The sequence below is a fragment of the Ixodes scapularis genome, unplaced genomic scaffold (genome assembly GCF_016920785.2).
Source record: "Ixodes scapularis isolate PalLabHiFi unplaced genomic scaffold, ASM1692078v2 PGA_scaffold0__279_contigs__length_252992795, whole genome shotgun sequence".
NCBI classification, from domain to species: Eukaryota; Metazoa; Arthropoda; class Arachnida; order Ixodida; family Ixodidae; genus Ixodes; species Ixodes scapularis.
Genome location: NW_024609835.1, coordinates 105,102,666 through 105,232,455, shown reverse-complemented (window position 1 = coordinate 105,232,455; position 129,790 = coordinate 105,102,666). Strand labels below are relative to the sequence as shown.

Genomic DNA, 129,790 nt, shown 5'->3' with positions numbered 1-129,790 from the left:
TACATTAAATTTTAAACACAAAATTGACAAACCGAACCCGAAACCTTACATTTAAATATCTTCACACTAGTGAGGGGGGCTGAGCAGACTAGTTCAGTGGAAAAGAAGAGTGGAAGAGGCAGAAAGAAAAAATGTGGGAGGTAAGAACGCAGAAAAATCATCTCTAACAATGTACAATTCGGAAAGCGAGCAAAGCACGCGCTCCATCGCACGAACACTGAGAATGGCGCCGGCCACACGCTCTTTTTTGGAAAGGTCTACAGGGGGTATTAACTGGACGACATATTTGAGGACGATGTTTAAAGCGCATGCTCAGAACGAGCTCACATTAAAGGGACACTGACGGGGTATTTATGCTCGCCAAGGTTCTTATTATTGTGTGACATATGAGAGCAAAACTACCCAGAAAACAATTCGCGGCCCGAAATTCGTTTTCTTTTTGCCCGAAAATCTCCGATCGAGAACTGGCCGGTTTGAGTCGCGCTCACTCTCTTCTCCGTGGTCCCGTTTAGACACAACCACCAAATATAATCAAGGTCATGTGCCATCGAAGGCACACGCACAATATTAAATATAAAAAAGACATATGATACCCATTTTCTGTGGCTACTTAAAAGCTGCAAATACGTTGATTAGGGAAACAAAGTATCCCAACCACGTGGCTTCCGCCAACTCTCTGCTCCTTTATATTTCTGCATCCTCCCCAGTTCAGTTTCGGTTTCGGTTTCGAACAGTTGCGTTTTCTTATTAATATATATATATGTCATGTGTCGCTGTAGCAAACTACCAATTGGGTAGTCTTTTGACACCATAATGAATCGCATGGCAAGAAATAAAAAAATTAATTTGGGGGGGGGGGGGGGGGGGGGGGGGGGGAGGGGGGGGGGCGGGGTCAGTGTCCCTTTAATATCTTCCCGGGACCGGCAGTCTTGTTGGTGCGGAATGCAGGCTGCAAAAGAACTACGGAAGCTCGTCGCAAGCACGTTCTCAGCAGCCGCGTACACAGCTAGGGCCACCAGTGAATACTTTCTATACTTGTTTATGACGTCTTTTTAATCCGAAAGCATCACCTTGGGGGGGGGGGGGGGGGGGGGGGGGGGGGTCCCACGGAGTGAAGCCGGCAAACGACATCTAAATTCCCATTGGCTGCGACGCGTCATGTGGCCACCATAGCAACAGCGTCATCGTTGCTAGGGAGCCAGCCGAACTGCTGGCGGCGCAACAGAAAGAGCACCGTGGCAAAGAGTAAAAACATGTCAAAAAGTTATTATGGAGCCTCTTTCAAACAAGGTAAATTAATGTCTTTGAAAAGAAAATTTCTTACATCTTAGTCTGGGTGGGGAACGGAAGCCGGGCCTCCGGGGTGCGAGACGAGCACGCTTCCACGACGGCACGGCGGCTCCACGGTCCCCACGGTTCTGTGCCTAATGCTGTGCGTCATGCTTTCGCTTTCCCACACGTTAACAACCTTAACTGCCGATATATATATATATATATATATATATATATATATATATAGTATATATATATATATATATATATATATATATATACTATATATATTATATATATATATATATATATATTATATATATATATATATATATATATAGTATATATATATATATAGTATATATTTGTATGTTTATATTTGGTCTTTTGTTGACCTGAGTGTTCCTATCCTTCAAGACGTTGTCTTCTTCCACACCTTAATGTTTGCCCTAATTTTGAATTGCTTTCTTTCTTTTGGTATGGTTGGGAATCATTTATTGGCATTGAGGTTGTCGTTTCCGATATGTCATTTATAGCAGTGGCAATTTCTTGTAAATTGGAGACTTCATACGCTCGCAAAAATACAAAAAAAAAACATTTCTTTTTTTTTTTTTTAAAGGGGGGGGGGGGGATATTGGTGCTGCATAGCAAGGGGCAGGGCGATGACCTCAGCGTGATTTACACAAACTAAGATTATATGAATGAAACACCGTATAATTTGTGAGTTATGTGTGTATCTGTCTGCCGTTCTGGCTCGCCAATAAAATAGCATATATGGATATCTCTACGTAAAACTTCTTCATCGATATACTTATTTTTTTCTTTTTTAAACGCACAATGGACCCTATAATACTTCGTTTCAGCTTAGGTCCGAGCGCGGCCGATGTTATGAGCCGAAGGGCCAATCAAACAGCGGGAAAAAGCGCAGCGTCCATGGCGTGCTCTCTGTGCCTGATAGGAGTAGCCGGCGGAGGAGCACGCACAGAGGCACGGCGAATATCGGCTGGTCCTATCAACTGCAGATAGCACGCCATGACGTTGTGCCTGTTTCGCTGTTTGATTGGGCCCCTTCGGCTCATGTACATCGGCCGCGCTCGGAACTGAATCTGAAATGAAGTATAGACAAGTTAAAAATGAAATGAGTTAATAAAATTATCATGACTCCCCCCACCCCCCCCCCCCCCCCCCCCCCTTTCCCATATCGGTCCTCTATGCCACGTGTACAAAGGAGAGAGAACAAAACACGAAGAGAACAAGAGACGGCCACAAAGAATGGACCATGAAAAGTTATGAATGCCTGTGGTCTACTAAACTTTCTCGTCGCACCTTGGATGAAGCAGTGGCGCGTACACCCGTCCCATCAGCATGCACATCACGCGCGCCGCGGCGAGGATTCCTGCCAGACACTACAAAGCTTGAACGACGAGCGCCGCGAGACCGCCTACAATACGCGGAGCCCACAGCTCTCACTATCGTCGGTCCGCGCAGCCGTCCCCCTCGCCCCGCGCGGTTTTGGTTCGCTAGGTCACGTGGGTCCCCGCCATAAACAATTCAATGTCAAGAAGTAGACAAGAGCACTGGGGGGCTACCCAAGGCCCGTCCGAGCAAGAGGTCTGGCACCGGATGTCGCGGCGGCCGCGCGCAATGCGCATGCGTGATGCGGTCACCGACGGAACGGAGCGTTTGTCTTGTCGGTCCGGATGAGCTGCCGTCCCGGTCCGGACAGCCCCCTGACCACCCGCACCGGAGAGAAATGCCGACGAAGCGTGACCACGTGCTCCCGGGTTACTCAGCTGGCCGACGAGGAATGGCAGTCTTCTGCGCTTACGGGGTTATAGTACAAGCCACGCGAAGGACGCTGCCTGCAAGAAGAAATGTTTCGGCTGCTCTCTCCTAAAGTTGTTTGCAATCAAGGTGACGCTCGGGGTTCCTTATGTCGTCTAGAGTTGAGACACGTAGGTAAGTGCCTCTTCGGTAGCTTTATTTTCTGATTATATGTTTTGTTGTTTTTTTTCCCTGTGTGATACGTTTCCCGCTTTTCGCTTGAAGAAGGGAAAGGATATGTTGTCTAAACATATATATATGAGTTCCGAAATCAGCAAATTTTGAAGTTGCTTTGGGATTGACAGTTTTCGGAAATATTGGAATAGAAAACTAATAAACCGAATAATTATAACTTTAAATACGTCATGATTACCTACAAAGTTGCAAGGAAACGTTTCTGTTCATTTTTTTAAAACTTATTATTAGTGTTACTGTTTTAATTAAGCTGAATATATAGCGCATTTTCTTACTTGAACTGAAAGCAAACAAACGAGAAAAATGAACGGAGACCCGAAAGCCGGAGTTGAGTGGCACCCGTGTTTTCACGTCTGGCTGCAACATCGAGGACTTTTAGCAAACCGTTACCGTGTTCCGCGTACCGCACTACCGTAGCCTTTGAAGCATGCTTTTATGCGCGCGCCTCACGGTAACGGTTTGCTAAAAGTCCCAAATGACACCATCGACGTCCCAGGGTCAGCAGCACCAGGTATCGTCACTCCCACAGTTGGGAGAGTGACGTGTGCGCCCGCACCAGAGGACGTGCCCCTCAGCTCTGTGTAGGGGAGTTCCAGAGGCAGACGCCGCGAACGCTATCGACGACTCCACACCGCGGACAGCAACACGATCCGGCCATGAACGAAAGACGGCAGCAGACATTCCGCCAGCTGCCCCCGCCGTTGCCGCTGCCAGGGCGCGGGAAAAAAACCGGATGGAGGGGACCCCCTCTCACCACGAGGCAGTCCCACCAGCGCCGAGCCTGCCCCACAGACCGTCTGACAGCGCTCCGCCAACACCGGGAACAACCACGAGCACGACGACGACGATACGGCGCGGTCGACGCAGCGGCAACAGGTAAGCGCCGATCTCCTGGCTGTCAAGACAGCTAGGCCTAACGGAGGTCCTCTAGCTCGCCGTAGCGGGCACGTCGTCTGCGCTCGCGTCGTCCGCTACGGGTCTTCTGCTCCTGCGCGTTCTGGTCGCGTCGTTCCAATCGTAGCCCACTTCTCTCTTTTTTTTTTTTCTTTCTTAGTTTTTGTGTGCGTGTTTTGCGCGATTATTTATTATAATGGAGCACGCTTTCGGTGCTGCTCAGCGTGGATCAAGTTGTCACCATATTCTCTCACGTCGTCGTGAGTGTGCGGCTTGAAGGGGATAAAACTTGAACGCGGTGTCACTTTTCCTGGTTTGCTCCACATTGTTGGAACATTTTATTAAGCACTGATATGGGTGTATATTCCGGCAATAATATTCGCTCCATGCCTGTGCAAGATCAGCGTTTAGCCGCTCTTCGAATGCCCCGTAAGGCATAGAGCTCAGGGTACCGTTCTCACTATGCGGGATCGTAAGTGGAACAGGTAGAACCGCTTTTTTTTCGGGAGGTGGGCTGGCCAGTTTTTCTCGCAAAACGTGTTTTTCGATTTTGAGGTCCCGCGTGCGGCGTGCGTGAGCCGTGAGTGAATCCTCCACGCAACAATGGCAGTCTGCTTGTCACGACCAGGACGTTACACGGTCCGCTAGCTTCACGGGCGATGGCTTTATTTCTTTCGCTTTAATTTCTTTCTGATTTTTTTTTTTTTTTTGTGGTGCGGAACGTCATTTCACTTTCTTTGCTGGGCTTTGACTTCGATATCGAATGTCTACGGGTTGTTTATATCCTTCTACCATAGAAATCTCATAAATACAGTTTATCTGCCCAAATGTAAAATTTAATTGTAATGAAAATTAAACAAACCTGTTGTCGACTCATGCTCCTTAACTCACGGGGAAATTTCTTTGATTGCAGAGCCCAATTTCTGGGATCCAATTGAGTCCACTTCCTTGCTGTAATACTCAAGTTGCTCAGAAGCCAATTGGTTTATAAACTGGCAATCCTGTGCCTAAAGTTTTTTTTTTTTTTTTTTTTTTTTTTTATGGCAAGAAGTGCTTTGACTGTTTAGTCAACAAGTTAGACAAAACTAGGATATCGATACTTTGACTCATAAAGTGGTTCATTTTTGACAAAGTTGAAGAAATTATCGGAGCATGAAAGGAGCTTTCCGCAGATCAAGTACTTAACATTATCTCCTCAATTATCGACAGGAGAGCAAGAATAGAAGGCTTCTTCGTAGATTTAACGCTATACCTTTCCTTATACATACAAAGTTTTAACAGTCAGGCAGACAACGTTATGATTAAGGAAACGAGTGAGCCGCGTATATATATGTGTTATCTTTTGAAAAAAAGAAACTGTCTATTATGCGTGTACGGGCGTGAAAAGCCTGGTAATAGAAACTTTTATTAAACTGTATTCTAGAGCTACGCTTACGGGAGCTCGTGCCGTCAATTTGAAGCATGGTTTGAACATGCGCCCGCTGATCCCGCTCTACGCAGCGTACGGTCTACTAAAGCTCTCCAATAAAAATGTCGATGCTTTATCTGCGTCTCAATGATTTTCAGGCTTTTAATCTCGCGTGATGATTACCGCATAATTAATTCGACAAAAGGGGTTAAATGTTTGCAGCACTTAAAAGCGTTTTCCTTTGCACCGTGTCTGGGTTCTCCACGCAGCTGACTTTCTTGACTCGAAACCGGAGCAATCAAACGTTGGCCCATGTTTTCCTTTCGCTTTTCGATCACGCTCCAGTAGCGCGTGCATAAAATGATTAATTTCGTATTTGGAACTTCAGAAGCACGAGCGAGCTCCGAGCGGACTGAGAAGATGCATATCGGCGCGCACGCACAGCAGCAAAACCCCTTCGTTTTTTTTTTGTTTTTTTTTTTGTTTTTTTCTCGTTAATTATTTGTTTTTTTTTTGGCGGGCGTTCACCTCTAGACGTTTCCACTGTTTACAAAAATCACAGTCCAGCCAGTGCTTGCGCTTGATGGCGGCCCGCCAGAAAGTGCGCGTGCAGAACGCACAAACACAGCAATGAACGTGCCCTCAAACGCCGAAAAGGTGTATACTGTATATATAATTCTCTCGATCGAATATTTCGGTATTAGCGCCGAGATGTTTCGGTGGCGCCCTCTTATGGTTTCCATGCGTGACGTGACGACTGGGATTTGCCTCGCCGTGACGTCACCAATTGTTATCCTGGCTACTTACCATCAAATGTGACGACGAGTTCGGTGGTTTGTTTAAAAAGCCCAGCGGAAGCTAGGAGCCATCGCAATCCGAAACTAGCACCGTCGAGGTTGACAATGTGACAACGCTCATATGCCCATGGTTTGGCCAATCATGGAAAGCTGACCGCAGCGACACTTTTGGTCGCGCACATCGCTAATACTCCGTTCAGTCTTAAGCCGCGAGTGCAGCAAAGTTACAAGGGCGAGATGGCCCGCGGACCTCGCTTTGAGACGTGCTTTTCTAGCGCAAGCGCACGTTTTGCGAAAGAACGCTTCAAAGCCGAGGTATCGTGCTCTCACGCTTGTAGTTCCGGCTGCAGTCTCAGCTTGAGGATGAACGGAGGATAGCTCTTTCAATGCGCGTGCTTCTTCACGCAGTGACAGATTCGACTCGGCGCTGCAATACTCCCCATTGTTTCAAGACGTGCACGAACCAAAAGAGAAATAAAGAGGTAAACGGAACAAGTGACCCGCTTCTCCGTTCGTCGTTTGCACGCGCGTCCAGTCCTCGCGTCGTTGCGTAAGACTTTCTTGCCCGCGTTTGGAGCACTGCGTGGGACACGTCCTTCCGCGCACGCGAGCTTTGGTATACTTGCCCAGGATTGCCGTCGGCGATCCTCGCCCTCGGGTGTCGGACTACGACCGATCTCGGATGACTGACTCTCCCGATTGTCGCGCGGAAGTTATGCGCTATTATAGTATTACTCTCCATGCAGGCAGCATGGCGTCGACTCGATCAACACTGTGGAGTAGGCACGCGGGAATTTAGAGCGTGTTGTGCGGCGTCGCCGTCGCCGTTACTGGAGGAGGGGAGGGTAATGTGTATTAGGGAGCCTTCATGTGCATCCCCTTTTCCTCCTTACGTAAATACTTAATTTATATATATATATACGGAACAGCACCTGAGCACAAAAGACGGCACTCGAGAGAAATATGTTCACAGTAATATATTGCACTTAAAGGAGTTGGTCGAGGAGGTTGCCAAAAAAGTGAGCTTGAAACGTTTCGGGAATTTAGTTGAGTAGATACCCGCTAAACGGTAAGCATTTTTCGAATTAACTTCTTCTTTTTTCCGGCCGTTTTTTATTTTATTGAAAGAAAAGGAGAACGATCTTACTTTGACTGACGAAGAGCCTACCAGGCCCGAAACGTTTCAAGCTCACTTTGTTGGCAACCTCCTCGACCAACTCCTTTAAGGTCGATATATTTCTGTGAATATATATATATATATATATATATATATATATATATATATATATATATATATATATATATATATATATATATATATATATATATATATATATATATATACGAATATGTGCAGATGAATGAACCGCACTTAATCCAATGAATCAAAGAATTGAAGTGAAGATTGAGGGGAAAAAGTGATTATTGAATTTATTGCATTCACGTTAGGGAAAGGGAAAGTGAGCTGGCGAAAGAGTAGGCTAGGAGTGGGGATCGACCCCGCAACCTTCGCCTACCAAAAGTTACGGTTTTCTTTTTTTTTTTTTTTTTTTTGTGTCCATTTTAAAAGTCTTTTTTTTTTTTTTGGGGGGGGGGGGGTTATATTAAGCCGTCCTGAAGCCTTTGGGGATATAGAAATCTCTTAATATTCCGGATGTGACTAATATAGTCTTTCCAAGGTAATATGACTTTCTTTATTAAATTTGAATACTTTCCCTGCAGCTGATGGTTCATGTCTTTTCAAAACTTCAGTTACTGAATTGGTAAAGCCACTAGAAGCCTCTTTTAGCGCGACAAAGCTGAGAGGCTTATTTATTGCAAAGATTACATAAAATTATAAGATCGTTTAATTGGCCTCTTCTCTTTTATTTTGCCTCCTTAATTCATAGAACGTTATCTAACCTGAAGAGGGAGCTTCTGGTAAACCCCTGAATGGCGTGAAGACATTTCACTAGGAGACCCAGTTTCTTCAGGAAGAAGCTAGGTCTCCTAGTAAAATGTCGGCACGCCGTTCTAAGGTTTACCAGAAGCTCCCTCTTCACGTTCTTCTGCCAGCTTCGCTCCCCTTGGTGTTCTGTTGTCTAAGGTTAAAAATGAAAAAAAAGACAGCCCTAAGACACGAATAATAACGAAAAGGGAGACGACCAACGGTGCTGTTGTCTTTTTCTACCTTCTCGTTAAACGCTCATGTGAAGGCTTTTGTCTGTCCTGTTGCCTTTCCTCTCCGCTTTCCTTTAAATTCCCCTTTCTTACTCTTTTGCGTTTCCTCATCTCAATAGTCTTATTCCAAAACTCGAAGCGCCTAATCGTGGCGTAATGCCACGTTATGCATTGTGGGAATCGGTTGGCAGCAAAATCCATACGCACTCCGCTTCTGGCCCACAGGTTCCCAACATGTAGCGCGCGGTGACACATCTAGGGAAGTAGTCTATTCTCTCTCGCTTTCTTCCCAACAACACCTCCCACGTAACATAGCCGCAGTGCCGAATTATATGACGTCACCTATCGGAGGCTAGGGCAGGGCTCAGACCCAAACTCTCGGGCTCAATCAGTGAGAACGCGAGCCCCAGCCGAAGGCTGACGCACGGCACTCGGTCCCGATCTACGCCCCACGCTGGCCTCCGACAGATGGCGTAGAAAACCAACACTGTACGGCCTTGTACTGTGAAGGTGTTGACCGAGCCCACCACCTCTTCTGTCGGATAGCGCGCTATCATGACGTCCCGCGCACGGACCACGCATATCGCTCCGCCGAATGTCGTCCGTGTGTCACTTAAAGCGGCCTGCGACATTAATCGACGTGACGCGTTCGAGTCTGAGGTTCCTCCTCCCTGTACGTGTTTCCTCTCGAAGACGGATCGAGGCATGCAAATCGCGCCGGTTCTTTAGTTCCACTTTGTTTCGGGTAGGTACGGCCGACACTCCGTTCGCCCCCGAAGCTGACAGTGCGGTCGGAGTAACGCGTTTGCCGAAAACCGATCGACCGCCTCCCTTTTGTCGCGTGAGTAACGACCTCGCTCTCTGCGCGTGGTTATACGGAAAGGAAGGGGGGGGGGGGGGGGGGGGGGGGGGGTGCGTGATCACGTGGTGAAAGGTACGTATATGAATGGTCCAACGCGAGCACGTAGCCTCCCCCGCACTGTCAAGTTGGTCGGCGAACGGAGTGTCGTTTCGAAAGTTACTGCCGTCGGCTTAATCCGATGCGAGCGTCCGATTTGAGCTCTTGTTCCTTCGCGAAGCACCTCCCGTTTTATCTAAACTTTTTTTTTTTCTTGAGTTATTGGGTCTGGCTTTTGGTTCAATCAATCACACAATGTTGCTTTCGGTCCTGCATCTCGTTTATTTGCGTGCCTAACCGCGCTTAAAAAAAATGGCGTTGTTTTAGTTGTATTTTTAGGGCTAGTGCTCTGTTCGTGGAAAAATGTAGCCGCTCTTTTATTTCGCTATCATTTTTTTTATCTCTGCCCGAACGAAATCCGCCTGATTCTGGTGGAGAGCTTGCCGTCAGCGACAACGGAAGTGTAAATCTAGACCACACTGCTCGCACATAATACAAAAACTGCAGGCACGATGACAATCGCAGACGCGCCTCAGGTGTGTTCGAACCATCCTTGCTTCGTATCCATCTGTATGCTTCTTCTGAAATGTGCGCAGACTGCCCTTTTAGGATGTATTAGCGGCGTTGCCGCGTCTTTAGGGGTTAACATCTACGCGGGTACAAGCGGTATAGTGACGTAACCAGTCATGTTGCCTCCTACGTACGAACATTGCGTAATACGCGATGAATGTGTGCTTTAGCGCGAGCTTCTCTCTCGTTGGTTTCAGCATGAGCAAGGTCACGTCACGACGACGTCGCCAACAAAATGACGGATCATCGTCGTGTGTAGATACGAGCTTTATTATATATTTAAAAAAAAAAAAAAGTTGGTAAGTACCGATATTGATCGATGACCTTTACTACAAACCGGTGTTGCCATTCGAGCCACGCACAATTAAGTACCTTGTAAATCGCCAACTGACTGTTACAAACGCGTGTTATACCATTTCAATCGCGTACAAGTACACCGTTATTAATCTCCGACTCTCAAAAGGATGTCGCCATTCAAACCACGCGCGAGGGCCGGTATGAATCGCTAACTGTTACAGACAGGTGTTGCCAGTCGAACCACGTGCTCGATAATTACGCGATCATTATTACATGATTCGTCGGACCCGGAGGGTGGCGTGGTGCCGCGATAATCTCCGATCAAGGCGTCTATACGCTACCCGGGGACCACCGAGGCGGTGTCACTTAATCGTTTCTAATGACCGCGGTTTTCTCTAACCTGTTTGCATCGCGAATTCCCGCTGCCAGTTAGTTCGGATCGCGGATAACTCGGATCAGTGGTTCACATCGTGCATTGGTTCAAATGCAGTCGGGTCCGTTGATTATGAAGCGAGGTAATAGACCGTAGGGCTGTTTACGAGCGAGTCTGGGTTTGCTAGCCACACACCAGGTGTGGGCACTCCAAGTCCGCAGAAACCAGTTTCGTGTCGAGTGAAGCTTGGGCGTAGATGCGCCGTGGCGACGACAGCGCCACCAAACTGGCTTGTCGTCAAAGCCGCGTGGTCGCGTCCATACTACGCAGCGCATCAATATTTATGTATACATCCCAGCGTGAAACCTTAAGATACGAGCAAGCGCATTAAACGCCACTTCGAAAATCGGGCATACGCGCACCAGACGCATGCATGTATGCTAAAGTTGCGCCGGAGACACCATTTTAATTTTTACGAAAAGCATAATAAGAATAGGGAGAATAATAAGAAGAATAAGCAGACTAAGAATAATAGTAATAAAAAGAATGTTAATTTTGTGTGGCAAATGTCTGTTGTGGGTGTTCAGGATGAGAACAGCAGGCGGGGATGTCTGTCAGTTGTCCCGCCTTTGTTACGAGCTTCCTTCCTTGGATAACACCTCGGCGTCTCGAAATGTGAGCATTGAGCGCGCGCGTAACCCAAGCACATACATTTCTTTTCTTTTTTTTACTCCCTTTTTTTTGCGTTTTGAAGTTCGTAAAACTGGTGGGATTCGGAGAATATCCGAAGGGGAGAGCGTAAAAAAAAAAAGTCTGCCGAAACCACCGGCTCTTACGAAACTTGTTCCGCTCCTGGTCCCCTTAAAGGCCGACGTACACTTCGCTTGGAATGAAGAGCGTGCTGGTTGGGGTAAGATATAAATGAGGGAAAAACATAAAAGATGAAGACGGACAAGACGCACTTTCCACTTTCGTTCCTCTCCTCTTTTTCTGTATCCTCTCCACTTTTTACCTTGCCCCAACTTGGCTCCCTTCGCAGCCTAGGGGAGGAAAGCGCTGAGAGGATTTTCTTTCCTACAGAAAACCGAGATTGTACGTCTGCCTTTAAAAGCCAACCTACAGAATTGTCTTCTGCCGGGCAGGAAACCGGATCCCAGTTTTCTTCTTTCCATTCCGTCTCGAAACCTTCTCTCCTCCTCTCTCCACAGGAGCGGGTCTCTGATCTACTCTACGCAGAAAGGAGGAGGGCTTCCCTCTTTCTCGACTGGAAAGGAGAAATTGAGGAAGAGTTCTTCCTTTCTGGCTGCTCGTCGGCCTTTTTAAGGAAAAGAGGTCCTCCGTGCTGAGTGTGAACTAAAGAAGAAAAAATAGAGAGAGACGCCTTGCGGTGAACCTACAGAAAGAAAGCCTAGAGAGAAAGTCAGGAAAGAGACGGGGTCTTGCTGCCTTTATCCTCCATAAAATATGCTCGATAAATACAGTATGACCAAGACTGCTAGAAATCGTTTGGAAAAGATGTTGAACCGAAATGGTGGTCAATGTCTCGTTTTTTTTCTTATATGGGCCATAATATTTGAGTTGTTCGTGATTTAGGGGAACTCCCCAAGGCGGAGAAGATACACGCACGAATAAATTGACTTGCAGCTGAGGTGGCGCGCAACTCGCGCCCGGACCAAGCGGACTATTTCAGCGGCCACCAGTCGCCTCGTGAGTGCGAGTTCCGCTCCATCTTGGGTGGAAGTCCATTTATTATTGCGTAAAATTATACATATATTATTATGTATTAACAAATGTGGCACAAGCAGTTTATAGCGCCTGCATACGAGAGATGAGCCGGAAACTTCATGTCAATCGATCAATTATGTGTTTTATTGTGCCCCAAAACAGCGGGTGGGCCTTAGGAGGGGTACATGAGGCAAAAAGAAAACTAGCGAGGAAACATAAGTAGCACATATTTTCCTAACTTTCCGAAAGGAGTGAAGAAGTCCAGGTTAGAGTTACTAAGCGTGTCTTACATGAGCTGCATACGTGTCAATGGAGAGCCAAATTCTAAGTCGAAATATATTTTAAAAAATTAACATAAATTTTTTTTTTTTTTTCTTAAGTTTGAGTTGTTTGGTACGTCGACTTGATTGTGAAGTTTTCCAAGTCACAAAAGCCCGATCTGAGCGTTGTCAACCAAGGTCCACTGCTGCGATGAAAATCACCGCCAAGCAAACCAAAGGAAATCAGCAGCAAATTAGCTGTAAATGACAGTGGATCAGTTCACCCTTTTGGTTCGCGTTGTAGATGTGAAATCTGGTCTGTGTTTTACCACGCTCTCGTTATAAACAAGGTGAAAAAAAATTTTTTTTAATAAAGCTAAGTTGTGAGTTTCACTTAGCGTTATTTCATTTATATCTAAATTGAATCACTTATTATTTAATGTATGTAGGTTTTAGTTTGTCACTTTGCTAAGCGTGACAGATTCATTATCAGTTATGCGATATTGCATCTGTGCGTTGAAACAATTTTTTAAGTGCACGTGCACTTTAAAAAATAAAAAGTAAAACAGTTTCTTCCAAATTTAATTATGCCGTGCAGCTTAATTTTATTTAAACAATTTTTGTCTAAACGGCTTGTGCTTTAAAAGAAGGACAACCTTCCTTGTGTCTGAAGTGTTAGTAAGATACCTTATTTTTTGTTCTAAATATTTGCGCGTAAAATATACTTATCTGTCGACCCATATGAAAATTTTTATTTTGCTAAGTATGAGGATAAGAGACCACATGAAATCTTCGTAAGCGCCTCGGGGAAAGTGTTGGCCCGTATTTTTAGACAGTGCCTCTAGACTGAATCGCATTCATTTTCTTTAGACATTTTATGCACTATAATAAATACTACGAGTGCATCTTGAAAGGAACCAAGTTACTCTGCGAAAGTAACTGTAACTGTACGTGTTACTTTTATTTTAAGTAACCAACTTTCACTTAATCACATTGTTGGGAGACTAACTGTAACAGTAACTAATAACTTTAAGAAGTAACTCACCCGAGACCGATTTTATCCTCTTTTCTTGTTTTGCATTTCGGCCGCCAGGTCACACCCGTCTTCGCTGCCCACTTGGATAGGCAGTAGCTTCCTGTTTCCCGTTCCTCTCCATCGCGTCTTTTCCTCTGTAGCGTCGCCTCTTGTGGATGTGCGAATTTGCACATCCACTCTTGTAGATGTGCGAACGCGTCAACTTGCTGTTGTTGCCATATTGGGCACTCATTATAGACGCGGTAAGACAAGAGAATAAGTGGCATTCACACTTAGAACAAAGCCATGTTTTTGCCCATACGGGAAATTCCGCCATTCAAGTTGACGTCGGTCGCGTAGAAAAGGTAGAAATGTTCGTCCACCGTTCGCTCATAAACCAAGTGTTTGATTGACAGGACGTTCCGATTCTCGCAACCTGAGGCTAGCGGCTAGCCCTACGGAGATCTGGTACCATGTGACCCCTGCCTCTGCTTGTGTTGCAGGAGAAGAGCGCGATGGCACATTCATGACGTGTCAATGACCGATCGTCTCAGGATGACTCAGTCTGTAGACGCCTATCGCAGCCAGTATATGTCGCTTCCTCCGCAAGGAAGCTGCTGGTACAGTCTAATTCTGTGTTTACACTGGTTTGACGCGTTGGTACCTCAAGCATTACATATCTAAGGCGTCCTTGGCATTTTCAGGTTTCTGTCTCTTTATTATGGGTCGCATAGCATGTGCAAAAGCTTTGATTCTCCTCGGCAATATCTCTTTGGTGTCTGATTCTCTTTCTACCCGGCTTGTACCCACGTCGTTTATCTTGTCTGGCTGGATACACGAAACAGTGTCGGGCTGATCGGCCGAAGAAGCTGTCCCCCCTGACTAAAACAGCAGGAAACGACATTTAAATACCGTATTTTTAGGGCTAGAATCCGCACCCGGTGTATTTGCACCCGGTGCATACGTCCGCACTCGGTGCATAACCCGCACCTGACGCCGAGTCTTTACGTAAAAATTTACGTACAGCACGTCTTGACAAATGCCTGCTTAAGCTCTCAAAGATGCTCGTACTATATATAACTCTTTAAAATGCCCCGTTATTTATAACATCCCTCACTTATTGTCATAATTAACGTAATATTGTTTCGAGTGCGTTCATAACGTCTTTTAACCAAGATGTTTCCTTGTCATCTGGTCTCTATCGGCGGCTCGATGTGCGGCTCCAAAGCCCTGAATGAAACCATAGGCCATTGAACTATTGTCCAATCCTCCTTGAGTCCGTTGCCTGCCGGAGAACCTCAAAAAATTTCAACTTTAATCGAAAGACAAATTCTTAAAAAAAAAATGTGGAAAGGGTAAGGCGGAAGAGAATGTTGCTTAGCCTTCCTTGATTGACAGGCAGCACATCCGGCGACGTCCTCGGGGTTCCCATCGACGGAGTAGGGGACATTATAATCTGAGCGGGTGGCCCCTTGTGCTCACGCATGCTCGCTCTCGGGAGGAGAAGCGTCCCTCCATTGGCCCATCTTCCGGTCCCGATACAGGACGAAGGTAGAAAGAAGAGGAAAGGTGCGGAGGAAGGAAGCCGGGAGCGTGTGGAAGCTCATTAGATGGTGACCACCTGCGCGACACCAGAGTGGGCCGTCCTCCCAGGTGAGCAGATGTCGGAGCAGGAGGGGGGCACTCCCGCTGCCGCGGGACCGGGGAAGGGCGCCTTTTGTTCGACGGCCATCTGCTACCTGGGTACCACCTCGCCCGGCTCCCCTCTCCTCCCTGCGTTTCCTCGGTGTTCGTTCCCTCACCGCCGCCGCCCCTGGGTCGGTTTCCTTCCTGAAAATCGGCGGCAGCAGTTTTTGTGTCCGTCCTTTCCGATGCCGGGAGCCATCTGGCGATGATGGGAACTCGCCTGGACCGGCCGACAGACGCGGCGGCAGCACACCTTGGCGCTCAGTTGTCGTCCCGACTCCGGAGCGGGATGCTGGTCGGAGGACCTACTCCTACGCGGGGGACCACTCGGGCGTCCGGCTACCTGGACTTGACCTCCCTGCCCCCTCTTGTGCGACGGACTCTGAGGATCGGCGGCCGCCTTCGTTCCCGCGGACTCGTCGGGAGCATCGACTCGGACCCGCAGCTCGATGTAAGCTTCGTCTCTTAATCCGACTGACGGTCGGTCAGTTTGTCAGTCAGTCAGTCAAGCTCAGTTGGAATCAAAACTACGATTCGGAACAGTTTCTAATTTATTTTCTTTTTTTCTCTTTTTTTTTAGATTTTCAGCAAGCTGTTGCGCAAAATTGGGAAGTTTATATTTTGTACATTTATCCAAATATACAGACCTAGTATGAAACTTGTCTGGTTCGGTCTACCGAACAGGATAGCAATAGATTCTTGGTTGATCGGACCGTGCTTGTTTAAGAAAAGTTTTTAGGGTATCTGCGATCATCTCCTATCTCCATCGTGACTTACGAGTCACTCTAGTATGATGACGTCGTAAAGATCGGAAAAAGAAAAGTGCACACCACAGACCAGCGTTTTCTGTATCCCTTGAGAGATTAAGCAACCGCCGGGATTCCTCAGGTATTACTGCACAATCATTCCCACCTGTAATATAATATTTAATTCAATCGTGCCTGGCGCTTTAGAACTGTAAAAGCAGAGCAACAGGAAGCGCGGCGGAGGTTAAAACCTGGTTCACGGGTACGTAACGCCAAGTGACTGAACGATTTGTAAAGTGGTACGCAGCGTTAAGGCACAATTCGCTCCATGGAGCGAATTATGCGACGAATAACGAACGAACTTCGCCCGGCGGCACGCTCTTTTTTGCGCGCGACATAGCAGCCTCTGTGCTGATCCCACGCGCAAAGCAAAAGCCGCCGGTCAAAGTTCGTCGATTTTCTCCAGCAAATTCGCCCCATGGAGTGTAGTCTTTAGGGAAACCACAGGCCAGTCGAGAGTTCCAATTTATTGTATGGATGTTTATACGGAAGAGTTAATCTGCCTCAACGTCTGATGACTCCGCTGTATCACGATGAGCCGTATGGCCAGTGCACTATATACGACTGCGAACCTTGGGTCTTCAACCTCCATTTCACAGTAGTGATTGCACGAGCGTAAGCCGGCACGATGCTCATTCGGATCGAGACGGCTCACTCGCGGGAAAGAATCACTTTAGGGCCACGTGCTCGCGCTGTTGCTTCCCGCAGCATAGCACAGAGCTTTCCGGTACACTTGACGAAATGGCGAGCGGGAAATTTTAAATATATTTTTTTCAAGTAAAAGGTCCGCTGGTATGACAGTCATTTCTCCCCTCCTCCATCATTTTAGGAGTTGGGAATTTAAGGGTTTTATCTTTCTTTCTCGAAGCAATCTGTAAGATTGTGTGGTGTGGTTTGGATTACCAAGAAAAACATAATGGTTGTTTCACATTTAAAATCAATTTGAGTGATGTCTCAGACTCAAAATCCGCGCCTCTATATTTACGACAACTTTTTTTGCCATTTCCGGGGAGAGGAGGAGAGCCCGCGGACAGCTTTATTCAGCGCTCAAAATGGGAGAAGGAACGAGTGCCTGTACCTTCCACTCCATTGCCAAGAAAAGTTGTCACGGAGTATAGATAGTTTACATGCAGGGTGTTTGGTTTTAATTCGAACATATAAAATGACAAAAATTCCCTAAAAGACACACTAATGTGGTTTGTGCAAGTGAGCTATACGGCCAGGGAGACAATATATAGGTAGGCTGCTAATCTTCTCGAATAAGTAAAATAATTAACTAAAAATTTTAATTAACTTTTTTTTTAATTTCTGAAAATAAACGTGCTGTTTTAATTATTAGCTTGCCGAGCATCATCAAAAACCACCAAGTCATATTTTAGAGCGACTTGAAGCGCGTGGGAAACACGGGGGTGCACCGAAGTTACCACCCCCGAGTGGTAACCTCGGTGCAACCTCGCGTCTCCCACGTGCTTCAAGTCGTTCTCAAATTGACTGACTTAGTTGTTTTCGATGAAGCTCGGCAAGTTTATAATTGAAACGATATGTTTACTTTTTCACTAATTAAAAGTTAATTCTAGTTTTGTTTAATTAATCGATGATCGCTAAGATAAGCGGCCTACATAACTCATCTGCACAAACCGCATTGGTGTATCTTTTACGCAATTTTTGTAAGAAATATGTTCGAATTAAAATGAAACACCCTGTAAATGTGCGCGACATTATTTTTTGTCTGCAAATAGTTTCCAACGTGGTACTCGAAGATTATACATTGTCTAAATTTGGGGGGGTGGGGAATATGTGTCGAACCCTTCACATATTTTGTTCGCAGCCCGAGCTTTGAGTAAAATCGTTTTGAGCTAAAAACAAGTCCCATGTAAATATATGTCCTGCTACCCTGCAGACTCTCTTCATGTCACCTAGACATTATGGATTCTGTGACATATATACGCACCTTCCTAAATATGAAACCTTCTATGCTGAAAATACCGGACGTATAAGAGCCTACTTTTGCAGAATGCTTGGTTTTTATGGGCTTTGGCGCATGGAAGCCACGCGCTCGTGCCCATGACTTTCTTAGTTTACCACTACTTAAGAAATATATTGTAGTAGGATTTGGATTAGAACAACAGCAAAAAAACGGGCCTGTGTTTCTGCGGCACTTTGCGTTACATTACGTTACATTATAGCATAGCTTCTCTCTTATGAAGGTTCGCTTTTCTATTCCTAGCCCCAAGCGACGCTCCCTCTCCCCTGCCGCCTCTTTAGCACGTCGAGCATGGTCATATTCAGCACGCCGTCGCTCCTGTTCAGTCGTCCTCTCCAGTTAGCTTTCTCTTCCAGCGAGAACTGTGAAGACTGCGAAACATCCCGTGAGCGCCTCGTCCCGCGCGTCAGCGCGATAAAGAGAGGGAACCGGCCCGTGTAGCTCACTCCCCCGCACATGCGCATGTGCTTTGACTTGATGACCGGAATTTTCGAGGAGGGTAACAAAGAAAAGCTACCGCATTTCGAGCAACAAGGCAACGAGTGCGTGCTGGGGGCTGAACTTCTATAGGGAGTATTCACTGGCGGCCATATCTGTGTGCGTGGTTGCTGAGCGCGTGCTGACGGCGAGCTTCCGCAGTTCTTTTGCAGCGTGCATAACGCACCATCAAGATTGCCGGTCTTAGCAACCTATTATGTGAGCTCGTTCTGAGCATGCGCTTTAATCATCGCCCTCATATATGGCGTCCAGTGAATTCTTATCCTGTCACCACAAGCAAGAATACAACCTCGCTTTTAAACGTTGCTCTTCCAAGGAAACCCTCGACGTTCTAGAATCTATTTTTTTGTCTCTTTTGTAGGTCCGTTGATTTATTGTTTACTGTGCACACGGTAGGTTTGACCCGATGCAGTTGAGTGCGTAGTCAACAGAGGAAATCGCCCCGCCTCAGCGCTGCACGCTTGGTTGTTCCGTATCTTAAGGGGAGAGGGGGACAGAAGCAGGCGAAGAGCAACAAGACCTGAGTTGCTCAAGATACAAAGGCAGATTTGTAGCCAGTATCGTGCTGTGTGGCAGTTCAATGCGCACCGAAATGAACGCACTGCAACGCACGTTGGGTTCGCTCCGTGCTCATTTTTCTTTTCTTTGGAAAATGAAAACAGCGCCAGCTATGGATCGTAGACCGATCCATCTACATACTTGCTCAACGTCGATCCCCAGTCATTGATCGGTGTTATGGATCGGTTCGCTATATACTCTATAACTTCTAGAGGTTGGCGGCGCGATGGCCGACCTCGCCTGTCGCGCGCTGTCAGGGGTCTGTGGTCAGGTTCAATGGAAATACTCCGTGGGCTTTCCTTGAACTTCGTTCGTGATACCCCGACTGGTTCGATGCAGGTTTTCTCTTGGTTGCACGTGAACGTCTGTAACTGAATTATCTGGTATCGCCCATCCCATTCGAATGCCGGGAGGAGTCGAGGGGGAACTAGCCTCCTCTCCAGCATTTGCTCGGCTAAAGTGGAAAAAGTGGAGGGCTCTGTGGGGGAAGGGCTTGTCCTGCACTCTTCACTGGTCACGGACTCTAGGCTATTTATTCTACCTGCATGAAATCGCCTACTGAACTACCTGTCTCGTCGCACCATTGGCTTTATATTTCCTTTTTTTTTTAAGTGAATGGACGGATATTGATATATGTTGCTTGGCGTCTATATTTCTACAAGTAGAGATAAGCTTATTGTACAAGTATGTATATCTATACTAGAAGCCAACATTTTGGTGTTATACGTTGCCAAGGCTAGATTAGTTTTCATGGCGCTGCACCCCGCAATGCGGCGCGAGCTTGGCCTTTCATGTCATTCGCGTGCGCTCGCGCACTTGCAGCACTGCGGAAGCTAACTTTGACAGCGCAGCACAAAAAGGTTGACGCTGAGAATAAATAATTTAACTCGATTTCCTGCATTTCTATAGTTATTCGATGGTTCATCATTACATTAAAAAGATTTTCAGTAAATACTCGCGATTCTGAATTCCGGAATTTCCTTCCCATTTGATAAAAGAAAAGCGACATTGGGAACGTAAGCAATACAAAACAACATGTTTTGTCCTGTCTGCGTTTCTGTTTCCTGTGATTTTCAGTCACGTGGGTTCCGTATCTGGTACGCGGGAGGAGAAAATAATAAAACATTTCTACCTGAAATATTCGAAAAAATATACAGGAGGCAAAACAAGGTGTGACAATTACAAATTTTTCGTAAACACCTTCCAGCATCGCGGAGAGATCAAACCAATGTTTTACAGCATACTACTAGTGACGGCATTCAAGATGGCTGCGCCCTTGTCGAAAAGGTGTATAGGGAGTATTCAGCGGCCATAGCTGTGTGCGCGACTGCTGAGCGCGTGCCGATGGCGAGCTTCCACTGTCCTTACGCCATGTGCATTCTGCACCCTCAAAATTGCCGATCTTAGCAGCCTATTAATGTGAGCTCGTTCTGAGCATGCGCTCTAAACATCGTCCTCAAATACGGCGTCCAGTGAATAGCCCCTATATGTCGCTTTCCTTTTATCACTGTAACTTGTCATCGCGCTCCAATTCATCGATTCCCTCGCATCACACTCGTTTATAATCGCGTTATTCGTGTAATGATCTCTAGCATCACGTATCGAAATACTGATCACTTGTCTTACAGTTCCCAATAAATTCGAATGCTGCGAAACAAACCGAGTCGAAATAAAATGTTATAAACCTGATATTTCACAGCCTTCAAATGAAAGGCGATTGCAGAAACAGAGTTACATTTGTAAGCAGTGATAGAGTGCAGGCGAGCTGGTAATTAATCGACATCTTGTAAGCCCTGAAATGGGGAACGATAAATAAAACGGACGAACACAACGAAATTTCAGGGTTTACAAGATGCAGAGTTACAATAACTCTTCTTCGGCACGCTAGTCATCTAGTGGCCGCAGGTATACCGTAGTAAATTGTGCGGTTATCATTCGTTGCCTACGGACCATGGAGTGCTTCTTTCGTATCCAAACAGCAGTTGACAGGATGAAAGCGGCAGGGCATCTCTTTCGGATGCCTCCGTCACCCGATCGTTGCCTTCCGTCGTGCTTTGGATGCGCGTGCACGCTTGAAAGCTGTCGAAGCTAGGCTCACGAGACGGTCAAGCCTTTCGTAGGTAGGAAGCCCGTGCTGGAGGCGGGACAACTAAAGGATCTCCACGCCGCTCTCGCCCTGCCAGTGTCCAGATCTTTGGTAGCTGGTTGCACGAGCACAGGGTCACCGTCCTTCAAGGCCTCAGAAGCCCACGTACCTCTCGTTCATGGGCTTCTGTATATTCAAGTCTAACGTCAAGCCGCCACGGTTGTTTTTGTCGAGTCTGGTTACAAGTAGAAGGTTCGGGAATCTGACGTTATAATTCCATCCCTTACCTGGTGCGGTTTCCCAACCTCTTCTTGCGCTTTTTTTTTTTTTTTCGTTTACACTCGGGTTTACGGACCATAGCGTGTTTATAGCGCGACTCATCGTGCAGCGATCTCCTTAAAAAAGAATAAAAAAAAATCTTTTCTATTTCGGCAGCTGCAAGAGCGGCCATCCGTTCCGATACCATTCTTCCTTCCGCCGAAGAAGCACGGTCCGTGGGAGAAAAAGACCTCGGCGACCCCGCGCAGGAGGCTACACCGCCGAACGGGGCAGCTCGCGAGAAAGCACCACCGGGGTCCCCTTGTTCCACAATGGGGGCCGTCTTTCAAGAAACGCGGAGCGAGTTTTTCTCGAGTCGTCGTCGATGCCCTTCTTTCCAGCGGGCATGGATGGGCGGAGGGGGGGCCCCGACACCAGCCTCGGCCTGGTCCTTCCTTTCGCCGCCTTTCGCGTCCAGGTGCTGTTGCCGTGGGCGGCGTCGGGCCGAAACAGCCCCGAAAAGAGGAAGGAAGCGGCCCTTGGGATTCCCAGAAAACCTTCGCCCTGCTGCGCGAAAACGCCGCCTCCTTTCGCCCTCCATGGTGGCGGCGGCCACAGCAGCCAACAAACAGCAGCCTCGGAGCTAGGGAGCCTAGATGTAAGAGAGGGGGCAACCGGAACCGTGGAGACCGTTTGTAACGTAAGGGCGGACGCATCCTGCGCAGAATAATCGCTAGTGCGCATGCGCTGCGTCGTCCCGTGGCGAAGAGGAAAGCGGGCGGAGGCGTTTGCAGACGATGAAGGGCCTTTCCCTCGTAGCTCGTATCGCAAACGTGGCCCATAAACCACGTGACCCCGGATCGAGGGGTTGGCAACACTCTGAGATCGAGACACGGTACTCGAAGCTGACGGCACTCTTCCTCGCTCGCGAAACGGACATTTAAATCAAAACTGGGTCTTGTGGAATGCGCGGCGGGAGGAGGCTCTTCCTGCAGACTCGTTTTCCCGCCTGGCAGCCGTGGGGAGGGGGGCAGACTCCTCGGCTCCTGGAATGTAGACGGCCGCACCGGCTCTCCTGCGCGGGCCGCGGCAACGGCATTCTCGGAGCCCGCGTCGTCAAGGACGTCCGTATACCTGCACGCTGGAGTCTCCGCTTCACCGTAATATCTGTGTGCTATGATCGTTGCTCCGGTCACGAGCTCGTACCGGGGAGGACGCTGCGTGAACTATGCCTCTCGGAATAGTTGTAGGACACTAATACCAACTCCTTCACACACTGGACGTATGTACCAGTAAACTTATCACTTTTTTCGTTTTTATTTTCTTGAATGGTATATGTATCCTATTGATTACCACACTTAGATAGTTGACATACACTGTTTCCCTGTTTGGTTTCATGCTAGTAACCTAACCTAGTAACCTAGCATTTATTTACACGTTTTACCATATATCATAATCAATCTAAGCTTAAAGAAATTACACAAAATCTTTTTTTTTCGTTTGTTTGTTTCACGCTAGTAACAATTACCTCAGACAGGAGTCTGTCTGTCTCTCTCTCTCTCTCTGTTTTTCTCTCGTGTGTGAAATAACGACCTTCTTGTTTGCATAATGGTCAGAATCCAGTTAAAGAAAGAACCTTCCTAATTTCGTACACACCCAACATAGTAACCTAGCATCTATCTAAACGTTTTACTATATATCATAATCAATCTAAGCTTCAAGAAATGACACCAAATTTTTATTTTTGGTTTGTTTGTTTCATGCTACTAACAATTACCTCAGACGGGTGACTGTCGCACTCTTTCTCTCTCTCGTGAGTGAAATAACGACCTTCTTATTCGCATAATAATAATAATCCAATTAAAGAAAGAACCTTCTTGTTATTTTCGTACACGGGGCGATTCAGCATGAACACGATATCGTCGCTTTTTTGCCTTACGCTCATACCGTTTAATGTCGAGCAACAGATTTAGTGTCCCAGTCGGTGCCCCATTTTATTACATTCTACGACACAATTACTTTTATAACGGCCCGGTTTTGAGGGGAAAAAAAAGGTAGGGAGCGAAGCTGGCGATCGCGTATTCGTATGTGCTGTGCTCTTCTCTGTGTGGATACATAAGCTGCCATAAAAAGTTGTTTCCGCGGACTAGGGAAGCGGTATACATGAATGTTGGTACCAGCGTCAGTAGCACGGTGGCAGCATCAGCGATGCTGATACAGTCGATATAATATAGAAGCTAAGTCTAGACATTAACACAAATCTTTCCGTCTCTTAATCGGCCGAACTGAATGAGTGCCTCGCAAAACAGGCGAAGGAATTTGTGAATAAAGGGTCAAGGGAAATGATACGGCACAGATTCTTTTGACGTCGCGTGGAGAAACTCGAGGACGTATGCCACACACGAAACAATTGTAGTAATAGGAGGGGGAAGTACGATCATGAATAAATGTTTAAAAAAAAGTGTGGGGGAGATAAGAAAAACTAAGTTATTAGAGTGGATACAGTACAGTGTGTGTCGGCTGTAAAGGAATTCTTTTCGATTTGTGTTCGTTGGGATGAATCTTGGAACTGTGATTATCATAAATCGGCAAAGGGGCTGAGTCCCAGATGGGTTTTGGCTCGCAAAACACGAAACAACACATTTAATTTCTAGAATTAATTGGACCCCGCTCCAACACCAAAGAGTTTATTTACTTGGAACACAATTTTCATGAACTACCATAACTCTCAGAGGTCTCTCCACGTTGATCTTATAAGGTTTTTCCCTCGTTTGACGCAATGAGATCACGGTGGCCATAACATCACGCGTACCTATATCCTTGTCATGAAGGCTTCCCGTCTTGACAAAGATTCTTTGCCCGATGGTAAAAATAATGTAGCACTCACAAAAAAAAATCGCAATAAGCTTTTGTGGTTTTGTTTCCTTCCGTGGCACACAACGACACCTGCGACGGGACAAGCAGACTTCTCGTATTTCTGCAGTTCTCGGTAAGCGCCATCGGCGCTGTTCTCGTTGCAGTTGCACAGTGTCGTCTTCTCATCTCCTTTGAAGCACCTGGAAAGCCGAGCCTCCGGCTCCCTTTGGGGCACTCCAGATCTGGTGGGAAACCTGTCTGGGGGCCTCGCGCTTTTCCTTTCACCTTTCGTTGCCCCCTGGTGACCTTTCCCCCATTGTGTTTTCTCCGTCCTACCTCTCTTTTTTCCCCCCTTCCAAACCACTCCCCAAGTCCCCGCCGAAAGAAAAGGGGGTGCCCAGGGTTGTCCGACTGTCGGTTAAGTCGCAGGCAGGCCCCGAGGACGTTCGGTGGGGGCAACAATGGTGCGTTGCTCCCACCTGGGTGCAGCAGCGGCCCTCTCACCTTGTTGGAGACCATTCTAAAGAGAGACGGCGATTCGCGAATCCGTTGGCGGAGCCCCATTGCGACGACAGTCCCCGCAGCGGCTCAGCTCTCACAGAGAGACCGCACTGTGCTGAGCGGATGACCTTGAGAATGTGAAAGACAACCCGAGCTCTCGGAGCCTTTTGTAGTGCGCTGCTGCTCCTGCTGTCAGGCTGCGCAAAAAAAGGAAATGCGGGCCCAGGAACCATTCAGCCGATCGCTGTTGGTATGGCGCAGAGAAAACGGTCGCTGCTTTGGCTTTATTTTTTTTTTTTTTTTCGTCGTTTACTGTGCTTTGGGAAGACGCCGGTTTTCGAGAACGGATCCAGACTCTGCTCCTCGTGGTTCCTGTCCGGATCATTCGTCGGGAAGCATGGCAAGGTGGGGGCTTCCTGCCGCCTTACATTTGTGTGCGCCGCGTTTATTTCTTTCTTTATTGCGCGTTTTTATGTTTTAAATCTCAATCTTCGTTCGGAGGAAAAAAAGAGTGATTCGGCGGTGCGAGCCGTGTACGGAAACAGACGTTACGGTCGATTGACATTTCCGTTCTCTTTTCTATGACTGTCGAATCGAATCCGTAATATGTTTGACAAAACGAAACTTAATCTTAAATCAGGCTTTCCCCCCCCCCCCCCCCCCCTTATTTCAGTATATGTGTTGCGCGTTATACCCGTGTCCCACTATACTCCGTTTCACCTTATGTTGTACCGCAGCGAAGGCTAGAAGCGCGAGCTCATAGCGTTAATGCACGAGAGCTTGTGCCGCCCAGATGTGCCCTAGGGCAAGAAGCTCGCGCTTGTAGCCTTTCTTGCTGTACATCATAAGGTGAAACAGAGTATAGAGCGACATACATAAACAAAAGACAAAGACAAGCCTCAAACCAGAGTTTTTCGCGATTTGAGACGCTTTGTAGAGTAACGGAGGCTATGCTCAAACACGAGCATTATGCACGCGAGGGTATCTTTGGCGGGCTTGCAATCGCTCGTGCTTACTTTGCGAGCACCGAACGACTAAATGCCTGCCGAAGGTACCATCACGAGCATGCTGCATGGGTTTGAGGCTTGTCGCTGTCTTCTGTCTCTGTCTGTCGCTCTAGTGGGACGCGGGCATTATAGGAAGCGCGCACAATGAACTTCCACGCATATCCAACATGTCAGTCAGTTTGCCTGGTTGTTACGATGTCTGCTGAGATTCCACGTCAGAAAAACTACACGCGACTAAACGCCTAATTCCTCAAAATGTAAAAATAAAAAAGCTACAAAAATCATAGCGTTCCGTTAGCCTACAGCCTTTCGAAAAAGATTTAGCAAATAAAACGCGGAAACGTATTGCTCGATCTTAGTCGAAGCTGTGTTCATGGTAACAAAATTGTTCGTAAAAAAGCCTAGGTAAATTAAAAATAGAAAAGAAAAAAGTTATGTTTAACATAATTCAAGACAAAACCCCGAAACTCGGGAAAAGACGAAGCACAACACAGCACAGTCTCGGGGTTAAACCTTCACCAGCTCGTTTGCGCCCTAACTTTCTGCTGTTATGTTTCCTTGACCCCTATCTGGTAGAAGCGCAGTCGATCGCGGGATGCTTTTATGCTTGGTTTCCCTTCTCTGTCATATCCTACGTGACATTCCATTCAACGCTATCCACGAAACGTGAACCGGATATTGCTCCATATTAGCGCCTTGAAGTGAAGCGTCTTGTTCACGTCTCCTTTCTTGTATCTTGTCCTTGTGTATTTTCGGCGCCCTGAAAGTTATTGCTCCATAGTTTGTCGCTCACACTGAGACGTTGAAAATACCTTTAAAAACGCTATCCGCTGAATTAAGCAGGAAAGATTTTCCTCTAAACTTAGCAGAAACGGGTCAACGCCCAAGCTAACGACTCACCGGTTAACGTTTTGGGAAAACTTGCTTATTCTTAGGGGGGAAAGGGGGAAAAGACATGAGAAGTGTGGCATGCCGCCACACCTCTCATGTCCCCTCCCCCTTTCCCCCTAAGAAAAACAAACAAAAAAAAACTTCTTTTTGTTTTTCCTTGGCTGTAATTTCCCAATGAGTCTGCGGGTGAGCAGGAAAATGTTCTTGCTTTTCTAATACCTCTACCTCGCAGTGACTTGAAAGCAGATATGTACACGTTACTGAAAAGAAGTAACTGAATACCGTTACTGGTTCCTTCTCTTGAAAAGTATCTAAGTCGTTACTTCGTTGCCTACAAATATTTGTAATGTGTTACGCACGAGCCTGCTTAAAAGAAACCTCGTAAAAAATTTTTTTTTTATTATTGAACACAGGGTAACACCGGACAACGCACTAGAGGTGAGCATAGTTGTAAACCCGAGACTGGGGATACGGACAAGGGACAATCACAGAACGACACGGACGAAGTCTCAAACGCAGCTACAAACTTCCTTTCACTGAACAAACTGCACCCTCACCATCGCTTCAGCACTAGAGGTATTTTACTCCTGTGAAACCTGCCTATTCTGCCTTCAGGCACCTTGGATCACGCACAGCAAGGGTTCGTCCCTGGACGTGAGCAGAGAAACGAGGGATTGGTTTTACGTCCAGCTCTCATACTGGAGCAGGCACGTAGCCGGGGGTGGGGAGGCATGGATCCCGGCCCCCCCCCCCCCCCCCCCCCCCCGCCCCCTGAAATCTTTTTTTTTTTTTTTTTTGCTGGGGCCTCCTCTCTTCCCTCCCTTTCATACAGCATTTTGTCATGGGCGCCCCCCCCCCCCCCCCCCTCCCTTCCGGGAAACAAAATCCTGGCTAAGTGCCTGTTGGAGCGCCACTATTCCCGATTTACTTCATGCGCTACTGGAGATATTTAATTACTTATAATATCACTTATGTGATACGAGCATTAAAAAAGTGCTTGGGGGGGGGGGGGGGGGGGGGGGGGGGGGGGGGCAAATTTGGATGTTATGAAATAATGCTCGGAAACTTGGAAGGGCGAAACAGAGACGAACACAAAAAATTGGACAAGGACAAGCGCTTGTCTGTGTCGCGCTTTGATTTTTTTTTATATATATATATTTTTTTTAATTTTCTGTTTTTATCTGCGCTTACAAGTTTTCTGAGCACGGCATACCCAAATTAGCCAAACAGTGAGTCTTGTCATGCAAAAAACAAAGGTTGACTCCTTTTTTTTTTTTTTTTTTCAGCTGCCAAGATTGACATTGCGTGAACTTCACCGAAGTGCAAAGTTACTCGATTAGCCTTGGCCAGGTCTGGATGAGTGCCAATGTTGCGTAAATGCTAAATATTGCACTCGTCCCGGCCTTTCTCTGGCTTTCTAAGCAACCACTGGAAGCACTGCACCGAAGACTCCGTTACCTTCTGCAAGAAAGTTCGGCCAACCGTGGTGCAACCATCGCGCTAGAAGACATGCAACCACGCTGTCATCGGAAGATGAGCATTGACTGGCAACGAAGACAGTGTATTCCTTGCTGATTTTTTCTGTCGTATTGTGACTATACTGAGTCCTACAAGCGTAAATGTGACAGCATAATCATACATCTTCGCTGCAGCTTCACACGAAGCTAAACAAAACTAGCATTCTTCGTGGCTAGAGTTACCTGTTTTCTTCGTTCAGCTTTGACACAATTCGTCATAATAAAACGGAATTTACTCCGCTAAAACGAAATCATTGTTTGTCGTCGTCTATTATTTGTGCGCACTACAACACACAAAAAAAAAATAATAAAAACAATTCCGGTTTAGAAAGTACCGCAGTATGAACGTGCGAAATGTCAGTTAGGTTTCGAGTCTTTCGAATCGCACGCCCTCGAAAAGCGCCCTTACCGTGACCAGTTCCTACGTTCCTGTAAACTTTGTGGTACTTACGGGATACCGGGAATAAATTATTCGAAATTTTTAGCAAGCCGTTACCACGCTACCGGGGCCTTCCAATCATAATTTTAAGCCCGGTAACGGTTTGCTAAAAGTCCCTATAAATTCACGCAGAGTGATCGGTCGAATCTTCGGTGTTTACTTTCTTTCCTCGCTGTCTTTTCTAAGTAATATTTGGCATATATTTCCAGCAAATACATAAAGGTATCTTAATTTCTCTTGTAAACGAAGGCGTCAGCAACACTGCGAGAGACCCATTGTGTTTTTGCTACAGCAAATCTGCTTACCGATCCTTGCATTAATCAATCATGTGTCGCTTGTAAACGTAGCATGATTGAACCAGAAGCTGGAAGAAATATGCGGCGAACAAAACAACCACCTTTTCCCGGATGTATGTTCGCTTGCAACAGCTTTTAGAATAATAACTGATGCCTCGTGAGCTTCGAGCGTGCACGTGCAGCCAACGCACGATAGAAAGCAATGCGAGCGCGTGTTGGAGGATTTGCACCCAAAAGGGGCGACCAGCGCGAGATTTTAATGCATGCACGATCGACGTTCACGTGCTCCAAGATCCGATGGCCAATCTTCAGCGTTATACGTTTTTTACAGTTTGTCATTCTCCAGGCTTTCTACCGCATAAATGCGGTTATTAGTAGGGCTGGGCAGTCGATCAATTAACCTACCGATCATTCAATTAATGGTTTCGTCTCGATTAATTTTTAACCGGTTAATCTGGTAAATTTTGACCAACAAAAAAAAACAAAAATAAAAACCAAGTAAAATGTCAACGAGTGACCGAGGAGGCAGTTCTGAGACAGATCAAGAATTTTCCATAAATTCAGCTGATTTCAAGACGGTATTCGGGGAGAAATCGGGTTTAATCCGATTTTCATAAGAACTATTCAGGGTGCAAAAATCGGGTAATGTCGGGTTTCACTCGAAAACGAAGCACCCTAAGAATATTGTGAACAATCAAAGGAGTTAGCTATGACCGGAGAATATCGACGAACCTCTTTGCCTCTGCGGTTGAAGTAATAATCTGTGATTATGGCCGTCATTTGGTTGTTCTCAACTACACATTGAATAAAAATCCAAAATTTCATATACGCATATTATGCATATTATCCCGTATTCAGCCATGGCAGAAAAAATATACATTTTAGTATATTAGGCGTGGGAGTGAACGAAACCGATTAATCGATGAAAGGGTAGCGATTAATCCGGTTAAATGTTTAGTCGACGCCCAGCCCTAGTTATTAGCTCTTCTTGTGCTCTGCGGGGAAGCAGACTGTAAGGCCTATTATTTTCAAAGTATATACGGGGAGCGGTGTACACGAGGGGTGATGGTGGCTGCTGCTCGGAATGTTCCCGGCGAGGGGTCGAGGTCGCACCGTCGCGGGAAATCGAAGCCAGCGTCGCGCGTAAACGGACTCGCGTGTACCCGGACCTTAATTTTTCCTTCTTGGGCGACGCCGTCTGTCGAGTGTGTGGACGGACGAACCTGTTTGATCCGGTGCCGAAGAAGAAAAGACGTCCAACAAAGTAGGTTAGGTTGTCACAGTTCAGAAGGTGCCCTACCGCAGACTTCCTCCCGGCGATGCGAGCGTCCAGAAACATCTTTGAGTTGTACAGCGAAGAGGTCAACCAAGAGCGAAACGCGGAACTATCGAACTCCCTGCTATATCTCAACTTTAGTATTTTTTTCTTTATGACGGTGAGTTGCTGTTGATGGCGACTGCTAGAGCTGTCATGCCAAGTAGGAACACGGCTTTGATGTTCAAGCTTTGCCACAAAACGCCAAAAAACATAAAATATTCTTGCGTGTATACATTCCTGCAGAGCACACGGAGATCCAGTTATTGTGATATACAAAGGAAGCTCGTCGATAAGGCCAAAATATTGCTTGACCTTAAAGTCTGCTATATGTGGCACTCTTTATTATGTTCCACATTCCCCGGCATGCTCCGTAATACATAACAGACCTTTTTTATGTTTACATTTTTTTCCGGTATCGAAATTCGCCGACTTCTCTCTGACATCGCAATTATCCCAATAATTATCACTCCAGACACTCTGAAAAAAAAAATTCTTAAACTATTTTTTTATGGAGAGTATAGGCTAATAACGTTTTCTGTTTTTTTTTTTTTTTCGTTCTTACTTATGTGGGTTCCGTATCATATAAGCGGGACGAAAATTAATAACACATCGCAACCTGGAATATGAGAGAAAATATAGGTGAGGCAAAAAGAGTATGTGTGACAATAACGCATTTTTTGTGAACACCTTTCACCGCCGTGAAGAGAATAAAACGTTGTTTTACAGCATTCCAGAAGTGACGACATTCAAGATGGCTGCGCCCGTGTGGAAAATGTGTATAGGCTTCCGGATTCATCTTTCACTGTGCGAGGTCATTGATAATAAGATGGGTGAGAAAGTAGCGAGAGCTGCCCACAGAAACACGACCGTTGTTGTAATTAAGGTCTAATCTGACGATACCCCGCCGAGCGAGAAGGGCAGAAACCTGCGGGGGAGCCCGGAATTATTTTATGACCGCCGGGACGTCAAAAATCGAACACAAATTGAAGCATGCGAAAAAATTATTCTGCACTACAAAAAAAAAAAAAAAAACTAAAAAAACGCGGGTGTTTACGTTGTTGAAATTGCAAATATACTCTAAAGGCCCGTTCACACAGTACCGTTTTCTTACGTTGCGTGATGTTACCGGAGCTACGTGTGCCTACGTCGACAGTCCTCGGGGCATCCCTGCTTTGTGTTCAACCAATGCAAGGAGTAGCTGTGAACGCGATGTACAAAACACGGATGTCCCCGTGACTCGTAATGGAAGAAAATGCGAACGAAGGATCCTGTGTTAAAGGCACATGTGCACGACACATAGATGTGCAAAAGACAAAACAAACAAACATATGTGCAAAATATATTAAAAGTCAGCTTGTTTCACGCTATTTCCGAGAAACGAGCGTACTTACTGCACGCGAAGTGCAAATAAGGTCTCGTTAAAGGCATATTCGCGATTTCCGTACCACAAATACCCTTATGTATTTTGTTTCATATTAAACTGGTAGGGAACTACTTTGTCAAGGTTCAGTTTTTATGTCCTTTATTTTTTTATTTTATTTGTTTGCATATTGGTTTGCTTTTTAAAGAAACAATTTTCGCCATTTTCGTGTCTTACATCCCCTCGTAAAACCCTGCTTCTTTCTTTCTCTCTTTTTTTTTTTTTATTGTGATGCGATTTTTACGTGTTCTGTTTTTTGTGCAAGTTTTGTCTCGTCGAAAACACCGTCAGTCCGAAATTCCGGGAATCAGACACCAAAATCTGCAGACAACCTTTTTGTGGTGCTTGGTGTGCACTTTACTCCTCCGAGAGTGGTTCATCTATCCACCTTGGTTCTATCTCCCTTTTTAACAAAGCGCAGCACGGCTTCCGTCGAAACAACTCCTGCGAAACCCAACTTTTCTGCTTAACCGGCGACCTGTTTGCAAACTTTGATTCTGGCTTCCCCACTGACGCTGTATTTCTCGACTTCGCTAAAGCATTTGACAAAGTTTCACATAACAGACTGCTTCTAAAGCTATCGTCATTAAACCTCGATAATAATGATCTGTCCTGGATTGAATCTTTTCTCTTTCAGCGTCATCAGTTTGTTTATTTTAATGATTGTTCATCTACTTTAGCCCCCTAACATCTGGCGTGCCTCGGGGAACGGTACTTAATCCGTTACTTTTCCTCATCTACATCAACGATCTTCCTCTTCAGGTATCTTCACCCATGTGCCTATTTGCCGACGTCTGTGTCCTTTACAGAAAAATAACATCCCCTCATGACTCTTTAACCCTACAAAATGACCTCGACCTAGTTCAGAGCTGGTGTACTAACTGGCAAATGACGCTTAAGCGTCAGCAAATGTAAATGCATGTGCTTCTCTCGTTCCTCTTTTCGAAACCTCTCCTGTTCATTTTCTCAATGGCATCCCTCCTCAACCCACGGATGTCTATAAATACCTCGGTGTTCTTCTAACTTCAAACCTCTTCTGGGAAAACCATATTAATTCAGTTGTGAGTTCCGCTAACAAAAGCTTGGGTTTCCTTCGTCGCAATTTCAGATCCGTTCCTTCTCAACTAAAACGGCTCCTCTATCTTGCCCTAGTCCGGTCTAAATTAGAGTACGCATCTTCAATCTGGCACCCTCATCATGCTACATTAACAGACTACATTGAATCTGTTGAAAACCGTGCTGCGCGTTTTATTCAGGCCGATTAATCCAGTTTTTCCAGTTTCTCCCTCCCTCAGTAAATCAAATCTCTCTTTCTCCCATTGCTTTTCACCCGTCGAAAAATATTCCGTCTCTGCCTTCCGCATAAAGTTTCTTATTCACCACTTCTAAATCAGTCTCTTCTTTCCCCACCGGCTTATCTTTCCTCCAAACTCGATCATTGCAATAAAATAGCCCGGCCAAAGTGTTTCTCCACAGCACATCAGCACGCCCCTCTTCCTGACGGAATTGTGGATCGGAATGACCTTCCCGAAGACATCGTCACCATCCAGGATCCCATCAGATTCCGAGAAGCAGTATCAAACATTGTACTTTAACACCCAGTGTCACCCACTACCCTTTCTAACGCCTTATGGCCCTGAAGGTATTGTAAATAAATAAATAAATACAAAAGTGACTTCATTCCATACCAACGTCAATTCACGGAAGTTCCTCCTTGAACGCCTGGAAGTCTTTTCTTGGCGCGACCGCTCGGTGGCGCTTGCTACCCTGTGAGCCTAGAGTTCCTGTATATAGCTACCTGGGGAGCATATCGAGGAACTCTATGTGAGCCTGCCCCGTTGACAGAAGCGGAGGATCCGATGGAACGTTGGATGTACATCAGAGAATTTTAGAAATGGCATTCCGATGACTCCGATAACGATACCCGATACTCCGTAGCCGCTTTTGCGCGTGCATCGTATCGTTATCGGTGGTTTCGGAGGTATCGGAACGATATACTAAAACCCTCTATGCGGAGCGCAAGTTTGTCTGCTTCTTGCACAAGGTTTGTGATGATGTCAGAACGCCTAGCTCTTTTTGTCTGATCGAAAGAAAAAAATAGTGGGTCGACCTCAAGGCATCTAGCATTGAGGTCTACCCACTATCCTCTCAATCAAAGCCAATCAGAGGCCGGCGTCGTTCTGACGTCGACGCAACTCCTGCGCAAGAAGCGGACGACTTACTCTCCGCATTGTTTACGATGGAGAGAGATTCGATTGTGATTTTTATGGTAACCATAATGTTTGCGCAAACTTTTGCGCTAAGAGAGCGTCGTTTAAAACCAGTCCCTCTCTGTTGCCCATGGAGGCGTCGCCGCTGTTGACGCTAGGAACGCTATCCGCCTTAGAGAGTTTAGATTACGGAGAGTTTCCAACTGTTCGATTGAGGTCACGTGACAAGTGGGCCGCATTTCCGATATGAGCTGCGAGGAGGTGGCAGAAGCGTCGATCGTCTGCAAATGTCTCCACCTTTCCGCCTGCTTTCCTCTACGCCAAGCGACAACGCAGCGCGTGCGCACTTACGACCAATCTCCGCAGCAGGCGTCCGCCATTAAATTGCGAACGTTCCCCTTGGTTTGAGATAGACCCTCTCTTCAACCCAGGTTCTCTATTCGTCCGTGCCTTCTCGCGTGTAAGCAACATAAAAGAACCGTTTTCGAACCCCGCTCTTCCGGGTAGCTTGTCAACTGATACATCTAAGAACGTTGGTTTATACGGCGTTGGCCGTTCGCTATTCAAAAGCCATTCTGTAGATCAGCCTCAGTTCGATACTTTATTACGGCAACAATTATTTCGTGAACATATTCCTGCGAGACACAGGGCTGGCATCGTCGCTGTGAGGTTAACATAAGCAATAAGCACCATTCCAACCATGTCATCATCATTTTCATTGTCTCCTATCGTCCCTTTTTTTGTCTTTTTCCTTTTAGTGCAGACGCCGAGGTCGTGCGGGCTAGCCTCTCTGCTCCTCATGTATCCACCTCATCAGGCAGAAAGGTCCCACAAAAGCCTGATTTGTATACTAAAGAACCTACCTTAATTTGACATGGCATGATCTCGTGCGGGGCTTAATTCACTCAGTCCTATCTTGCCACACCAAATTAAAAAAATATATAGTTTTGTTTAGTTTTTACTTTTTTGTTTTTATATTGCCTTCCTGGAAGCTAAAAACTCGTTTAACTTCTGGTACCACCTTCAAACCTGCAAATGTGACAAAGCCCGCTAGCACCATTAATTCAAAAAAGATTTCAATTCATTGATTTTTTTGCTAATCATCGAACCGATCTTTCCGGTTGTCATCGCCTCAGGTGACTACAGGACCAGACAAGTGGTCATTGAAGATGGTATTTATGTAAACATTCGTACCGATTGAAAACACTCACCCGTGCTTACGTCAAACTATATCTATGTGTATGAAGGCACTCTAACTATATCATAAGAGCAGCGCCACTCCGCGGAAGTATTGCGGCAAGCTGCGTGCTCGCGAGCCCTGTCCTAACCAGACTTGTACCCGTTACTAAAAAAGGATAAGGAATTACATTGACAAGTACCTGTGGTGAATTGTAACCAACTACGGTTACAATTACATTTCCATAAAGGTAAGTGACCTTTCAAAAAGTAATCCGTTGCTTTCGTGGCGTTACTTTCAACCTTCCTCTCGAAACAAAACACAAGTGTTAAGAGTATTTAACAAAATTAAAAAGTTGCGAACAGCAAGACCCGAGTGAGGAAGGTCAACGCCTGCGTTCGTTTTGCTTTCCATCTAAACGGTTTCACGCTGATAAAAGGAAATTCAAATGTACCTCAATCCTACAGATAAGATCGAGAGGGACAGAATGTGAGCCGTGTTGTGAGCTGCGCTGGGTGTTTTTCTTTTTTTAAATGATTATTAGCTTTCCTGCGCCCTTGAGCTATCACTTTTTCTGCGTGATTATGATACATTTAAAATGTTTAATCTATTCTAGTGCGCACTGGGGGGACGGCGCCTTCGGCTCTATGTGCGAAGAAGCAAAGTAAGTTCGAACTTCTACTGACTGACTTAAGACGTCATCTTCTACGTCAGGTGGCGTAATCTTGCACGTCAACGGGGACTATGGGTCAAATGATCACGTGGCAAGTTTCACGTGGCTTCGACTATTGGTCACGATAGCGCGTATAATGACATCTCGTGACTACGTGAAATGATGGCAAGTGATCCCACTTCGTCACGTGAATACAGCTTACGTGATCTCGTAACATATTGTGATCACATGATCACGCTGCGTCATCACGTAATCGATAGTAGGGAGTTTTCGTAGATCGTTTTCGCCGTCGCGCAAAGCCCTCCGCAACCCGCTACGATAGGGGGAACTCCACAGTCAAGGCTATCGGCGCGCAGGCGCAGTAGCAACTTCTTCATTGCGGAACGCTTAGCGGAGGGGACAGCTTGGTCTACGAAAACTCCCTAATGTTACGTGATAACGTAACCCGTAGTGGTTATATAATCACGTGGCTCCGGCCTCCGTGCACTGGGGCCACAAAAGCTTTGCTTCAACGCGAGTACGTAATAACTCTCCAACGATGCTAATCGAAGGCGCTTTGCTAGCGCACTGGTAGGGCTATGATGTTAATGCAATTAAACCAAATGTTCAGCGAGCTGGATAAAAATGACGATAATAATACCTGTAGGAGGGGGGGACAAGGGGGACAAAGGAAAAAAACAAATCTCCAACCACAGCTAGGAAACTGCTGCGCGACTGAAAAAAATCTGCCTGGTTTTGGTATCGAACCAGGAACATCTCCCTTTCGAGTGGAGCGCTCTATACCAACTGAGCTAACCAGGAGTTGACAAACAAGTTTTAACAACTGCCACCAATCTAACACCAACAAGGATGAACGGCCTGCATTTTAGGGTTACGATAATAATGTAATTAATCCAAAGCTGCAGCGAGCTGGACAAGTATAATGATAATAATCCCTGGAGAAGGGGCACAAGGGGGAAGGACGAATACAAATTTCCAGACACAGTTAAATGACTGGTGCGGCGCGACTGAAAAAAAATATCTGCCTAGTCCTGGTATCGAATTAGGAACTTCTCTATTTTTAGTGTAAATTCAAAAATCCAGCTCGCTGCACCTTTGCATTAATTGCAATAACATCATAACTTTAAAAATGCAGGACGTTCACCCTTGGTGGTGTTAGACTAGTGACAGCAGTTGAAACCAGTTTGCTCTGCTGACGTCTATACTCCGTTTGCACTACTGACGCCTATGCTCCATTTGCTGTACTGACGTCTATACTCCTTTGGAAGACGACGACGACGACACTGCTTCTGGTAATTCTATTTGTGTCCCCTGAGATATAACCAAATATTTGCTAAATAGCGGGCCTGCACTTCGTATCCACCGATTACGTAACAGCAGAGAAGTATCGGACCTCTCTTCGCGAAGGGCCCCCTTCAGGGAGGTCAAGCTTCCTGCAAAAATGAACCCTGAATCAACAGACCAACTGATGCTCGCTGTCCTGCAAGACATAGCAGAATCGGGGACGTCTTTCAAAGACGGCTATCAAATTCCGCCCAAGGAACCGACAACAGATGCAATGACTTGCACTTCCTCTACAATCGTGTCTGCCTGCGATGACGACCAAATGCTGCCCGACGACGATGAATTCGAGACTGCTCAGGGAAAGAAGAGACGCAAGACGGACCCAAGGTGTCATGCTTCATCTCTCAAGGATGAAGGCAACCTACAAGTTGGATGCACCGTATTGTTCATCCCGACTGAGAACCACAAGGTCGAGTCGCTCAGCAAACTCAAGCTTACAGACTACCTGAACAACGTTGTTCCAGGCATGGTGAGTGTTGTCCGGATTAACAAAGCTCGGAACATTGTCGCAGTTGATGTGAAGCGACCTCTCTTTAAAGCGGAGCTTCTCAAGCTGTCCAAGCTATGCGCAGTACCGGTCAGAGCCTTTCTGCCGAGAGATCGCTCAAACTGTTTTGGCATTCTGCGAGACATTGACCCTGACTGCACAGAAGACGACATTAAAACACATCTGCAGTCCTCCGTTGGCGTGGCAGAGGTGAAGCGACTCGGGAAGACGTCACCCGTAGTGCGAGTCGCCTTCACAGGGAAAGTAGCTCCTCAACACGTCAAAGTGGGGCTTGTAAGAACTGAAATGATCCCCTACCGAGCACGCCCCTTGCAGTGCTATAGATGTTACAAGTTCGGCCATATTGCAGCTGCGTGCACAGCAGAGTTTCAATTGTGCTATCGATGTGGACTGCGTCACGAAGGCACGTGTGAAGCCAATCCCAACTGCGTTAACTGTCAAGGACAGCACGCCTCTAACTCAGCCGAGTGCCCAGTCAAGGTACGAGAGACTGAAGTTACAAGGTATCGGCTAGAACACAACACCACTTTTCGCGAGGCAAAATATGCCGTGCACGCTAAACGTCAGGCAAACAAGGAAACGGCTGAAGGTGGCAAACCAGCGTCCAGAATCACCACCAGTAGTGTGCCGTCACTAAATGCCCAGGAGTACCCTCCTCTTAAGAACCTGGAGAACAAAAGCGACGATCCAGGAGCTGTAGCGACTACTACAACAGGCGCACTCAGAGAAGCACGAAAACCAACTTTTTGGGAAAAACAAAACATCAAAGACATCACTTCACACGCGCCTTCCGATTCGCGTACCTCGGCACCAAACCAGGCTGGGGAAACAGGTACTACATCGTTTTTCAAAACCATAATACCACTGGTATTCACCGCACTTCGTCAAATATTGAAAACGATTCCGCCGGCATCAACGTTCCATCACGCGATTGAGGCGATCCTTCCGTTAGAGTCCTTTATTGTAAGGGTGCTCTGAAGTTTTACCACTCTCGCCTCACCCGAAGAAACGAACACTGGTCATGTTATGCTTCAATCGCTAGAAAAACAGACCTCAGGGAACCCCCGACTACAGGAAAATGCACAAAAATTTCGTAAACTTTTTTTTTTAATTTTATTTACAAATTTTGTTACCGTACTCTTGATTCACAAGCTAACACTCTGGCTTTCGACGAGACATTTTTGCTTCAAGGCAACTACCGATTTTCACCATACATGTACTACCACAGCCTATTTATTAATTTATCTTTAAAACCGCAAAGATTTATTTTACAAGGTATGGAAGGCACGGCGCCTGAAAGTATAGCGCTTACAATTTTGGTTCTGATTCACTTTATGCTCTGTCCAAGCCCTCCCTCCTAGCCTACATATGTTATCAGTAGAGCAAATTCGGACACAAGCAACCATTTTCCAATGGAATGCAAGGGGTCTCCGCAGCCGACTATCTGACTTTCGACAATTTTGCCATAAGTACCGATTTCCTATCATGGCCTTGTCGGAGTCAAACATTGCTAGTGATTTTCGTCTATCCGGTTACGAGGTTTTTCACTCGACGCGAGGTACAGCTCCAAGTCGAGTACTAGTCGCGGTTCGGAAAGACCTTACCTATATTTCTCACGCCCTTCCACCTGACGCTAACAACGAGTACGTAGCGTTGACTGTCAAAAACGATCACCGTATATTCACCATAATCGCGGCGTATATTCCGCCAAATACTCAGTTTAACACCCAACGTATTAACTCTATTATTGACAACACTCCTTCTCCGCACATCCTAACGGGCGACTTTAACGCCCATCACCCCTTATGGGGAAGTGTGAAGACAACTATACGGGGAACCTCACTTGCGACACTTACCCATCAGCATGGCCTCTTTTCGCTGAACGATGGAAGTCCTACTTTTTTCCGTGGAACTACGATGAGTAGCTGCTTGGATCTGACATTTGCTAGCGCAGGTCTTTCGAATTTAATTACGTGGTTCACAGACATCGAATGCCATGGGAGTGACCATATTCCAACTTACACTCTGCTCAAGGGATTTGGGTCAAATAATGAATCCTATCCAATTAGGCGCACCGATTGGTCTCTCTTTAAAATTAACTTTGAAAACGCGTGTGATTCATTCGACAGCAACGAAGAGTTTTTTAATGGCATTCAAAAGGTTGTGAAGCAATCCACGAAAACATATAACCTGCCTCGAACCTACCCTGTCATCGATGCAGAATATGAACGACTTCGCGCGCTTCGAATAAGATGCGAGCGAAAGGCTAGAAAAACACACGACCCTGAAGATCTGCGCAAAACGAGACGCCAACAAAAACGTATAAAACGTCACCTAGACAAACTGGCGAGGCGCCGTTGGAGGGCTCACTGCGTAACTTTAGATCCACGCAGGCCTCTTCCTCAGATATACAACCTAGCACGGAGCTTGCGGACACCACCCCACCAACGTCACCCTTTCCGGGCACTTGCACTCAAACAAGATGTTTCGGAACTAGTTTTGGCTGAAGCCTACTGCAAAAAACTTACAGAAAATGTTGCGAATCCGGTGGCAACACTTGTTAAACTTCATAGTCGGATCCGAGCGTGTAACCACATGGACGTATTATTTGATGCTCGTGAACTGGAAGATGCACTTTCCGGATTGAACTACTCGTCTTCTCCCGGACCGGATGGTATAACTTACTCAGCATTAGCTCATCTTGGTAACAATGGTAGACAGAGGCTCTTAAAACTTTACAACATTTCATGGGAAACTAGCCAGGTACCCCGGGGTGGAAAACATCGCGCATCATACCTATCCTTAAGCAAGGTAAATCACCTCTGGACATATTATCTTTCCGTCCAGTCGCGTTGTCTTCTTGTGTCGGCAAAGTGATGGAAAAAATGATTCACACACGACTAGAATGGTACCTTGAACAATCTGAGATATACCCTGAGTGTATGGCAGGCTTCAGACGAGGGAGGAATGCCCTGGACAACGTCATTGATTTCACAACTAGCATCCAAGAACAAAGGAAGTGTCGGCGAATCACTACCGCTGTATTTCTAGATATAAAAGGCGCGTTTGACTCAATAAGTCACAAGGCTATCCGTGACGCCCTAAGCTATGCAGGAATAGAAGGACGTCTCTACGCGTGGATATTAAGCTACTTAGATAGTCGAACAGTTCACATGCTGACAGCAGATGGGAAAACGACTGAGCATACTGTGTTTCGAGGCGTGCCGCAAGGCGGAGTTCTCAGTCTTACACTTTTCAATATTACCCTCCTGGCACTCGTAAACAAACTTCCCCGGGGCGTCAACATTACACTTTACGCGGACGACATCTGCATATGGACGTCATCAATTACGCAGCGATTTAATCGAATCCGCTTACAGAAATCACTTCAGATCATCTCCAGCTACTTACAACACCGTGGACTATCTCTATCGCCATCAAAGTCAGCTGCTACGGCTTTTACCAGAAAGAGTACTCATAGGTACTGTCTGACAGTTGATGGTCATCCCATATCATATGTGAACACGCACAGATTCCTGGGAATAGTTCTGGACAAGTCTTTGACATGGACACCGCACATAAAACAAATGAAAAGAAAGCTTCTCGGCATTATTCAGCTCATCCGATTCATTAGTGGCACTAAGTGGGGCGCCTCTGTAGCCGCCCTTCTTCAACTATATAACGCCCTTTTTGTCTGCTTCCTTCGATACAGCCTACCGGTACTTCATGGGATGTGCCGTACAAATATAAGAGCATTGAAAGGTATGCAGGCTCAAGCTCTACGAGCCTGTCTAGGGCTCCCAAGATGCACCTCAAATGTCGGAACTGTAGCTGAGGCAGGGGCTGTTCCGATTGGCGCGCTGAGACTTCAAGAAACCCTTCGAGCGCACCTCCGCCACCTCACAAGGCACAAAGACCACTACCTAGCAGACATCGGAAACAGCAGAAGCGCGTCTGGTTTTTCCCAAATCGTGAATGTTGACAACGCGGATCTTCCCCGAGACTTTGAACCAGCAGAGTTCTCGTTGTTACCACCATGGATATATCCAGTAATTTCTATAAAATTAGATGTTCCAGGGATACATTCAAGAAAGCATACTCCAACGGAGGTATTGAGGCAACATTCTCTAGAAACCATTAATACGCATCACCGTTCCCGAATTCATGTGTACACTGATGGGTCTTCTACTCGTGAAACTTCCAGCTACGGCTTTGTTATACCATCAATAAACAAAATACTCCAGGGAAAGCTAGGCCATGTAACATCATCGACGGCAGCAGAACTAGTAGCGATTAGAGAAGCAATTCACTTTATTTCTACGAGTGCCCCAAACAATTGGTCACTCTTTACTGATTCAAGGGCAGCCCTTCAAAGCCTTAAATCTACCAAAAGCAAGAACATTAATGCTCAGCTTGTACATCAGACCTTAAAAATTCATAAAGAGGCTATAAATAATGGTCACACACTAATTTTACAGTGGATCCCGAGCCATTGCGGTATTAGAGGCAACGAAAGTGCTGACTTGGCAGCCAAGAATGCGCATCATCTTACGTCCAAACTGGTAATTCCATTTTCACGTTCAGACGCCAGAGCTACAACCAACCGCATTACTGCGGCTCTAGTAAACACCCTCTGGGCGAATCCATTATATCACTACAGACACCTTCATAACATTGACCCCTTTCTTACCTTTCGCCCTCCCCGGGGGCTCAAACGTCGGACAGAAACCGCTCTTCACCGAATACGACTGAACGTGGCCTCAACAAAATATTATCTAAATCTCAACGGTCAGCTGGACTCCTCCATCTGCGAGAGCTGTGACGTCGTAGAAACGCTGGAACACGTTATTTGTCACTGCGCCCTCTACGCTGACCAAAGAAAGGAAATGATAAGCTCCCTGACTCTTCACAACGGAGAACCGCTTACGCTCAATCATCTCCTGGGACCATGGCCATCAACATTGCAAGGAGTCAAGCCGACGAGCTCATTGATTCGTTTTCTCCAAACGACTCAACTTGATCAAATACTGTAGGACACCCTCCAAAAGTAACTGACAGCCATCCTGAAAGTTTTCTTTCTTTCCTTTTCTTTCTTTGTCTTTTTTGCCCCTTTCTCCCTTTCCTCTACGGACGTCTATACTCCAGTGTCCGCGGTGTCCGGACGTATACGTCCGGACCCAGTAGACGCAACGAGCTATCCTAGCCAATCCCTCTCTGTTAAGGTATGCCCCGTGATACACTTTCTGCGCGTCGCTGTGCCCCCTCTCCAAGGTTACGTGACACTCACACGGCCTTGGATTGGCTTCGATAGTTCGCAGCATCCGCTGCGCTCGGACGTAAGGTGAAACGGAGTAAAACTCCTGGTGAGCTCAGTGGGTACTGCGCTCCACTGGAAATGGAGAGGTCCCTGGGTCGATACCAGGACCACGTGGATTTTTTTCAGCTGCGCATTAGTCACTTAGCTGTGTTTGGAAATTTACGTTTGTCCTTTGTCTTGCTTGTTCTCCTTCTTTTGGGATTATTATCGTTATTCCTGTCCAGCTCCCTGCACCTTTCCATTAATTGCATTAACATCATAACGTTAAAATGCAGGTTGTTCACCCTTGGTGGTGTTAAGCTGGTGGCAGCTGTTAAAACCCGTTCGCTCTGTCGTTTAACTCCTGGTTAGCTCAGATGGTAGCGCGCTTCACTGGAAACGGAGAGGTTCCTTGTTCGATTGCAGGACCAGACGGATTTCTTCAGTCGCGCACCAGTCACCAAGCTATATTTGGAGATTTGTGTTTGTCATTTGTCCCCCTTGAACCCTTCTCCGTGGATTGTTATCTCTGGTAGGACATTGTATAACGGAAGAAGAGGTTACATTTCACAATTTGCAAGCGTCATATTTCACGCTCATATTTCGCAACATTGCTCAGAACCTTTCAGGATGCTAGGAGCTCATTGGCTGTAGCCTGTGCAGTATAGTACTGAGTAAAAAGGAGGGCGGAGAGGGGGAGGATCTTGTATTAGGCATTCATAATCATAAAGACACACGCGTGACCGACGCTACACTTTAAGCTTTTTTTTCCGCGCTTTTATGCTTCTGCTGATGGACTGCCAGATTAATTGAATGCGGTCACTCCCTTGTGAAGAAAGGCGGTCCCAACTGAAGTACACCGGAGCGTGGCAGAGGTCCGCCGTCTGGAGATAAAACAACCGCAGTTTCCTCTCGCTCTACCAACCCGAACGCATTCGTCCTCGTCGCCATCAAGCAGCCTTTGTTCCGGCTCAGCTCCCAAGGACCATAGCGTCCAGAACTTCACGTTCAACATACATTGCCCGGGGACTGCAATGCGCCTCTGTTTGGAATACATCGCCTCCGTCGTTGTGCTTGCCGTGTGCGTGGGTGCGAACGATCCACCGGTCGACTTCGTCGTCACCAAGATCGCAGCCGTGCACGGAACAACGCAACAACACCTCGGGAAGAAGGTGAGGACGTACCTTGGCGTTCCGTACGCGGAACCACCCGTAGGAAGCTTTCGGTTTCGGAAGCCAGTGCCCGCCAAGCAACGTGACAGGATGATCTTGGCCACGAGACTCAGTCCATCGTGCATGCAGCTGAACGCCGCCCTCCAGGACCTGCCCTGGTTTCACGATGACAGCATCCACTCCGAGGACTGTCTCTACCTGAACATCTGGGTGTCCGAATGTGTGCCACTCGCCAACGAGACGACGTGTCCTCTAAGACCCGTGCTCTTTTGGATCCACGGAGGCGGATTCAGGGGAGGTTCCACGAACATGGATGTCTACAACGGGGGGACGCTGGCCGCCTCCGGAGACGTCGTGGTCGTCACGGTTAACTACCGAGTCGGGGTCTTTGGCTTCCTCAATCTCAAGGGTTCCGACGTCCCTGGGAACATGGGACTGTACGACCAGCACGTAGCTCTCAGATGGGTTTACGACAACATTCACTATTTCGGAGGGGACCCCAAGCAAATTGTCCTGTCTGGACAGGACGCTGGGGCCGTCTCTGTGGGTCTCCACCTCATCTCGCCCCTGAGTCGCAGACTGGTCAAGAAAGCCATATTGATCGGGGGAGCCCCTAACTGGCTCATCGATCCATTAAATTCAAGCTCGAGCTACGTCAGAGCTCTCATGCTTGGCAGCTTCTTGTCATGCGGCGACTCCTCGGCAGCGCAAAGCCCGCGGGTCATCGCCAGCTGTCTCAAGCAGGCGAATGCCAAGTCTATCGCGAAAGCGGAAAGCGAAGTTTTCAAGCAAGCCTACTACACATTCTGGCCGCGAGACAAAGACGAGCTCGTACCCATGGACCCAGTGACGGCCATTGCCCGAGGGCATGTCCTTCCAGTCGACGTGCTAGTTGGAGTCACCGCCGACGCCGGTTATTCACAAGGCCTAGCTTTTCAAAGAGCCGTGTTCGACCCCAAGACCTCCACGGGTGTTACCAAGGACCAAGCGGCGCGCATCCTCAGCGACGCCCTCTTCCTCTTCCCGACAGCGTCTAGAGAAACACTGGCCAACTTCTACTTCGCAAACAAGAGCGATTCGGACCCAATTTCTGTCAGGGCTACATTGGCTCAGGCTATTGGAGACATATTTGTGAACTGTCCTGTTATGTTCCTCGCCGAGTCTTACGGAGACCGTCCCATGAAGGCGTTCCTCTACAAGTTTAGCCACCGGCCGTCTTTCAGTCGCTGGCCCGCTTGGTACGGGACAACGCATTACGACGACGTTCCTTTCCTTTTTGGCGTGCCGCTCAGGCATCCGGACAGATTTTCATCCAAAGATGTTGCTGTGAGCAAGATGCTGGTCAATACTGTCATCACCTTTGCTACTACTGGGTAAGGAACATGTTTGTATTGTTGTCTGAATGGCGTCACATTTGGGAGACACGCTTTTGGTGGCACTGAGTGTGCATGTATTCTCCCCTCAACAATCAAGACAGTTAGCTTCGTTCCATTTACCTGAACCTCCTGCACCCGTGCAGAAAAGTGTAGGGCGGTGTACTTCCGGTATGTGTATTGAGATACGACCGGAAGTACACCGCCCTACACTTTTCTGCACCGGTGCAGGAAGTGCAGGTAAAGCGAACGAAGATACTATGTGCTTCAAAAACAATATCGCGTGTTGTAGTTGTGAACGTTAAATGGCTCATGCGGCCTTACATACTGGCGACTCTATAGTGAAGCTTTTTCCGACTTACATTACCTCATATCTTTGTGTCAAAAAACTGCTGGTTACACAAAAAAAAAAGAAACGGAAGTAAAAGAGAAGAAAAAGGTAAAACCGTTCATTCGCCACCGCATATAAACTTAAAGCATTGACGAAACCTGACGGCCAAAACATAAAACTGTGGAAGCAGATGAGGAAAAGTGCCCTAGCTATTCCTTGTGTGCACAAGCAGACAATGGGAAATTGTACAGGCGAACAGAGTCATAATAGGCCTCTACTTTTTCGTTAAAATGAAAGATGACTGAAAATAAATTGATCAAGTTACAATCAAGCAATTTGAGGTCGATGTCATAAAAATAATTAGCAGTAAGAATAAAAAAAAATGATAGCGGACATAAAAGCCATGTTACTTTAATATTTCCGAATTTCATTATACCTTCCTAGAAATTCCCAGAATTCCACATTGCACCAAGCTGCTCTGGGTATTCGTAAACTTCCCGTTGTCTGGAAGCAACGCAGTTAATCCTTGCCTAGTGTTGTGATATCATAGCACGAAGGGAGAAGCACAAAACCAAGCCGACCTTAACTAAGCCAACTCAAACTATTTTTTTCTTTTTTGTCTGCATTTTGAGCTTACAAAGGGCGGGTTTCTGTCAGTAAATTCCGCACGTTATAGGTATTGCCAACTTTTTGGCGGTGTTGACTCTTGCCGTTTAAGTAGAGGGCAACTCTCATGGACAATAGAAAGGGGCTAAAAGTTAGGGTAGTTGAGCCTGATATCGTATGTGCCACTTTAAGTCATTGGAATTGAGAGGTATATAAGGCGTGAAAATCAGGTATGTGTGGAAGAGACAGGAGGAGGAAAATTGATCTGAGCGAATGAATAGGTCAAACGACGGTGGGGAAGAGAGCTCCAGCAAATGAAATGTAAGGTAATAATGCGTTTAAACTTGGTACCGGCCATCAATGGGGAAGATGAGACAGGTTGTTTTCCTCTGTCCTCTTAAGTTCTGTACAATTGCAAGGAGTATTCTTCTGGCTGCATTGGATGTCGGCGACGTTGCGAGCGCGTTGTTGCACAATATCCACGCGTTTAATTATTATGTCTCAGAAGAATATAATATCGGGCTTGACAAAAAATTCAATAGACCGATCTCACAGCCAGTTTCATTACGCCACCGCTGCCTCCCTGCATTGTGGGAACTGTGGGCTTTCTGCACGTGCCACAACCCCGCTCGGGGCTGCGCGAGCCGAGGACGAGGCTGCACCAGCTGTTTCGTGAACTGGTACCTGCCTCCTATGAACTACAGCTATGGCGGTGTTAGGCACGCGTGGAACGCTTAGTGAAATCAGTCTATTCGTCTGGTAGGTCAGGGTCGAAAGAAATTATTGCGAGATTGACTGAAGTCTCATCTTGGGTAGAGATCTCCTACGGGGAAGAGAGAACAAAACATATATTAATATTATCCGTCGTATATTTCTTGACGTGTTGGGGCATGCGTATTCATTGGAGTGTGCCATGGCTCACTGCTTGTCCGGAAGAAGGGCCTGAGCCTTAGTCATATTGTTTATTGCAGTTTAATGTTCAACAGCTTATTCTGCCCTAGCCCCTTGAACACAGCTCCTCGCGCGACATTCTCGGCCGCTTTATCGCCATTGTCGTTTTGTGTGCCTATACATCCCTCAAATGTTAGCTCGTAGCTCGTCCCTTAGCCGTGCGACAACCTCCCCACTCCCCCTCTTCTCCAGTTAACATTTGAAGCAAGAAAATTGTTCTATCATCCATAGTATTAAAGAGCTCAACATCTAAGGGTTGCTTAGAAGACCCCTATCCTGACATGTCAAACTCCGTTTTATCCTAAAGTACATCACTACACCTCTTTCTACTCATACCAATCTGGGTGCAACATTTGGTGGCTGTAAAACTCACAGCAGTGTGAGTAGCCAAGGTGATACGTCCCCTCCTTCAATAGATGCATTTCGTGTAAAAAAAGAAAACTCTATAAGAGAGGGGAAGAGGTCAAAGCCTTTTAATTTTCTGGTCAGTGCACCCTCCTAACTTCCCTATCCCATTTTCTCCGCCGACGTTTGCGCTGAGAAGCCATGTCTGTGTTGGCTGCAGTGACTGCCGACTAAAGTCCGAGTTAACGAATCTCTTTCCCTGGCTTTCTCCCACATTCCCCAGTGGCTCAGAACGACTGTACGCTTTCCCAAATCTCTCCCTTCTGCGGTAGCACACGTGCTCGTTGGGACGGGCAGTTTTTTCCATAACAAAAAGAAGAAAAAAAAAAACGTGGAGAGGACGAAACACAGACGAGTGCCAGCCCGGAGCTGCTGTGCCTTGTGAGCCTTCTTTGAAGAAGTCGTTCTCGCTGCATTCGCTTCGGACCTCCTCGGGCCTTTTCAGCAGAATAATGATCCGAAAAATCCTTTTACCTCGCATCACTTCGAACCCCTTCTTTTCGATCTCGTGCGGAAGGGAGGGAATTGGTAAATGAACCGAGTAATCCTCAGAGTGGACGGAAGCAGCGTCGGACTTATTGGTGTCAGTGACCTCCGTCAGCACCGCTTGCGGACATGTAGAATACGCCTCGTTAGGACGATTCCTTGCGCCTGAGCGCCATCAACTGGAAACAGACGAACATGTGTGTGTACAAGCAGTACTGCTAAAGGTCGCTAGGGTTGCCAAAAAGTATTTTGTTTGGTCTGAGAGAAGTTGCTCGGTCGATAGGACTAGGCCTCAAATAGCTAAAGGTCCATTTAAAAGTATTAGCGTTTGAATGTGTTGGCTCGCGTTGCTTTCTGCTGTGAATGCAGCAACCACATTTTGCGCTCATGTGAGTCGGCACCACCACCGTGGTCGGCACACATACAACTGTCTGACTTTTGCAGCAGGCGAGGATTCCCTGAATTAATTTTACACCACGAAGTATACTTATTTATTTACTTACAAATATTGTTGCCACCTCCTGGGATAATTACAAAAGTAAGTTGACCACACAGATACACAGATAAGGAAAAGAAAAAATAAGAAAACAGCTGCATTTCAGAAACAACACTAACCGCTCATTCACACTGGAAGCGGATCCGCGTTCGCAAAGCGGTTGCGAACGCGGTTGTATAAAGATTCAGTACAATTGCACGCGCACTCGGTGACATCAAGTGCGCGTGCAATTGTACTGAATCTTTGTACAACCGCGTTCGCAACCGCTTTGCGAACGCAGATCCGCTTCCGGTGTGAATGAGCGATAACACTCGTACAAATACCGGAATTTGTACATAAGCAAATGCACGAGCTACTAACTGTTCACCTAGTTTTGTCTTTTATTTACATTAAGGTTTCTATGTAAAGAAACTTGCTTAACATTTTTATGTAAAGAGCGTTTATTTGTTTTTACCGATATTATCAACCTTGTAATTACCCCAGAAGATTACACCAGTAACTGTAGGGAGTACTAAAGTCACTGGATCGTGGTAAAGTAGCGCCATGCTCCCCATATGGACGCCATTTTCGGTCCTGAAATGAAAATTTCTCCTTGACCTCTCCGTTCTTAGCGAGCCAACGTAAAGTCGCTCGTGATGGGTAGCTTTATAGAAGCGTCTTTGTATATCGAGATTTTGCTATCTAAACACCTGCGAAACAAGCGTACATCTTCGTACCACATGTGGTGTCGGTGATTGGAGACATTAAAAAATAATTTTCTTGTTTTCCAATACGCAAGAAGAACAATACCATAATAAGAGATCCGTGGAGAGGGGCGTTATTAACAAGTTGATTGCATACAGGCTGTCCAAGAAGTTTATATTGGCGAGGAACGCCTTCAGTACGATGGTGCTTGAACAAAAAGTAAGGGCGCAAACGAGCTGGTGTACACTGCACATGGGTGAAAAAAACCCGAGACTGCGGGTAAACGACACAACACTAAAAAGTCTCTAGAGACTTTTTAGTGTTGTGTCGTTTACCCGCAGTCTCGGGGTTTTTTCAACCATGTGCGATGGTGCTTCATGGCGATCTTGATGCGACTGGTTTAGAACGACCCCCTCGAAGCTTCGAAGATATGAAGGGGCCAAAATGGCGATTGCCATGGCAACGATACCGATCAGCCAATCACCATGGGAGGTTTTGGCTGTATGTTAGTATCTTTTTGTGGCCGGCTAGCAGTAGCAGGCAGGTTAGGTATTGGCGCTACTTTCTCATGATCCAGTCAGAGTTTGGTCATTCATTGGGAAGTATAGGAGGCAAACGAGGAGGGCTCCATTGGCCGAAAGAGGGCTGGGCGTGTTCCAGGGCGTCTTCACAAATTCGAATGTGGTCAACCAGAAGCCGGAAATAATACCCTGGCGGTGGTTGTGAGAAACAAACTTAAGTGCGTCGGAGTAACTCCCGGTGATTGCAAATAAGGTGCACGTGATGTTTCAATCACGGTCATCCAAAACCATGGTGGAAGAGTGCGACTAGCAGAACGATCGACATAATCCGTACGCCAGGCGCCGAAGACCGGGAATATACTGTCCGAGCGGTTACACTTTGTCTCTGTGCGGGCAAAACAGAGTTCGAGCGGCACATTCGTTCCTTACATCTTTTTGCATGATCATTATCGAAACATCACGCGCCCCGTATTTTCAGCCATGAAGAGTTACTACATTGAACCATTAGGCTCTTATTAAAACTTTTTCTTGCTACCACCTCTAGAGGATTCTTTTCTGTTTCCGGAGAGCATGCCAAGCCAAGCTTCTCGGCGTCTGGAAGGCATGCCAAGCGAGCATGCCAAGCCCTCTGTCTACGTCTGGTGCACGGCCTGGCTCTGCCCACTCCTCCCATTGACCAAACTCTCTCTATACACGGCTCTGGATCCAATGACTTTAGAGTGTACGAGTGTTAGACATTTTTTTAATAATTGATGGTGCTTTTTCATTAGTATTATTTTATTTGATTCGCAGTTTATTTTTGCTGCTTGAAGTGTTCGAGTTTTTCTTATAATCGATAAAGGCGAATAAGGTCTTCAGAGCACTTCGATCACTCGCGTCAAACCTCATCGCTTCGCATAAGAGCTCGCGCGCCAACTTTCAGCACTTCGCCCGCCCCAGAACACCGGGGTGCTCGGAGGAAAGGCTGTCTCGGTGGAGCATCCCATTTGGCTCGACGGGCTTGAAGATTTTATCACTATTGTAACCTTCTTTTGTTACAGTTATTGGTCAACTCCTATCTTTTTATAAGACACTTATGAAAAGCAAAAAATTATTTAACTAATACTCAACAATGTAGTCATAGTTTTGCTTCCCGTGTCACATTATATTTTGCGAAAGATACTTGTGTGTGTCGGTGTGCTAAACACGAGTATGTGAAATGTATTTTTTTATACGCATGTTTGGTGCAAAACAAATTCCAGGTGTGATTTATTTAACAAGATAAGCTCAATGCAAACTGAATGAAAAATATTTTTATTAAAAATATCTGATTGTATTCGCATTTAATTTTTACTATTCGTATTTCAATCGCACTCACACATTTGATATTTGCACACCTCTCAAATGCTCTTCGGTACCTCGACGAAGGACATTGTCGGTTCGGGACGGAATCGCTGATCAAGGTTTATTTCGTGTCGGGTCCTGACTCAATATGCCGGCCCGATCAGATCTCTGTAATCAGCATTAAGAAATATAAAAAAAGAATATCAAACAGGAACATATAGTTGGTGACAGGTTAAGTGGAAGCTCCTCCCACCTGTCTCCACTTTAGCAGATCGAACGCTGGAGAGGAGGTCGCCTCCTCTCCAGCCTTTGCTACTTGCTAAGTGGAAAGGAGTGGGAGGAGCTTCCGCTTTACTCTGAACCTGTCACCGACTTTAGGAATTATTTGTTACAAAGGAATACAGCACCCAGACTACTTTCGCAAAACAAAAATGCAAAAAAGGCGTGGTGCAACGAGGGGTAAAGGGGGTCTGGCATTTTAATAAGGCAGTTTTGGCCGATCGTTTGAAAAGAGAGTTTTAGTAGATCGTTCCCATGACTCCGATAACGATACCCGATACTCCGCCACCGCTTCCCTTGTGCATGCATAGTATCGTTATCGGGGCTATCGGAGGTACCGGAACGATCTACTAAAACTCTTTATTAGAGAGTTTTAGTAGATCGTGTTTTCAGGCCACGCTAATCGTAGCGGGAGCTCGCGCTGCCACTTCGATGCATGCTTTGAAGCGCGCGCTCGTAGCGCTAGCGGGCCTTTGAAAACGATCTACTAAAACTCCCTATTAGCTCTGATATCTACCCGATAACGATATGATGCATGCTCAAAAGCGCCAACGGAGTATCGGGCATCGTTATTAGACAGTTTTTCTAGATCGTCCCGAAACACCCGATAACGATACCGGTAACGATGCGATTCACGTGCGATGTGCCGTCTGAGTATCGGGTATGGTTATCGGAGCCATCAGAACCATGTACTACTATAGTCGGTTGCAAGCTAAGAAAAAACCGGAAATGCCTCTCAGAGGAAAATGTAATCCTACGCCGAGAAACGCCAGCCAATCGTTTTCATGACGTCACGATTCCGTGGACCAATCGCGATCCTTTTGAAAAAAAAAAAAAAAAAAGCTCAACATGGCTGCTGCCCTTAGCAACGCGACGCTAGTTTCTCGTGACAATTATTCTGCTTTTTTGCACCGTGTTTTACGTGCCCGAGGTTACGCCACGAAATCTTAATGGTATCGGCTTGCGTTTGCAGCAGTTTTTCCGCGACAACGTGAGAATCCAGCGACGCTATCGCCAACAAAAATTTCGAAGCGGGCGCAAGGCTTAGCACTGCTGAGAGCTGGAAGACGGTATGTTAGACAGTATCTTGGACAGAAAATGAATTGGGAAGACGGTACATTGTACATGACTTTCTTTTTTTACTAAACAGCTATTTCGTTGACAAAAACGTATTCTAACTTATTTAAATGTCCTGAATGAATTAAATAAATATTGTAGTAGTTTAAGACAGGTTTCCTGGAGGAAGAAAAAGCAACGTTGCTAGCGAACTACTTTGTCGACGGCGGAGGCACTTCAGATGGGCGCAATGCGCTTGTGGGTGGAGCTAAAAGATTGTTCTTAGCTTGCAACCGACTATAACTCCCTATTAAAGAGGTATTGAAATGAAACTTTAAAAGAAATACCTCTCACGTTCAGAAGTAACTTAAACATGATCAAATATATGTGTTAATGACAATTGCACGCTTGTATTTGGAACGGATGGCTATATGTTTCGTTCGGAAGCACCAATCCCAGCAAGCGCTCGAAGATCAGCCATCGGAGAGCGCAATGCATCACGGGAGCTGGACTAATAAACGTCACAGACGTGACGTCAATTGGTTTAGCACAGGCTAAGCTGCTTGGAGGCTGGCGTGGTTATGAGCTCCGCCATTTAGCCTCGTCAACGCGTCACAACCAGGCCGTTTTTAGTTGCCTCTCCCCGCTTTCCGGAGAAGTTGAATAGGCCGGGAGAGAAGGGAATTCCGATTCGAAAGGGCTCGCGCGGACGCAGCACTTCAGAGGAGCGGTAGATGACGTAACGACATTCGGTTTATTCCTTTGCGATAATGTTTTGGTGTCTTTTCAAGCAAAAAAGTTGGTGTGTCCGCAGTGTGGCCGGGACGTACGTGGTTGACATCTAGACAATAAAATGGGCGCTAGAATTTCGTTGCTGTATCCCTTTCCTAGAGTTAACAAAACGATCTACTAAAACTTTTTAGTAATTTCCAGATTCGACAGGGAGCGCCGCCATCCAGCTGCTGGTGCGTGTAGATTGTCTGATGGCCACAAAGTCCTGACTTGCTAAGACGTGTCCACGATTGCTAAACTGATGCAGACTTGTACGTAACGCGTTACAAGTAATTGATTACTTGTAATCAATTACAGTTAAGTGTAATTTTGTAACGCTTCAATTACATTTGTCAAGCTGTAACGCTCGGAGTAATTCAATTACTTTTTTCCTGTAATCAATTACAAAATCAATTACACAATTACGAATTACATTTTTCATCCCACAATTCTTTTTTCTCACAAAAATCAGCATAGTCACTCAGCCACAGACTTGTACGTAACGCGTTACAAGTAATTGATTACTTGTAATCAATTACAGTTAAGTGTAATTTTGTAACGCTTCAATTACATTTGTCAAGCTGTAACGCTCGGAGTAATTCAATTACTTTTTTTCTGTAATCAATTACAAAATCAATTACACAATTACCAATTACATTTTTCATTCCACAATTTTTTTTTCTCACAAAAATCAACATAGTCACTCAGCCATGGAGCAAAAATGATTGACATTTTTTTAACATCTAAAAAAAATAAAACTAGGATTAGTCGGCAAATCCTTTTTTCTTTTGCGCCACGCTCTTCTACAAGCGCGCCACCAGTCTTGGCTGGGGAGTTCCGGATCTCGTTGCAGATTGCTGATAAAGTCGACGGGAAGCGGGAACTCGCTATTGACTTTTTAGTGGGCTTTGTTCCTTAGGTCGACGCGTCAGCTACACGACAAGGTCCGGGTCTGAAAACAAAAAAGGGAACAATAACCAAACAAAATTGTGTACGCAATATTTTACTGTGTATTTGTGTATTTCTGTCATCGCAATAAGAAGTAACGTGAAAGTAACTTGAAAAGTAATCAATTACTTTGCAGTAATTGTTCAATTACTTCTGGGAGGCAGTAATCAGTAACGGTAATCGGTTACTTTTTTCACTGTAGTAATTGTAATTGTAATCAGTTACTTTTTTTCAGTAACGTGTACAAGTCTGAACTGATGCCCCAACAAAGCATTTTCCAAGCAGGCTAACTTTTGAAGCGTGACTGCTTGCAAGCGTTCTCGCGCTTGCCGGCGCATAAAGATCCCGAGAAAACGCTCTCCGAAACCACGAGAAATTAACAGGCGCCCTAAATGTGGTTTTTCTCTTCGCAGGAAACCTAAGCCGACCCCTGACACCGAGTGGCCGCAGTACTCGTCGACTTCGGGTCAGTATTTGGACCTGAGCACCGGCGGGGTCACTATGAAGAAGCATCCGTTTCAACAGTGCGAGTTCTGGAGGAGGTACTACCCGAACACTGTTTAGAGGGGCACCTTACAAAACTCTGGAGTTCTCGGTGTTGGTTGTTACGAGTTTCTTCCCGAAAATTAGAACCAAATAGAACCAGACGTAAATGGTACCGAAAAAGAAATTTGGCAATTTGAATTCAATCATGACTCGCGCAATACCAGTGAAAATCTCTCTCTGTCTTGCCCCTGTAAATAAAATTATACATAAGCTTTTGTTGTTGTTGTTGTTGTTCGGAGGTCTTACTTGAACGCAGGCTGTGCATTCGTTGAAGAACAGTCTGGAATATAGGAGGAGAAAAGAACTTAATCAAAATTATACTGGTTCAGGTTGAAAATCACACCAACTTTCCCAACTGCTTTTCTATTCTTATTTACTTTATGCGTTTATTCTAATCAGGAAGAAAAATATTGTAATCAAATAAATTAGATTTATTATAATCAGACTAGTTTCATCGGAATTTGTATTTTTAAAAATTGCTGATATATCTATCAATCCGCCCGATCACTGAAAACAACGCGGAACAAAGAATTACTGTTAATTTAAAGTGCAGTTTAATTCGCAACTTTTGATCGAGCGAACTCCGCCTTCGTAACGGGTTAGATCGCGAAAATGAAACCCGGGTCTTTGTCCCGTATAAATAAACTACACGCATCGCGGAAAGCTAAGAGTATGTGGCACTGCCGGTGGTGATAAAATGCTTAAAGGGATACTACAACGAAGTTTCGGCGCTCATTTTTGGTCTGTATGTGTTCAAAAGAGCAGTATGACATGGAACATGCCAATATCTTGTTAAAAAAGTCTCGAAAAGGAATTTTAAAACGAATTAAACGATTAGCAAAGAGCACCTGGTGGATGTCGCTAACGCCTCGTTTGTAATGCTCGTCTAGAAACCTTGACAGCTAGTGACGGAGGTTGTCTCGTCTCCGGCCACGACGAGAGAAGGGCGGAAGGAGGAACTCCCCTCGTCCCGAAAATCCCTTTTGTGTGTCGCAGAAGTCGCTATTGTCCCCCTAGAAGATTATAGAAAATTAACCCGTCACTCAAAATTCGTACAAAAGCAGCCGCTTCGGTGGCTGGAACGACTAGGCCATCCTCTCGACGTCAGCCTCGCCGTAGCTTTGCTCGTCTTGAGACGACCTACGTCACGATTGCGTTAAATGTCACGTGCTCTAAGCTGGGCCTTCTCCGAGCGCTTGCCAGAGTGGGCCGTTTATAACAAAAAATACAGCCACCAGGATCAAAATACAAACCTGTGATTGTCATTTACGGATATTGTGGATCATATTCAACCTATTTTTGAACACGACGGGAATATTTCAAATTTCGTTGAAGTATCCCTTTAAAGTTTGAGCACTGACGTTACCTAGGTCAAAATCAGTGATCAAAAGATACTTGGTGTCCCCCCCTCGAAACCACCAGACAAAACATCCACAAAACAAATTAATAAAAGAAACGCAAAGAAAAAAAACAGAGAGCCAGCCGTTAATTAATTTTTAAGACAGGAAGTTATCTTTTAATTATTTAGGCTACGTGATAGCTTTAACAATAGTTTAGGGCGGAGGCATGCGGTTTAGAGAAACTCGTTTTAGCGAACACCGTCTTACTTACCCCAGTTTTTCGAGTCGCCCGGAGAACCTGAGTTTAGAAAAAATAACAATGAGCCTCCTTTCAGCGAATTCGGCCGCGGTTAACATTTTTGTAATGAGCCGCTGCAGACTGCCGCTTGTCACTAATACACACGTTTTAGTGATACACGCGCAAAAAAGGGAAGCCTTTCTTTTTTTTTTTGATTAACAACGTTTTTTTAAGCTGGAGCTCCGCTTTCTCTGAATAGAGCTTCGATCAAACGTGCGCGTTCTCTAATACGTGTTTGGATGAAATGGCGTTCGATCGACCGTAAAAGACCCGTTGAGAGTGTGAAACACGGTCGAACGCTTTCGAGTAATCAACAGATATAACGTCGACTTATTTGTCCCTGTCGGTCCAATGTTTTTGCAATGTCATGAATAGTAATACCGATCTGATATAAATCTGGATTTAAGCCGTTCTTTGAACCACCTTGACTTTTACTCTCCTTCCTGATTCTGACCAAAATGTACCATTGATGAACATGACTCTTTTCTTCTGCACTAACTTTGAAATACTTGCGTTGCCTGGAAGCCCACCTGTATCATAGAGAGTTTGCATAGACAAGCCAGCTTGAGCTCAATCAAATAGAAAGTTACAAGTGTTTATAAGGTAAAAAGTGATTTGTGCATCTTGTTCTGTTACCCTATTTGTCTCCTTTGATTTTATAGTGAATCTACTGTTTTCCCGCTCATGATGGTCAATTTAATCCCAGTGCCATTCAATTTAATTCAAGCGCCATTCAGTTTAATACCAGCGCTAGCCAATTTATTCGCGGGGTCAGTCAATTTAATCTGCAATATGTACAGGCATGTATTCGTCTTCAGTGGTCATCTGTCGCTTACACTTTTTATAGAGTAATTGTACCCTGTACTTAACTGTAACTGAGTAGTAAGGCCTGTGCGCATGTGCACAGGCTTTGTGTTGGGTAAACCCCGAGGTATGGAGACAACAAGCGGGACAGAGCGCCTCGCCAAAAGTGACATCGCTGAATATCACGTCCTACGGCGCACTTTAGACGCATCGTTTAACTACAGTTCACTATAAACGAACTTGGGACACGGATATGAGTGAATGGATAACAAAGAAGAGAACCCACATAATAGCCACGACACTGGCCGCACCTTCCTTAAGTATAGTTGCGTTCAGAAAGGCACTCAACGTTGGGGGACGCTTTGTTGGCATTTTCAGTGGTCATCCAGCGATGTCCTGTCCTGTTCTCTGCTTATCAATGTTCGTTTGCACACAGTGTTCGCGAGAGCAATCAAAAGGAAAAGGATCAATAGAAAACCTCGACGTCTTGCTGTAGCGGGGTCAAATATACAACAAGCAAAACAATTTTGTTTAGTGTCCACTTTTTTTTTATTTGTTATTTTCTTGAAACTCAAGTCTGCATTGTCGTCGTATGTCATTTCCCGGTCTGCATTGCGCCTCGGTGTGACAATCTTTGCTTCATTAAAACCACCTCTTTTGTTTGAAGATTTTTTGGGGGAAACCCTAGGAAACAAAAGGTGCCTTTAAGAAGGCGAGGGGGAAACCTTCATTGTACAAACTTTAGGCTGAAGTATGAGTCACAATCGGTAAAAAAACGATGTTTTCACGAGCTCAATCAAAGTCACCGTAGCTAATCAGAGCTAGCAACAGGGTTTGGTTGCTCAAAAGAATGTTCACGTTTGCTGGTGCCACGCTTACGCCACTTCATACCGAAAAACTCGGAAAATGGCGGAATGTCAAAAATATATTTAAGATAAAGAGTACAAGATACTCGGAATTGTAATCAAAATAGAGTATCAAATATTCTCGATTAAAAGTATTTGCAAGATACCAAGATACTTCAAAAAGTATTTGAAATACAGTATCTTGAGTAGAGTGTTTGAGATAGGCACAAGTCTGGTGTCAACGACTTGGCCAGCGTCCGTGGGCTCACCGGAAAGTTTCGACCTAAATGGCGTGGTCCGCTTCGGGTCGTAGAAAAACTGTCGGAGGTCACCTTCCGAGTAAAAGACACTCGAACAGGAGAGCAGAAGATACTTCATGCTGATCACCTTAGGCGATATGGTAGCGGAGTTGGCGGCCGGGGTGACAATGGGCCTCTTCGGGGGCTGGACATGTCGAATGATGCTGGGACTCCTACTGCCATGCCCGCCGTTCCAAAGCCTTCCGGCCCGTGTCTAGCTGATAAGAACAGAGTGAATTCAGATGAGGAGAGGTCAAACGATTTCATCATGCTGGCACTTTTGGAGGAGTTGTTTCACAACTCGGCTGCTGATCCTCCTAGAGCAAGCCGACCCGCGCGGGGGGGGGGGGGGGGGAGGAGGGAGGGCACTGTTTTGTTTTGAGAAAATACGGACCAGTTGACGTATGAGAAACCTGAAGGATCCCCCCCCCCCCCCCCTCCCCCGGGGTGGTCTGTGATCTGCGGGAACGTTCTTAGTGTGCTCCTTGTTGTTCTTGGTTGAGTGTGTTGTCCCGTTCTGTTCACTGTTTTTAGCGACCACGTCATGGTGTATTCTGTGCACTTTACCCAGTGTTTCGATAGGTATCTCATAGTGAATCCATTTCGCTCCGAAAACGTAGGGGAAATACGAGACCTTTACGTGTATTTGAACTGGCTTTGTTATATTTTGCATCTGCTTTAGACATTCTTTGGTTCTGCTTCTCCTATGGGCTGCGAACAGGTACCGTAAGCAGGATTGTTTATTTATTTTTCATTTTTTGTGTGTGTGTATGTGTGTGCGTGAGGAGGTTAGTTTGAACGAAGGACTTACAAAGCTACATTCTTCTCCCTAAAACTTGGCCCTGAATGGCCTTTGTCACGCACTAGGGCTTCCCTTGGGCTTTCCTGGTGCTTTCCCATCCCAGTCCCAGCTGGAAAAAAAAAAAAAAAAAAAAAACCCGGGCAATTCACAGAAACTATACATACAAAGGGGTTGACATCGTTTCCTACAGATCCGCAAAATATATTTTTTTTCTGTTCGAAAAAAGGAGCAAATATAATTTTCGTCAGTGCAAAAAAAAAAGGTTTGTGCGGGAGAAGGGGCGGGGGGGGGGGGGGGGGGGGGGTGGTCCCGAGGAAAATTAGTAACGATTAGAAGTAATTTTTATTACTTAAAAAAGTAATCAAATTACTCTTGTGATTACTGCCTAATGAACGTAATCAACTGATTACAAAATTACTAAAAAAAGTAACCGATTACAAGTAATTTGATTACTTGTAATGCGTACGGTACACGTCTTTCTCAAAGTAATCAAAAGAGTACTCACAATGCCAATTAGGCCGAAATGTAGTCTATTGTGTCAAAAGTAACCCCAAGTAATTAAAAGAGTAATATCAATGTGAATTCAGCTCATATAGATCAATTGGTGGTATAATAAGTAATCAAAATCAAGAGTCACCTAAGTGTCAAACAAACCGAACTGAAGTCAATTGGCTCCAAAGTAACCAAAAGAGTAATCAGTGTCAATAATATACTCATAATAAATCAATTGGTTGAATATTAGCTCAAAGAAATTGAAAGTCACCACAATGTCATTATGCAGAATTAAAATTCATTGTGTGAAAAGCAATTCCAAGTAATCAAAAGAGTAATAGATATAATAACTCAAAGTAATCAAGAGGGTCACCAAAATGTCGGTTAGGTACAATTAAACTTCATTGAGTCAATACGTACTAACTCACAATAATAAAAACAGTAATTATAATGTCAATTAAGCACATAATAAATAAATTCATTGAATATTATCTCAAAGTATTGAAAAACATAGAAATGACAATTAGGTCTTAATAAAGCCCATAGAGTCAAGAGTAACTCGAAGTTAGTTAAAAGAGTAATAGTAATGTGAATTGAGCTTAATAATAGATAAATTGGTGGTATAATACATCGAAGTAATCAGAGTCGACAATATGTAAATTAGGCTTATATAAAATTTATCGAGTTACTATAGTAACTCGAAGTAGCCAAAGTAGTAATAACAACGTCAGTTAAGCTCATAACAAATCAATTCGTTGAATTTTAGCTCAAAGCAGTCAAGCCTTCAAAGTCTCAATTCAGACGAATTAAAGTGCATTGAGTCAAAGCTAGGTAAGTCGAAGTAATCAAAAGAGTAATCATAATGTGGCTTGAGCTCATAATGAATCAGTTAGTGTAATATTTTCTGAAAGTAATCACAACAGTGAATCGAACTCCGTTGGGTCAATAGTAAGTCGAAGTAATCAAGAGGGATCATAACGGTAACTACTCTGATAATAAATTACTCGGTTGTACAAAAAAAAACTCAATAATTTAACTAAGAGTGAGGATTGCGTCAATTAAAGCAATATAAAGTCAGATAGGTCACTAGTTACTTAGAGTAATCAAGATGTCAATAACGCTGATATATACTCAGTTGTGCGATTGATTTACCCGGGAAAGATAAAAATTAGCCACTAAGTTAATTAAGTGAATTTAAAAAAGTTGGGTGCATAGCCACACGGATTAATAAAAAGAAATAATCCAAATAGCTGAACTTTTATCTAGTCGCATTTCTCAGTGATTCAAAGTGGTTGACTGAGTAACGAAAATTTTGCTTCTGTTATTTGTTTGTGTTAATAACTGCTATAGAACCAAAAAGGGGTAATCAGAAAGTCAAATTATCTACCAAGTTATATTTTTGTCACTAATTCCTCGAAGTAATCAAGAGGCGAATAAAAAAAATGTTGAAGATTTATTCTGTAAGTTGTGTTATTAAAAGGTCTAAGTAATTAGAAGCGGAAGCCATTTTAAGTCAGCTGTGTCAATAATAGCGCGAAGTAATAAAAAGTGATCACAGATTGCAATTTCACACGTATCATGTGATTTGTACACAATATAAAGTCGAAGTAATAAGAAAGAGTAAACAAATTGTCAATTCAGCTAAAATGAAGCCGTGTGCGCCACTAATACCTCGAGGTTGCCAAAGGAGTAATGAACATGTCAATTATTAGCCTTGTCAATCGTTCGATTAGTAACTCGAAATAATCTAAATAGTTATCAAAATATCAGTTGTCTCCAACAAAATCTAATTGTATAAACAATTACCAGTGTTGGAAAGTACTTTAAGTACATTGTACCTGAGGTACTACGTCAAGTAGGCTCAGAAAAATTGTACTCGATGTACATTCTCTCAGTATGTACTTGTACTTTGCGTAAAAGTATTTTTTCTGGTACTTTCCGGCAAAGTACAACTTCTGACTTCAAAATACATTCCCCAAATTTGGTCTCGGTGAAGTTAAGCTCTTTAAAGGACAAGGCGGTCGTGCCCTTGGCTTCCCAGTATAAAATCAAATCCACTCTAGCAAAAAAAAAAATGTATTGTTATGTGAAAACGCGCTATCGTCTTTCGAGACGTCATCAGGTCATTACTTAGAGTAAATTAAACAAATAAGTGCCTTGGAAGTTGATTGTGTATTTTAGTTTGTCAGCTAGAGTAAAACAACAAGGGTGTGCTACTTGACCTTAACCATTATCGCTGCCATTTCGGAAAATAACTGATGCACCCTCATCTACCCCTAAAGCAATGCGTACCAATAAAAAATAAAATAAAAAAGGGTAATGGAGGGCACCATGAAAGATTATGTTCAAAAGTACTTTACTTTAAATTGTATTTATAGTACTTTACTTCAAGTATATTGCACCCTGTGTACTTACTACTTGAAGTACAGGGTGTCACAAAAAATATTACAGTTTTTTTTTTTTTTTTTTTTTTTTTATCGCAAAAATAAACTAGGCATTGCCGAACGCTCATTCTCCGCCAAAAGATAGCGCTAGAGGTCACAACCAGATGCCAAGGTTTCAGCCCGATCTGATACCTTATTCAAAAGTTATACGTGATTTTCTGAAATTTTCAATGGAAAAATGGAGCCCATTTTTGCCCCTTTTTGGTTTCTAGTGCCCATAGAGCCCCATGTATTCGAAAACTCCGTCGGCCGCCATTTTCCCACTGAAATTTTGAGAAAGTCACGTAACTCTTGAATAAGGCTGATCGGGCTCAAACTTTGGCATCTGGTTGTGGCCTCTAGTGCTACCTTTGGGCCGAGAATGAGCGTTCGGCGATGCCTAATTTATTTTTGCGGCAAAAAAAAAAAAAAAAAATTCTTTTTTTTTTTTTACGCGTTGTACAGAGCGCGAAGAAGCGATTGCCATTTTCTTTTTTTTTTTTTTTTCTTTGAAACCAAAGAATGTCATCAAAGTTATTATTGCTACGGAAGGAGTTCATTTAGGTCTATCATGCAGGCAATAAAATTTCGTGCTCGCTAATACTATTTTCAAGTAAATCGGGAAAATGCGCTGATGTGTTCGGCGCGCTAACAGTGTGTCATAACCTCTCATACTTTGTACTTTAAGTTAAGTCTTTTTTAGATGTAGTTTACCCAACACTGACAATTACTCTAAGTTATCGAAAGTGTGAGCCAAACACGAACACCGAAGACAAAATGTGCGTGTATATATTGTGGATTAAATTGTGCAGAGCTGGGCAGTGGTGTAGCCAGGAATATCTTTAGTCGGAGGGGAAGGGGGGTGGGGGGGGGGGGGGGGGGGGGGGCTGGAGGTGGCTGGTGTGTTTATCACTTCGGGTGCGATTCTTTTTTTTTTTTGGAAAGGGGGGGGGGGGGGGGTGTTGAAGCCCCATAGGTTTTTACCCTGGCTACGCCAATGAAATTGGAAGGCACTTGGATTATACTCGGGGACAACTTTTCTTGGAAAGGCAATGGAAGGTACAGGCACGCCTTCCCACTCCCGTTTTGAGCGCTGATTAAAGCTGTGCGCGGGCTCTCCTCCTCTATGAGATCATGTACCAACTGACCCATCTGTCACTATTGATCTCCTCTCCCCGGTGTGTTTTGCGTCGTATGCCGCCCATAGATCAAAAGTACTCCCGCAGTGGCAACAAATGACGTCACAGAAGCCAGACTATCATGCTGTTGGATGTCGCGATCTTGGCGGTTGGTCGCAGAAATGCTGGCAAAAAGCACGAGCAAACGCTAGTGTCGCTGTCGAACAGCAGCGTCCCAACTTCGGGCTGCGGAAAGCTTCCGTGGATGACACATTGGAGAGCATTGGAGACTGTGGCAGACGCCTGCAGCCAAACAGGCGTCTGCCACAGTAACCACCGCTGCTGGGACACCGCCAGGATCGCGATCGGCGACTGCCTGACACTTTTATGATGTCATCAGGCGGAAGTTGAGGGATAATTTTTTTGGATGCGGTAAATACACCAGTCGGAGACGCGCTGCAGGCACCATAATTAAACTGGCCATCGTTTGGATTCAAATGAGCGGGAAAACCTTGTGGTGTTGAACTGGTTTGACTTGCAGCGCCATCTTCTAGATAGGTGTCGTACCATGCATCACTTGACAAAAAAATAGTTCGAAGTGCGCGCTTTCAGCACTAGGTGGCCAAGGATCCCAAGTCGCACTTTGCCGACTGCTTGGCATCTGCTTGGCATGCTCGGGTGCTCGTCTTGTGGTCGTGTTGGGTGTTGAGTTGTTTTGTTGTCTTGTGTTCGTGGTCGGCAAGCATGGGTGACGGTGATAGCAGCCGAAAATACCGGTTCCTCGTGCTGGGAGGTAACGTCCTTTCTCTCTGACCCAAAACCAACGGCAGGCGTAAATTGAAAAGGGGACATGCTGAGACGCTGAGTTGTCAAATGATTGTATTCTTGGGGCGTCAGATAATGATCTCATTTCCGTCGGCAAAGTTCCTTTTCTGTTGCTCATCCTGTCAAGAAAAACCGTGCCCTTTTTAATTTTTTTTTTTTTTTTAAGTTGTGTGGTGTCAGGTCTTGTGGCTGTTGACATCGAGCGGTTTTGCCTGAGCAGGTGCTCGTGCGTGGCATATACCAACTTCTCGTGTTCCGAGTGTCAAGTTGATATTTACGATATTCGCGCCTGACGCACACACCTTTAAACTCAATAAAGTGGGAACCCGATACACTTTGAATTTTCTCAAGAGTATGGACACCCGGCTCGTGAATTATTATTCGGCGTAATGTTGATTCGGTTTTAGAAGTTACAATGTGATATTATTACGTGGAAACGCACAAACAAACTCGTACTGCTCGGGGTCTTTCGAGGATTTGGCATTCTTTGAAACTTGAATGTGCCCATAGTTATCAGATTGTACATATTGAGACGCGCCAGCTGTTTTTGAAACAGACGCATGACGCATGCAGATTATTCGAACCGCTCGATGAGAATAGCTTATTCACCTAATGCGTCCATAGTTCGTGCCGTGAGGTGAGCAATCCTTGGGTAGAATTTGATGCTGTACTTCTTTCATTTACCCTCTAAATCCTTTGGTCCCGTTGACCGGTTTGGTCGCACACGTTTCTCCAGAGTGCACTGTCTGATTTCATAAAAACAGGTGCTTATATATACTTTTTTTATACAATTGTTCTAAGCAAAAGTATATTCCTCTTTTTTTTTTTCTTTTTTTTTTTTAGGTGGGTAGGGGTTGTTACTTCCGTCGATGCATAGTTGCGCCAGAATAAATACCTTGGAAGTGCATGTCATCTCTCTTTAAAGTTTTGCAAAATAAACTAGTGTAACGGGCCACTCATAAACTGTTGCAACTTAAATTTATTATGTAGATGCCTAGGCCAGGGGAAGCTTCCTATGTGGAGGGCAATTTATTCTTTGCAGTAGAAGTACTAATCTAGTGCTTAACATGAATCACGCACCAGTTTCTACATAAATTCCTGTCCAAGGAGAACGCAGCAGAGTGGAATTCAAGCTTTTAATGTCAGAGTTTGCAGCGTCAGCCTTTTCTGCATCCATTGGAAACTTTTTATTCTTTATTGTTTACCCTAATTGCACTTGCTGGAACTCTGAAACCCATTCTAAATATCAGTAGCTATGTCTTTGCTCATTTGACAGTTACAAAAAAAAAAAAAAAATATGGCAATATCTAAAAAAAATATTGTTTACTCAACAAGTCCGTTGTTCGTTTATGCACCTTTCAGAAAAGGCCTCCAGCAATACTTTATGATGACACCGAAGATAGGAAGTAATTCTTACAATTAATATACAATTTAAATACAATTAAGCTGGAATTAAAACCAATATTTCAACTATTATTTTTGTTCAAAAGGTTTGTGCCATAAATGGGCATGCAGATTTGCTAGTGTACCACCTGCTCTAAGCTACATAGTGTGAATGCTGTTCCTGCTTTGTATACCTCATGTCAAGGTCAGTGGAAGAGTGGTTTATCATTTTGTGGTTTTCAAATATTAATATGTTTTCCCTCTGACAATACAAGGTCGAAATTCACTTAAAAGTTATATAGTTTCTCGCTCTTCAATGGACCTTTTCCGAGAAGCGTTCTGCGCACGCGCGAGCACCCGATGCCAAGCGGCAGAAGTCTGAACGAAAAATTGAGGAAATTCGGAAGGAGGCTGTATATCAGCGAGTAGAACACGTAACTGCAGCATATATATAATTCTGTTACACAAAAAAAGAATGTTGACAGAAAAAAAAAACACGACGTTTCGGTGGATGCCACGAATGCCCCTCTTTAAAGTCGCGTTGGGCAGGCGCTGCTGCTCAGAGAGCGAAGAAATTGGTGGCGTAGCTCCCATTATCGATTGGTAGCGCAGGTAGGTCACTTCCTCGATTTTTAGTTCGTGCAGCCACCGCCTGGTGTCGTCGGTATGTGAAAAAGGTCCATTGATACTTTTACTGCAGCACTGAACAGTATATTTTCTTAAACCACAATTTTTATGTGCATTTGTTTTTCCTCTGTATTTCAACATTGTACCAAGTAGGGCTTGTAGTTTAGAACAGCAGTATTGCCATATAAGTAATAAATAAAACTCTGGGTCGAGCAGGTGTCCATCACTGCTTGTTATGTCTGAAATTGCCTTTCTTGATGGCACCAAAAATATAGATAAATGGAAGCGGTTCTGCGTTGGAGAAAAATTTAAAAAAAAAACACTTAAATCATCTTCATTTAATCTCCAAGATCACAAATATCAAAATATATATTTCAGATTGATGTGCCACTTAGCCACAATAGCACTTTCAAAATAGCACTGAAGCCCCTCCTTCCCGATGCATTCGGCGGAAGAAGGGAATCGTGACGTATTCCACACAAATCTCAACATAACCGCGCCTTTCGCAAGCCTTACCCTAGCAGTCAAAATTGCTTGAGCATTCTCTCATAAACATCACAAACAAGGTGGTTGAAACCTCTGGGTACGGCGTCACATCCAGTGATAGGTTTACCAGTTTTTCTTGCATATTTTGATAAGTTTGGGTCAAAAACTCGTGATATTTAGATTTAGAAAACAAAAATATGCTAGAATTCAGCTCTAGCTAATTTTTCTCAACTCAGCTTTCCCTTGACTTGAACAGAAAGGGGTTGAATGCAGCAGTGGACAGGGTGCAGGTTCATTGTTTCATGCGAACCCCTTCTGGCCCCTTTGCGACGTAAAGATGGGCATGTGACACTGTGACACTCGCTGTGTTTACTCTCTTTTTGTTTGGGTTAATTACCACCAATCTGCCCATTTTGATGCTAAATATTCTTTGCAAAATGCATCGCTGGATTTTCTGGCATTTATTGAAAGGATAGAAATGTGAAACTTACAGCTCTGTTGTGAAATGCTACTTTGAAGCTCCTTTCGACTACACTTTGGGCAGCTAATTAAATTAAATTAAAAAAAAGTTACACACATCCTTATTGCATAACATAGAACTTGCAAAAGTGCCCCACCAGTAAAGTATTGCTGTTGCATTTTTTTAATTGTTTATTTATGTCCTTATTTACTGCAATAATCTTCCTGCTGAAAGCAACTTTTTTTTAATTGGAATTTTTACAATTTTAATAACTACATTGCAACACTTTCAAATTTTGAAAAATGGTTGTTTTTCTGTCTAAAATTGTCAATAAATTGCTTTGTAAGATGGCAATTTATTTGCTCGGTTTATTTTGCCAGCAAGTGAAGTAGTATTGCATTGCTCAACTTCATGGAGAATATGGAAAGCCCGGGAGTGACGTGTGGATTCCTTTTGACAGGAACTGGGTTCATAGGCAGGCATCTGGTAGATTTCTTGTTGAAGCGCAACTTGGCAACCAAGGTAGGCACGCATGGTCACACAATCTGGAATGGAAACAGCATGACCATGCGTATTACTATATGCTATTAATAATAAAAAAAAAATGTTCATTAACAGATTCGGGTTGTGGACAAAGTGCCCCCTCAGATGGGATGGCTAAATGCCAATCATAAGGTGAGTTAAACTGCATATTCTCAATTACACTCTTTTTTCTGCATGGCTTGGAATAGCTGGGACATCTGCTCACCTCATTCAGCGAGAAAAACTGAAATCTGTGTCTAATTTACTTCCAACATCTCTAATGCTGTAAAAGCTTTGTGTTCATCAAATAACAGACATCGGACGCAAGCGTTGAACTTGCAGATTAAATGCAAAATGTCAAAACTTTTACAATTGCATGAGCTGAGCAGTAGTGGCCATCATGGCTATCTCTAAAGGTTTGATTTATAGGATGCAGGTAGTCTGTCTGGTATGGCGTATCAAATTGATGTCTCATTTGCAGGTTGTATTTGAAGACCCAATTGTTGAATATAAAAGTGCTAACCTGATTAATCAAGGTATGGCCTTTCTTTTTTCTTTTTTTTTTAAATTTGCATAGTCATTGTTTTTTGTCTATAGTCTCATCAGCTCATCTTTTGTTCACATTAGCTTCTTGCAAAGCTGCCTTTGAAGGGTCTGAAGAGCCTTTTGACTTTGCAGTCAATTTGGCTGGTGAAACCAAAATTAATCTCCCAGACTCTGTAAGTAGTATTTCACTAAAGAGCCCACACGTTGTAAGCTAAAGTTCCCTGGCTTTTGCTTCCTATTTAGGTGTACCAGGAAGGAATTGCAAAGCTGAGTGAGAACTGTGCAAAAGAGGCCATTGCTCATAATATCAAGCGCTACATTGAAATCTCTTCTGGACATATTTATGCCGAAGGAAAAGTGAGTGGAAAAGCCATGATCATACTTAAGGTTGACGGTCCCTCTCCTTTTCTTTCATTGGTTGTTATATATTACAGTGTCAAGTGGCCATTACTTCGTGGTTCAGGGCACTTTACACAAAAAGGGTTTTTCATCTTCTTGTACGGCTTGCTTTTGAGCAAGCTGAATTTGGAGCATTCACAGGGAATCCCTTCAGTTTTTGCATTAAATAAGTACTCCGGCGATTTTTTTAGCTACCCCAGGTAACTGTGTTTTTGGAATTCCCGGTGCTTACCCTTTCCGGTGTGCTATTTATTATCATGAAATTCATAATAGTTATTGTGAAATCGGCGTATAAAATGTTGCGAAAACCAGCATTCAAATATACCAACACTTTTCAGTGCCGTGACGACAGTGGAAGGCAGGCTTGCCAGTTGAGCAAACAGTCTAAAAAATAGTCTTTATCAAGCGTTTTGTTCCGTGCTGGTGCAGAGCTTCGAAAGCATTCGTTTGACGCCATGAAACTGCTTGGTATCAGTTGGGAACAAAATCTACAGTCCAAAGAGTGAACCAATGTTTTTTGGTGTTGCAAGTAGAGACTTGGCTTGAAAAACTTAGTGAGCACCGAAGTTGTAAATCCAATAACTTTGCAAAAGAACAAATATTTTTACCTAATATTTAGGATACTATTTCAACGACGTTCGTTCTGTTTAGCAAATTTTCAAGTAAATCAGGGACCATGAAGAAATCGCCGGAGTATCCCTTCAAGGCATTATAGAGTGTTATTCTAAAAGTATAAATGTTGAAGAGGAATACTACACTGTGTGTCATTTCTCTGAAACTCACACTGTTTGATTTTACTCAAGTTTTATAATGATAAGTCTAAAATTAAATTTCACCCAATCTTTGAGAAAATGTATTTGAAGCTCAGTGGTCAGTTGAAAGTAAAAATTACTCTTTCAAAATACAATTGTCATCACTCTGTAGAAGGTTCTGGCATGTTATGTTTCATGAGCAGTGTGGAAGAAGTCAGAATAGGTTCTGCAAAGTAAAATATGCATTAATTTATAAGCAAAGGATTTGTACAGACAAACATTTAATATAATCCGATTTTACTTGGTTTGAAGTTCCTCAAGCACTTTCAGCTGATTCAGACATCTTTGTTTGAATATAACCGACTGTGCCATAACTGCTTCTGGCTGGTTGCAATCAGATGGTTACTATAGTAACCGAGGTTCACGCAGTGCCTGAGTTCCTTTTGCCTACGGTGTCCTTGTCTTAAAGAAGCCATCTCAAGAGGAAAGTGCTTTGGATCCTTGGACTGCAGTTGCTCGATTTAAGAGGGACGTGGAAAAAACCCTGGAAGCATTCAAAGATCTGGACTACGTCATTCTGCGCCCTGCTCTTGTGTATGGCGTGGCCGACAAACGTAGCATCAGTGAGCAAACATCCTCGTTTTTTTTTTTAACAAGCCAGCTAATGACTTTCACTCTAGTGATCCAACTGTGAATTTTCCAACTGCTGAACTGCTATGACCAATTGCTTATGCTAACCTTGGGGTTAGCATATCATTTTAATTTAAACGTAAACTAAGCTTTTATTCACCATTTTCATTTACAATGTTTGGGTTGGTTAAGTAGGTACTCTAATACATGTTTCACTGATTCTATACTAACTCTGCTCCAGTCACTTTGTTATCTAGGTTATGTTCCTAATGCTTTCCTTTTTCCTCAGCTCCTCGGATTTTGGTTGGTGCTGTTTACAAACATCTCAAAAAAACAATGAAGGCAAGTTTCTATCTGATTGGTCATATTGCGATAGTGTAATGCTTTGTAATACGAGAGATTCTTTTTTTTTTTTTTTTGGTCAATTTTGTTTATATTTATTGTAACGCTGCTGTGCATTTCTTCCAGCTTCTGTGGACCAAAGACCTCAAGATGAACACTGTTCATGTGTCTGACCTTTGTAGTGCTGTGTGGCATGTGTGTCTTCATGGAAAAGCTCGTGAGGTCTACAATGTTGTTGATCTCGGAGACACCAGTAAGTTTTTCTGTTTATCAAAATACTAGCATTTGCTCAATTTTTTCCCTCTGCTCTGCACTCTTCAGGATAAGAAATTTCTCACATTTCTTTAGCTGCTTCAAAAGCCTGAATTTGAAATGGGCTATTCACACCCGAAGGTCTGAAGTGATAGGTCTTTCTTGTTTGTAAAATAAAAGCTCACCTTTTATCAGAAAGCTCATTATTGTAATCCCTGCATGGAAGGATGTTTGAAGTTGTACCGCAATCATTCTTTTTCAAGAAATAGAATGACACAATCTAAAGTGCATAAGAATTTACTATATATCTGCTATAGACTTGAGAAAAGTTGCTTGCATTGTGTCTGGGTAGTCGCACTATGAAAATGGAACTGCTTATATGTCTAGCTTGTCACACAGGAGCATATAGAAGTATGAATTATGTAACTTTCTCATGGGAGCTTTCCAGCATATTTTTATCCAGTTGACTCATCAGAAGATGACATCTTTTTAGCATGATCTTTTTGTATTAAGGTAGTTTTAACGGTCACACTAGTGCTGAGGGCCTTGTAATAGGGTTAAGTGACCATTACATCATATCCATAAAAGGCTATGGGTCAATAGCAAATTGCGGCAAAAAATGTTGCTGCATCAGACGTAACCTCGCTGTTTTAGTATATTTTGGTTTTTAAATAGAACAGAAAAATGTCTTGTCTGCCATAGCTTTTGTTGCAATCTCGATAGGGATGTGCTATATTAGGATATACTGATGATTGTCATCACCAGATTCCACGAAGTGCTAACCGTTTTCCCTTGAACTGGAGATATTATTGCTGTAGAGACTGGCTTGAAGAGGCATCTTGTAAATGGGCACTGTTGCCTATGCCGATTTTATGCTGTCCCAATATGGTTGTCCTTGATTATTCAAAGCCTGCAACCCTATAAAATTTATATGACACTGTTACTTAATAGAATTGAATACTCATACAGTATTCAAAACATGGCTCATCTAAATAAAAAATATTGAATAGTATTTTTTTTAATATTTCATATATTCAATGTGTTTAGCAATGGCTTTATAAAAAATCCCTCCTAATAAGTTGAAAAACAAGACTCATTTATAGTATTTTACATATAGGCTATGTCAAAATATAAAATCACCCACTGTTTTTCCAATATTTTCTCAAATGAGAGAACAGATGCCCCGCATTCGTCTCATGTTATGAAACAATGGTACTGTAAGCCCCTTTATTTTCGCGGCCCCAATTTTTCGTTAATCGGTCACAAAGGACATACTCACAGTCATTAAATTTCGTTAATTCCAGATGCCTGCATTGAAACTTTTAAGGAACGACAATTTTGCGTGCCCTTAAATTTCACAAACTTTTCATTTTGCGAAATCCGCGAAAATTAAGAACTTGCAAACATTAAGAGTTTTACAGTATATAAAATTAGCATTTAAAATAATAAACTGTAATTATTTTTATTTTTATTTTACTATACCTAGACCTCACAAGCCCAAATTGCACTATTTAAATTTGTGGTGCAACAGGGCAGTGGAGCACCTTTGATTCAATTTCACAATCTAATTGCTGTCATATTTTTCAACTATGTGATTACTGTGCCATTTGCACCCAATTGTGCCAAAGTACTTACCTGGTTGCACCCTTCTATATTTTACCAAAATTTGAGGAATTTGTAGCAACATTGTGCCAAAAGCTAATTTCACCCTTTTAATACTGAAACTAGTAATAGCTCGGGCCCCACTGCACTGCTGAATCGGTACGGTAGATTTGACCGAATTTTTTAACTTTTAATTATGCAATGAATTGTATACGAGGGCTATTCAATTTGATCTTTGTATTGCATACTAACAGTACTTAGAAGTTCCAAAATATTTGTTTTATTCGTGGTCTTATTGAGCAGGCTAGTTAGTTGCACAATGTGCACTGCGAAGAAGCAACGCCTGCAGACTAATATTGCAATTTGGCATGCCTCACGTCACTGCAGCGCAGCCATGTGCTCAGGAAAAAGCACCTCTCGAGCATAGGCATTGGATATTAGGAAAACAATTGTGCTTCGTGAAAGCTATGTGGAGTACATTTCAGATATAACTGCAGCTAGTATATAATAGTCTGCACTCTAGGTTAAATATTCATGTTGAATTCCTCACTTAACTACCACCCTTATATAAGCCTCCAACTGTTTGATGGCAGTCAATAAAGATTAAAAGTTAAAACTAAATGAGCTTTAGCAGGGGACGAATGGAAGGTTAGGAATAATGCTAAGTAGTTCAGATGGACTGCTTAAAGAAACAGTCCGTCTGAACTATTTTCGACAGGTTAATTTTACATTATCATAAAACTGCACACAATATGCCTTTGATTTGCATAATTAAATGACAAAACTTAATTTTTTTTTTTTTATTTAAAGGGGCCCTTTGGAGCTTTCTGAGATTGTATGTTTTTGTTGTTATATTGCGTAGTAGGTGCAAGTTAATATGTATACAAAGTTTTAGATTACACAACCGTTTATTAAGCAGATGGCATTAGAAATATAACGGGACTACTTTCTCTTAGTAGACAATCCCCCATTCCCTCCCCATCGCTAAAACTTGACCAATGGAAATGCTGCAACTCGCGGGGAATGCAAACGTTATTATTGCAACACTTTTTAAGCTTGTTGCAAAGTAGAGTTTGAGAAAAACTTAAACTGATTGTGGTGCGGGAAACATAGTCCGCAATTATCGTTCCAAAACCAGCGAACTATGTTTTCTCCCCGCAAGCTTGTTGCTAGGGGTGATGCGTCGGCGCGTCGGCTCGTCAGCTTCCCTGGGCGTCTGGAGGCTTGCATTTGCGGGACACGTGTTCCTTCTTTCCGTGGATCCCGACTCCGAAGCCAGCTTTGCGATCCTTCCACGTCAACGAGTCAAACTTTTCCTTGTCATCTGTGGGGTGCAACTGCGTATTGCAGTAGCAGCGCGACGGTGCGGTGCGACGTACGACGGCTGCCGAGCACAAAGTCCGGGCCCCTTGACGACGGTCCGCACGTGTTCGAGAGAATCCTCCGCGAGTCGGCGGTCGGCCGCGTTGGTGACGCGCAGCGACGCCAGAAACCTTCGCTTGCTATTGACTTACGCGTAAAGAGATGCCCCTCCCGTTTTGTGGGGTCATTTCAGAAAGGGGGGCGTGCCGGGGACTTTGATAGCAATTTTTATAGGGAACTCCGCCGCGTATGGCCGTAATTTTATAATTTTTAGGATCCTTAGGGCCCGTAGATTGAGTTACCATCGCAGAACGCTCCGGAGGACCCCTTTAAGATATGCTTGCTTTGGTTGCAACCTTCAAGGCTTGCACATAGCATTCAAGCTTGCACTGAAGTTTTTTTTTCTATTCTAACATTGTATTATTGCAGGGTGATTTCTGGACAAGATGTAAGAAAGGGTGGCTGGTCGACATTCTTGATTCTCTTGATATCTGGATGTCGTTGCTAATTTGATGGTATAAACGAAACCACATTTTTTTTCCAAAAAAGTGTGTCACAAGAAGTAGTGGAACACACCTCTATGTAACAGTGGGACAAAAAAGAAAATCTGATTTTTGTGTCCCACTGTTACAAGTCTAAATGTAGGTGGACAGTTGAATTTGTACTTGTTATATTTGATTTCTGTCTGTCTCAAAAGGTTCTCCAAAATTATTCAGCTAAATTGCATCACTGTAATTTAATTATTTAGTGCAAAATACCGTAGTTTTTATTGCAGCAGGTAAGAAAACTAAGACTTTCAAAATGTGCACACACAAACCCACTTGGGAGAAGTAGCTTCCCTGCCTGTTACCTGCACCCTACCATTGTGAGTTATTGCTCTGCTGCAGTGCTGTCGTACCGCCGAGGGAAGCGCACTCAAATAGTTTGCCGTATCACATCTTGAAAATATTCAAAATTATTTGAAATTTCGTATTCAAAGGCACTTCTCTATAAATCAATGTTCTAAAGTTTTTAAGAAATAATGTGCCCATTTCATGTGCTTACTAATATCTTCTTTATTTTTTTAATTCCTGTTTACACTAAAAATTTGACCTACATAGTGTTGGTGTAAACCTTTTGAAATATGAACAGGACTCTAGGGAAGATAACATATTTAATCTAAGCCAATTGTAATTAGGAAGCGCAGTGCTTCTGTATTGCACAGTGCAAACGGCTTCATAAAAGGAAAGATGACAAAATAAAGAGTTCTTGGGTTCATAAAGCAGTACATAACAGGATGCCTCAGAAGTGTATGAAATGAAGTTACGAGCACAGCATCTTGAATAGTGTGATTTTATAGCTTCAGTTAAATAAGTGTAATCACCACTTATGCCTTGCTTAGAACAGGACTAAACACTGGTGGATTCAATCATTTCACCAGTTAGTCTCCCAACAAGATATGCAGTGATGTGATTGCTGTGCCAAACTGCACCAAGGGGCTAACCCTGCTACATCCTGCTACATTTGGATAATATATGGATAATCTGTTGGCGACGAAGCGGAAAGGAGAGTACCACTTTCGGTCACCTTTCAAAACCCAAACTAAACTGAGTAGCATAATTGAGTATGCGAGAGCTAGGTGGCTGCCTGGCACAAGGTATCCTTCATCAATACGTGAGCAAATGACATTTGAGCGAATCAACGTTTTAGCAAATAACGGGCGCGCGTGTTAACCCCCTCCCCCCCCCTCCCCCGCGCTGCACTTGCACCGCTTTGTGGCGGCAGTCTATGGCGGCTCATTACAAAAATGTTAACCCAATTGGCCCACCTGTAAACGCCGCTTCGCGGCTGCCGACTATTTGCTAAAATGTCATTCGGTGAAACATTGGTGTTATAAAATCGTCATTCGATCAAGTGAGTTCCTACCGAAATCATTTGCTACTACAAAACTCCCTATTTAACTCAAAGACTGCTCTGTCAAAGTATTGCTTACCTAGGTTTCTCTCGGTGGGCTTTCTTTCAAAAGGGACCCCTGTACGTGAAAAATCTACCGCAAAAGGAAGTTGGTGAAGAGAAGTGAGCTAAAGCAAAGTAGTTAATGTCTGCACGCTGAACCAGCACAGCGAGCTTGTTTCTCTCGACTTCAGTCTTTGCGCAACGTGCTCCAAGAACTTTTTGACTTTGGCTTGCAATGTCATCGATGCGCTCAAGTTATTTTTTTTCTGCGTGTTTGGCTTGTACCTCGCCTGCCGGCCTGACAAGCACGCGCCGCTGGACTTTTTTGTCGTATGCTGGACAGGTAGATTTTGCGTACAATTTTGGAAACCAGTTGGCGACGGAGCGGAGTGGCTTTGTTTCGGTTTCGATCGAACAGCTGTTGTCACCGCTCACGCAAAGAGGGACGAAGTTGCCCTCACGTGCACACGTGCATGCAAACATAATTGCACGACAGAGGCACCAGCGAGGACGCTTGCAATTTATTATTTGATGTTTGCCTAACTTTGATGAAAATGTGGCACGTCAGGAACCAGTAAAACAGTGGCAAGTGGTTTTTTAAAATTGTTCGGCAACGCGCCTACAGCACTGTACACTTGTTGGATTCTCGCCAGTAAAAACACAAGCAGCGAGTTCCGTCACAACGCGTCACATCATAACACAAAGTTCTCTCCGTTTGCCCAGCACTTAAAACAAATATTTTTATTTTTCTAAGAGTATCTGCTTCAAAAGTCACTTTTGCTGTTCCAAAACGCTGTTTTGGCTGCTCCAAAAGCCACTTTTGCTGCTCTAAGACACTGTATTGGCTGCTCCAAAAGCCACTTTTGCTGCTCTAAGACACTGTATTGGCTGCTCCAAATGGCACATTTTCTGCACCAAAACACTGTTTTGGCTGCTCCGAAAGATGCTCCAAAATGGCTGAGGCCAATCACGTCACTGAATATGTTTGAAAATTTTCTGAAAACGCACAACTGAAACATTTACTTTTGCACATTTCATTGAGTTCAAAATGCATATCTTTTGCAAGATATTTGTTTTATGTATTTAGAAAAGCAAGGTACTTTCATCTCTTTCTTCGTTTTCGTCATTTTAGTTTTGTATTCATTCTTTGTCAAAACATTGTGTCACGAGAAACTATATGGTTACATTGATAACTAAACATGTCAGAAGTCTGAGGTACATTCAGTGTGATTTAGCCCTTTCATCATTGTGAAGCTTTGTTATCTACATTCCATCTGACACTTAGTCATTTTCCATCTTTTTAGATAATTAAGCAGCTTGTCACCCTCTGACAGATGAAAGGCATTCACCTGTTATATTTGAAGATACATACATTTGGGGAATAGTCTTTACACCTCACGGAAAGAGGTTTCGATTTCAGTTCTGTATCGCTGCCTTAGAGAAACATTCTGTTGTGGGCAACTATGAAGGGACACTGGTAAATAAATGTTTCAGAAGTCTGAGGAACATTAAGTAGGATTTAACCACGCCATGATTGAATAGCTTCATCATATATGTTCTATCTGACATTTTCCAGTCTTCCAGCTGTCTAGATAATTACGCAGCTTGAAGTTGGTTACCCATGTGACAGATGGAAAGCATTTGCCTGTCACATTTGAAGATACATCTGAGGGATTGGCTTTACATCTTATAGAAAGACGTTGAAGGTTTTATTTGTTTGAGAATTTAATCTTGATTTGATGCACATTATTTGATTTCTATTATTCTTTGCCTCTTTGGCAACTTAATTTAAAGGGTGTGGCCATGCACCTGACCCCTATTCTAGAGAATAAGGGTCAAAATTATTTATTTTTTAACAATTTGGTTAAAACACGCGTAACCAAAAATTGATTTTACGCAAAAAGAAATATCTTTTTTAGCAATATTGATGATGCAAGATTTATTTTAAATTCTGCGCGCAAAGTCTATGACGTCACAGAATGGTCATACACGCTTTCCACCTCAACGAGATGGTCATGCACTCTCCACCTCAACATGATGGCCAAGCCGATCCACCTTTCCTCCACGTGCCCTAAATGCTGAGAGAGAAAACAAGTGGAAAGGAGGTGACTACTGACTAAGTCGTGTCTCTCACCGTCAATATTCCTCTAAAAAATTTTTTATTTTTTTGCAGTAAATTTGTTTTTTGACATGCGTGGTCCCAACTAGACTGTTTAAAAAGAATTTTTTTTTCTCTCAGTGACTTTTAATATTGGAGAACTTGTGAAGTCTGTGCACTTCCCTAACTGCCTACAAGTTAGGGGTGTGCGCATATAAAGTATTTGACTGAATTGAATATGAATACTTAAGAGCAACTGGAAATCAAAATAAATATCTTTGAATATGAATATTTTTACATTCAACGTCCACTGAGCATGTATACTTTTACAAATCGCTGCTGAAGAAATGTTTTGTCTAATATAGGATGGCATCATGTCTCATTTCTAATTATGCCTCTTTTTGTAGCACAAGGAAAAATCACAGACATTATTTGTGAGATCTTTGGAGTGAACCATGGCTATTGGGGGACGGCTGCTTCCTTCTTGGCCAAAGCAAGTGGAATTTTTTTGTGGTAGTCAAACTCAAACAAAATATTATTTCAATTTGATGAGATCACTGTTAGATCTCTGCAGTGTGAAGGGCATCTACAATACCGAGTTAAACAAAAAAGATGTGGCCTTTCAAGAACAGGATTAAGAAGTTTTATGTTGCGGGAAACCTTTGCTTTGTGTGCGATGCTTAAACAATCGAGAGTGAATTCTTGTCTGTGACATATGCAGAGTCTAGGTTAGGCATTGGGTGATAAGCTTCTAGGGCCGGACATGGAATGTCACAAGCAGATTTTAGTGTTGTCAGAAAAGATGAACTACCCCATGCCACGTACAGGTCCTAGTTCATGCACTCAAGCTGTCGTCAGTACCTTGTAATTAGCCAATTTTAATCATAGGCACAACATTGAGATAAGACTAAGAATTAGCTGGGGAGAATAACCTTGTAAAATACCAGGTAGTAGTGTAGACAAAAGAAAAGCTTTCAACAACTATGGAAAAGTCCTAGTTCTGATTATGTAATTTATGTACAGAATAATAGCTGTACATACAATTTTAGTCACTGTGCCTTCAAGGTATACTACCACAGTACTTCAGTCTCTGATCTGGGAACTCTACCAATTTCTACTTTGTAACTTTTTTCTGCTGTAGGTATCACAGCTATTCTGAAGTGGTGCTACAGACCATAAGAAGTTAGTGATAAACTGAATACCTGTACTTATTTACTGTTAACAACTTCATTTTTGCGGGCCCAATGTTTTGTGAATTTGGGCTAGTGTGTATTCAGGAATATCTTGGACGTACAGACTTTTGCAGTTGGGAGTGGTACTACACTATGTATTAGTTACCATAGAGTAATATATGTTCATGGGATCTATTTATTACAATAGTTTTTAATTTGCGAAAGTTACGTCCCCATGAAAATGAAGTCGTTTACAGTATACTGTTGAGACCGGTTATAACGAAGTCAACGGGAATAGGAAATCACTTTGCTATATTCGCTATTTCGTTATAAACGACTTCGGTTAAAGGGAAACTGAAGCGGTTCTGTATTTGGGAAAAAACACTTCAATGGCCTTCATTCTACCTCCAGGATCAGGAATATCGAGATTATTTTTTAATTTGGTGCACAGAGGCTTCAGAAATTAATTTTTAAAGTACCGCCGAAGCCCCTCCTTCCCGGGGCGTGACGTCACACTAGGAGTTTTCGGAATCTCTGCTCTCGCGGATCTTCAGCGCCTGTCAAGGCCATGCACGCGCACTCTTGCTATTTTCAAAAAGGTCAGAAAGAGACGACACGACTGCCGTCAGCGCAGAAGAATATACCTGGCAAGCTTGCCCTTGCACGCGCTGTCCACACAAGCGGCACGCGCTTGGCCGCCCAAAGATCCTAGTATGACGTCACGACTGGTCGGAGGTTTTTCGCGTTTTCTCGCTTTTAGTTGCATCTTCAGGGAAAACAAATGTGATATTCGGATTCACGGGATAAAAATACGCCAGAATTCACCTCTAACCCGTTTTTTTCAAGACGTGTTTCAGCTTCCCTTTAACGAGGTTCAAAAGAGAATGGGAAGACATGTTCGCTTCGCTGTAGCCGCTATTTCGTTATAACTGACTTCGTTATAACCAATCTCGGCAGTATACCAGTTGTTATTCTTTTGGCGCTGTTCTTTCAGATTAAAGGGCAACTTATAATTGTGATTTAAAATGGTCAGCCTATAGACATTTTCCACAAGGGCGCCGCCATCTTGAATTGTCGTCACTTCCAGTATGGGCGACGACAAAATAGTAAAACATTTCAACCTCTAACCAGTAAAAAAATTGAGGGGAGCCAAATCGAGAATGTGTGGCGGTTAGGCTTATATCCTAAATGTCTTCTATTGGCGTGGCGACGGCAAAGTTGTGTTTTCGCCCATACTGGAAGTGACGTCAATTCAAGATGGCGGCGCCCTTGTGGAAAAGGTCTATAATAGTGAGCAAAAGTTCTGAGCCCAACGAGTCAATCGAGACGTTCTGCTGCAACAGCAGCTTTTCGAGCATGCTGGTGCCAAGTGGTGACACTTGAAATGCACGTGGAAGTTTGAGGGCACAACTTCGTTTCTGCAAGTGATCCAAACAAAAATGCTGAAACTTTTTGACCGTGAGCAGCAACATACCTGAACGGTCAGCAACCATGTTCGGAAACAAAAAAAGAAACCTTGAAAGTTTTTAGTTTTGTCCAGTATTTTGTATAGGCTTTTTATCGTATGGTGAATTGATTTTCAATGATTGTATGCTCTTTCAAAATCTTCCAGGCTGACATGCAAGGTGCAGTGCAGGAAATCAATGAAAAGCACTTGGCACCCTGGGCAGAAGCTTGTCAGAAGGATGCCATAGCAAACACTCCTCTGTCTCCTTATCTGAGCCAAGTGAGTTTTCCCATAGAAACATTTTGTTTTCTGTTCACTCAAAAATGGCTGTCCCTGTGTTTTAAGCCACTTCTGGTGCCACTTGATATACAGACTTCAACCATGTGAAGGACCCATTTGATTAGACAGTTTTAGGTGGCTGTGCTGGATTAGCTTTGGCTACCCACATTGCTTGGGGGCAGTAAATAAAAGAATGTTTTGTTTTTCTCTTCATCATAAAATAAAGTGTCCCTGACCAACATGCTCTTAGCACCGCCGCGTGAACTGTGTGGCGGACAGGCCTTTTATATTATGGGAGTTTGTACGCACTGTGGTAAAGTGCCACCTTGAGAAGGAATACAACTATCTAGCAGGCTCGTCTTATTCAGACAGCATGAGCAGGAAGTAGCAGTTACAGCACCTTAGCACTCTGACTTAAATGTTTGCAGTGTGGGAATAGGGGTTAGTCTAAGTAATGTAAGCTACTGCCACTATGTACCATCCGTCCATTTAGCTGCAGGTGCTGAAGAGATTGCAAGCCCTTAAATCGAAACTAGAGATTTCATAGTGCAGGTTTCGAGAGAGTTAAGTGTTAAGAGTTACCTTTTAATGGTAGTTTTGCCACGAGGCAATTCAGTTCCAAAGCAACCTTCATCCAGTGCAAGGTTCTTAATCGCTACGCTCACTAGGCGTTATTCAGTGCTGTTTCCTCGTGGCACTATGATTGAACGAATGAAAGGAATCAAACAGCTTTTCTCCTTTGAAAGATTCGTCCTCGTTATACTAAATAGACTTGAGCAAGCTGTGTCTTGCACTAGAAAGAGCCATTCTACTTGCCACTGACAGATTATCCTCTCGTGGCTGCGCACTGCTCTGGCCTCGTTCGATTTTAATGTGTTGGTTCTGCTCTTCCCTTTCGGTCTTCATTGAACAGAAGAGCATACCTGCCAACTCTTCCGAATTTTTCGTAAAATGTATGAATTGGGACAAAGTTTACGATTTTACGAATCTTGCTTCAAATCTTACGAAAAATATATTTTTAAATATTTTTAATCTTTTTTTTTTTCTGTTTTTGTAACTCCGTTCTTGGCGGTATCTTGCACCGCCGCAAGAGGACGATAGGTACCGTCCACAGCAGCGTCGTGGTTTTTACTATCCGTCTATCCGGTGGCCACGGATCGAAAACTAATCCAAAGCTCAAAGCCTTTGTTCGTGTGTTCGGCGGTGCTCGGGTGCACGTTGGTTCGGTGTGTTCAGGCTTTGTCGAGCCTCGTTGCTTCGGCCAGTTTCGAGGCGAGAAGTACGGCGTCTGTGTTTGTTCCACATGTCCTGGTAACTGTGGCTTCGCGGCGCAATGCCGAACTCCAAACCTCAAAAGAGGCACTTTCAGGTGTTCTTGAAGTCCTACACATCGAAATTTCTGTGCTTTGTGCTGCCCAAAAAGCGAGAGAAGTATGGATTCTGTAGCACGTGCACGTGTGATGTAAGCGTTTTGCACGCTGGCCAGGCTGACATTAAGCTGCACATCGCTTCGCGTAACACCCCCCCCCCCGGCGCGGCTGCGAAACTTTTACGAATTTGAAAGTCCACAGGTTGGCAGGTATGGAAGAGGGCTTATTGCCCTCGTAAGAACCCCACAATAATTTTTCTCTTTCCATTTCTTGCGGCAACATTGCGGTGCCTAAAGCATGTCTCCGACTGGTGCGTATAGCGTCTTATTCCTCCCGTATATATCAAAAGTGGTCTTGAAGTGGCAACAAATGGTGTTGCGGAAGCCGGAGCGTCACGCCGTCATCACCTTAGCGTCGCTGTCATAGCGGCATCCCAACTTCGTCCCGCCGAAGCTTACGTGGACCATCAAACTAAAGAACGACCTGCGGCAGAACAGGCTTCTGCCACGTTCACCACCGCTCCTGGGACACTGTCAGGGTCGCGAACAGTGACACCATGACACTTGTGTGACGTCGCCGGCTGGAAATCAAGCGGTAGAAGAAAGATGCAGCAAACGCACCAGTCGGAAATGCGCTCCAGGCACCATAAGGTTAGCCCGTGGCTAATTCGCAAGTGGTCCCATCATTAGAGGCTCAAATAGCGATCAGTGAGATGGCCCAAAATAAAGATGTTTCGTCTTTGTAACTGGAATCTGCCCATGACGACCGATTTAATCCTTGTTGCACTTTGTTTGAGGAAGTATGGTCCGAAAATGATTGCGAGGTCTTTTTAACGTGTGTATACTCTTGCAGCAGCTGTAGCTTTGTTTGACTACTGTGGCCTGTAAAGCCTGGGTGTTGCTGGCAGTAAACTTTCGTCATTCTTCTTCTTAGCTGGTGGCTTGGTTTGTTGGCGTACGATGGATGCTTTTTGAGGGTTCCGGGTTAAAGGCATTTATTTACTTTACAAACTTTGTACAAATTAGGTACAAGTAAGGGAAGTTTGCATCTCCGTCAAACTTCCTTACGTTCGTTCCAAAACAAGCGAAAATTGCCCCTTCCCGCCCCGTCGCAAGCTTTTGAAACATCGGTCCTTCTTGCCCTCGGGAAGGGACCGGCCAATAGGTGTGAATCCTCTCAGAGTCACATGCTGCCCCCTGTCCAATGGCCGACATGGCGCGTACAGGCACATTTGTCAAGTTCCCAGCGGACTTGAGGTGACAGCCCCGTAACTTTGACAGTGGTTGCCGTCGCCGTCTTTGTGGCGCCACAGCAAGCCCCCTAGTCGAAACCCTATCGGCAATGGGGGATGCACCAAGCAGTAGCCGCCTTTGTATACAAACAAAAAGAAAACACTCCTCGCGCACAGTGAACGCCCCGGGGGGGTGTCCAACATGCCTCGCCCCAAGACGCGCTCGTGGCGGACGTGCGGCCGCTAACAAAATAGACAAAACACCCCGCGGCTTCGCCCAATCTTACATGGTGCTCGGAGCAGAATCGCAAAATGGTGCTCTAGCACGAGCTGTGTGCGCTCCAGCGAAACGGTGTGAGAAACCGAGCGACCTCCACACATTAGTTTGCTTTAAAATGTAAGCTTTTGTTAAGGGGGGACGCTACCCAGAAAAAAACAATTTATGCAAAAAAAGTTGATTTTGAAAAATGTCATATTTACATCCACCAACGTCTAGAGAGTATTCCCAGAAAGTTTCGTTAGTTTACACTCCATAGTTAATTTTTTATAAATTATTTTCGATTCACCGATGTTAAAGAAGAGGTAGGGGGGTTGGAGCACTTTGAACCACATTTTCCTCCGTTCCACTTTTCGGCATAAATTTCACTTTGGGAAAACTATTGCAATGTTTTCCTATTACGCAATAGAGAATTATTCTTAGGTGGTTTTCTGGGACAGAATTTTGTGAGGAACATGCCTGGCTTGTTAGTTTTTCTACTTTAACATTCTTTTTTGCTAAAACATAAACATTTGTAAAATGCAGACATGAAAAGAAAAAAAAGTTAATCTTCTTACAGAGTTAGACTTATGAAAAGCAATGCAATATAGCAAAATAACTAGCTGGGTATGTGCTATGGGTATTCCTATGACTAATTACACATACAAATCAAAAACTTTTGTTTTATTTTAAATTTATAGTTTTTCTAAGCATACACACTGATTTCCTTATTGTAACGTTCATAACAAGTTTCAGAAGTAACATAGCACAGTGAAATTCGGCAGGGACGGTCTGGCCACTTGTGTAAACTTCCACTGCAAATTTAATTGAAATAAGTTAAGCGGTACGGAAATGACTGACGCAGCTGGCCAGAAATAATGTGCTAGTATTCTACGAGTACTCCTAATTTTTTTAGGCTATTTTGTTCAGAGCTAGGGCTGTGGGTGTATACGGTACCTCTGGAAGAGTGTGCACGAAAACAAAATATTGAAATAGTGCTGCTGTCACTTTGCCTCGTCCTTCAGGAGTTGCTCTACGACAAAAATCTCTGCATGGATGGGAGCAAGCTTCAAAGCATCGGCTTCACCTACCGTGTTCCCGAGATCAACAAAGACTGCATTAACGAGGTGAGCACAGGCACATAAACATGCTTATCTTCATTAATTATAATAATTCTTACATGCGTTTACCGAAGAACAGAGGTAAGTGTATTGCATACATTGTTCCTCTGCTGTGACTATAGCCACGAAGGTATTGGGGTGAAGTTCATAACAGTGTTGATAATATGGCTAGTTGTGCCATTTGATACACTGCTTCAAAGGATCAGTGCCAACAAAAGCAGGGGACTGAGGTCAGGCATGCCAGTCGATAAGCAGTCATATTTCTAAACAAAGTGATGAGTTGCATTGTATTTTTTTCAGATAATCGACGACTACATTGAGATGAACATTTTTCCAAAGTCGCTGATCAAATGACGAGGCAAAGCAAGCAGAGGAGCTAATCGAGCTAGTCAGCTGCTGTTCATCTAGGACACCAAGTGCCTCTGGGTAACACTCAGTCTAAAAAAATTGCCATTAACCAGTTGCAATGCAGCCCCGGTGCTCAATAGCATTTTTTTTATGGTATTTACACCTTGTTGCTTTTTGAGGTCTGCATTTTGTTGAACATTCTTATTCCAACCTTACATTCCTCTAAAGGCATTTACGCTCCTCTAAAGGCAATATATTGCACTGTTGAAACGTTTTACGCACTGTCTTTACACAATTCCGACCATGGTCTTCACAGAGCGTTATTGTGATATCGACACGATAATAAAGACCGTGAGAAAATGTGCATGTTATTGTTTGTGAGTACACCGTTTAATCTTCAACGTTGGGCAATTAAGCAGCGTACATAATCTGTATTTTATTGTGCCATAATGGCGCCCCAGTAGAAACCCGACTCACTAGATGACTTCTTAGAAAAACGAAAATTTGTAGAATAAAACACTGGGCACCGAGCCAGGAAGCATACCTTATCTAGAGTGATAGAGGAGCTATGGAGGTGTCATATGGTGCTAGAAGATTAGTCTCATAGATGACAAGCTGTGACCTGCTGTGCACAAAAAGTTTATGGATGAATGTTTTGGGAGCATGCAGCCTAAGTGCACCAATGCCTACACTTGTTTTCACCTAAAAAAAAAAATGGAAGTTTTTTGGCATTTGAAACATGTACGTCTTGATAGGATAACATATATCTAATCTCAAATTCACATACATTATCTTAATTCTTTACGCAAAGGGGAAAAGAGTATGAATGCTTTGCGAGGAGCCGGACTTTTTTTTACTAGGGTTCTTAAGGTGAAAACGAGTATAGAACTACATCTTCGACTTAATTTGTTCTACTGTGGGATGTCTTTCTTGTCCATGCCAAAGAGGTGGATGAGCTCGTCTTCCGTGAACTGGATTATTCTTGTCGACTCCAGGTGGATCTGCGAGTATCGGAGCACAGCAGTCAGATTTCAACACCTGTTCCTAAACGGAAGAGCTGCCTCAGAAAAAGATCTCACCAACCTTTTGCCTTTTCAGCACATCAATCAACTTCATTTGCTTCTTGATGAGAGCTAGCAGGTCAGCTTTCTGCTTTTCAAGCTGTTGGTTTTTTTCCACAAGTTCTGCCATGGTTTTGTCCTGGGGCCTGTTGTCCTGAAAGTTTGGAGTTTCTTGAAAACTTTTCCTTAATGCATTATGAGTGGGACAGATCCTAGAATAGTCTCATCATTAATATGGATGTTCTAGAATTCAAGCTTTTGTGCTCAACTCTTTTTTATTGACAGAATTTTGGCTGCTTAATTGAGCGTGAATATTTCTTCTTTTCACATACCGTTAAGTTTTGAAAAGGTACCCACCTAAAATGAAGAGCTAAATAGTGAAAAACATGGGATAGGCTATCTTTGGGGATGCCACAGCAGAACTTTATCAAAAATTAATGATAAACTCTATGGCACCGGCCACAAACCACGTGACACAGGAACTGATACTGCAGATTACGGAAACCGCGGATTCGCGTTTCATGATGCGATAAACACGCGGGAGTTCACTAGGAACTCTTATGTCACGGGGAAAGATGTTGCAGGTTGCGGACGCAGCACATTCGTGTTTCACGATGCAAAGGACCTGCGGAAACCCGCCGAGATCTCTCATCTCACGGGAACGAATCGCGGATGCAGCAGATTCAAGTATTATGGTACAAAAAACACGCGAGAACCTGCCACGAACTTGGCCTGTCATATGAACCGATATCACTCGCGCAGATCGCGGACAAAAATGTGAAAATCCGCTACAAGCTCGTATGTTACAAAAACAAATACTGCAGATCGCGAATGCAGCAGAATCGTATTTCACGATGCAATATACACGCAGGACCAACTTGCATGGAATCGAGATTGCGCGCTCACTGGCGGACAAAAACGCAGGAATCCACTATGAGCATGCTTGTCAGACGTTCCGGAACAGCTAATTGCGAGGTTGATACATCCAACGGGAATTTTCGGAATTTTTATGTTAAGTATTGCCAGAAAAGTGGGATGGGAGCAATCTCGGGGGCGTTCTCTCGGAACTTTATGGTATGTTGCAAATTATTATATCGCAAAACTTCATTCAAATCGAGATTTCTCTTTCATAGCAATCGAAGATCCTTTGAAGGAGTTTTTAATGTGAAAGCATTAACTGGTCTCATGGAGTAAGCCGCGCCAAACGGCACCTTAAATCCTTTCTTTAAGTGAAGCCAGCTCCCAGCTATGAAACCACGTGAAAAGCTAGCCAACGGCAGCTGAATTCCTCTATCCCCAAGGAGCGGAGTAAAGCTGATTGATTTTCGGCTTCGGTCCCATTGGCTGGCACATGTCATTGGCTGGCACATGTCGACGAGGCTCCCATTGGCCGCTGCGCATCAGTTTCAACGACCACTCACCTCATGGCGCTGCGTGACCAGCGACGAAAAGTATGCATTAGACGAAAGAAGGGAGCGGACGAGTGGCTTTGCATGCTTTCGCATTCACAACTCGTAAGAAGTGCTTAGGTGTACCTTGAGCCTTTTTATGTACTGTGCTCAACGAAATTAATTGGACCAATGGGAGCGCATGGCCCCGCATACCTGTTGTGCCATCTGCCAAGGGAAGCGGTCTATCTGGTGTCACGAGTTGCATGTGCGCACAGCTGAGCCAAGCACTCGGCAGTTGTTCATGCTCGGTGCACAACCCCTGATAGCTGTTCAATGCTAGCCATAAGTTTGCAACATGACAGTGTTTTTTTGTTTTGTTTTCTGATCAGTAGCATAAACAGATTTAAGTTTCCAAAGGTTAAAGTTGTAAAAAACGTGACCACCCCTCGATGTGATCTCGCAGTTCATACTAAATAAATGTGTAGCGTCATGGCACATGTGTCCTTTTTGTAGACTAAATAAATAAGATATCTTCCTTTTTCGCTGTTTTCTTTGAAGGACAGATAAAAATTGCTAGTGTAACGCGATGAATAAAAAAAACGTTAAGCTCTAGATTCATGCTTTATAGTAATTGCGTATCGAGGGTTGCATATAGAACGCGAACAGCCGCTGACTGCTCGACATAGCTACGCACATGTGCGACTGTTGACGCCAGATTAACGGCTTCTCCGGGCAGATGCCGCAGCAGGTACGCTTAGCGTGACCACCCGTCCCGCGACTCGCGGGACCGTCCCGCATAGAGGGCTCGTGTCCCGCGTCCCTCAAGAAATTTACAAACAAGCCTTCAAAATGTCCGGCATTTCGCACTGTTGTAAAATTCACTCCGCAACTCATGGTGCCGCCGAACAACGGGGCACGGGAAAGCGCGGAGGTCGCTGGTAATCCTGTGAATCGCAGTGGTATGACATTTTCTATCAAAGCATTTCGAGAAGTAACCGTCGTTCTTGTAGTAGAATTGACGTGCATGCTTCGTTGTGCCTCTCCCCTTGGTGGCAAAATACTCTAAGAAAAATTGCCCGGCAAAAGTTTAAATATAAGATACTGTAATTATTTTGAAATCGCTGTGTCAATGCAAAAAAAAAATTCCGCAGAATTTTTTTTTTTTAATGAAGACAGTTACGGGAGGCAAAAAGCTTTCAACTCACAATGGTTGAAAAAGAACATCATGTTAAAAATTTGCGTAGGACCATGTTGATAATTTGTAAGCGTTGACAGGAAACAATAACTTGAAAAAGATTTACTGTTTCTTATTTCCATTTGATGCATTGAGTTCTGCTACAGTCGATTTTTATGTTTTCAACTTCGACACATTTAAGAACACATTTGGCTTAAAAAAATGTATCACTGGGAGTGCAAATTATTTGAGCTTAATTGCTGCAATACAATTAGCAGGTGTATAAACAGCAAAGGATATTAAATGTGTGAACAGGCCTCGGTTTGTGGTGTGCGTTAACAGGCCTCGGTTTGTGGTGTGTTAACAGGCCTCGGTTTGTGGTGCGCTAACAGGAAGGTAGTCACCCTAGGCACGCTAGGGCACTCGTCCGCTGGTTCATTTCATTGAGCACTGTACCGTATTTAGTTCATTGTTAAATTAATGTTGATGAATACGGCCCTTGCATACACTAGTATGCCCTCAAACACAGAAGGTAGGGGTGCCAATCATAGCCTGGTAAATGACGAGATGGAGTTGCCGTAAAATATCTTGCATGCACCCATGTCACAATCGGCACCCTCCTTATACTTTTGAAACCATTGAAATATGTGTAAGCAAATGACATACCAAGCGCCCGCTCGGTAAACCTTCTACCAAGCTAACCAAGATGCTCCTCTGCGTCAGTTGTTTCTTCAAGCATGCCGGTGCAAAATGGCAAAGCCCTCTGCGTCAGTTGTTTCTCCAAGCACGCCGGTGGAAAGTGGCAAAGCTTTACACATGTGCGCACGTGCGAACCTGACGTGAAAGCACAGGCATAAACCGTGTTTGACAAGAGGTGTGTCTGTTTTAAAAATTAAGGGTTCTGCCATATGCCTATACTGCTCCTGTACCATTTTGTCAGGTCCAAAAACCAATCTAAGGCCAATCCTACCACATGCCACTTCTGCTTTTCTCCTCTTGGACCTAAGAAGTGCCTTTATTCGTTCCACTCGCAATTGTCACCAATGTTTGGGTGGTCACTTGCTCGGTATTTTATAGTAAATGTTTTCCTGTGAAAACGCCATCTGCATTGTGACACTGAGTGTGACACTGAGTGTGACACTGAGTGTGACACTTCATGGGGTCCGAATTCAGTACTGATTGAATTCTTTGACAGTAAACATTTGGGTGTATCTCGAAACAACCCATTCTTATTTGAACCCTTCTCATTTGAACCCATTCGCAAAACGCCCTTCTCGTTTTAACCTTTCGCGTTTCGACCCTTTCTTATTTATACCCGTCTCATTTGAACCCATTCTCATTTGAACCCTTCTCGTCTGAACCCATTCGCAAAACGCCCTTCGCATTTTAACCTTTCGCGTTTCAACCCTTTCTCATTTGAACCCGTTGTCATTTGAACACCGTAGTGAGGTATAGAGAAAGGAAAAACAGTTAAGGATGAAGGTTGAAGATGAAGCGAAGCGGCACCATCTCTTGCATAGCACATGAAACAATTTCCCTTATGCCTGCGTGCCACCCCGAGTCTGTTGACGTAGCTACGTGGTCACATGGTGACGTGGTTTCAAAAGTGCTAGCGCAGATTCGGTACTTCATTTCTCTTCTGTCGCTGTATGTCGTAAGATGTCGTCGTGTGGAGCGGATGGATCATTGTGCTAGTCGTGTGTTATTGCTTGTAATGGCCCATTCGGGTGTTCATTTTCCCTGAAAAAAAGTTTTCCCATATCTTCGGTAAGGGCGTTCACGTGGTCAAAGGCTGGCGGGTGCAAGCTTTTCGGGTTGCGCTTCTCAGGCGTGTACCGGCTATTTACCAGCAGAAGTTTTCCCGAGCTCCAAGAGCTCGGCCAGCTTGTCTGCCAGTCTGTATCCAGTATCGTCACATCCGGATCGGGATAGGGAACCAAACGAAACAATGCTCGCTGAGGCGGCAAATAGCGGGTTCGAGTGGAAAATGAAGCCATCGAACAGGCACCTTTTTGTGCTCTGTGACAAGATAGCGAAAACAACGAAGAGAAATATAATTTATGCTTCAAAGAAAGTCAACATTTTTGGAAGAATTTATCCAGCATGAGCAAGGTACGTTTGCTCTCAGACACGGGCTGCATCATACATCACTTTATTTTACAACTATGTAATAACAAGTTATTACACCGCTGAAAAAGAAGTATGCAGAGTGATGCAGTTTGAAGCTTCAACACGCATTACAATTTCAAGGAGGGTGGGTGCAATGAGAAGACTGAGGATTCCAATAAAGGTACCAGAGAGTTTTAGTAGATCATTCCGAAACCCCCAATAGCCCCGATAACGATACTATGCATGCGCAAGGGAGGCGGTGGCGCAGTATCGGGTATCGTTATCGGAGTCATTGGAACGATCTACAAAAACTCTCTACTAACAGTAAACAGAATATGGAAAGCGACGCTGGCAAGCCTCCGTGGCAACAGTTAATCGAAAATCCAAAAGAAGTTTATTGAAATTTGACGCGCGTGCGGGCAGCACCACACTGATTTATACATCTGCCCCTTCATTGATTTTATATTTTAATATTCTGTCAGCTGTACGGACTGTGGTAATGCCAATATTTTGAAAAGTTTTGTGTAGCCGCTTCTGTTTACACACATCTCAAAGAGTCGTAGTTTATGTTGTTGGCGTATGCAGCATGCTCATGGTACCATAGAATGATCGAAGAAGTTAACAGAGCTCACTCGCGACCCAGTCAAATAAAAACGCCAGTTCATTGTGCTTTGCATTCGGGTGGAGAGGGTCGCGTGATGCGCCGCTGGCGCGTTTTTGGTCGCCGGTGCCACAGGCGAGGGCTCAAAGGCAATTAATTACCCGAATTCGCCGTAAATACCGCAGAAAGATTGCGAGATAATGATGTTGGATTAATTTGGGTTCGAAATGAGAGGTTAAAATAAGAAAAGTCTTTCTGACAATGCTCAAAACCAGAAAGTATGTTTTGAGAAAATTTGAAATGAGAAAGGTTAAAATGAGAAAAGTCGTTTTGCGAAGGGTCCAAACCCGAAAGTTTGTTTTGAGAACGGTTTAAACGAGAAAGGGAGAAACGCGAAAGTTGTTTTGCGCTGGGTTGAAATGAGAAGGTAAAAACGAGAAGGTAGAAATGCGAAAGGGTTCAAATGAGAACCACCCAAACATTTTCTGGGCCTCGATATTGTTCTCTAGGTTTTCACCACACGTCATGACGATTGGCTGTACACGCACAAAGTGAGAAAATGGATCTGCATTTCTTGTTTATAATGGTGCATTTCTTAATTGGGTAAATGAGCAGTGTTGGGGACTTTGGCATCAGCATACACTGAAGTTCCCATCACTAAATCGGAGGTTATTTGAAAGTTGCCCAAGTTACTTTTGCCAACATTACTTGCTGGCAAAACTGCCTCAACAATGCCAATGCAACGTTTTATTTTTTAAAGCGAGGTGGCACTGTACCAGCTTGTCGTAGCCAGTGCTTCACTATATTTGTCCAGAAATGACTGGTACATATGATGCAGTACTGGTTCCCTACTGTCACTGTACATGATGCAAGCGCAAGTAATCGCCATTTTTGCTGTCTTTCCCTTAGAATTGAAGCGTTGCCACAGATACTGGTTTGGTATGGAAGAAAATGCTCATTTGGGTCTCTAACCTAAAAGATAGATTTTATGCTTAACAATACTTTTTCGCAGTTCAATGCAAAAAAGTGCCAACGTTGTGTTTGCACCAACAGCGTTGCACTGTGTGCATACATTGATACGTATTTGCTCAAGTAATAGCCGCACTTCTTTTGAACGAAACTTATGGATTTGCATTCCCACGGAGCACGGGAATAGCAAATCACTGCAATCGGCAGAAAAAATGGCCGCAGTTTATGGGACGGAAATAACGTCTTCACACAAAAGTGCTATCTGCTCAGATTGCATTTTTACTGAGAACTGTGCTCTCGACCTTGTTATTCACTGCGTTTTTGTATGCAGAGCGCAGTGATTGGTTGTATGTATGCTCTGCAGGAAAGTAGATGCAAGGGCCTATACTTGTTTTCACCTCAAGAACCGTAGTAAAAACAAAAAAACCGGCTCCTCACGCAGCATTACTAATTTACCCCTTTATGTAGATAACTAAGATATATATAGGTGCATTTTAGATAGGATATATGCTACCTTATCTTGACGTACACGCTTCAAACGCCAAAAAGTATCGCTTCTTCCTCCGACAACCAAATCCTGCTAAAACTACTTCGCATGGCATATGAACAATGCGCAAAACTTCCTCTTTTTTTTTTAGGTGGAAATGCGTATAGTTTATAAGAAGTGCTGCCATTACTCGAGCAAATGCAGTATTTTTCAAGCTTGCAGACCTGCTATCGGACATAATTTTGTTTTGTACTGCATTCACCAAACATGGAGCGTGCAATGGAGCACCTTTTGGTGCAGGCAAAACAGGCTGGTGGTCATTTGAGCAAATAGCGGCCATCCCAAATGTATTAGCAATTAGTGTATTGAAGGCTAATCATCTTAGTTCTTTTAGCCTATAATCGATAGTAGCAATACTTCCTTAGTCATGTGTGTCTGCCTATGCTAGAGACACCACAAAAGTCGCCAAACTAGATGTAGAGACATCAAGAATGTTTAATGTTTTACTCTGGCCTACAAATATTTTTCAGTTGGGATGAAACTCTTCCCTTTTCTCTCTCTGTGCACTTCGGTTGCACCTATCTTAGGATATTTCAATATTTAAATAAAAGTTAACATCATCATCCCCTTGCATATGAAGTTTTGGTTACAGTATTCCTCACAGTGGAAACAAAAGTGATGTTAAAGGGAACTGGTTGGAGATAGTCCTTGGAATTTACCTACTCGTTTGTGGCTATTGGAGAACAGGAAAATCAACTTTCATTACTTCTCAGTAGAATATCATTTAGATGACAAAGTTAAAATGCGTGAAAAGGGGCATTGCTAATTGTGCTCTTGAAACTGCCCTGAAAGGGTTAGTTTTATTGTAGCATTATGGCTTGAGAATGGTCATCCGAATAAGCACTTATCTTTGAATTTGTATATAGGAAGTGGTCATGGTAAAAAGTATATTTAAGATTCATAATTTTAGCTCTTTATGATGGTGCTGTTTATTAGCATACCTATTTGAGAACTATTGATGTTTTTGTATGATATTTAGCACTGTAGCAAGGACATTTCGAGGGACTCTTCCTTTTGTGGGGCACATAGTTTGTTGCACAATCTTTCTTGGAAATTGGAATATAATGGTACAGGCTTCTGAATTTTTTCGAAAGGGCAAAACATGATATGCACACTACATTAGCTCTTGATCGTGATCAATCCAAGTTGAAAAATAGTTGAAGTACTTGAAAGAGATGTTTATAAGTTCATATAGTTCCAAATCTTCTTCTGGAAACAATCGATTCCAAATGAGGCAGGCATTCTTGTAACTGATTTGAAATATTAAGTTTGAAAGCTCTGTTTACTGAGGATTGCCACAACAGATTGCCCTAATGTCAAAAGTTTAGTTTAGGCACCAGGTGCAAGAATCGTCACTCACACTTAGGACGTGTCAGAATGGAAGTTGAAATGTACAACTAGGTGAAACGAAAACAGACAATGGGAAACTGAAAAGTCGCTCTGTCTCTCTCTTATAGTCACTTTGCAGCAGCTGTGCAGGAGCACTGCCATAACATACCTTCAGTTTCTATTTCCTCTTATTCCATTTACTTTATTTCATCATTACCATAGCAGGTCAGGTCATTGTCTTTTTAGATTCTATTGTGCCCTTTTCCTAACCATTAGCCTTTGTGCAGGCTCATCAACGCCCAATTCAGTGGCTCGGTATCTCGGTAAAACAAGAGGTCAGCAATGGCTGCTGTAATCGGGCGCGTATGTAAAGTGTCTAAGATTGCAATGTCGTGATGCCCTAATGAGGTGTCCAGTATGATTTTGTTGTCCTAGTTTGTTATTCTTGAGCCTGTAAGGCTTTCTTGTGTCATGAATTCCGTCTCACTTTCAAGAACCCCGACTGAATTAGTGACTCTTTGCTAATGAATAATCCTAATTTTGTTGATTTTGGGAAAGAGGCTCTTTGGATGCCACTCAATGCACTACACATGCATGGCTCTTTGATTACGGGGGAAAAAGGTTAATGAGAAAAACATTTGAGCATCATTAAAGCTTTTTTCTGCAATTATTAGCTTGTATAAACAAAAACTGGTACTTAGTTATTCTTTATGAATGGGAATAGTTCTTTTGAGTCGCTTCAATAAACAAGAAAACTGGTTCATAGTCTCTTTGAACACAGCCTCTTGATGGCTCTCGGTGTAGTCTTGTCATTTATGCAGTGATGGTTTGAGTAATTTTTATATATAGAAATAGGATATGTTTGGTGATGTACCCACATTTTTTTTTTTTTCCCCATTATAAGACATTAAAAAGACAGAGCTAGAAATTGCTCAAATTTTGCTTGCAGCTTTGAACCACATTGTCACAACTTATTATTTGAGGGGCGTGAATATAAAATTTTTGCTTGTGAATCGAATATGAATATTTAAATTTCACTGGGGATTGAAATTGAATATTTTTATAAACCGATTTTACATTTAATGTGAATTTAGCATTGATACTTTAATACATCACGATTGGAGATATCTTCTAAAAGGCATACTTATGAAAAGAAACTGCTTTATACAAAATTCATGAGACACCCCTGATTTGTTAAGTTTATTTGTTCAAACCTTATTTGTTTTAATATACCTTGAGGTCTTCGTTTCCTGCACAGCCTGACCATTGGAAAAGTAGTGATTTTCGAAGGATCCGTGCGAATGCTTTTGTTTTCCTAATTTCTGTATGGAGCTATATGACATCTCAAAATGTGGTCAATTGTTCTTTCAAAAGAAACCGAGTTTTGTTTCTTGAAAATACAATGTATGTGCTGAAGGCATATAAGTGCCAGTCAAAATTAAGCTTCTCATTTACAATTCTTTATTCATGTCGCATTTGAATTATTGTCACTTGGTCTGGGGCACATCAACTTCAACTAACTTGGACAAATTAACGATTCTTCAAAAGAAGGCAATCCGAGCTATAATCAATGTACCACAATCAACCCACACGAAACCATTGCTTAAATCATTGAACGTCCTATCCCTAAACAAACTGTACGAATACACTTTACTTATTCGATATATAGCAAGTATTAAACAAAAGACGCCTGACATTAGTAACACCGCAGAATTAACAATAAATATTAGACCTTATAACGTACGTCACGAAGAAGTATGGAGGATACCATTCAGTCGAACAACCTATGGAACTCAAATGCTAAAACATCGCCTTCCTTTTTTACTAAACCATTTAATTGAAAATAACATTATCATCGAACATTTAACATCTCATTCCTTAAAACTGATGTTTCTATGAATATTTCTGTCATACAATTGTATTTTAGCATATAGTGTGTATTTTTTTTTCCCTTAACATTGTAATCTATAGCCCAATTTTAAACGTGTATTTTAACTATTGTTACGTGATTTTTTTCTTTAAGTATGACTTTTTTTTCTTTTTTTATCTTTTGATTGCTTGTTGTTTGCCAAAAAAGGGGGCGTGAACCTCGTCAAGCCGACATGTGTCGGCTTTTTGTTCATGCCTCCAGTGCCTGTACACGTGTACAGACGCAAATAAAATGATTGCTGGATTGATTGATTGATTGATTGATTGAGTGAGTGATTGAAACTTATACACCTATGTCAAATTTAAAAAAAAAAATATATATATATATATATATATATATATATATATATATATATATACATACACACACACATACATATATATTGACAATATACAAAATGTGCCCCACACCCAAGGCCTCTGAAAGTTAGTGTACTCTAACTGACGTCTATTTTTGGCTCGTCTGAGTTAGCCTCCGTAACACATGTGCTTTTGAAACACAGATAGCACACCTCACATCCCCAGCAGAGTGCTTTCTTTGTGTTTTACCTTAGTTTTGTCATAGCCTTGATTGCAGTTCCTTGATATTTAGCGTTTTTGTCCGCCTTGTTGTGAACATAAAACGTGCATGCCGGCTCAGGGCAGCATTGGAAATTAGTGATACTTACCGACAACCATCTGTTAAGTGATGCTTATAACATCGTTTCAAGGGTTCCCGTAGCTCTTAGGGTCTAAAAATATGCCACAGTACAGTTGAATTACGTAAATAATTCCATCTTTGTTACGAAGACTGATGCATGCAGTTAGCCATGTTATGCAAGTGCATCCACGGTTCCCAGAACTATTTTTGACAGCTCGCCAACTTGTGATAAAGCTCAGACCTATGTTGAAACTGAAACTGCTGTTCTTCGGCTATCCACGAGATTGTGGAACACAACTCTCCACCTTAAATTGAATTTATTGACGGCGCTTGGAAACCATCGATTACCGGTGATCGATTGCCTATGGGCGCGGTCGGGAAAAAGTTAAAATGAGGGTTCAAACTATAACCAAAGAAGGCTGACCATAATATCGAGCAAAAGTTTCAAGACCATCGAATCAACCGAGATCAGCCGCTTCTCATAGCGCTCCGGTGCAAAGCAGAGAAGCTTGACGCGGGCGCGCCGGTGTGAAGCAGTGAAGCTTGACGCCGGAGCGCTGGTGCGAAGCGGTGAAGTTTCACGCGGCCGAAGAATTCCTTTATCCCCAATACTTTTCGAAAAAAAAAAAAAAAAAAGCGAACATTTTGAACAAAAATATTGTGTTTGCTGCAAAGCGAATCGAATAGCAAACACTATTCGCAAATTGTTTGAAGTTTCGGATATTCGCACGCCTCTACTAAAACAAAACAAATATTGTGCAGTCGTTCAGTACCATACTACTCTGCGCAAGTTGTAATTTTCCACAGGGCAATCATCCAGAAATGAAATTATTCCTGAGGAACCGATGTCGAAATAATCGCCATTTGTATTATGCCCTTTCGAAATGTAATGAGGGGATGGATCATCCACCCTCTGTAGAGGTTTCTAAAAAGGTCATTAATGAGTAGTTAGGAGCGTTATTTGTTCTTATCGGAGAATAGTTTTATTTTGGACCTAAAATATTGAATGCTTGCATCAAAAATGCAGAAAGTACTACGTGTCCATCAGCTAACTGCTTGTAAATAATAAGTTCATTTGCACGTACCGGAATGGGCACATGTGGTGGTGTGCGGTGCTAGGCAGATAGGTGAAAAACCCTTACGCAGAGCGCCTGCCAGCCCGCCACCACATATGTATGTGTAAATTGATGATTTAATTGGTTTATGTAGCCCGATTCATATTGTTTATATATGATCCCACTTTTACCCTTTCTATTGTTGTTTCTACAATGTTGCGTTAGCGCTTCGTCCCGCCCAGGTCATTCAGCCTCATGTATTCGTAGGCTTCGTCGGTCATCATTTTACAATTAAAACTTTACAAAAATCGCGTGTAACTTTTTTTTTTTTTTTTTTCTCCATAAATAAGATAATGGTTCGTTCTGAAACTTGTATCTTGTTCGAACCGCTAGCGCTACTTTTGGGTGGAATCTGACCACCGACACAGTAAGGTGTGTTTTGTCGTGCGAAATTTCAAGGCGTAGCTCCGTTCTTGTGAGGAACAAGCACTGCAGCTTTGATATGTTCAACGGCGGTTCGGGCGGGTACCGCCACTGCTGGATCGCGGATCGGGAGCCCTTCGGTGTCGCCACCGGCAGCCATTGCTTGACACCAGGCAATACACGCAAGTCTATGGAAGAAAAGCACAAAAGTAAGAATATTGAAGCATGTACGCTGTGCTCGGAGTCCAGTATTTTATGGTGTGCTGCGATCTTTATGTCGGGTGTTTGGAGATCGAATTGGTATTTCTCAAACGTTCGATCGCCGAATAAAAAAATCAAACGTAGCGGAGCACCTACGGCTGAGCTGGGAAGCTTGCTCTCGTAGTGGAGTAAACAAAGGAACTTGCCGTCAGTGAAACCGTTCTCAGGGAAGCCTGAGGTTAATGAATGAATGACAAAGAAGTTCCATCTCGACAGCGGCTTTCCGGAAGTGAGCGAATCCCGCGTAGCGAAGCTGGCGAAGCCTTCGAGCTCGTCGTCTGCTAAACCCAACTCGGCGAAACCGCCACCGACCCCGTGGTAACTCTAGGTAACTCTCGCCTTATTGAGCTGCACTACAGCGGAGTTACTCTCGACCACAAAATATTTATTTATAAGAGCTGCGAGGGCTGTCAGTTTTAAATTTTGTACGCAAGATATTTGGCGGGCTTATCGAAAAGCATCCCAAAAGTTTCAGCACCGAGAACAGCTTAGAAACAGGGGAAAACAGCACTTTTTTTCGTTCTTCCCATAGAGTCCCATGCATTTGCTGGTGTCAATCAATGGCCGCCGGTGGCGACACTCGGCCCCAGCTGCCGAGGCCATGGTCCGCGATCCAGCCTACTACAATAGAGATCAGTGGGTACCGCTCCAACCTTCCGCCGTCCGACGTAGGCTGCCCATAGAGTTATTGAGGCCGCCAACGCAGACGTCTGCAAACGACTGAGCATAGATGCAAACGGTAGAACCTTAAATCAGGCGGCGGCTTGCGCCATCTATTTAGTGGTTTAAGTTAGGCTTGTAGTGCCATCTCTTGGGAAGTGTAACAAGCGTAGGGTTGAAAGCAAACCTCGTACTAAGATATACTTGCTGCACCTATTGGCAGATGACGCCACAAACGCGATTCTCTGGCGATTGGCGGTTCTCTGTGTGGGAGTCAACGGTGGGAGTCAACCGTTAAAATCCCGGAAATGTTGCTCCAGTTTTCTTTTTTTTTTTTTTTTTTTTTTACAGAAACAGAACTATGCATTGCAATTCGATAAGGTAAAATGCAGCACTAGAATATTATTTTCATTAAAGTTTTAGCTCTCTGCGGTACAAGTCTATGTGACGCTGTTTAGTTTCACTTTCAACATGGGCTTACTTTCGCCCTTTCACCTTCAACATGGTGCATATGACACAGATAAGCATGAATGAAACAAGTGCGATCAACGCGGTGCTGGAACATGCAAAAATAGGCTTAGTAAATCAGAAAGGTGCAACATATTTATTTTCATTTTTTTTTTCCCCTCGTTCTCGGGTGCGGGTCGACAGTAAACCATGAAGTCTAAGGTACACACCAACGGCATACACATTCATCATGCACGTAAAAAATAAGAGTGCATAACGCGACACTTCGCATACAGAGTGTGCCAATTAACAAAATTGAAATAATACAACGTATAGTTACAGGCATTGATGGCAAGTGCTCGCGAATTCACTAGATTCCATTAAGTCTGTCGCGCCGTGACAAAGCGAGAGGCTGCCGCTCACCATCGTCAAATTTAAAAGTCCGCGTTGCACACTTCACAGCTGCTGCAGCTGCTGCTCGTTCCCTTCGCCGCAACGCCAATTCTTGGGAATAGCAAAAACGCCCCCTGGCATTTGTTAGCCGTGAAAGCTCCTCCACGGGGCGCGCTAGCGTAGTTCCGTGCCTCTTTGCTCTATGTTTGTATCATAATTTGATGTGTTTTGTTGCTTTTTCCACGTATCCTTCGGACACAAGATCGGAACATATGTGCGCTCCCGCCGGCCAAGCGTGCCATACATCGGTAGACGGCGCAGTATACAATTACGGCAACGAAAACACTCGACCCTCAGTGCCATTGCGTGTTTTATGGTATTACGGTATTATTTTGTCTAAATAGTTTAGCACGGGTCGCGCAGGCGTACTGAGATCGATTGTCGAATACAAGCATGCGCATAAAATATGTTTAAAAATGTACAAAAAAAAAGCAGCAGAAAAAAAGAAAAAAAAAGCGAGGCTTGTTCTGCGCATGCGCGTTATCGACCGGCTGCCGAGAAAACCAGATTGATTCACTAATGAACGAAACGCTCGCATATCGAAAGAAACGTTATCTGTTGACGGAAATGTAGCCAGGTGACTTTTAAATTATTTCCGAATTTGCTGGTCAGCTCGTCGCGACGATTGACGGGATGGCAACATCGGCGGGTGGATCTGGCGACATGTTTCACAGCGTCCTCTAACAAACTCGTCCAGCTGATTCCCGTGCCAAAATGGTAATCGTTTTAAATAAGCGTGTCCTTTGTCATGAAACCGTGAATGTTACCCTCAGTCATGGATTCCGCGAAAACCAAGACGTTCAAGAAGGAAAAGACGTCGTCGAAGTCCGAAGCGGGTTCGGCGTGCCCGAAAGAAGAGCATTGTAAGCTGGAAGCTGGAGACTCCTCCGTTATTGACATTAGTCATTTGAGTAACGGAGTCGACAAGAAAAACGATGCCACTGGATCCGAAAACATGGGCATGTTTTCGGGATCGCTGGAAGCGGACGCCAAGCCGGCCAAGAACAACTGGATGAAGTCCCACATCGAGCAGTCGATCAGGTGAGCCAGCCCTCGCAGTGCGAAAGCTAACCAAACCACAAACAATGGCACGCTTTTTTTTTGTTCTTTTTTTGTCGGCTTCGTCGCGCGGATTGCGAATGGTTTATTGTTAGTGATCGAAGTGACCAGTGACGACACTGGCTGTCCTTCCCTTCGGTTTTTGCTGTTCACCACGTTATGTTACGCTAGCGAACGCGAGTGCTGGTGCGCGACTTGGTGATGTGTGCCTCGGAGAAAAAAATAAAAGCAAAAAGAGGCGGTCGGGCAGAAATCGTTTGCCTCCCAACTAATCATACTCTGTGCGAACGTTTGGCCGACTTATTTTGCTAATCACTCGGTTTAACGAAGGAGGTATACACGCGTGTCAGTGTTTGTTAAACAAAGAAATTAAAAAAAAAAAAAGGGAAAAGAAAAAAAGCGCGCAGGAAGGCGCGCGGTTGCGGCACTCTTCGCGCTTAAATACCTCCTTTTGTCGCAGTTGTGGCACTTCGTTCGGGCGCTTGTTCGCACCGAATGAGCGAAATATTCGCGTTTGAGCGAGTGACACGGCTTGAAAAACCCGTCAATTCGTTGCGATTTTACTGCGGAGACTCGGCGCAGTGTCGACGCCTGTTGTAGGCGGGGAATCGCGGTACCTCGTTTCGGCGCAGCAGAGCACGCGACGAGATGCATGCTGGCGTAGTGGTACAAGTGTATGACACTGCGGGGAGTGATGGCATATATCCGAACGCCGCCAGATACAGTGCGCGCGGGCAGTGGGAAGTTCCTGCGTGAGATAGGAGCGAGAAGACGAACTTCCACTACTCTCGCAAATGGAAAAAAAAAAAAAAAAAAATCTGCACAAAAAGAAAAAGTCATCATGACTCTTTTTTGTGTGCAAAGATCTTTTTTTTTTTTTTAATTTGGTTGTTAGGTTAGAATGGCTTGTCCATCCTTATTTCAATTTGATAATCAGGTCATCTATTTAGAATTTACGTTGATTGTGTTATACCTATGTACGCTTGCTTTCAAGTGCAGTGGACTGTGCATAAGCAATCACAAGTGATTGCTTTTTATAGCAATCAGTTGTGACCGCTTACGAGGAAGAACACGCTGGCTCCATCTATTGGTAGCCCTCTCTTCCGGTCCGTGAATATTTTACGCCCCATTCTTCCACCGTGTACTTGAAATAATTTTGACAATATTAGAAGTGACCGCTTCTCGTACAGCGGTACCACGTGAATGGGACTGATACAAATGCACAGTGCTCAAGGTCTTTCAACCTGAATTTTTCTTTCAACACACGCTCCTTGTTTCTAGTGAGGATTCGAGAAAGAAGATTGCAGCTTTCATTGTGAGTACCTTCTGCCTTGCATGCATGTATAGATTCTCTTTTCATCGTAAGACGTTGAAGTGTCTGCTGCCTACCCACTGAATCCATGCTCGGAGATGCAGTCCACAACATACTTTTGCGGCCTAAGAGTCGTAGGACGACCCTAAGACGCTTGCTCTTTTCTCGAAAATTCTTAGGAGGATGTCGGCCAACTGTCGGACATCGAGAAGCTGTTTCTCTATCTTCAGCTACCCACGGGCACCCCTGTGGAGACGGATCCACTTAAGCAGTGAGTAGATGGGAAACGTATTGAAGCATTCTAATACTAAAAACAGAGGAGTTAAAAAAAAAAAAAAAACTAAATCAAGATTGCATGGTCATTAAAACAATTTCTGGCAAAATATGGTGCTCTAATCCTGCCTGCCAAATTTTGAAAGAGAATGTTTGTGAGTCAGCTTTGCCAGATGATGAAATTCACTACTAGGTCTTAGAAATTGGATTAAATTCTTGGGTTCTTTGTGTCTTGGTTAGTTAACCACTATATGCCAGACAGAATCCGGTGAAATCGGAGAGAAAATGCCTCATGACCGCGAACAACTGAAAGCGCCATCGGCACTGCTTTAAAGTAGCCAGCACTCTGTGGTGTAAGCCTTCGGTCAAATGAGCTAGACAGAAAAAACCACGAATTAAAGAGGCCAGATCAAGAAGAAATGAAAATAGTATATTTGCACACTAGCCAGTGGATGGCTCTCCAACCAGCCCAATGGTGACAATATTATTTTTTATGCACGTTCTTAAGATGAGTTGTTTGTTAGTTCAGTGAAATATGCATGTTTTAACCACGATAAACATTGTTTTTGTTTTTTTGTTGGCAACCATATCTTGTTGAAATTATTTTACGTACTGCATGAACAATGTGCAGAATACTCTAGAGCCGACATTGCAGCAAGCGCAATGACATTCGCGCTCCACTGGTCTGTTTAGCTTCATTATTTCTTCATCTCGTTGAGCGTGTCGAGCACGGTGCATGTGTACCTGAAACTGATTTTTTGGTTAATTTATGTTCTTCCTAAAATATGTATTTTGAAGTTGAATGCTCTATCTATTTTAGGCACTTCTTTTTGTTAATATTAATGTCCAGTGAAACCTGGTGAAGTCTCAACAAGAGTCTAGCGGCATTGTGAGCTCCGAACAGTTTGGGAAAAAATGTTTAGCTGATTTAGCTAAAAAGCAAAGCTGAATAGTAGATGGGTGCAGATGTGACCTAAGTATCTTTCGAGCTCTGTGTTATATGTTCCTTGCAAAGTCTACAACTCTTTCTTCTTTGCAAGCCACAGGATAGTCTGTTTACTATGTGTGAACTGAAATTAACCAATGCATTCTCGGGGTACTCTTAGAAATAATGAAAAAGTGGGTACAGATGGCCCATGCACAAAATCTTTTGTAAACCTTTCAGTTTACGATGGAAGAAATGAAAAATGTGTTTGAGGGTGAATGTGCTAGCTGCGTGTTAGGTGGCTCGTAAATAAAGGTCATTCTCATGTCAGACTGCAGTTGGCTAGAGGACCGCGCTCTCCTCTTTCGAGTAATAGTCCTTAGCCTCCAGCTGTCTCCAGCATTCCATTCCACTGCTCCTCAGGAGCTTGAATGTTCCAGCAAGTATAAAAATAGCGAAGTGAAAGCAGAATAGTTATTTTTATTTTGTTGTACACCATCTGTCTACAATGCCGCATATTTTGTGGATGTTTTGTTGATCCTGAGTCGTACGAACGGCATTGTTTTTTCATAAATCATAGATTTACAGGGTATGAAACAGAATAGCGTGACTCAGATATTACCAGAGAGTGCAAAGGCCCGTCCGTCCACACACTTGCAACTCCTTAGAACTGAGCGCCCAGAAACCCCTTAAAATCTCACGACGAATGAACACACAATGCCGCCACCTATTGGATAGCTGTAGAACACCAGCGGGGTTTTATATTTCTTATTATTTTTTGCGCATTATTCTTTCTTTTTTTGCTCGAAAGGCTTTTGTCAGCATTGCCAACGATTCTCGTGGGAAGTGCGTACTACATTTGACATCACAAATGCTGCGACATCTTTGCTCTAGTGAGGTGCAGTTACAGGGTCACTGCATAGATGGCGCCAGCATATGTCAGTGTGTTCTCTCGTCGTAAGAGATTTTACGAGGTCTTGGGGCACACAATCCTAAGGAGTCGGCACCTTTGGTTACAAAACAAAGTGGATGACCAGGCACTTTTACTCTTCTACAAATGTTGACTTGTGGGGAGCAATATGTTCATTATCTTCTTGTTTGAAATAGTAAAGGTATGTCCAGGTACTGCTCTTTCATACTCGGAGAGAGAGAGACAGTAGATGATGTATTTGGAGTGATTAGTTAATGTAGAAAATACTCGAAACTTATTTTGGTTGACTTTATTTTATCGGGACTGTGCCATGCAACCAGGGCGCTGCTCGAGTGTGTCCTACTGAGTAGGCTTTGATGAATCTGCCAAATTTATTTTTCATTGTGCTAGCTTTGCGATGTATAGTTTCCCCCCGCACAGCATTTGAAATGGACTTGGCAGTTAAACTTCCTTCGTCTTTGTCACTTGCCAGTGCAGGTTTTTAACTCAATTTTATTGTTGGATTGAATTTAATGTAAACTAATTGCCATTTCCTTTTTTTTTTAAATTAAATGTCATGGTTAAAATATTGTGTGCTGCTTTGTGTTTCGCATATCTTCAAGATATGTATGGAACGAGGGTTTAGGTAGAAACCATTTGCTTTTACATTTTCTAAATTCTGGAATAATGTGTTTCAAAGATGGGATGCAGTATCTTGTAGGTAGTATATATGAAGGATGTCTAACTTGGAAAGCGCTTATATAGCAGTAACAAAAGAAAAAAATTTAAAGCTTTTATTTACACTGTTGGTGTCGCTGAAGATGACAGCTTAGTTCCCTGACTGTTTGTTGACCTGATTCCCTTTGTAAGCAACCCGAGTCCTCAGCTTTTATCTCTCAAATTTACATTGAAAGGGATTCAGTTATTGTTTGATCATGACATGGTTATATGCTCAATGATTAAAGAGGATTTTTCTAGGAATGGAAAAGGAGAGCTTGTTTTACAGGAATGTCTGAACTAATTCTCCTTTCACTGGAAAAACTGCAAACTATGAATAAAAGCTTCAAATACTAGGCAGTGATACACTCAGCTGATTCTTAAGAATTCTTACAGCATTGTAATTTCGCAAACAATTATGATGCTGGGAGTCACTCCTTTGACTTTCTTTTAACAAGGAACAGGCATACAAAAATAGCTGATAGGTATAATTGACCAGGTCATTGTGACTGGCAAGACATTTCCTCAAGTTGTTGTCTACTTTTGTTTTGAACTTCTGAACGATGCCATTCAGGAAAAGTTTCTATCGTGCAGCACTTTTTCTCCCGGAAGAGAACCTTGCTACTTAAGATTCCTCATTCTTGTTACCATTCTTGACTGAGTGAGGCTTAAATTGGCTTAGTTAACTCGTCCCTTTTGGTATTTGGCTAATGCTTGTCAAGCCAGTCTTTGCACTTCTGGAGTGTTGCTGCATGGAACTTGTGAAATAATATAGAAGGGGATAATTTAAGCATGCTTTATTTTATGGTCTACACAGGGTCTCTCACTTCATAATTTAGTGGCAGCTTTAGCTTTCTACAAATGTTTTCCACAGGCTGCATAATCTTTTCTAAACAGTGTGCACACATATCATTCCAAGCCTTTAATTGAACAGTGAGGAAATATTAATTTTTTGGTCCAGATTATTTAGGGTAAACGGCATGCAGCAACACATTTTATAAACCAAAAGACGGTCTATTTGCTCACCATACTCAAGTGCTGGATTAACATACAATCAATTGGCTCATTCTCAGCCAACAAAAAGCTGCCATGTTGGGCCAGTATCTCCTGTGGGGATATCAAGTTCTTCTTTATTGCAGCTTGGTTGTAACACTTTAGAGATTTTTTATCAATTAAAACCCCGTCAAACCCCACAGGGAACGAATGGCCCATCACCACACTTTGGCCGTAGCACCGCTGTCTATGCCTTGTCATTTATTGGCCGGGTGGCTCATTCTTTCTTTGTGGAAGACTTTATCCAACACCTCCTAAAAGAGAAGGCCGTAGCGCTCTTGTGACTTCGCGAAGGAAGGCCATCGGGGGCGCGCGTGGATCAACCGTCATAACGCGCTTTTAGTCACATACGCATGTCTTATTAGCTAAAATGAAAGCTGCACATAGCAACGGGTCTCAAAAATATTTTATTACATGGGCAAAATATTACACTGCTAAATAATCGGTATGAAATGGTACGAGGTAGGCGTATAAAAGAAAACATTGAGTCGCGCAATTATTGCTGTAGGAATGCATATTTTACTCAGAAATACTTCGACAAAATGGCAAGACACATAGTGATTGGACACAGCAAAACAGATCACAGTTAAAGATCAGGTAGACGTAGTCAGCGCGGACAGGGCTAGACAAGTGTCAGTTATTGTCATGTAAGCTATGTTATCGCATGCAGCCACTGAATTCTTGCATCATACCCTGGCCACATGGTAAAAGTAATGTAATTTCGATCAAATGACATTATGGGGTCGACAAATCAACTTGCGACGCTCGTATAATTATTCAAGACTGCGAGCTGATTAAGTCCAATGTCATTTAATGAAAATATATTCACTTTTCCGTGTGGCAGAGGTACTAAACTTACTATTTGCAGCGAACTAATTTACTTCTTCTTATGGGCTCGAGCTGCCTAAGAACAAAATATAACCTATTTTGTATACAATAATTACATTCCCTTAATACAGTTAAGATTCTAGTATAACTGTGGTAAAGGCAATAAAATAACATTAGTATAAATAAACACTTAAGCACAAACAACGCACTTTGTATAATCACACAAACTTGTTATTCACCTTCCAGTGAAAACTAGAATATTACCACGCATATTTACACATGTCGACACAACCGCACACGGATAACGACGAACAAGATACCATTCTATCACGAAAAACAAAAACAGAAAAACGGCCCGACTGCAGCACTTTACTCGCGTCCCACATGACCAAGAAAGCCCGTAATTAAGTTGTTTTTCACCAGTCGATCGTATCCATACGCCCCACAATATCTGTGACGAAAACATTTGAACACAAACATTAAGTCTCTCTCTGTCGAAAGAGAGGCCTATTGATAATCGACCAGTGTCATCGTTGCCTAGTTGCCACACATGTCACTCAAACCATAGCAGGATTTGTTCCGCGAATCCACGTAAATGCCGTAGTATCAAGCGAACACAAAAAAACTACCCGAGACTGCAGTGACGACCAAGAAACGACGGCAAGGATCAAAGGAACCATACACACACACACGAGAGCAGCGGAAGCAGTGTGGGAGGCTTAATGTCGTCGACTCGTCTCTTGCTCGCGTGCACTCCCTGTGGCGATGACTGGATTTTTTTCGGTTCCCTTCCCTTCTGAAAGTCTCAGCGTTCCTTTTTAGACAGTCAGCAGCTCACAAACAACGTAAATTTACCAGAATCGGAGCTCTTACGAGGGAAGAAAACGTCGCAGCGCACCGATTCATTCGGAAATTGTGGGGATCTGCGGGATTGCACATAGTCCCGTGGTTATGGGGATAATCATAAATATAAAATTTGTACTTTCAACCTTGATAGCGCATTGTATATTAGGTTTGTGTTATATATATATAATAAATTGTACAATATGGTGCTTTTAAAACATATATTAATGTCGGATAAACGCTCACGAACACCCCGCGCCGCTTGACAAGAAACATTTTTTTTTCACGTCGATGCCAGAACTTTTTCTCACATAGTTGCGCCACGGACTTCCTTCTCCGACATTGTGACGTAACCACTCGGAGCGCTACGGCTTTCTCGTCTAGGAGCTGTTGCTTTATCCCACATTTGATCAGCTAACACTTCAGAATGGCCACCCTCGCCTGAAAAACACTATGCTTGTTCATCTAGCTGGGCAATGGGGGGGCGGGGGGGGGGGGGGGGGGGGGTGGAGAAGGTTGGATCCTCATATAAATTTTGAAGGTTGCAAAGCTTGCCGCCGTTTTGACTACAAATTAAAATGAAATTTTCGTGGCCGGTCCCAATGGACCACACAATTAGGGGTCTAACTGAACAATCAGCAATGCTCGAGGCTTACAAAGAATAAATGGGCTAATGCTGGACACGTGCAGTTGCAAATGAATACATTATCTGGATTTCGGCGTCTCGTGCACCTCGGGCATGCACGCGCAGCCAAAGCGCAGCGGAAGGCACGTTGCGCGTGCTGTGGAGGTCAGGCATCTGAAAGACATGCCCCACCTCCATTCTTTTTATGCTGTCTGTGAATGTAGCTATATAATAAAGAAACTATGATTTATTACTCTCTAACTGTGCACCCACTTCGTGTGGGGTACATTTTGGTTACTTATTTGACAAGAAAGGAAAAAAACACTTTTAGGGCGTTTTCAGATAAGATCGAACAACCATGTCCGGTGACCCTTTTTAATTTTGATGAAAAAATATATTTTGCTGGCTTCGTGTTATGAAGAAGAAAAACAATCCTTGTTTTGGGAAAAAAAAATTGTGTCTTTGTGAAAAAAAAAAAATTGTAAGCACCCTCTCACTCACGTGCACATTTTGCGTATCGTGCGATGTTGGCATTTCGCTTGGCTTTCCGAAAAAAACTGTTCTGGCTACGGGTCTAGAAATATTTACTGTCAAATTGGGCATAGGAAGGATTGACAAAAAATATTAGCCACTGAGTAATATGGTCGTTATTTTCAGAAACAAAATCGCAAATACGGTACATTGAGCAATAACGCTCTGGATTAAAGATTTGTTTTTTCCGTATCTAAAAAAGCTAAGGTCTTCAAACTTTGCCAGTGTGTTGCCCTGTATATAGTTCATCTGTGCATAAAAGATTGTTGTCCTGGTTAGTGGGAGAAATTTACAAGAATTGCTCACATGGGGGCATTTAACTAAAAATGCATTATTTTGAAAATCATTTTAAAAAAAAGGCTATCTTTAATTTTCATTGAACTTTCCAAAATTAACATATATGATATATACTAACTGAATCTGCCAAAATATAATGCAATATTTGTTTGGCTTTGGAGTTATAAAGCGAGAAATATGGCCAAATTGATGCTAATGCGGTTGCTATAAATGGGGCGTTCACATACCCATTCTTCACAATTTCATTATTATTAAAAAGCTTAAAAATGCTATGTGGTGGTCAGGAAAACAAAAATTGACAGACAGAGGTCGACAGTAGCTTTGAAGGTGAAATTCTTAATACATTTCGTGCAACCCACCCAAAAATGCCCTGGGCCGGAGCGATTGAGAGGTGCCACCCTATAACATGCTTCACGGTGCCTGTTTCAACAGCCGGCGTGTAGCGTCCCCTTCTACGTGAAGTAAAGGAAGCAAACGGAGCGACTTTGCAAAAAGATCAGGCTATAACCTTTGCGGTAGCGTCATATAGGTGGTAAGACGCGGCAGAAGCCGAACCTGCGCCGCCTGTGAGCAACAATAAATCCGCCACCTTAAAAAGCCGCACAACGTCAAAAAAAAAAAAATAATACTGCAAAAAAAAGTTTTTAATTGACTGAGATTTTTGTATTGGGCGTTTTCAGATAGGATCAAAAGAACATATCCGGTCGACATTTTTTTAAATTTTTACCAAAAGATATATTTTTCTTGTGCAACCGCAAAAACATATTCAAACATTTTTTGCGGATAATAAAATTTCTCTTGAACGAAAATCACAAATTCGCTATTGGTATATGCACACTTTTTTGGACTTAAGTGAAACTGCCCTTGGGATATTTATAAAAGAAAAACTGTTGTCGACTTAGGTTTTATATTTTTTGTGCAGATACTGTACATAAAATAAAAGGAGGTAAACATGTATTATTGATTACTAAGCAACTCGGAGCTTTATGAATCCGAATCTTAAAAGGCCGGAAATTAAAGTTTTTAACATGATTTGGATGTGTTTGTTTAATATTAGGATAAATTGTCATCGAAATGGAAAACGATAATCTTTCTAAAAAAATACACTGAAATGTTATGTAGACAGGTTACCGATTTTGCAGTAATGGAAAAATCTGTTTAAAATGAAGACTATATTAAGTTTTCTTCTACTTCTCGCAGATCAGGGCTCATAATATGTCCTATTAGGCCCTTAAAAAATGCTTTACAATATTTTTGTATTTTTGAGTTTACAGAGCGCTAAATATACAGAACTGCCGTAACGGGAGTAGGGAAAGATAGGGCATTGCTGATTTCAAACAAGGGCAAGAAAGGGGTCAAAAATATAGAAAGTCTGTGAAGAGAAAACACTGTCACAGGAGTTTGTGGAAAATAAGAGTTCATACAAAAGATTACAGGTGAGTTTGAAGCACAAGTCAACAATTTAAATACAGATTTCTGGTATCAGTGAATTTCGGAGCCTACCCTTCGTAGGGAGGCTGGGCTGCTGACGACCAGGTTTAAGTAGTGATAGGAAAAAACACATGTTTAATAAAGTGGGACAATTGAAACGAGTTTAATGAATCAAGATCCTGTGCGCACATTCGGCGCTTGTAGCATGCATCCTTTCTGCCGGAATGTGACCCGAGTCGGTTACGGCGCTCTCCTGGCACTCCGAGGAGGAACATTGTTTTCCCAGTTTGCCCGTAGCAATCACTGTTCGTTTCTTCTCAGTGGCACCGCAAGCTTGCGACATCGATCTGCTTTTCGCAGCCATAGGAGACTTTACTTTCAAGGATATGTTTTCTGCGTCTACTGTTCTTGCTAAAACAGCTGTGATCGCGAAGTGTCGGACCGCGTACACTGCCACAAGTGACAGGACTGGACTCCACGCACAACAGAAACAGACCCCCACTTTTTTGCTTTCATGTCCCTGAACGCCTTGACAACAGATTTTGGGAGGTGGATTAGTTTCACGTTCAGCAGTTTAGTGTTCAGTGGGGCAACCATCTCTGGCGCCAACTTGATCACCGACGTGGTGGGCTGTCGAAGGTTGTACAACGTTGCCTGGTGCTTGACACGGCCCCCGATTCCATCGCAGGCACTTTTGCCATGTCCAGTTGCGAAAAAAATCCACTTCGCTGATGTGTACTTGTTGCTCTGCAGGTCATGTTCTTAAAGTGGCTTGCTGCACTATCACTGATGCAGGTCACATAAGCATACCGAAATTCGATTTCATGATTCTCCAAACCGTTGTCATATAAATTATGTTACAAACAATCTCATTCAATCGCAATTTTTTTTTTTTTTTTGCGTTGTGCAGTTTCTTTTGGCCGTAGATCTATTGGCGCTCACAGGCGGCGCAGGTTCAGGTTCTTCCGCACCCTACTTCCTATGTCATGTTACCACCAAGGTTGTAGGCTGATCTGTTTGCAAAGTCCCTTCGGTTGCTTTCCTTACGTAGCGCAGACGGAGACGCTACACGCCGGCCATTAAAAGAGGCACCGCGAAGCATGTTACAGAGAGGCGCCATTCGATCCCTCCGTGTTATAGGCATTTTTGGGTCGGCTGTACAAAAATGTATTAGGAATTTTCCCTTCAAACCTACCGTCCACCTCTGTGCTGTCAGTTCGTATTTTACTGACCACCACGTAGCATTTTCACGCATTTTAATAATAATACAATTGTGAATAATGTGTATGTGCACACCCCATTTATGGCAACCGTGTTAGCATCAATTTGGCCATATTTCTCGCTTTTTAATTTCAAAGTCACAAATATTGCGTTATGTTTTTGTAGATTCTGTTAGTACATATTATAAATGGTAATTTCGGAGAGTTTAAAGAAAATTAAAGATGGCCTCTTTTTTATAAAATGATTTTCAAAATAATGCATTTTTAGTTAATGTTTCTGTGTGAGCAATTCTTGTAAATTTGTCCCGCTAACCAGGGTAACGATATTTCATGCACAGATGAACTATATACAGGGCAACGCACTGGCGAAGTTTGAAGACCTTAGCTCTTTTAAATACGGGGAAAACAAATCTTTAATCCAGAGTGTTATGGCTCAATGTGCCATATTTGCAATTTTCTTTCTCAAAATAACGACCCTAATACTTGGTGGTTAATACTTTTTTTGTCAATCTTTCCTATGCCTAATTTGTCAGTAAATATTTCTAGACTTGTAGCCAGAACAGGTTTTTTTGGGAAGCCGCCCGAAGTGGTAATATTGCACGATACACAAAATGCGCAACGTGACTGAGAGGGTGCTTACAATTTTTTTCTCGCAAAGACATCTTTTTTTTTTGTTAGGCAATGATTTTTTTTTATTCTTGTTGGCATGGAGCCAGCAAAATTTTTTTTTTTTTTTTTCATCAAAATTGAAAATGGTCACTGGACATGGTTGTTCAGTCTTATCTGAAAACTCTTTTTATTCGTTTAAAGGCAGACAGTTGGAATCATTGATCTTGCTGGACATACCCTATTCGCTCTGGGAAGATATTTTTACTGTGGTCAGGGTTAGCTGACTGTTTCAGTGTTTGTGGGGCATCAATGGAAGGGAAGAGAACGAGCACCTAGTATGTCATGCGAGATAATTGAGCCTGGAAGCTCGAGGCCTTTCACCCATAGCTGGTTTTTGAGGTTGGTCAGCTCTAACGGAGGTTATTGCTTTCATAGAAAATGTCCCGGGAATCCACTTGGAAAGAAGGCAGACGCCGAAGTCGCCCAAACATACACGTGGATCCAGAGTCACTTGGAAGAGGATTCCGAGGTGTCCCTGCCAAAGCAAGAAGTCTACGAGGAATACAGGTGAGGTTTCTAGTGTGACATCCTTTCATTCAGTCTTGTGGTGTGCGTGCCTATCTTCTCGCTGGGAGTTTGCGAACGACAGCCTGTGGGCACCTTGCTGTTTTGACGAGATGAAGTAAGTGAGTTGTGGACGTGTTTTACTCTTTCGCAGGGGCTTTTTCGAGAAGAATAAGATAGAACCACTATGTGCTGCCGACTTTGGCAAGGTGATGAAGCATGTGTTCCCCTCAGTGAGGCCACGCAGGCTCGGTACACGAGGGAACTCGAGGCAAGTGTTTAACACTCGGCTATTCTTTTTTTTTTTTTTTGTGGAAAGATTGGTTATTTTAGTGTCCCCCCAAATTTTGTTCTTCTTGCAGGTACTGCTACAGTGGGCTGCGAAAGAAATGTGAAATGAAGACACCCAAACTTCCCGATCTGCTATTGGCCAGTGATGACATAATGAGCAAAGTGAGCTACACATTTTTTTGCCCTTTTTTTTTAATGTTTTTTAAGTTTTGTTTTACTAATGTAAATCTTGAAACCTCCAATGTGAGACCAAATAAATTCATTTTTTATAATGGTGCATTGCCATCCAAATGTAATATTCAGGAACTCGTATTTCTAAAGGACAAAAGCGCCTCGACACAAGACCGGAAGGCTGACGGCAAGACTCGATCATTGGAGTTATCGTTGCAATTGTTTACCTAATTTGTCTCGTTTTATTGTCTCTTTGCTGCGAAGATCTAGATTAGGGGTTCTCAAACTGGGTTCTGGGGAACACAGGGGTTCCATGAGGTGGTCTCATGGGTTCCGCGAACACCCAAAATTGCAACCCCCCCCCCATGCCACAGGCTGTGCGGCAGGACCATGCAAAGCACCTTCATCTCACTTTGTACTGACATTGTGATTGATATGGTGGGGATATATGCGAAGCAACACAAGCGAAATTGCCTACAATTTTGCACCTGTTGCTTCTCGGTCGGCAAATATGGAGGGGGGGGGGGGGGTTTCGCGGCAGTTTTTGAGGCTTCCTGGGGTTTTGTGAGGCCAAAAAGATTGAGAACCTCTGAGTCCTAGATTATTATTGATGCGAAACGATTGGCAGCACCATCTTCGTTGACACTTCACAACGCCGGTTTAATTTGCTGGTCATGAATGCTCCAAAATCTCTCGCTAGGAAGTGAAAAATGCACCAGGATGCCTTTTGTCGCGTCCGACTTCTACCGTCTTCCCACTGTTTCGAATTCACTGGTTAACATTGAGCAAAAGTGGCGGGAGTTCTAACCCGGCTACTCGGACTAGGATCTGAAGCGTTTCCAAGGCTGCCCGACGGATGGTGCCAGTGTGCCGGCACGTTGTCTTGTCAAGCTGCCGTAACACGCTCGGCGACATCAGGACACAAATGTGCAAACCGGCCTTTAGCCGAAGGAGCCATTCACGAAGGGGATCCTAAGGGGGCGCGTCTGCAGGAGCACCCGAGGGACGGGACGGAGGAGGAAGACGCGAGCCAGGCGGCCTGGCACCTAATCCGGGAGTGGGCCGAGAAGCTGCTGTCGCGCAAGTTCGGCTCGGTCCAGGAGCTGGCTAGGCACCTGGTGGACAGCATGTTCGTGGACGGACGCTCGGTGGCTGCCTTTACCCTCCTCTCTACGACCAAGGGCTCCAGCGACGGAGGTGCGTGCCCGTCGGCGGGGGAGGAGGGCGGGGAACGCGGCAGGGGTGGCAACAATGCCTTTAGATTGCAAGTTCTCGAACTGGGTTCCCTGGAGTACCCTCCAGGGTTTCCCGAGCTCCCGAATTTTCTCAACTGTCCCTGTCCCTGAGGCCTCTCAGTTCGAAAAGTACTTCGGCAGATCTGAGCCGCTCGCCGATGCATACCTATACAGTAGACACTCGTTAATTCGAACTACAGGAAGTCACAGGTTTTAGTTTGAATTATCAGAAATTCATCTAAACATGATACTAGACGACATTATGATTTGTTACAAGGATAGCTACTCATACAAAGCAGATTTTTGCCAGTTTCCTTTACATAGGCCTAACTATAAGCAAGTACAGGCATAACACATTGGTGAAAGAGCTGTGGCGTTAAGTTTATTCATCCGGCAAAAAAGTTGTTGACTGTGGACTGTTTAAACAGCACATCCGATCTCAAAACAAAGTTTTCAATACCAGCCAACGCAAGTGGCTCTTTACGGGACCCTTCCTTTGCAGACAGAAATTTCTGGAGTTGAGCGATGTGCTCAAAGCTGTGGCTGTGACAGTTGGTAGAGAGTCATCCCTTTCTTCATCGTCATCTTCACTCTCACTGCTGCACTGTGCTGGCATTACTTCCTGTGCTATGTCCTCTAATGAGTCATCACGACAAACACGCGCATCGTCAAGACTAGCATATTCCGCCAGCTCGGCGTTCACATTATGTGCTTCAAGGCCAGAAAGCATGATGCCATTGAGCTAGTCCTTATCCTCGATGTCGTCTTGGTCATCATTGCTGGTCTTGAAGCACATAATGTGAACGCTGTTTTCCGCTGATGTGTGCCCGCTTGAGCCCCATTGAGTGTGCATCTTTCCGAGCACCAATGCACTGCAGAGAAGCAACACTCGCAAAAGCAAGCTCCGCAGGTATTGCTTCTCTGCGGTGCACCGGTGCTCGGAAGAGGCGCACTCGACGGGGCAGCGAGAACAAAAGAGTATGAATTAAGCGAAAACGCCGTTCGAATTAGGCGACTTATAAATACATTAAAAACATAGTGGGGCGACCAAAATTTTCAAATCTGTTTGAATTAACCGGAAGTATGAAATATCCAAGTTTGAATTATCGCGAGCTTATTGTACTCTCCTGTGTGGGCATTTTCCTTTAAAAGGCCTGTAGGTTCCCATACTGCTTTACCGCGTCGTTGCCGAGAATGGGAGGGGTTTTTCGGCTGCTGTCTGGAACAGGTGGGAGTTCCCCGAGATTGAAAAGTTTGAGGACCCCAGTGTAGTGCCAAATTTTCTATGTTGCCTGCTGGAGGCCAGCAAGGGGCACAGATTGGATAAAGTGCGTCTACCTTTCGGGGGGGGTTTGTACGTGATCGCCGAGAGAGTGGGCCCCAGCCGAACACTGATGCAGCACTGGTGTTCGATCAGTGTCCCACTCTGGCGTAAAATATGGGACATAGAAAACACATCATACGGGCCTCCCTGTCTAGGAGTTGTTGGTGGCAGGCTGTCTTGGCCAGCACGGGCTCACTGTCTCGATGGAAACTGGCATAACAGGGTCCAGGAGTACGAACGAATAAGGGTTTTGCAACTCGCATTACAACAATAGTGGTGCAGCTCTTGTCAGTGTTCAGCTGTGGCTCACGGCTGAGAGTCTTTGTGCGGGATGTCTGCCGGGTTGAATACAGTGGCCTCCCGACGGCTGTTTTAGAGCGAGCACTTTTTTCTAGAAAGAGATCCAACCTTCTGAGGAAGAGGTTTCAAAGAACTATTTATTGCAGTCTTCACATCTCTTTAACCGAATCGTGCTTTGCATCTTCACTAGAAACGAGTTCCGGGGTTTGAGCGTGATTGTGTTCTGGGCACAATTATGCCCAGGTGGGAGTGTTAAAATCTTGTAGAGACGACCAAGTATGGATTACTTCACAAAGTTCACGAATACCGACATTTACCTTGTTGATCAAGATTTAATCACTTCAGGCGATACCTTGATTTATGAACCGTCAAATTACTGAACCTCTTAATATCTGGAAGAATTTACTGCAAATGGGACTCCTCCCTTTTAAAACCCTCAATTTCCAAGCTATGAATGTTTTTCTGGAGGACGAACGGCGTGAAAACATGGTGTGCATTCTACCACGAAAATTCAAACCACTAACAAGAACAGATCTGTTCTTGTTGGTTGGGGTTGGTTTGGCTTTTACAGACCTGCCTTGGGTATGCAGTGCTAAAGCATAAACAATTTTATTGTAAATAGTATGAATGTTTCAGTGGGGCTGGGGGGTGGACGTACGTCATGGAGATGTTGCCAGAATCAGTGTTATAGACCCCTTCCAAAGACCGCCCACTGTTGACAGCTGTGGAATCTCTGTACATCGGTGGACTAAATCCGCAATGCCATGCCACACTTTAAGTGTTTGGTTGGATTGAAAGACAAAAACACACCCACAGAAGAAGGTGATAAGCACAGTGACGTTGCACTTCTGATGCTGTTTGATTGGCTCATCAGCTCCTAGCATTGACAGTGCCCAGCATTCGCTATCTCATGGATTTACTTGCACACTCCACGATGTCAGTTCCAGTTGTCAGTTCTGCCATTGTGCAGTGGTTCCCACCTTCTGATAATTGGCACATGACTTTCGAAAAGGGTCTGTTGGTCCGTCAGAAGAATCTATGGGCCTAATTATTTTAACTCTATTTGTACCATCTCATCATAAGCTAGAGTTTAGCAGTCAACATGCTGCCCAACTTTTAATGTGTTTGAAGGGAGCATCATAATCATGCATTGACAGAGCAAAAATTGAGTGGTCTTCAAATGGGGAAAACATTTTGTACTAACATTGGTATTCCTTGCTTCCGAGGAGACTTGAAAAACCCTTGAAAAGAAAAAAAACTTTTTTTTTTAACAGTCTGGTTGGGACACGCGTGTGTCCCAACCAGACTGTTTTCTCAGAATTAATTTTGAGAAATCTGTCGTTATGGTATTTACTAATAGAAGCAACTGCCTGTTTTTAAGTATGGTACTGGTAATATAATTCTGCATCAAGTCCATTAATACAAGTATTGGGGGTATTTAAATTCACGCCTAGTCTCAAATGCGATAAGCACATTAGTTCTATCTGTTCTCATGCTCTGCAAAGGCTAGGATATGTCAAAAGAACCTTAAAATCCTCAACTAAGGAAGTTAAAATAACGGCAAAAAAGACCTTGTTTAGACTTATCTTAGAGTATGGTTGTGTGGTGTGGGATCCGTATCTGAAGGGTGATGTTAAGCAGATTGATGCAATACAAGCAAAGACAGCTAGATCTTTTTGTAATAGATATGGCCGCAATTTTCTCCTACATCTTTCATGACTGACATAGGACTTGTGCCTCTTGATTCCAGACGCGCTGTAGAACGACTTAAGTGCCTAGACAAAATAGTGAATAATAACTGTGCACTTAATCGGGAAAAATGTGTTGGTTTTGTTACTCAATCACGCACTCCAAGCTTCTATCCTTTAAATCTTGTACCGTACAGAGCCCACCTTAACTGTTTTAAACATTCATTTTTTCCTCAAACAATAGAAAACGGGAATGACAAAAATGGGGTCAGTTTGTTATCTCAATTTCGATAGATTTGTGTTTGAAATACAGTGGGTGTTCTGGTATGGTACCTGTCAGTCTACTAATGAAGTGTATGTGATTGTTTCTGTACTTTTTTTCAACTATATATTGCATTTTTCGTGGCTTTGTAAGTTTTGTTCCGTAGGGTGTGTACATCTTTAATTGTCTGCCTTTTTGAATGTGTAAGTATGTTTTCTTTCTACTCCTGCGATGACCTCATCCAGGACACAGTGTTTTAAAATATATAAATTAAAAAAAAAAAAAACATTTACGCGAAAAATTTTTTTTGTAGAGCAATATTGGTGGTGCGATTTATTTGAAATTTTGCACGCAACGTTCATGGCGTCACGGTATGGTTATTCGCTCAACGAGATGGCAATTCGCTCTTTCCACCTCAACTTGAAGGCGAATCCGATCCAGAGAGAAAACAAGTAGAAAGGAGGTGACTACTGACTAAGTCGCACTTTACCCTGTCAATATTGACTTAAAAACAGTCTCTGTGTGTGTGTGTGTGTGTGTGTGTGTGTGTGTGTGTGTGTGTGTGTGTGTGTGCGCGCGTGCGTGCGTGCGTGCATGTGTGTGTGTGGGGGGGTGCGTGGGTGTGTGTGGGTGGGTGCGTGCGCGTGTGTGTGTGTGTCAAACTTTATTATCAATATGACGCCCTGGCCGGTGCTAAGAAGGGTACATTTTTTTTGATGCACTTGCCCTAACCCCTGTTAAAAAAAAAATTTTTCTTTTCAGGATTTTTCTAATGTACCGCCCAATTTTTTTTTTTCTTTTCTATGAAGACACATTTTTTTCACAGAATAGATTATGCATAAACCTTCTGTAACCAGCATAACCAAAATGTCTGCCGTAAATCAAACAAAGTTTTTCAGTCAAAATGTTTGGTCTAAATGTCACTTCCTCCTCTCCCTTTACAAGCTCCAATTGCTCTCAAAGCAGATACTTCCTCCCATGGCATGCTATGGCACTCCGTTGTTTCCGGGTCTACATAAAATTCCCACAATACGCAATACACCTGGAGGTAGGGTGACCACTCGTCCCGCGACTCGCGGGACTGTCCCGCATTGAGGGCTCGTGTCTCATGTCCCGCGAGAAATTCCGAAATCTTCAAAATGTCCCGCATTTCACATTGTCGTAAAATTCACTCTGCAACTCATCGTGCTGCCCATCAACGGGGCACGGGGAAGCGCGGAGGTCACTGGTAATCATGTGAATCGCAATGGTATGCCATTTTCTATCCAAGCATTGCGGGAAGCGACCGTGGTTCTTGCAGGAGATTCGTTGTGCCTCTCCCTTTTGGTGGCAAAACATCGTGTAAGAAAAATTGCTTGCCAAAAGTTTAAATATAAAATGTAATAATCATTTTCAAATTGCTAGGTCAATCCGAAAGGGCTGCTGTAGATTTTGTTCTAGTAAAAACAGCCACACTCGCAACGATCGAAAAAGAAAATAATGTAAAAAAATTGTGTAGGACCATGTTGGTAAATGTAAGCGTTGACAAGAAACAATGTCCCGAAAAAGATTTACTGTTTCTTATTTCCATTGGATGCATTGAGTTATGATACAGTATATTTTTATGTCTTCAACTTGACAGATTTATAGCATGTTTGGCATTTTAAAAAATAACACTGGGTGTGGAAATTATTTGAGCTTCATTGCTGCAATACACTTAGCAGATGTGTAAGCAGCACATGCATGACACAACTAGTACAGGGAAAGCGTGGTCCCGATAGCAGAATAGTCAACACCCCTCGCTATCAGCCAGAAATATTTTTCCCAGCTAGTTTTTGCCACATTTGTTTTCTGCAAATTATAATTGGGGTTCGTAGTATGCCGAACCAATTTTCGGAAATTCGGTTTTAACCGAAAAGGTCAGTTCGTAGGTTCGGTGTGTTCGGTATAAACCGATAAAAGTATGTCTAATCCTTTTCTAAAATTCAGTCTGAACCGAAAAAGGTAAGTTTTTTAGGGCCACGTCGAGGTGGATGAGGAAAGGGGGGGGGGGGGGGGGGGTGCAGTGACAGAGAGAAAGGGCTTTGCAAGGTTCGACATTGTGCGACGTCGTCGTGAGTGCCCTCTTCCAAGCTTCAACATGCAACAAAAGAGGTCTTGGATTTGCCTTCATGGGACATCTGTGTCCTTTCTGTGATCGGGCTTAGTGTGTCAAGTTCCCTGTCCTAAAAAAGAAGTTTGGATGTGGGCTAGTATAAGGTTTTTCGTTTCATGCAGGTTTTTCGTTTCATGCACTTTAGAGCACATCGAGAAAAATCGTTAATACCTTTCTTAACACCATCTCTCAAACTTCCCTCTGGTTAAGAACATAAATACACTGGATTTTTTTTTTTGCCATTCCGTTGTTAGCTGTACGGTCATCACCTCAGACTATAGTTCCTGTATAGGCTCCGTACGCGAGCCAGAGTTGCGCATCTGTTTTCCACGTGCCGCCGCACCGCTATTCGCCAAGATCCGACCACGTGAGGATCTGGATCAAATGCCGTGCAGGAAAGTAGACGTTGCACGCGCCCTGACAGTACGTTTCCCTGCTTTTGAGCGCACCGCGCGCCTCGAACGCGCGGCGCCGCTATTCGCCGAGTTCAGTCACGTGAGGAGCAGGATCAACATGCCATGCAGGAAAGACGGCGCTACAGGGATGAATGCGCAACTCTGGCTCCCATAGGGAGCCTATACAGGAACTCTACCTCAGACGGTCACGTCGTTAGAATGGTAAGGAAAAAGAAGCGTGCTAAAGATTATGCCCGCGAATTCTGCGATTTTGAGGTGTGTCCTGACGGAAGTTGTAGCGAAGACAATGTATGTATATGTGCCGTTATTCTTCGAGTAATCGCATATATCACAGCTACAAGGATCACCTGATCCGGTGTCTGATGGTGTTTCTTTCATGTTCACCGAAAGAAAAATGGTAAACTTTTTTGGAAATAAATATACACCGAAAAGAAAAAAGAAAATTGAATTTTAAAATAAACACCGAAAAAAGTATGCCGAATTTTGAAGAAATAAAAACCGAAAATGCTGAACCCTAGTTATAATTTTCTAGCAAATGAGTCAGAAAATTATACAAATTGCACGGTAAATTTGTGTACAATATCGGATTTTAAGAAAATGTTTCATTTTCTGCCTGGCACCTTTTGGCAGTGACTGTAAGCACACAGCGTTAACGGCGCAAGTTTTGGTTGCACCGCACAATTGTGACATAGCTTAGTGTTGGTGGGGTAAAAATGTTGTTTTGTCTTGGGGCACACGAGATCTTCTTGCCAATGTGAGCTCATGCGAGGTGAGACAAGCCGGGGAGCCAGAATCTGTGTCTCAAGTATTTCCCGCATGCTGCAGGGGCCCCAGCAGCCGTGTCGTCCCGCACCCCGGGAAAGCGAAGGGAGGCCCAGCAGCAGCTGCAGCGTAAACTGCAGGAGAAGAAGCGCCTGGGTGACCAGAAGCGTCGGGCAGAGCAGCGGCCCCCGCACGCCACCCCGCCGGCTGGGGGCTGCCCAGACGGCCGCCGCAGAACCCCGCAGCAGCGGCGGGACGGGTCCTGCCTGGGCACCCCGGACCCCGGCCCGCCCCCGGACCCTGGCCGGAGGGTCAAGGAGGAGCCCCTCGAGGCCAAGCTGCAGAACAGCAACATCATCTTCGTGCCCACGGTGCAGAGCCTCCAGCTGGGCTCCCAGGAGGCAGCCCAGTCCGGAGGGCTCGCCTCGGGCTGCAAGTACAAGAAGATCCAGCCCAAGCCAGCCTGCCGCGGCGCGGCGGTGGTGGTCCATTTTGGCAGGGAAGCAGGACTCACCGAGGTCACGACCCCATCGCCTTCGCCTGTGGTGCTGTGTGCGGAGGCCGGTGGGGAGGCGGCCTCCAAGCACGTCACCAATGGGGCTGACTGGGAGCCAAAGTCCCTGGACGCCTCGGTGGGCACCATGAAGAGGCACTCAGAGGAAGGGGAGGCACTGCTGCGCAAGAGGAGGCACACGGACGGCGGAGGGAAGCCCAACGGACCTGCTGCGGGCTTGGAGAACGCTCCCGAAAAGGTGAAAGAAGAGATGTGCGTGGTGCACCTCGAGAAAGAGGCCCTGAACGACTACTACGGCAACACCTCCAACGATTACGCGCTCATGGAGAAGCTGTGCAGGGAGGAGTTTGCGTCTGGCGGAACCAACCTCGAGGTGTCCGGTCTCACAACGGGGGACCTCGGCAAGATGCAGTGCGCAGAGAGCAAGACAGCGCAGCTCTCTCAACTCCGCATGCTCTTGGAAAGAAACCTGCCCAACTCGTACCAGCGCAAGGACTCCAAGGACTCCGCCAAGCAGAACGCCGTGACGGAAAGCGAATGGGAGGCGGCGACACTCCTCGGCCAGCTCGTGTCCAAGCAGGCATCCCTGCCACAAAGCAATAACCTGCGCACGGGCACTGTCCACTGGAAGACCACCGGCACGTGGGCCACCCTGGCGGCCAAAAGCCTGCTGCAGAAGGACGACCCCTGCCTTGGCCTGGTGGAGGGGCGGACCGGGGGCTTGGACTTTGCGCGCTCCGAGTCGGGCCTGCAGGTCTCCCTCGATCGGGGCCCGTGTATGCCAGGCCAGATTTCGCTGCCGCCGGTGCCATGCAGCCCCAGCAGCGCCAGGAAACACTTCTTCACTCCCATTTCGCCGCAGACGACCCCGCTCCCCGAGGGGGGTCCGCTGCCGGCACTCTCCTCGCCCTTATTGGCCCCCACGGCGGACATGGTGTCAGTGGCCGTAGGCACCTCCTCGCAGCCGCCGAGTGCCACCTCCAGCCCCTTCGTGTCTCCCCGGGGCACGCCCGTGCCCTGGACTCGGTCGCGGCATGGCTCGGGCCAGAGCGCCTATAGCAGCACTGCCCGGCAGACCCCGTTCCAGGCACTGGACTCCGGGGTGTCATCGGTCTCGAGCTCACCCTTCGTGTCCCCGCAGAGCACACCCGTGACAACAGTGCGCGGCCGCCACTGCACGGGCTACAACCCGAGTAAGGCCCTGGCCAACGGCTATGGCCCAGCAGGGCGTGCCCGCCACAGCTCGGGCCCGGGGGGTCCGGTGTCTTCTCACCTGGCGTGCCCCCGAAGCGCCCCACTCTCGCCCCTTGTAGGGGAGTCGTCCACCCAGACTTGCGGCTTCATCTTCCCCTCGCTGGGGGAGACGCCCACGGGGCTGCGCTCGCGCCACAACTCTGCCTCGAGCGTGGCCCCGCCGTCCCCGCAGTCGGCCCCTCCCTCGCCCCTGGTGGCCTGCCCCCCACAGCCATCACTCGACGAGGGGCCCGCCTTGGGAGACTGCAGTCTGGGTGCCCTGGCCAGCGACACCGACTCGGGCCTGGGGCCATCTGCTGGCCCCGAGTGGATGTCCCTGGTCGCACCCAGGGAGGGCTTCGGCGGCCCCCCGGCAGCCGGCCTCTGGCCCCATGGCCGCCAGCGGCACGCCTCGGGGCCCGTGCTCAACCAGCGCGTCTCCTTCGCGGGCACTGACCCCTTCTCGCGCGAGATACAAGAGCTGCTCAAGGACAACACCATGATCGGCGGTGGCACAGCGGCCGGTTACCGGAGCCGCTCGGTGCCGGTGCACCGGATGCTCGTGACGGCCGAGGAGCTGGAGGCCCTCGGGAACCCCGCCGCAGAGGACGCCGTCTCCAAGTCCTACCCGGCCACCCCTAGCGCAGCCCAGTGTTTCAGCTTCCCCGCTGTGGGCGCCTCCCAGCAGCCCGCCTGCGACGGCCTCGGGGACGCCTACGCGGGGGCCGCCTCGGGAGATGCCCTAACCCAGCAGGACGACGTCTTCCTGGCGGTGGCGTCCGCCGCCGACTGGAACAGCGGCCTGGAGAACGAGGCGGCCATGAAGTTCGGGGAGGGCGATGACTTCGATGCAGAGCTGCAATCGACCCTAGAAGACCTCAAGGACTGCGACGAGTTCTCGAAGTTTGCTAAGGAGTTGGATTTCACGCCGGATAACGAGGACGACGAGATGGCCTGAAGCGGTCGGCGGGACTCTTTGGCGCGGAGGCACAGCGGCCGAAGGGGCTTGGGCCCCAGAGGCGCTTGCGACGGAGGAAGATTTCCTGCCGGCTGCGGCAGGGGCTCGGGGAGTTTGTGGTCCCCCTCTCGTTTGTTGCTCCCGTACACATGTCGTCTCTAGAGTTGTATCGCAATTGGAAAGCCGAGTAAGCAGAAGCGAATGTTTTTAGAGTGCCGCTGTTGAGTAGGTGGATAACGTCACCTGTTTGTAATTATGAGTGTACCGTCTTCTCTTCACGGGCGCACAGAGTTTTAAAGCTATTTTAAGGGCCATTTTAACGTGCAGTAGCGTTTGGCTTGTTTACTAAACTGTGGCTTCTAGTAGTAAGTTTTTCCTCAAAGTTTTGCCTTTATTGGAGCTCTCACTTTGAGATTCTCTCATTCACTACATATTTACAAACTTGTCGGTGTTTTAAGATGTCACGAAGACCGTACAACTTTTTGTGGTAGGTGTGTAGCAAAAGGGTTAGATGGGCGAGTGTCTGGTATTGTGAGCAATGGCCGAAGAGAGTCGATAGTTCTGGCGGGCTAGGGAACAAAATCTTGCATTTGTGCGTTGGCAAGCTGTAGTTTTGCATTAATCCTGCATTGGCCAAACTACTTGTGTGGAGCTTTTGAAGGTTCATGTTTGTAAGCAGTGTTTCAAGGAATTTTTGCCCTGGTTTTTGTATTATTGGCCTTGACTGCGTTTCTTACCTTATGACACGCCTTACAAGTCCCTGCGCAAATATTACGAGACCGGTAATGGAAAAATTGAAGTCTTAGCAAGGGCTACTCCTGATTGACTCTACATGATGAAAAACTTTGATAATCCCTGAAGCAGGCAAACTGCTAGGACATTTAAAGCTGGACACATCAAGTGTATGTTGTCTTGTACTAATTTTAAGTGCTCTTTTAGTATAGACAAGTTCTTTATTCTCTTGTATATTTGACTTTTACAAAATTAATACCATGTGGCATTTGCTTTGTCTTTATGGTCTGATTTAACTATTATGTATGTTGTATCTAAACATGTTTAAGTTTTACCTGTAATTTTTTTAATATAAAATATAGATTGACATGTACAAAGATTGCCTTTTTGATGATGTAATATGTGATATTTGATTGCATGTAAAATGAGTGTTCCTTTTCCTTTGTTATCCTTGTCACATGAAATTATATGTGTACATGCACAAATACAAATTGGAAGAGACGAGGGAGGTGAAAAGATTTGATGCACTGGCAGGCACAGATAAAATCACCAATTGCAATTTTTTTTTTTTTTTTTTTTTAGTTGTGCATGTGGTGCGCATCTGTACGTCATCTCGTGAGTTCTGTGCTGTGTTGGGGGAGGCACAAATGTATGCAGATATAGGGGTTTTCATACGTGAGCGTTTGTGCAAACAAAGCATTTCACAGAGCCATGCACTTGCGCCTGTCCCTTGGAGCACATTGCGCGCAGCTAGGGAGATATATTTTAGCGAGCTAACCATGTTTCTCCCCTCAGCAGGAGGAGAGGTAAGGAAAAGGAAGCTGGCCAATAGTTTTTATTTTACGAGAGCTTCTCGTAAGTTGAGTTGGGCTGTGACATGTGCGAAGTGGAACAGGTGGGGCTGTAGAGAACATTTTGTGAATAACCTTGGCTCTTACCCTCTTCTGTTTTTGTGTGTACCCTGTTACAGCCCTTACGTTTTGCAATATGGAAAACAAAAATTAGAGGAGGACACTCAAGACTGCTTACGTGTCGGGAAGGCGAAAGCATTATAGTCCCGCGAGAGAAATGTTTTCAAGTAATGTTTCTACATGTATTATAGTTTAGGATGATGTATGGTACAACGTCCTAGAGATCGATGCCAAGTACGGCGTCTAGGACGACCTCTAGGACGAAGTCAAGGACGACGTCAAGAACAGTGTCGAGGATGCCCAGCGTTGCTCAGGAGCAACACCTCAAAAAGTATTTTTTAAATTGGCACTGTTCACACCGATTAGAGTTCCTGTATAGGCTCCCTACGGGAGCCTGAGTTGCGCGTTGATCCCCGTAGCGCCGTCTTTCCTGCACGGCATGTTGATCCTGCTTGTCACGTGACTGAATTCAGCGAATAGCGGCACCGCGTGTTCGAGGCGTGCGGCGCGCTCGAAAGCAGGGGAACGTACTGTGGGGGGCGTGCAATGTCTACTTTCCTGCACTTCATTTGATCCCGATCCTCACGTGATTGGATCTCGCCGAATAGCGGCGTGGTGGCACGTGAAAAACAGACGCGCAACTCTGGCTCCCGTAGGGAGCCTATACAGGAGCTCCAACTCCGCTGGGCACCTAGCGCCTTCTGTTGCCGAGGAGAAACAATGCAAGCCTCTACGGAAGAAAACTAGATGGCAGAAGTTACCACCTTTTCTTCACGAGCCACGTGTGTTTGGACCCGCACAGCAACGCGTGCACGTGTCTTATCAAGGTAAGCATAATTGTTCAAGCATACATGCGACGAGCACTCTAGCAAAAAAACTTTGAATGAATTTACTAGGTATGGTACTAGAGATTGTATGCATGACGTGAAGACAGGCAAAACGTTTATTATAATGCTTTGCTCGGCCGGTAAACTGAGATGTTGCCTAGGAGCAACATTGGGCAGATGTTGATGTTTTTCACTTTTTTCAGCAATATATTGCCAGTGTTATTGTAGCCCTTTCATGCCATATAGGCCGCAGAAAAACTGTTCACTGTATTTTTTCTTTATCCTGTAGATGGATGGATCAAGAAAAAGGCCCCTCAATGAAGAAGAAATTCACGAGGTCATCTTCCTGCCAGATGGTGACATATCGGATGTAGACCTCGACAGTAATCCAGATGATCCAGACTACGATCCAAGACAAGAACCGAGGTATGCTGACCTCGCTCCTCTTGAAGTCATGACCGATATCCATGATGAGCATCCACAAGAGGAAGCTGGCTTCCAGACAACGAACAGTCTTGCTGACTCTTTACTGCGTGCCAGCCGTTGCAATGAGGCTCGCAAGAAGTCAAAGAAACAAATATTTACAAGTGTGTGGAAAAAGATGGACCTGAATGCACAGGACACAGCATGAAGAGGCAAACTCCCCCCACCACCCAACAATGTGTACAGTTTATATGAATACTTTTGCACATTCCTCAATGACCAGATGGTAGACATTCTCTGCTACCAAATGAATCTTGACTCAACACGAAAGAATGGCACGTGTGCTAATGTGTCGCGTGAGGAAATGCGGAAATACTTGTCGATTCTTCTGATATCGGGAATAGTGAAGACACCACATTTTCGCATGTTTTGGCAGAATGGCACGCGGTTTGCGGCAGTTGCTGACCTGATGACCAGAAATCGCTTCGAGACAATCCACAGCTCTCTGCACATGAACGATAATCTCCAAGCGAAGCCTCGTAACACTGATGGCCACGATTGTCTCTTCAAGGTGCGGCCACTTGTTGATCAGTTAAGAAGGACTATGAAGATTGTGGCTCCAGAAGAGAAACAGAGCATTGACGAACAGATCATCCCCTTCAGAGGGGATGATCTGTTCCTACATGAAACAGTACTTGAAGTCTAAACCACACAAGTGGGGGCATAATGTATTTACAAGGGCTAGTTCCTCAGGGATTATACATGATTTCATCATCTACGAGGGGAAAGGAACAGCTGAGGATCACGGTTTCGGCATTTCTGGGCACATTGTGTGCGACTTGCTGAAAGATTTGCCGGCACACCAGAACTACAAAGTGTTCTTTAACGGTTGGTTCACCAGCCTGCGCTTGGTGGAGGATCTGAAGACTAAAGGGATTCTTGCGGTAGGGACAGTGAGAGCTGACAGAACAGAAAAATGTCCTCTTGCTTCGGACACAGTAGTGAAAGACCTGGGAAGAGGCTCTGCAGACTTTCTTATAGATGGAACAACTGGTACCGAAGTGATCAAATGATTGGACAACAGCTCTGCGCTTCTGTTTTCGAGTTATGCGGGTGTCCACCCAACTGATACTTGCAAGCGGTGGAACAACAAAGAGTGTCGAAGTTGCGCGTCCGTTTGCGGTGAAGGGGTGTAACTCTCATGGGTGGGGTAGATCTTTCAGACATGCTCACGTAGACCACAAATCCAAGAAATGGTACATCAAAGTATTTTTCTGGATTATTGACGTGCCGGTTGTGAACGCATGGCTGTTGTACAAACGACACTGTGAGCAGCTGGCCATCAAGAGGAAGCTGTCACTTCTGGTTTTCCGATCTCCGATCGCACAAGCCTTCGCACTCGTGCAGGCGAAGGCAGTGAAGTGGAGGTCAGTCTCATCAGATAAATGTGGTGCTGTTTTTTCTCCAGAGAAGATCACTCGTCCAGTGACACCAAAGCCCGTGACAGATGTAAGGTTCGACGGTGTGGACCACTGGCCTCAGTATGGCGAAACGAAGAACAGATGTAAATATTGCACACCTGGCTACACTTTTCCTTACTGTGAAAAGTGCAAGATGCACCTGTGTCTCCTTCCAAGCCGAAATTGCTTCAATGCCTTCCATGTAAAATAGATGACACATCTGCCCAATGTTGCTCAGGAGCAACACCTCATTGTGTGCTTAAAAATAAATGCTATTTTTTTCTGAGACCATATTTGTGAAATTTGATGTCTTTTGAAACCCCACAAATGTTTCTAGATGTGTGACTGAAAATATAAAGTTTCGTGCATCAAAGGGCTAAAAGCCCCCCGCCCCCCCCCCCCCCCCCCCCCCCCCAAAAAAAATAAATAAATAAAAATAAAAAAAAAATAATAATAATAAACTGGTTGGGACACGCGTGTCAAAAAATAAATTTTACGCGAAAAACAAAATGTTGGCGCAATATGGACGGCAAGATTTATTTGAAATTCTGCGCGCAGTCTATGACTTCATGGAATGGTCATTCGCTCTTTCGACCTCAACGAGATGGTCATTCACTCTCTCCACCTCAACGTCGAGGTGAAGCCAATGCACCTCTCCTCCACGCGCCTGATATGCCGAGAGAGAAAACAAGTGTAAAGGAGATGACTACAAACTAAATCGCTTCTAAAAAGAAAGAAAATTCGCATAAAATAAATTTTTTGACCCGTGTCCCAATTTGGTTATTTCAAAAAAAAAAAAAAATCCCCTCTTTTCGGGAGCTTTTTAAGGACGACGTCGAGAACGACGCCTAGAGGAGGACACTTGAGGGGGCTGTGGCGTATTTCCGTGGGCGGCTACGTTGGCCTGCAAAAGCCGCTGTAGAGGCGCACAACGAACACAAATGAAGCTCGAAATGCACCTTTTGCGCACGGCGCTCCGGCGGTGACGTCACGCTCCTGCACTTGAGTGTGAGCGTGAGTGGTGCTTGCTCGATGACATATTTTTATAACCATCTTTCGGGCATAATGACGC

At 44.3% G+C, this 129,790-nt stretch overlaps 4 protein-coding genes across 4 annotated transcripts; 3 read left to right on the top strand and 1 right to left on the bottom strand.

Moving 5' to 3' along the window:
* Positions 1 to 44,051: 44,051 nt before the first annotated feature.
* Positions 44,052 to 54,983, top strand: LOC8024776 (acetylcholinesterase-1). Its single transcript, XM_040206083.3, has 2 exons — positions 44,052 to 45,562; positions 54,833 to 54,983. Exons 1-2 carry the CDS (start codon positions 44,052 to 44,054, stop codon positions 54,981 to 54,983), a joined length of 1,662 nt encoding a protein of 553 aa, XP_040062017.2.
* Positions 54,984 to 63,977: 8,994 nt separating this feature from the next.
* On the top strand, positions 63,978 to 85,195 carry LOC8024775. The gene is made up of 13 exons (XM_002407018.5): positions 63,978 to 64,179; positions 67,628 to 67,689; positions 67,786 to 67,842; positions 68,171 to 68,225; positions 68,317 to 68,408; positions 68,479 to 68,592; positions 69,856 to 70,009; positions 70,306 to 70,358; positions 70,485 to 70,611; positions 78,015 to 78,100; positions 80,392 to 80,505; positions 84,388 to 84,489; positions 84,784 to 85,195. The coding sequence occupies exons 1-13, from the start codon at positions 64,131 to 64,133 to the stop codon at positions 84,835 to 84,837; spliced, it is 1,119 nt and encodes a 372-aa protein (XP_002407062.4). The 5' UTR covers positions 63,978 to 64,130; the 3' UTR covers positions 84,838 to 85,195.
* A 358-nt stretch (positions 85,196 to 85,553) lies between these two features.
* On the bottom strand, positions 85,554 to 99,976 carry LOC8024774 (testis-expressed protein 9). Its single transcript, XM_029990942.4, has 3 exons — positions 99,851 to 99,976; positions 85,915 to 86,046; positions 85,554 to 85,832 (listed from the first exon to the last, which is right to left on the bottom strand). The coding sequence occupies exons 1-3, from the start codon at positions 99,851 to 99,853 to the stop codon at positions 85,743 to 85,745; spliced, it is 225 nt and encodes a 74-aa protein (XP_029846802.1). The 5' UTR covers positions 99,854 to 99,976; the 3' UTR covers positions 85,554 to 85,742.
* Positions 99,977 to 100,072: 96 nt separating this feature from the next.
* Positions 100,073 to 125,537, top strand: LOC8024773. The gene is made up of 8 exons (XM_029990913.3): positions 100,073 to 100,921; positions 102,221 to 102,254; positions 102,431 to 102,522; positions 112,949 to 113,080; positions 113,232 to 113,348; positions 113,440 to 113,530; positions 114,532 to 114,736; positions 121,724 to 125,537. Exons 1-8 carry the CDS (start codon positions 100,641 to 100,643, stop codon positions 124,363 to 124,365), a joined length of 3,594 nt encoding a protein of 1,197 aa, XP_029846773.3. The 5' UTR covers positions 100,073 to 100,640; the 3' UTR covers positions 124,366 to 125,537.
* The last annotated feature ends 4,253 nt before the right edge of the window (positions 125,538 to 129,790 follow it).

Coding starts and splice junctions, on each gene's coding strand:
- LOC8024776 (XM_040206083.3), top strand. CDS start 44,052: ATGCGCCTCTGTTTGGAATACATCGCCTCCGTCGTTGTGCTTGCCGTG. Junction 45,563..54,832: donor ATCACCTTTGCTACTACTGG/GTAAGGAACATG, acceptor TTCTCTTCGCAG/GAAACCTAAGCCGACCCCTG.
- LOC8024775 (XM_002407018.5), top strand. CDS start 64,131: ATGGGTGACGGTGATAGCAGCCGAAAATACCGGTTCCTCGTGCTGGGA. Junction 78,101..80,391: donor CTGCTTCCTTCTTGGCCAAA/GCAAGTGGAATT, acceptor AAAATCTTCCAG/GCTGACATGCAAGGTGCAGT. Junction 80,506..84,387: donor TGTCTCCTTATCTGAGCCAA/GTGAGTTTTCCC, acceptor CTCGTCCTTCAG/GAGTTGCTCTACGACAAAAA.
- LOC8024774 (XM_029990942.4), bottom strand. Junction 85,833..85,914: donor ATGTGCTGAAAAGGCAAAAG/GTTGGTGAGATC, acceptor CGATACTCGCAG/ATCCACCTGGAGTCGACAAG.
- LOC8024773 (XM_029990913.3), top strand. CDS start 100,641: ATGTTACCCTCAGTCATGGATTCCGCGAAAACCAAGACGTTCAAGAAG. Junction 102,255..102,430: donor AGAAGATTGCAGCTTTCATT/GTGAGTACCTTC, acceptor GAAAATTCTTAG/GAGGATGTCGGCCAACTGTC. Junction 113,081..113,231: donor GAAGTCTACGAGGAATACAG/GTGAGGTTTCTA, acceptor ACTCTTTCGCAG/GGGCTTTTTCGAGAAGAATA.